At 40.3% G+C, this 144,179-nt stretch overlaps 1 protein-coding gene across 1 annotated transcript; it reads right to left on the bottom strand.

Annotated features, from left to right (window-relative positions):
• Positions 1–32,381: 32,381 nt before the first annotated feature.
• Positions 32,382–126,798, bottom strand: LOC146363727 (chemokine-like protein TAFA-2). The gene is made up of 5 exons (XM_084916938.1): positions 126,282–126,798; positions 79,646–79,746; positions 45,829–45,978; positions 37,724–37,848; positions 32,382–33,001 (listed from the first exon to the last, which is right to left on the bottom strand). Exons 2-5 carry the CDS (start codon positions 79,743–79,745, stop codon positions 32,990–32,992), a joined length of 387 nt encoding a protein of 128 aa, XP_084773064.1. The 5' UTR covers position 79,746; positions 126,282–126,798; the 3' UTR covers positions 32,382–32,989.
• Positions 126,799–144,179: the final 17,381 nt, after the last annotated feature.

Below are 144,179 nucleotides of genomic sequence, written 5' to 3'. Positions count from 1 at the left end.
CTTTCTTACATGCCCTGACACATGACATGAGGGATCCAATAACTTATGAAAAAGTTTTACAGATAAACTATTCATGCACATTTGATAGTTTAAAAAAAAAAGGACAGGGCCAACAGCTCACATTTTTGATTCTCTTTCTCAGTTACCAGAAGTACTGAGATTCCTACAGTTATTAGACAAGAAACTCATTAAAAGTGGACAGTGAAAGTAGCAGTCTTTTAAATTGAAGGGAATGAAAAATCTCTCAAACCCACCAAAATATTTTCTTATCTAAATTGAAGTACTCAAAGCTCAGCAAGACTGAACTGTGAAATGACAAACTCGGGACCTTTCATCTGATATTTAATTTGATTTGTTAGCTGTTTTTCACTCAGATCTTTCATTCCTGTCAAAGAACTGAATAAAAGTGATAATTCTGATGCTTTGAGGACACGAGATCGCTTCTGTAGAGAAAATAAGATCTTTGGAGTGTTCTGCGGGCTTTGTGCTCTTTGTAAAATTGCCTTGTCAGATCACATTGAATTGCAAATCCAGTTTGGGGTTTTTTTGGTAGCAAGTTGCTAAATTATAAGTGGATGGTAATCCGATTGGAGTATCCAACATTTTGTGATGTATATCTTACAGTAAGCTTGTATGCATTGTAACTGCTTCTGTTATTTACACGTTGTGTGCTATGGGTCAAAACAAGTAAGTTAGTATTCTACCACTAACTACAAAACAAAAGTACTGCTCAAAACTCATGAGCCACCCCTCATTTCTTTATATTTTATTTTCAAGGTGACATACTTTCTTGTATTTTTTAAAAGTATTCTTGAATAATAGTTTGCCATGATTTCTGGAGGTTTCTCAAAGGTTTTCTTTACACATTTTCTATTATTTCATTCTTTTTCAGTCCAGTCTTTGTACCTGAGCATTTGTAGAGGAATAATTTTTTTTGTCTGTTAAACCTCTTAACGCTGAACAATGAATCAATCAAGCATGAAAAAGCACCTTTTTCAGGGGACTGAATAACCAAAGAACCAGGTTTAAATTGTATCTTTGGCCACTTTGTTTCTAGCAGTCTGTTGCAAAAACACATTATTTGTTCACATTTCCTTAGCTGACTGTATGAAAAGAAATGACACGGTTTGACAGGATTAAAATAATATTTTTGCACCAACAAGGTGATTCCCAAAGAGCTGTTAGCCAAAAACTCAGCATATCTCAGCATGGTGTGCAGTGTGTCCTTGAAAAACTTTACAAGTAGAGGAAAAAGCAGATGTGGCAGGCCTCAAACACAACAGACAAACCCTAGCTGATCCCAAGAAATCAAGCAAGGAATGAAATCATAAGAAATCTTGTCAAATAAAGGCTGTGCTAAAGAATAAAGGTGTTCATATGTCTGTGAAGGTTCTCAGTCATCCAGGTCATCGCAGTCAAAGGAGCTTGCAAAGAAACGCATCTGGACTTCTTTAAGTTGCTTGAAGACGTTTCACCTCTCATCCGCGAAGCTTCTTCAGTTCTAAGGTCAAATGGTGGGGAGTCCCAGATTTAAACCTAGTGGGAGTATCCCCCCGCAGAGGGACAAAGGACCCCCTGATGATCCTCTAATCGCCTGAGCCAAGGTGTGAAACTGGGTGTGGGTCCCAATCAGCCAGGGTTTCGAGTGAGCTCATTGTGAAACCTGGCCCCACCTTATCATGTGAATTCCTGAGGTCAGATGGCCCAGGATGTGAGTGGACGTTAAGGCGTCTAGGGAGGGAAAGGTGTTCATACCAAATATTGTCTTCCAAGCTTGTTTTTGCCTTATGTACTATATTTCCATGTGTGTTTGCACATGTTTAAATAAATTGCAGAATCTATTTTCCACTTTCCTAGAAAATATAAAGAAATTAGGTATGGTTTAAAACTTTTACACAGTAGTGTGGTTAAAGCTATCAGAAATGCCATTAGCTTTGTCACGATTTGGTCAAAAACCCAAAGTGCTACACAAAATTGAAATAGTTTTTTAATTGTAGGTAAAAAAAAAATAGAGAACTGCCAAAGTCAATAGACATCATCCACCTGGGACCATAAATGCTTTTGCAGAATTTTTTGGCAGTTCATCTGTTGAGATGTTTTAGCTTGGATCAAAGTTGTAAACTAACCACTCTGCAGACTGAGGCTGACTCCTTACAGCCACTAATGAAAGATACCGTCTGCATAAATCCAAAGAATGAATCCTCTAAGTGTTTTACAACCAATAAAGTGTACCATTGCCCCATAATGAACACAAAGAAATATTTGTGTGTTTTAATTTAAGTATACACCAATCGTCCAGCCAACTTCTGGTGTGAGAATCTTCAGGGCAAAATATCTGTAAAACCCTCTGGAGCCCCACCATTTCATCCACAAACACACCTACACGTTCACCCAAGCATCACAACAGCCAACAAACGATTCTATTTTCTTTCCCCCAGACGCAGCCTCCTTCGTTGCAGCATTAAAGGATGAGAGATTATTCCCTCTATTTCCAGGGAAATGAATTTTATATCAGTTGTGTGTTTGTGAATCAGACCTCCATTTCCAAGCAAGTAGGAGGTATTACTCTTATCTCCTTGACTGTATTTGTAAAAGCACGACTATATAGATTACAGCTGCTCAGATTTCCTACCTGGCTGCCTTGGGAACATACGTTTCCTGTTAGACCTGGTATATCTCCAGTGGAATAAATCAATTAGAGTGCAAAGAAACTGAAAAAAGAAACATGAACATGTCCTGCTTCCTGACACTGATGAAAATAAAACTGTTGTCAGCCTTGTTCACAGATCTGTCCTGATTAGTTATCAGTCTCTTTGAACCCAGCCACCCAGCACTAAATTAAAGCAATATATAATCTGCATTCAGTCAGATAAATTTCTGCGGGAAATACAGATCAGCCTATTGGCTCAATTTTACATGCCTTCATATGTCACAGAAAGTTTTGCACAGTGGATCTCTGCTGGCTGATTGTATGGAAGCTGTGGGGTGAAATGTCCCGAACCGCTCAGACAGTGCTTGGCAGTCCTGCAACAACACACCCACTATACTACGTAAAGTTTTCCCGACAAGAGATGAGAGGTAAAGGCAGAGAGAGAGCAATCAGAAATAGAAATCAATGATGATGATGATGATGATGATGAAGAGTAGTGGTAGTCTGATTGAAATCTGCAGGGCTTAAGTCATTTATGAGATCTGCACAACCAAATGTGATTACTCGTACCTCCCTGGACCTTCCTTCCCATCCCCCCTACTTCGTCTCTCTTTTCATTCTTCACTGGATCTGTCACTCAGCCCTGAAATATTCATGCCAGCTCTGAAAAATGAATGCATCTGCCGAAAGGAGCAGAAGTTGAAAAGAGAGAAGTTAGTCGTTTTGATACATATTCTCTCATGATGAAAGTGACAGAGGGCTTTGAGTCAAGCCTTGCTCGGGGAAACGTGGATGACGTGACGGCTTGCCATGGCAGAGGTGTCACATTACGTGCGTGTGGCATTTGCACAGCAAACATATACATGGGATGCTTATACGTGTCATTTTTTTCATCATGAGAAGTATGCCATTTAAGTGAAGCAGGCTCCAAGAACATTAAACTTGATGCGGTTTGTCAGTCGCTTGCTGAGTGAATGTGCAAGTGTATTAAAACTAAATAAATAATTGAGAGACGTGTTCTGAAATATTTGACCTCGGATTTCTGCAGGTTGATGCTCCTGACAGGTTCAGTACACGCAACACACACAAACAGCAATAACAGGATGACAGTGCGTGTGCTTGAATCAATGCACTGTACATAGTGAAAATAATGGACCTTCATCAGAGGGTCTCTACTATTACACACTCTCTCAATCTCTCTCTCTCACTCTCTCTGTCTGATCTTTGTATTTAATTGGTTGCAGAGTTTCTCGGCTCTCAGTCTCCACAAAGTACATTTTGTATTGATCCTCTTTCCTTGGCTTCACAGACTCTGCTTCCCATAGTTATCCCATCTACTGCTTGTGTCTCTATCAGTTGCCGTCACACGCACCCCTATGCGCGCGCACACACACACACACATGCACCCTGGAGAACACAAACGCTTAAAGAGTGCCTCTTTATGAAGTCTTAGGCAAAGCCATGGGAAATTAAATTGGACAGAATTTGTCACAGACAATTCTGTAGGTCTGTTTATCTTAGTCTTTAGTTTTTCCTAATCACTCTGCTTTGCAATTAGCTTTGGTGTGACTTTACTGTGAAAAACAAATCACACTCATTACTTTATGAGAATCTCAAAGAAAATCTTTTATATTTTATAAAACCTCCATAAATGTAATTTCACAGTATAATTTAGACAGCAGGTAATGATGTCAAATCTAAAAGTCACTATTCCAATATTTAGGATAAAACATGAGTATGACTAATGCATGTTATAGGAAAAAAAAAACTACAAGCTGTTCTTTCATGAAGTGACGACTCAGGAATAATGAAATTATATTAAATACAAAAAACAAACTGGCACTTTTAAACAAACATTTTAAATAAAATTATAGTTTGGAAAATGTAATGTAAAAAATGTTGTTTCCTTATCAAAGCTCAACCTCTCAGCAGGTAAGGTAAAGTAATAAACTCACCAGCCACTTTGTAATATACACCTGTTCAACTGCTTGTTAATACAAAAAATCGAATCAGCCAATCACATGGCTTTACACTCAGTACATTTAGGTATATAGCACAACCTGCTGAAATTCAAACTGCACGGAAGAAAGTCAAAGAAAGGTGACTTAAGTGTCACTGAACACGGCATTGTTGTTATTGCCTGATGGGCTGATCTCAGTATTTCAGAAACTGGTGATCTATTGGGATTTTCCCACACAGCCGTCTCTAGGGTTTACAGATAATGGTCCAAACAAATCCAGCAAGTTCTCTGTTTATGCCAGAGATCAGAGATCAGAAGAGAATGGCTAGACTGCTCTGAGCTGATAGGAAGACAATGGTAACTTTTTACCGCCAAGGTATGCAAAAAAGCATCTGTGAATGCACAACACTTTAAACTTTCAAGCAGGTGGGTGACAGCAGCAACAGATCACTATGACAACAGACTTAACAATGTGGTGTATGCTGTACAGTGCAGCGAGGAATGCCCAGACCTCTACATTGGAGAGACCAAACAGCCACTTCACAAGCGCATGGCACAACACAGAAGAGCCACCTCCACAGGACAAGACTCAGCAGTCCATCTGCATCTTAAGGATAAAGGACACTCTTTCGAGGATGCCAATGTTCACATTTTGGACAGAGAGGACAGATGGTTTGAAAGAGGAGTGAAAGAAGCCATCTATGTCCACTGTGAGCGACCATCTTTGAACAGAGGCGGGGGTCTACGACACCAACTCTCTGCCATCTATAATCCAGTTTTGAGATCCCTTCCCAGACGCCTTAACGCCCACTCACATCCTGGGCCATCTGACCTCAGGAATTCGCATGATAAGGTGGAGCCAGGTTTCACAATGAACACACCCGAAACTCTGGCTGATCGGGACCCACACCCAGTTTCACACCTTGGCTCAGGCGATTAGAGGATCATCAGGGGGTCCTTTTGTCCCTCTGTGGGGGGATACTCCCACTAGGTTTATATCTGGGACTCTCCACCATTTGACCTTAGAACTGAAGAAGCTTCTCAGATGAGAGGTGAAACGTCTTCAAGTAAACTTAAAGAAGTCCAGACGCTTTTCTTTGCAAGCTCCTTTGACTATGACAACAGGATGTTGCTTGGTCTGATACGTCCCGATTCCTGCTGAAACATTCAGCTGACAGGGTCAGAATTGGGTGTAAACAAAAGCATGGATGCATACTGCCTTGTATCAACTGTTCCAGCTGATGGTGGTGATTTGATGGTGTGGGGGATATTTTTTTGGAATACTTTGGGCCTCTTAGTACCTGCTGAGCATCATTTAAATGCCAGAGCCTGCCTGAATATTGTTACTGGCCATGTCTAGCCTCCCCCGTTTTTTTCTTGCAGAGATATAGTAAAGATATGCTAATCTAAGAACCTGACAACTATTCTCTGAAAGACTGTGTTCACATCCCTAAAAAGAATTGAGTGGAGCTTCTGTCTTATATATTCCAAATCACTTAACCCTTACTACCCACTGAGGCCAGAGGGGAGAGGCACACCAGTGGAAACCTTTGATGCCATTTTCTAAGAGGTTTGTCGGGTCTGTCAGAGTCACATATCTGAACGGACTTACTCATGAATAATACACACATGCACGTCTGTACACGACACACTGTGGTATCGACACATAGTTTACTGATGTACCAACAGACATACAACATCAGTGCGTCTGGAACAAGATTTGGGGCTCGATATTCATGGTGCATCGCACACGTGCACTGCAACACACATCCAGCTGTACAACGTGTCCCACAGGTAGATAATGCAGAATAACATTGTTTCCAACACGCTGGCCTATTAATCATGGATGAACTCCTGCATCACTGACAAATTAGCCTAATCTCACAGGGAAGGGCGTGAGTGGATTCACACAAGCACATGCACACCCACACCACAACACACACACACACACACACACATGGAGAGACATGTAGGTGTGCACAAAGCAAGAAGAGTGTGAGCGTGCGGACATGCGCAAGCTTATACACACACACGTGCATTGTATCAGTCTAATCTCATAGGAAAGAGCATGCTCTGACTGGCAAACAGAGAATTAATGCAGAGCAGGGGACTCTCCTCCCCTCTCCCTCCTCCTGTCTCAATCTTTACTTATCTGTCTCTCTCATGTCCTTCTCCTCTCCTCTCATCTCCTCTCTGTCCTTTTCTCCCTTGTTTCTTCTTCTGTGGGCAACAACAAAACAACACAAGCACAAGGTCTACAAGCAAGCTGGTGAACCACGGCCGACAGACTGGCTCAGTGACAATCCTTTGATTTCTGCTGAACTTTTATCAATTAGCACAGCTTTTCTATATCTACACAAGCAACTGCGAGGACACGGGGGCTTCTTCATTCAGAACTTTCGTTAATATGTACACTGTACACAGATTTATTGACTGTATAAGCAGACTAAAGTCCCGATGAACATGCTGGAGGAAAGACTGCACTGCAGCAGTAGTGTTAGGCTTTAGGTATGTGTGTGTATTTATGAACCTAAGGGTCCACAGAGGTGTGCACAGTAATAAATAAAATGCTGCTGGCTGAAATCTGTTCAGAATGAAGAGGGATTAATTTGGAGTTTGGGTTCAGCAGAGGGGGTTGATGCAAAGCACGATTATAACCTTATTTGCATCGATTGTTGCATGTGTGGGTGTGCGCTGTGCCACAATATGTGCACATATTCTAAAATACTACAGCATGCATGCATTCCTGAATCAGAAGCAGCTATTTGACTTCCAAAGCTGCATTCGGCAGTGTCGTGCGTTTCTCCAAAACCTGTTGAAACAAACAATGACATCTTGTCCCCTTAACGCCCGCCTCTGTTCAAGTGCCTTTTCCCTCAGCCCTGTGACTGCCTGCTTTGTACCCTGACAAATATACAGCTCCTGGCTGCCCTGCAGGGCTCTGGGGAAATGAGATACAAATGCCTGAGTATCTATGGTATCACTGCCCAAAACCATTGCCATAGCCCGTGGCAATAAAACAGCTGCTAGGACACAAACGCTACAACTGTTGAGATAAAACAACACAATACATTGAAGAAAAAAAAAAAAGATTCTTGACATGCTGCAGAACTAGGAGTCAGACATGACCGCCTTGATTGTAATTCTCTCATTTAGCCTGGTACAACGTGCTTAACTTCCCCTGCCCTCAAGGCTAATCTTTGAGTTTATGTTGTATTACTTTGGTGCAATTAAGGGGTTAAGCTTCAAAGAAAAGCAGAAATTGTTCTGAATGCAGAGCATGTCTCCTTTTCACTGCTCGTCATATAACCTAAATAGGCTTTTAATCTCTGATCCAAACATGGAAGATACACAAATGCTCTTACATCACTGTATATCTAACACAGTGTCCCATAATTTGCCTGGCTAATGCAGCACTCTAGCACAGTGATAAGAGAGTGTAATCTTCTTAGGTGTGGCGAAAGCTTAATCAATATTAACATATTCCTCAGCTCCCTCTCCATTGAATAATTGATATCCCCACACAGTCTTGCTGAGAATGAAATAAGATGTAGGAGTATTAAAATAACTTCCCCGAGATAAAAGAAAATTGATTAAAAAAAGATGGCTGAAAATTAAAGAGAAGGAAAGGGAGCCTAAGGGATTGGACTTTGCATACAAATGAAGAAAAGGGGATGGGGGGGAGGGTGGAGAAAAAGGGAACTTTAGGGAAGTTATGAGCCCATTTATCCAACTCTAGTCATTGCACACTCGGCCGGCTGGGTTTTTACCGAACCAATCAAAGCGGTTAATCTGAGAGATCCACTGTAGCTTCACCAATCCCTGACCTCCTTGTAAAACATGTAGTTATTAATCAATGATTGCTCATCTGTAATTTCCGCATGATTACCTCTTCATTAAAACTTGCAGCGGCGACATCTCAGAGTTCACCTGACAGGCTACCTCTCTGTTCCCAACTCTAACATCCAAAGCATTTTTCAGACCTAACAGACCGTGCCTGCAGGCTCTGGCCGACCTGGGCAATAATTTCTCAGCTAGAATAATAATTAGAATTAATTGAAGTTTTTAAAACTTATTTCAGCAAGGTCCTGTAGTTCAGTCTCCGCGCTTGAAGTTTTAAGTATGCATGTTAGCTGTGAATTACAAATTAAGCACACACACATACACAACATGTTTAAGTCCCCGGCCTGGGGACTTGTAATGAGTTCATCTTCCATAGCTGCAGGGACAACACAGGGAAGCATTTTCAAGGTGGATGCAGTGAGAGGATCAGGGTTAAGAGGAATCATGCATTTGGACCACCTCAGCGCTATCAGATCACTGCTGACACCTCACCTACCACCCCCAGGGCTTTAGCAGGCAGACAAATGCTTGTGAGTTTAAGTGTGCATGTGTGTGTGTGTTTGTGTGTTTTGACAGTTTATATGTGAATGTCAGTGTGAGAGGATGAACGTCAGTGGGAAAAAAAAATCCAGCTCGCCTCAAATGTCGAGGTTGCTGCAGTCACACGGAGAACACGTGAAGGACACATTTTTGTGAGGTGTTGGGAGGCATGTCAGGCCGTCAGACAGCTACGTTCAATCAGCGAGGGACAAACTGATGGGTGAAAATGAGATGTCAACAAGATAAGAATGAGGCCAGCGTGGAACAAAGATATAGGCAGCAACACACATGCAGTACCGCGTGAATTTAAATATGCTGGAGGTAAACAGCGGCGCTCTCTGTGTCCTCTGCAGGAGACATTTACAAATGAGTGAGGTTGATTTTAAAGGGACAGGTATGTTACAGCGTGAGTGACGTACTCATGTTCATGACTGTGTTCCTGCAAATGATCGTGTGTGTGTGTATGTGTGTATGTGTGTATACTTTGTCTGTGTTAGACTCTCATTCATTCAGCACTGTATCAGATACCCTCCATCTCTGTTTGACAGGCAGCCGACGTGGAGCGAGGCCAGATAGCAGCTCCAATCAATGCCTTCGATCTGCACACACTGACAGTTACTAACACACTCGCGGACGCATCTGTCACGACTGATGTTTTTTTAACATGAAAAAAGTGTGACTCTAACTCACATTGTCTCTGTCTTAAAGGACTGTCTGTCACGATAAATGATCGGAGGATTCAATCTAAAAGCCCTTCTAATTCTCGAAAAGCTATGGTAGGTAATGATAAATGACAACGCAATTAAGAAGGTCCACAATCTTTTTTTCATAGTCTGTTTTAGTATTATTCTTTTATTAGCAGACATTAAGATGTAGATTTCACGAGGAGAATTGGAAAATTACAGCCATTTGTGCCTCCATCTTACACCTCTGCCTAATCAAACTCCAGCCTGTTAACTGCCTGTTCTAATTACACTGCATCAATACACAGACTGACTTTACTATCTGCCAGTCTGAGGGTCTCCCTGTGCTCAGTTTGGAGAAAACAGCTATGAGTTCTTCACTGCTGGTGCACACTGTTATTTATTTTTAAGGTGCCAGCTGATGAAATTTGATTTCTAATTTTTCGGTCAGCCTCCCGTTGCACGAATTACCGACAAATGTGTGAATTTTGTGTCTGACGTTAGCGAACTCATCTCTCTCTCTCTCTCTCTCTCTCTCTCTGTCCTCTCACTTTCTGTTCTATTTCCTTTATTTTTTTCTCCGTGTCTCTGCTGCCCTGAGCTCCTGTCAGCTGAAACAAATAGCCTTGTCTCAAACAACCGGAGCACAGGGCCGGTGTCACTCAGTCTTCGGAGCGCAAAAATTGATCATGCTCAGGCACAAAGTTAATACAAATCAAAATAATACACTCTTTATTTTTCTTCTTCTTTTTTTTTTTAACATGCATGCAATGTTCATGCAGTAAATTGACTGAACAATCTTTTATTCCTTGCTTTATTCATCCAGTATGAATTCAGTTATTCGGGGTTCTGTATATCTCTCAACTCACCCTTCACCCTGTCCACTGGATATGGAATTACTTTTGCTGTATTTGTGCAGTTTATTCTTTGTGATGGTTTTGCAGTGAAGATTTTTAATGAAGGTTTTGCTAGCTGTGGGTTACTAAAAGGAAGAACATCGCTGGCCTCTCTCTATATTTAACGGTACTAAGCGATACAGCAAATTATTTATCTGAGGTAGTGATTCTAAAGGAAAGGAAAAGCAAGGAAGTATAAATCATTATTTGTATTAGTCATTTAATGAAATATCCTGCAGGAATAAATGTACAGATACATTTAAATAAGATAAAGTTGTATATTATGGTGACTATGCAGATAACTACTTGTTGGATTAGATATTCCACTCGCTCACTTGCAAACTTCAGAAAACTTCTACTTGTGAGGTTCCTATAGCTACAGCTGATCCGACAAGAATGGTGTCGGTGAACGTTGTTCCTGTCAATGCGTGAATCGGACCCCGTTTACAGCCAAGCCCCGTCTGACTTGCTCTGCCTTCTGGCCTAATAACTAGAGCAGCATTCAGTCAGCCATCTTGGCTTCACAGTTTCAGTTCTCAGCATCTCGTAGTCCTCTTTCACTGAAGAATACAGCACTGAAAAGGAGATATTTTGTCTTCCTTCAACCTAGGGCTTTGACTTGTGATCATTTTAATTAGTTTTTAACTTGTAGATAAGTTATCGGTATTATTTTTAATCTATTTTCACCATGTGAAAGAGCATTTTTGCAGAATAAGAAATAAACAGTTTGCACACCCTGCAGAAAAAAACATTGACTGGGGGATGACACTCCCAGGCTTACACATACACTTGTTTAATAAATTACCTAAATGGTGATGAAATATGTACCACTGAAGTAACACACTTTATTTTTCACAAGCTACAAGTTTGTGGGTCTTAAAGCTGTTGCATTTATAAACTTAGAAACAAAAAAATCTAAACTGAGACATTTGACTTGAATTTATCCAAGAAACTTCGAGTCCTGAAAGTGATGTGAAACAATGCCTCGTAAACAATCTTTGGCAGAGTACAGAGAGCGCAAAGCTCCCATTTTCGGATGCCAATATGGGAGGGGGGTTGGACTTTTTGGGGGGAGTTTTATTTTTGGATGTCTTTAAGTTACTCATGGGAACACTGTTAATTAGCATTAGCTAAAATGATCTACTACATGAGACATTTGTCATCTCTGGCTAAAAACAGAAGCTGCTTCCTGATTTTATTTATTTATTTATACTTTTTATATTTTTGGTGGAAGACAAAAGAAAGATTCTGCTGCAAAAAAATCATAGCTTTTGGTTCCCTTCAAGGGATGCAGCGAATGAACACCAGCTGGCTAAGAGGTCGTCGGCACACAGGATACAGTAAATAACAGTAGCACTGCTTGACTTTAGCCCATCATAAAAAAAAAAGAAAACAAGGCCCAGATCAATACTAAAGATTGCTCTGGGACATGTCTTTGATATACATTAAAATAATAAAAAAGGCCCATGTTTAACATTAATGCATGACAGTGACTTAAAAACTGGGATTTTAAAGTTCCAATCAAACTTCTTTTCTATTTGTCATCATCATTTCTTTCTTAAATTCAATATTTTTAATATTGAATTAATTTTAAGGACAAAAGTAATAGTATTTGTAACGCCCTCTAAATGGTGTTTGGTTCAGGAAACCTGTGTCCGTACAGGAAGTGACAGTATGTCAATGACTTAACTGTAAAGGCTGGAAGGTAAAAATCTACGCTAGCAAAGTTGGAAAACAATAGCAGCTAAAGTGCTGGAGCCAGAGAGGCTATAGAAAAGGACTTTAGTCTGGCCCTATAGCCTGAAGGAAGTTCAGCTGAACCATCTGACAACTCCAAAAGGGATGGAAGGTCTCGGCCCAGGCTGTGTTCAGCAGTAAGAAAGTACTACTAACATCATCCGGCGGTGAATGATGCAAACCAATCTGTGTTGTTTAGAAGAAACACTCTGAAGACTCAGGGGAAGCCTTGCTCGGTGGACCAGCACTTTGGCCTAGCAAAGTTACTGGAGGGAATGTGCAAGTTTGACCAGTCTGCATCAATCAGTAATCTCTAGAGCAAACAGTTGCTTTAGTGGCTACTTGAGGCTGGCTCCAAAAGCACTTCACTCCCCACAGACTTCCATATTAAAATCATCAACAGCATTAAAAAAACAACAACATTTAAATCCTGGTACAAAACAAAATGGTTTTATTCCTCTGTGAATAACTTTGCCCTTCATAACAACTGAAATGTGGATGTTTTAGATTCACCAGTATCCCAACACAGGGGTGCTGGAGCCAATTCTCTGCTAGGCCTCACCTCCACTAATTAGACTCATAGAACTACACTTATCTGCTATATCTGCTATCCTTGTGTTGTTGGTGCCTTTTAGAGTTATCTGGCAAATAATTTAGCCTTCTGTATTGAACAACACTTTGTGCTTCAGGTTTGCTGACTGAAATTCAACTGTTTTATTTAGCGCTAGTTATCAGGTGTGTGTGTTCATTTGCTGCAGTTAATGAATATAACATATCACCAGAGCTGGCTAGCAATAGCTGCTAACTTAGCACACCACCCTGTCATCCACATTTAGTGAAAATAAACACAATGGCAGCAAAAATAGTAATATTAAATCTTCAGATTATGAAGTTGAGAACCACTGGGTGAAATCATGGTGCCTTTATTAAAATCAGTCTACATGTGTTTTTCAAATGTAAAAAGGTCCCTCAGGAAGAAAACGCAGGACTAGAAAATATTAAGGTCGTTTGTGCAAGCCATCTGGTCCTACAAGCAGATTGAGAGCTGGGTCTGTATTCTCAACATTAACCGCCTGGTTGCCTTGACTCAGTTTGTAGTTTTATTGCACAGAATTTCAAGGCACGACAGGGGGGCTCATGAACGTGTCTTATTTTGGAACCTCAAAATTGCCTCATTTCTCTACAGATGATGGGCTTCTGTGGCTTCATCAGACAATGACCTTCAGTGTGCACTGGGGCCGTTTGCAGCTGAGAGTGAAGCTCAAGTTTGAGGTTTTTCTGGCATGTCCAACTGGGATGAGAACCTGCTGTATATGAAGAACATGCTGAAGAGATTACATATGTCATCTGGCCCGAGAGGACCTCAGGATATCACATTAGGTGCAGGAAATGTTACTGGGGAGAGGGACAGCTGGACAGCCTGGTGACACTGTAACTCAGAAAGGAATAGGTTTGTGTTTTTTTAAGCAAGAGTTTATAAAGCTTTGGATTAGATCCATATCACAATCCTGATGCATCTGATCAGTCATGAATTTAGTTTGAAACAAAAAATAGTTTTTAGCCACAAAATAGATGGTACGGCCTTCGCAGAGACCCAGTCTCAAGATTGACTGAAGGGAAAGGAGACACCTAGAGGAATGAAGAATAAATATGGAAAGTACCCCAAGATCCTTTTAGCAATCTGCCAACCAAGTACCTAAAAAATGGGCACAAGTGTCTGTAGATAAATTGGTGTTGTTTCAAAGACAAACGGTGGTCACATCAAATATTGATTTGCTCTTTGTATGAGGTTTATTGTATATACAGGGATGAAGCATCTTTGAGTACCTACAAAAGTACTCTATGAATAAAATATATATAAACATTACTCACCCAAGGTATGAGTTCTTTAGGCACAAACATTTCACTCCTCCAGATTCATACAGACAAAGACAGACATGATGGAAGACTTGTTTTGTTTTTGTCATTTAGTTCAGGATGTCATGTAGAAAAAAATAGTATGAAAAGTAAAGCAAAGTAGATTTCTAGTTGAGCTTACATATGTGACAAAGAGGGGGAAGAAGTGCATGCTTATTTAATCCCACCACTTCTCCAAAACTCATCATTGATTATTTGTCCAACTTCCTTATTATGAAGAGATATCTAATCACATCAGTACATACATGATGTAATAAGATAATATTATCTTTTTTATGACTCCATAATGTCACATTCATTTTGCCAAGAACCTCCACATTCAAATTCTGAATATGCACGAATTAACAATTAAATAAGCATTTGTTTCTTTTTTTGCTTTCAGACTCCCAAGAGAAGCTTAACACAGTAACAAACTAAACAGTTCAAAAAACTTTAATTAACATTGATACTTTGAGCTCCCCAACTTATCTCACCAATTATCTTGTACACTAATTTGTCTCTGACACACAAAATATGAATAAATAAATGTGCTTGCCATGAGCGACAACATAAAAAACACACATGAACACACACAGCAATACTCTATGTCTTCCAGGTTGTTTCTCATATTACAGATGTCCGACCCACATTCCCACTGTTTGTGAGTGCCTTTTTTCTGCTCTCTTTAGTTGACATGCATTGGAGCTGACTTCTTCCATTTACATTCAGGACAACATGGAAAGAGAACCTCATCTAGTCCATCAGAGGGAGAGCGAGCGAGCGAGATGGACAGGAAGACAGGCGGAGCAGGAAATGTTTGAAAGCACAGGAAACGCCTAAAAACTATTTCCATCGTTAGAACTCACACCAACCATCTCCAACATCACTCACTGCCCACCCCACGCACACACTAAAACATTTATACAGCCGTGCCCATCTGCTGATGGTTCTGCCTGTGAATTATTTACCAATGGAAATGCAGGAACAATCTAATTGAAAAGAAGGGAGCTGCATTGGAGATAAAACTCCCTCCAACCCCACCCTCCACCCCCCGCCTTGTATGATAAATGCTTTCCCATCGATGTAGTCAGATTCTTCTGCTGTTGTCTGTTGTTTTGTATTCTCAAAGCTCCCCTTCTGCAGCTGTCTGCAATTACCACAACGTTAATGACTCTGTACCTCTGTGAGTTAAATATGGGAGTGCTGTCCTTAAATTTGTAGTTTCAGTAAGTATGTGGCTGCTGCACAGGCTGTTTGCATCACCAGTGGAGACTGAAGCAGCACAAGGCAAATGTTGCCTAACTTAACTTCTGGCCAATTAACACTAGTGTACTTTAAAAGATAAAATTGGAGATGTACTGAATGCAGTTTTCACACCTCTGTAGAAAACTTCTTGTTATCTAAAGTTAGACAGGCAGAGCCAGCAGTAACTTTTCACATTGGCCTTCATGAAAAAAATAGTACATAGGGGGAAAAGGGTTTCCTTGAATAAAGATTTCAACCACAGGTTTTTATCATGAGAGAACATAAATTAAAATGAAATAAATATTACAATACAAAGTCTAATGTTTACAAATTGGGCAGGCTGGATGAATGAATGAATCAGCAAATCTCCATTGTGCATGGCTTCGAAGCTGAAGGAAGGCTGCTTGCAGTCATTTCACACTCCGGCTGCCTAAGTATTACAACCAGGTGATGTGTGTTAATAAGTTTGGAGTCAGCTGAGACTGAAGAAGTCACTTGAATGAATGACTAAACGTTTCTCGCTGGTAATACTACAGAATCTACTTCCTGCGATTTGCTTCCCTGAATGATTGCGCATGAAGTTTATCTTTGTTTGGGTTTTTTACCTGTAGTTACTTGAAGTCACAGACTGTCAGTCACTTTCTAAGGTCTGTAGCCGCCAATGTGAATGCAGCTTTAAAATAAGATACAAATATTATTTATGTATTCATTATTGTTGCACTCGCTTAAGTTGGAGAACTTTTTTTTTCGTTTGTTGCTTCACCATACTGTTGCCAGATTACATTTCTGCTCCATTAGAAAGTCAAAACAATGGAAATAAAACATAGAAAAAAAGATATATAGTCAAAAGTATTTTTGACAAAAAATATATGGAGGAAAAAACCAATGTCACACTGGGGATATGCAAAGTACTACAGGCAATTTGGTCATGCTGCCATTGAGTATTGTGGATGCCTTCTTTTGGATATGTGATGTCATTTACCACAAATGTTTAAAGATAGCAAAGATGGTGGTTTGCTATCTTTGCTTCTTGGTTGCTCAATAGATGATGTTAATTCCTTTCTGTGTCCAGTTGGGTTGCTAACTGTCCCATTTTAGCTGGGACATCCTGTATAATGAGCAAAATCAGTTCGTCCTTTATTCTACCTTAAATGTCCTGCATATTGACTGTTACCTGCAATGTCACATACAGTGCATATTTACACAATACCCAGCTGGTTGTGCATTGTGCTTCTGGTACACCAGAGTGTCCCTTATTTGATAGTTAGAAATGTTGTAACCCTGATGTCCAGTCTGTCAAAGTCTAGTCTCCGTGTTTTGTCTTTAGCATCCCCTGTGGAAGTCAGCCTTGTCTCCATGTTTGTTTACCTTTCTGTCTGCTTAGTTCTCTTAGTTCATATGTCCTAGTCCATGTCAACAGTGTTTGTTACTTCCTGTTTTGTTCTGATAGCCCTGTGTCTTGCAGGTGTTGTGTTCAGTTTGCGTTCCCACGTCTCATTAGTTAGATTCTGTTCAGCCGTGTCGCCAGGTGTCTCCAATGTGAGAAATCGTGCTTCTTAGCCAAAACTCGAGTCACTTACAGCATGTGCCAGATCAAGGAAAAATGCAAAACCCAGCTTGCACACAGTACCCCATAAATATTGTCTGGGGACATCAGTGTTGTGTGTCTGCTGAGGACTTTTGCTGTACATAGCAAAAAATAAATAGATGTCTCTCACTTACACTGTATTGCACATGTACTCATGCCCAGAGTACTGCACACACTCGTGCAGCGCTGCTTCTTTTGAAGTGCTGCATCACTTGGCTGTAATGGAATTCTATAGCTGACTGCTGACTGGAGGCTTTGGAGGGGGGTGGATGGAGAAATAGGTGGATGCAGAGAGAAATGACTGGAGCTGTAGGTGGAAAGGTGGGAAAACTGATTGAAAGAAACAGCTGGACTGTTTTTGTGTTGATGTGAAGAATTGTGCCATTTGTTTTCAGGGTTTTTTTTTGCATATTTGGATGTGCGTCTGCGTAATTGTGTGTTTGAAAAGTCAATGTGTGAGACACTGATATTATATGTGTGACCTGCAGAGAGATAAAGGGTCTTTTTTGTTTTTCTAATGGCTGTTAAAAACAAACAAACAAACAAAAAAAAAACTCAACCTTGCTCACAACTTCAAAAAGGCTCTCTGGAGTAAGGATAAGTGCATGCATCACTCTTCATCCTCTTTCCTTCCTTCTTTTCAGCCTACATTTTAGCAGGGGACAAGAGGGTACTGTAAAATTACCTTTTGATTCATCCCCTTTCATTATGCAAATAGACTTCATTATCTGCGCTGACTCTAAAGTGTTGTTATAATGTATTCATTAGTCTACATGTAGAGAGAGTGTTCACTGAAGGGTACTCAAGTGTGTACAATTTTGCACGCTCCCTATTTTTTTATAGGCACTTGTATACACTATATTCAATAAAGTGTGTGTGTGTGTGTGTGTGTGTGTACCTGTGCACCTGTCTGAACATTGCATTCCTGTTCATAGCTAATGCTTAAAATCACAGTAAAAACTGAGGTTGAAGCTCTTCAATACAGAGACATATTTACAAGTGAAATAGATTATGTGGGTGTAACGTAATTAAAAACACAATTAAATCAAAATACAAGCAGTGGGGAGATATGCACTTGTAGAGCATCATTGGCCTACACCTGCACCTTCCTAATCACTGTTGTTAGATTATAAAAGGGAGGAGAGGAGGGACAAGTTAATATACTAGACTTCAGTTGACATTAACATCACGAACGTTAACATCATATTTCTATAAAATACTTGTTATGGGTGCTATCTTGAGGGTAACTTGAGAACATAATACTAGTCTGTAATGATGTAGTTGTAAGCTGAGTCTCAAAAGAAGATATAATAATGGACCCTTTTCAGTGTTGTTGTCAAGGATAAAAATGGTAATTTTCTAGATTTTTTTTGTCTTTGTTGTCAACAAATTTACTAAAAAAAAAAAAGAGCAAAACAATTGATCTCAATAACAAGTACAATGTGTTTTTCCCAACCCTGACTTATCTTCCCTCTGTGCTGTAAAGCCCTATTGTAATCCAAACATTCATTTAAAGTTTTTAGTAATATTAACTTTGTGAATAAAGTTGTTGTGAGATAAAGGCCGCTCAGAAGCTCAGGTGCTTTTTTATAAAGTTTGTATTTAACTCACTGGTCTCTTGGTACAGTGTGACTGTTCAACTGCTCATTAAAACAAAGGTCTAATCAGCTAAACACAGGCAGCAACTCGGTGCATTTAGACATCTAGAATTGGTCATTGGAAAAATGTTGCCTGAAATGATGAGTCTGGATTTCTGCTGCAACATTCAGATGATAGAGTAAGAATTTGTCATAAATAACGTAAAAGTTTGGTTCCGTGCTGCCTTGAACTGAGATTGTTGTAGACAGTGAAATGTTGCAGGTGATATATTTTGGCACATTTTGGGCCTTTTAGCATCAGTTGCCCAACTGAGCTTTTTTAAATGCCACAGCATACTTGGAGTAGCGTACCTGAATAGTGTTGCTGACCTTGTCCATCCCACACTGTACCTGTCTTCTGATGGCTGCTTCCTGCAGAATAATATGTCATGCCACCAAGCTCTAATCATTTCTTTAACATAATAATAACTGAACTAAAATAGACTCCACAGACACCAGATGTGATTCTAATGAAGCACCTTTGGGATAAGGTGGAATGGGAGATTTGTATCATGGATTTTGAGGTAACTGTATGATCTTGACATTCCAATATAGACCCCAAAAAGTCTCTAAGGAACATTTCCAGCACATTGTTTAAGAATTAAGGAATTATCAATTATTAGTCCAGTTTGAGCCAATTCACTTTTTGGTCATCCAAATTATTCTGGCTATGGATAATAAATGGGACACCCTCAGCACCACTTACTGCCCAGTGGAACAGTTTCTCTAAAGTCTCTTTGCTTCTGAGGACAGAGAGAAAATATTTGCTTTGTGATATTGTATTTATCATCAACGTGGTCGTTTTAAAAAAAATAATGTTTTTGGTTGCTATAACAAAGATAAATAAAATATGTCTTATTAACCTTGACTAGGTTTTTTGTAGTATGTTTTCTCACTCACCCACCTACACCCACACAAGGCCCAGGAGAAAACTTGGGGTTAGTATCCAAGGATGCTTCAGCAAGTGGGGTTCAAACGGGTAACCCTGAGATTACTCCAGCAACTTGTTTATTTTCCCATCTCAGTCATCAGCTCCTGCAGTGCAGGCAGCATAATGCCTTATTCGCTTTTTCACCACAGCTTCATTATGAGTCTTCTGTACTTCTGTTTTAGTGAATAAGTGTCTCACTATCAGCTGATGGGGTGATGTTAGCATCTTCTGTTGCCCCCCACTCCCCCTCCAGACCGTCTTTGTTGTACTTTGTCTATTTCCCACAACAAAAGGAGCCAGCTGAGGTGGTTCAGGCATCTAACTCTGATGCCTCCTGGTTATCTGAGGTGTTTCACGCATGTCCTACCAGGATCAGGCAGACCCAAGACAGACTGGAAAAATTGCATCTCTCTGCTGGAGGAGCTGGAGTAGGTAGGTGGAGAGAGAAAGTGGTGGGTTTCTCTGCTTAGACTGCTACCCAAACCTGACAGAGAATGGATGAATAGAAATATTCTTTAATATTTTTTTTTAGTCAGATGAATTCATGGTTGGTTTTATTCAACAAGACTTATGTAATCACCAGAATAATATCTTTTAGCTTTAAACTGTTTTCATCAGCATGTTAGGATATTAGTTTTGTCTCTAGCATAGTTACAGTAATAACCCTCTGACACACACATATAAATTCAGCTTGTTAGTGACAAAAACAGACATCTTTTTTGGTTAAGCCTGTGTTTGGAACTGAAACTCTCCTGAGTTTCCAGCACACACTGTCTGTGACTGTAATTATGCAAAATAGGTCATTAACTTAATAAACAGCATCTGTAAACAACAGCACAACAACACAGTTCTTTGCTTTCTTTCTTTTCCCTCTTTCTCTGTGTCAGTTCACTCCCTCCATCTCTCCATCTATTAATTCTTCCCCTTCGTCCCTCTCCAAATTTAACACTGTGGTCTTTCAGTGTTGGCGTCTGAAGTTGAGAGAAGAAAACATCCGTGCTATCTCAATAGCTAAATAAACAGCTGATGGCGCAGCGAGGGAGCTGAATGGGTTTAATGAGTAGACTGTGGTAGTGTGGCCCAGATCTAGTTTCTAGACTGTCACTAAGCTGCTCGCAAAAACCAAACTGACAATAACAATCATCAACAACAAGTCTCATTAATTACAGCAGCGACACTCGTGGTCTCCGTTTTCCAGCAGACCCAGACAAACTCCCCAGTGTGTGCTGAGTGAGTGTGTGAGAGGTATCTTTTTCAATCGTTGTCCCCTTCTCCCCCTAATCCTCCTCTACTTCTCCTCATCCCCATATCTCTTCCATGTTCTGTAATGCTCTTACTCGAACTTGGCATCATCCCACCCTCACATCCTCAGTGCTCCACACTAAATGTCAACAACTGAATATTCATCACAGCACTGACACCCCTCCCCACTGTCTCTCTAAATCTCATCCCAGACAGGGGATGTTTTGTGTGTGTGTGTCTCTCCCTTCACAGACTGATTAGCAGCAGATTTGAATATTACCAATTACCAATATTAGAATTGTAATTTCCACAATATTCTGCTTCTCCACCCTCAAGGAGAGCAGAGCTTTTCCCCCGTTTAGTAGCTGCAAAGGCATGCAACACACATTCTATAGTAATATTTTACTATATTCAAAGAAGATGAGCTGGGGAAAGGGAGTGGTGAGTGAATGGTGAAGATAAATGATGATTTATATCCTAAAGTACTTCTTGTTTGGTTTTTCTTTCCCCGTGTATTATAATTTTTTTCTTCAACATAGAAGATCTGACAAGTTGAAAAGCTCAGAGTCCTAAAAGGCATCTAAAGGATGCTAAAGTGAATTCTCCAGCCAATGACTAATTGATGATTTTATTTTTTAAGAGAAAAAAACATATGCAAACATATCTGCTCCTGTGTGGATATAGTAATTATCTCTTAAACATAATCTGATCATTGCCCCACTGTAGAACTCAAGTAAGCTCCAGGGCTTGAACTGAGAGAGCAGAATTCAGAGCTCAATTATGGAAAGTTGTTTAGGTCTTCAAGCAGCAAAGAAGCAGCAGCCAAAGACTGTTGGTGTGAGGTTTTTTTCATGAAATGCTCTGATCTTTGTTCCAGATGTGCTGGGATGCAAGTCTTCCAGAAAGTTCAACTTTTGTCTTGCCAGTCCAACGAACATTTGGCTTTGTGTTCTTTTTTGGTCAGTACTGGTTTTCACATGAATACTAACTTTAACGGATGTAAGTGAGGCCTGCAGCTCTTTAAATGTTGTTTTGGGTTCTTCCGTGACCTCCTGATTGAGTCATCAATGTGCTACAAAGTTACAAACCTTAGAAATGGCTTTGTAATCCTCACCAGACTGACAGATGTTACTAACTTTGCTTCTCAGCTCTTTTTTTACATCTTGGCATGATCTTCACATGAAAAGCTTTTCCAAATGCACCATACATCACTGTGTGACACAATTGTATGATACCTACACAGCAGCTAGTTTTGCGTGGCCTCAAACTAAGAATTTGCAGCCAGCTCCCTTGTAGTATGTTGTTTTTATTTGGTTGCTATTACTTCTTCTCACCCTAAAGTGTTCCAGGCACAATCAAAGCATGCCAGGTGTTCTGCTGTTGGCTGCAAACACAAGAGTCTTCATCCTGAAGATTCAGTCTATTACCTTCTCAGAGCTATGTTCCCACAACAACAGGGCAGTCACCAGTGTTACCATGCTGCATGAATAATTTGGCTCCGGTGCCAGTCGGACAGTCCTAGAGATCGGTAGGTAAGTGCCTGGTATCTATCAGTAAAAGGGAAAAATGTGCTGTTTCTGACCGATTGTGAGTGGTTGCTGGAGGTTGCTGGCTGTCAGTGGCATGGAACTGATTGCAAAGAGGTAAACTGTACTGCACTGAAAACCTATTTCTAACTGGTTTGGTCGCTAGCGGGTTTCTCCGGGTTACATGGAAGATATTGACCTGTCTGCAAACTCTTGCAAACTACCCACCACACAGTAGCTATGAAAAGTGTGACACAAAACAGAAACTGATGAAATTCATGATAAAAGTAAAAGGTGCACTTATGTGTTGGTTTCAGCTTAAGGTACAGCTGTCACTTGGGTGAATGGCCTCAGTTTCTGGTCTGTGTTTTCAAGTTTTATGGGTGTAAATGAAAATGAAATCAAAGAGTTTGTGGCCCACCGCTCACCAACCAGTTGGGGAATAAACATTTTCCCATTGCAGTCAGAGGTTGCCAGGTAGCCTGTGTGACCAAGGCCATTATCTGTGCCTTTCTTTGGACATGTCACAATTCGTAGACATTTTAAAACCCACCTGACCAGTACACAGTGCCTTTTGTGCCATTCAGCAGTCTTTATCGTCACTCATGGAGCACATATGGAAAAACTAGAAAGTGACTCAGCCTAGAGGACCCCACCAAGTACCACCAAGCAATTTCCCTATTTCTCAAGAAAATGTAACATAATTCTGCCTGTTCATGATCTGGCTCACAGGCAACCAGTGCCTCCCAACATCTGAGCCTTTACCTTCACTCTAGTTTGACTCTTGACATGTTATTTAAACAAACAAACAAACAACAACATCAGTGCATGACAGCAGCAGAACAACCTCTACAGAAGTCTCTTCTTCTTTTAAGGATTATGGTTCAAATGTGCACAGTGGGACTCAGCTCTTAGGGGGCTGAGATTATGTAACTCACAGAGTTGCAGCACATAACCAGCATCTCATTTCTGCCTGGCCAGCTGATCAATCAGAACCAAAGGAGGCTTTTCTGAGGGGAAGCTGTGCAGCAACAGGGCTGAATACAGAGTGCTACAGAAAGAAGGTGAGGAGAGATTCTGCAGCAGTGTACAGCATGAAAAAGATAATGTGCTCTTAACCATTAAAGCATGTAGCCCCATTTTATTAGACCCCTAAAATAAAATTATGAACCTGTAAATGAGCACATTATGGGCATTTTCAAGGTGATAAATTACTGAACAGGGAAAAGGTATTATGAAAGAATACATAAATCTTCTTTTCTCACTTAGGGTTTACAGCATGGCCAGTGACCCTTCTCTGCTAAGCCTATCATAGTGGGCATATCCTAATTTAATGCATAAGCTTATAGAGCAAAGCAATACCCAGAGCGAGTTTAGTACTGTACTCACAAACTCTTCTGAGGTAGATTGTCTGAGTGATTCAATCTAAGAAAGCAACTTTAGAAATATGTTTGAAGGAGGCCACCTGTGACCCAGCATCCTTATTGAAACATTTGCGTTATGGCTCATGAGCTGTTTTAGAGCCAAATGTATTTTTTTTCCCCAGTAACCTGTTTTGTGTTTTATTTTATGTAGTCGTAAGCCCACATGTGGGTATAACTCTTCTTTTTCTGGGTACTAAAGACACCCTATCATCCTCAACGAAAAGACATGGATGTGGCAAGACATTAAAAATGGTCTGCTTTATTCTTTTCAAGAGTCAGTCTTTGTGTAGAACAAATGTAAATTCTGAAGGCATTTTGAAAGCAGTCACAAACGCGAGGCAGAAGAAATCACACAGTTTTCAGTTATCTGTTGAACGTGTGAGTTTCAAATATGAACTACACGGCTTAAACCTGACATCCATTTCCAAACAGTGAGTGCTATTAATCACCGGGTGTCAAGTACGCATTGCTCACTCACTGAAAAAAAAGCAGGAGGATGATATTTCCTATCTGGTTCCAAGGTATGAAAGATTTAGATATTTCTATCTTCAATAATAGATGATTATTAACAAGGCTTTGCGGAGATGAGAGATAAATTGAGGTTGTATAGAGCCATTAGTTTCACAGCCTATTATGATAAAAAGATATTAATCTGGGACGGTGTGACTGTGAATTACTGAACTCTGCAGGAGGAAGCACACTAACCTGGCTGCCATGCAACAAAGTCAAACATGTGCATTTTCCCTGAATGAGTTGCTGGTTTATCATCTCGGGGGATAATCTACTGGAAACTTTAGCAACAATCGCCAGGCTGACTAATGGCATGCAGTGAGAGGTGCTTTCTGCAGGTGTAGGTGGTGTTCAGTCATGTGTTGCACAGTACAGGTGCCAATTGCCTGTCTCTCAGAAAAGCCTCTTGAGGTCGAGCACAATGAATAAAATTTGTGAGTTGGCTCTGCGAGTGATGTTTTTCTGTCTGCGGACCAAATGCGTCAGTGGACTACTAATTAGCCTAGATGTCATGGAAATGAATTCCACAAGACCACACATACAGATAAGTAGACGCGCGCATTTAACGCAGCAAGCGGGTCATCTTATCAGCGCGAATCATCAGTGCAACGTTAATCACTGTGACTCATATTTAATGCTCATTCGGGAACAAATCATAGAAGACGGGAGGCATGCAGCTCCTTTCAAACTTTCCACGGCAAGATTGCCACGGTTGGGGTTATCTCCCTTTGTATGTATGTGTGTGTGTGAGAGAGAGAGAGAGAGAGGATATCACGAAGTGTGTTTGAGGAAAGTGTCAGGTTGAGACTGCCATGTAAAGAACCCCTTAGGCTTTTACCTCTTATCAGTCCCACACACACCCTTTCTTTTCGTGATATCCACCATGCACACATAAAAGACACACGTACACACAGCTGAATTATATGTCACAGTGACCTATTGGGTTCATCTGTAACCTGCTCAGATCTGCCCTGCTCTCCAAGTCTCATAACAGAAGCCGTATTATTTTTAGGTTATCGCTTCACCCTAGCGTCACAGGACTCACCCGCCATATTGCTATCTCCAACTTCCCTGCCTCCTTCCTCCGCACCTTCTCATGCCTTTGTCTCGGTGTCACACTGCATGTCTGCACAGACAACTAAACACAACTGAGCAGTGAAGATTTGGTTTTTTAGGACATATGTTTGCGGGACACCCTTTAACTTCATTACTCAGACTGGTCTAGGAAATCTTTTTTTCCACTAGTTCTTTTTTGAATCATCCGTGGTGTCCTACAAATAAAAAAAGAGACGTGTGCACTCTCCGCGAGTTATTCCCATTTTTGTCTTTGACAAGCAAAGCAGAGAGATTTGTTGTGACAAATAACACCTACAGTTCTGGTATTTAAAAACACATGCTCCCTGGAAACATTTCATGTATTATTAGACATTGCTTTTTAATTGCTTTGGTTTGCCACTTCTTTGACAGCTGTAACTATTAATTAGTCTCCCCGGCACACATTTTCACAATTTATTAAATGGAAATCAACAAACTCCAAGAGACAACAACACTTCTTATTCTTTCTCGTAAAAACAAGACATCAAAATACATCCACCATTAATTTTATAAGTGGTAAATAACATTTAACATTTTGATCATTTGCCTTTACTATTGCCTTGCCACTTTTACATGATTGATATATCAGTTACCATAAGTCTACAGTGTCTCGTTTGTGCTAGCTCGTGTAAAGGCTAAATTAGATGACTGGGTAGATTCTTGATATGTAAACCAAACTAATGCTCTGACTATTTCTGCTCCATGTCTCCTTATCACCGTGTGCGGCCAAGGTCACCTATAGCTGTGTTCGCACTTCTGCTCAGTTGAATCGGTCTGTTGTGGCGAAGCTGTCAATATGAAAAAGTATTTACCTCCTTCCTGATTTTTTTTGTTTTTTTATTTTCGCTTGTTCGTCATGCGTAAATGTTTCGGATCATTAAACACATTTTACAGTTAGTGAAAGATAATCTGAGTAAATACATGGTGCAGTTTTTTAATGATGGCTCCATTTATTAAAGGAAAAAAGTTATTCAAACCTAGCTGTGCGTATGTGAACGAGTAAACATAATAACTGGTTGTGCCACCCTTGGCAGCAAGAACTGTAGTCAAGCGTTTGTGATAACTGGCAATGAGTCTTTCATATCACTTTGGAGGAATTTTGCCCCATTTTTCTTTGCAGAATTGTTTTCATTCGGCCACACTGGAGAGTTTTTGAGCAAGAACAGCCCGTTTGTGGTTATGCCAAAGCATCTCCATCTGATTTAAGGCCTGACTTTGACCAGCCGACTCCAAAGCCATTGTTATGTTTTTTGGAGCCTTGCTGGTATGTTTTGAATCATTGTCCTGCACCGATGGACATATATTCACCCACGTGATTTTTTGGTAGAGAGCAGAATTCATGGTTCCATCAATTATGGAAAGTTGTCCGGGTCCTAAAGCAGGAAAGGAGCCCCACACCATTACACTACCACCACCATATTTGACTTTTGGTTTAATGTTATTTTTATGAAATGCTGTGTTAGTTTTACTAAACTCTTGTTTCATCGGTCCTCACAATATTTCATTTAAAAACTATTTTTGCTAAATGTGAGATGAACCTTTGTGTTCTACTTGGTTAGCAGTGGTTTTTAACTTGGATGCCATTTTTGCCCAGTCTACTTCTTATTGGTGAATCATGAACACTAACTTTAACTGTGGTGACTGAGGCCTGGAGTTCTTTAGGTGTATTTCTGGGTTATTTTGTGGCCTACATGTGATGTGGATGAGCTCTTGAAGAAACTTTGATAGACCAGTCACTACTAGGAAGGTTCATTTTTTTTTAATTCCTGGATAACAGCTTTCACAGTGAATCACTGGAGTACCAACATTTTAGAAAAGGCTTTGTAACAGCTCCAGCAGTAATCAAACTGTTTGTTTGATGATCTGAAACACGCAAGTATGACAAATATGCAAAAACATAAGAGATCAGGAAAAGGATCATTTTTCAGAGCACTGTATGTTCATGCCATCACCTATGATCTGTGGATAGTGACAGAAAGGATAAGATCACAGACACAAACACCAGAAATGAGCTTCCTTTGAAGGCTGGCTGGGCTCTGTCATTTCGGAAAAGAGCCGCCACTCAGCATCGAAAGGAGCCAGTTGAGGTGGTTTGGGCAGGATGTTTCTTCTTAGCTGTGGTGTTCTGGGCATGTCCCTGGGGCAGACCTACATGTATGACAACACCTGAACACCTTGGTGTCCTCCTGGAAGAGGTGGAGGAGGTGGTTGGTGAGAGGGTGGTCCTGGAGTCTCTGCTCTTACTGTTGCTCCATGAACCAGATCCAGATATCCGGCACAGGATGGATGAATGGATCAAAATTATTGGAGAAGAAGAAGGAAGAAGCCTTACTATTTACAAAAAAGTTCAAAAAATAGCAAGCACAGAGGTACAGCAGGGAATCTTTTCATCTGTCTTCTGGTGCTGTGCAGTATGGTGCATAGCAACGTGGTTTGCACACTGTTGACACATTAAACTTAAAATGAATCACATCCTATATTTATCAACCAAGTCACGCTATAGACATATTTTCATTTACTAAATGACGTGCCTGTCCTCTTAATTGTCTTAAAATGGTGATCACTTTTAATTATTTAAATTGGCCTAATTATAATAATTATATATTGAAACATTCCATAATTGTTGGTAATTATAACACAGTTTGTCAAGAAAAATGAAATTTTCTCTCTTATAAGTCACAGCAGTTCCCAAAATAACCTTAAAACAAACGAAAAATTGACACATTGATATTTGACCGGCATAAAATTGAGGTAATACTTTTATTAGATAAGTAAGATGAATAAATAAGAATGTTTAATTCATTTATGACGACGCCAGAGGCCAATGCCAAGATTACCCAGCAAACACTGACACTAGCCATAAGAAGTGAGCCAGCTCTGGGTCATATTGAATAGAATATTAAAATCCATTTTGTTCATTCTAAGAATTACACAGTAGTACTATCCAATAAATGCTCATTGACAATCACAATATGTGAGCCACAGTCTCAAGTCATCACATCCAGTTTCAAAACAGCAAGATGGTGACGGTCATGACGCGATGGACAGGGTGCAATCGTTGCTGTTTTGCCAGAGCTGCTGATGTCGTAGATAAGAACAAGATGTCCTTTGGATTCAGTGCCATGATGACACATCTGTGTTGGTGACACACTGGTTCATTCCCAACTCCTCACACACGGACAGGACCCCTTGGCATTGGGAAACGGGACTTGAACCGAATTCTCCAGGATGACGACACCTTACGCCACCGCCACCCCACCTGCCGACTTATTCATATGCTCTTTAGAACAGGTATTATCAGCATTTATCATAACTCTCCCAATAATGTTTATAGATCCACTACTCAACACTTATTGACCAAATACAAAGTTATAAACATAAGATGATGGTTATTATAAAGTATTACAGAAAACTCTTATATGGGGAATTGTGCAAATATTCTCCAGCCACAAAAATCTTGTAGTGCTGAGACCTAAAAGCTGAAGTACAGAGATACAAACAGTAATTTGACGTGTCAAAAAAAGCTGAGATGATGAGCTGTCCTGTGTGCTGCCTGTGTCTTTCTGTCCTTTCTAGGTTTGGCCTCCATGATTTTCAAATAGTCTTTGTTTCAACCACTCAGTCTGCTACAAAAACAAGCTGGTCGTTATGACACTTACACAACATACAGACACAGTTCAGCATGTTTATGATTGTCATTCAATCTCTGATGCATCACCTTTCCAATCACCATCCGTGCAGTGATGTATCAGCATAGGGTAGCTTATCTCATCGCTCGTCTGGCTGGAGCATCTGCTCCGGCATCTGTTGTTAGTGGCGGACATTTCATCGCCACCACTTACCATAAAGCACCCCGACTAATCTCAGTAATGTCTGGATATTCAGAGGATAGTCAGATGACGAGATTAATGAATTGCAGCCGTGCTGCTGATGATCAGAACTGTCAGACAGCTATAAAGAGACTGTTACAGCTGCACCTGATACCTCCCGTCAGCAGCAGTGTTAGTGAGAGTGGGCTGATATTAGAGGTGTAGTGGAAGAATTTCAACAAGCCTCATGCGGTTGACTCATGATTGGATTCACGTGCCATTTGAAAAACACCTCGCGAGCAGTTAGCAAGAATACAGGAAGACTGAGGCTGTCATATTCCAATGTCAAAATCTTTTTATGCATTTTTCTCTCTGTAATTATAAAAGTCTGTTCCGTGCTCACTTCAGCTCTCACTTCCTGTGTGTATGTGTGAGAATCTTGTGGATTTATTCTCTATAATCTTTTAATGACATGCACTAACGACGCGTTGAGGCTCAGAGAAAGCCCAGTCCATGGAACACACACACACACACACACACACACACACACACTGTGACTGAGGCTCGGTGGAAGGCCGTGGCCCCTGAGAGGATCCACTGGGAGATTAGCCAAATCAGGAAAGAGTTTTAGAGAACGGCTGCTTTAATGCAGCACAACACAGATTGTGTGTATATATATATGAGTGTTTGTGTGTGTGTGTGTGTTTGTCACAAAAAGAAAACACACAGTACATATCCTCAACCTCCAAAAATATTTCTTTGCAACTTTCTTGGACTGAGCTTCTTTGTTTCACTGCATTCATCAGGTTTGGAACAGACGCTCAGCCCTGTTTAACATCAGCATCGACTTGCATGCTTGCAGGACACACACTTTTATCCTCTCACAGCATACTCTACTTTTTTAAAATTGTTCTACAAACTTATATTAAGATGATGGTAATATAATACCTTAAAAAGTTGTGACAGTTGAATTTCTCATTTTCCTATGAATAATTTTTGTTATAAGATAATACAACAGTAAAATAATGACAGAAAATATACCCACACATATACAGCACACAGTGAATTTGACTAAGTATGTACACTTGTTACTGTAATCATCTGGTCAGCAATCCTTTGTGATTGGAAAGTGTTGATATGTCCTAATAGTTGCATCGGTTCTCTGTGCACTGATATCAGGAAATATGTCCTGATATATTTATTTATTGAGCTGTGACCAACTTGGAGAAGTCAGGAGGATGTGCAAATCCAGGTCTTGAACATATAGGAGACTTTTATGAATGGTTCTGTGCTGTCAAACAACCTGATATCTTGGCAAAAGGTGTAATAGACATGCCAGCCCACCCTTCTTTGACTTTCCGAAACGTAAAATGGACATACATGCAGAATTTGCATTACTGCATGCAGAAATTACATTAACAACAGGGGGATGAAGTACACTCCAGGGTCCTTATTTAATTAAGCTATGTCACGAATATGTATTTACATGTAATTGTGTTAATAATGTGATTATTTTCATGTTGACTTTTCATGTTTCCATGTTGACTTGAAATAAAATATCTCCCTGCTGTTATTCTGCATGGATGGTGGATTGGCATGACTATTACACGTTTTGGTGCGATAGTTGCGTCAAACTGTGTCATATTTGATGTTTTTCATCGATTCAACTACAGAAATATGAGCTAATTATGTGTTTTTGCAACAAAGTGCCCAAAGATTGTGGAAAACTATTGTTCAAGAATGTCATGCTCAAGCTCCTGTTGACATTGAATGGTGGCTTAAGAGATTTGCACAGTACTGCATATATAATCAGTAAACGTGAGGCAATAATTTTAAGTAAAATGTTACTGAAGCTTATAAAATCAGTGGTTTATTTATTCAAAAATCTTAATCATTAAGGAAACGTGGTGTGTAAAAACTGAATGGATGTGACTCAAGTAAATATTATTTAACCAGATTCTGATAAATTTAATGCTGTACTTGCATAAATCCAAGTCTCTGTTTCGGGCATTAACATTTCTTTTTTAATTGCATAATGTCTCGTGCTTCTGATGTATCAGAATGGTGGGTTTGTAGTTGAAGAGAAATTATATGATCATGAACTGGGTATTTGGGCTAGGATGTGCTTTCACTGCCAAAATGGAAAATACAGCAGAACAGCCAAGTTATCCTGTTTGAGTTGCACTCAGCTGTATCAAGATAATGTTCATAGAATAATATCACTGCCAATACTCACCTGTTGATTGAATTTCACAAAATGCCAAATAACAGAGCCACAAAATCTCAGCACTGAATCTTGTTTATGAGCACAGTTTGTTTTTTGCAGTCCAGGCTCATATGCGCTGCATACAAATATCCTTTTTCATTCCTCGCCTGCCTAAAATTTCTGCGGTAAAAACACAGCTAAATACAGAGATTTTGTGTAGACCTGATGAATAAGTTGTCAGTTACAGATCACAGATGACGCCTGCGGAGAGGAGCCATTCTGTATTTGTTGCTCCTTTTTTCTTTTTTTTTTTTAGCTTTGACAAAACAATTGTTAATATAAGAAGCTGTTTGTTTGCTCCAGGAAATAAACACAATGAAAATTAATGCATTATGTGAACAGCAAAGTAATTACCAGTTATTGATGATATCTCTTCAAGCCAACACAATTAACACCAGCAGTTACAAAGCCACGATTTTGCGTTTCCTGTTATTTCAGGGTTTCAGGGGGAGCTAACTTCATGCTGATGTTATCAGCACTGCTAGCAGGTCCGCGCATCCATTGAGAAACAATTCAGAGCTTTGGTATTGTGAGCTGTATTGTGAGGGTCCTGACAAGAAGCACTTGAATAATCTTCCCCCTGAGGGCTGAAGCAAACGACTGAGATTTCTCTTTTCTTTTGAAAGGTTTTATTCATTTAATATAATACTGACACATGTACTCAATAGCGGTTAACAGGCGTTTAAAAACACAGATATTAAAACCATTAGAGCATCGATTTATTTTTAGCCCCTTTGATTCCATGGACTGCTTTTTTTTTTCTTTTGTTTAAACACGTTTACATTTTTCAATATACCGTAACATCTACTTGGTATTAGTCTAACCTCACCCCTGAAAGGATTTTGTCCTTTGTCAAAAAACAAAAGCAAAGAGAAGACTGACAAACTGTCTCTGCATTTTAAAAAATGGCATGTGTGGTAAGCAACAAACTATTTAAGGTAAAATATTCGTATGGAAGTGAAATCTGAATAAAGAAGAGGTTCAGTTTCAGAAACATTTTGACAGCATTAAATGTGTCATGTGTGGCACAGTTAAATTTAAATGTGTCATCCAGACTACATGAGGCAAGCATTCTGGATCCACTCCCTCTTTTTAGCTAGTTTTGTAATACAGAATAGCTGTCTAGAGTCAAGTTTCTGCAATTCCCAGTATGCATATGGAACACAACTTAGCCAGAGAAGAGAGATAAAGAATATAGTTTGTTGTAAAGATGTTTTTTTTCATCATCTAATCAAGTGCCATTTAGGTTGTAGTTCACTTTGTTTTCAGAAGCAGTAAAGAATTGTGGGTGACTGAGTCTTTTGCAGTGAAGGCCCGAGGACACTCAGCTCTGCTTAAGATGGCGAGCAGTCCTGCGTCTTCAGTCATCATTTTTTGAATATCCACAGGAAAAATGACTGGTTCCTCACTGATGTCCATCAGAGTCCATTTCCTTACGATTTTATAAGTCCGTTGTGCTGTGTAAGTACTTCCACCGCCGTTCTCTAACGCTCCTCTAGAGATGGGCGGGACTATCGGGTCACCTGTAAAAGAAAGGGAAGAAGTGAGTCAAAGCTCACCATTTTAACAGAACCCAAAAGGTTTGAAAACAGCCTGAAACAGCAAAGATCAAGAACAGAGAACAGAGCCAGCGCTGGTTTTACATGTCAGTGAAAGGGTTTAAATAATGCAGTGCTGGCTTCTATGTGGAAAAATACAGGAAGAGTCTCTTATTGGTGGAAAACATGACCAACACGGTTCCTGTCTCTTCTGGCGAGAACCTAAACAAGACACAGCTTGAATCATGGCAGGCAGCCCACACTACCGCACTCTCAGCACTTGGCCCTCTGCCATGTCATTTTGTCTATTTGTCGAGACGGCTGCTCTAATCACATGGTCTCCTTATCTCGGCGATCCATCTTCCCTTTTTCTTTGCTCATACACTCACTTTTGGTTTATTTCAAGCTATTAGAAGACATTTTCTACCAGCCAGTGATCAAACAGGCACAAACTGCTGTATAACTGCCAGTGCCGGGCATATAATAGACCAGCCTCTCCAAGACGGTTCTTCTGTTTTCCTGCATGCCTTTCCCTCTTATTGAGTTTCCCAGTGGTTTCCCCTCTTAGCCCCAACACATGCTGTCTCTCTGTTATTTCCTCATGGGGCAGACACTCTTTTGTCTGACCTGGGTCCCAGCTAACAAAGTGCGAATACCAGCCATCACTAAGAGAGCTCAGAGCAGTGTTTCTTCCAAGCTGGCAATTGAAACTACTGTATCTAGTCTTGATGGCTCCAGGCCACCCTTCCTGGGTCTGCTCCCATTGCCTTCAGGCGTCTACTCCTGTGCCGGATCAAAGAGTCTGCAGGCGTTTGTTGTCACGCCAGTTCACTATGCACGCACACCGCGGCATCGCTCTGCCTGCTATACTTGAAGGTGCAAAGTCAAAGTCCCTTTAGGTGTTCATCCAGTTGCCTGTTCAAATATGCCTGTAGGTTGCTATTTCTGTGCCCAATTAATGGGCAGATTTAGATAGTTAGATCTCAATTTACAAAGCACACAAGAAGTGCTAGGGTGTCATTTCTACAAGCCTTTTTAGACCCATGAGTGCCTTTTTTTGTACTTGGTCCAAAGGTTTTAGCTGCCTACCGTAGTCGCATGGCCACAAGGCAGATGTCTCCTTCAGCGGTACATTTATTTACATTTGACACCAAGTCATAGAAGCTGTGTAACATGTGATTTAGTTTGGGTGCGAATTGAACAAAATCAACTTCAAATCAAACTGAAGCAAATTTAATTAAAATATTCTGGTTTTTCTTTCATTAGTTATAATGTCTCCTTGTACATCACTTTTTTCATTTCTCGAGTTTTCAAATTTTAGTTCTGACACAAAACCAGCAGTCGGGTGTTACAAGGCAGTGTCACTGACACTTGGGACAGACAGAAAAGCAAAAGCTTACATTTTCTGAATTATATTACAAGGTAAAAGTCTTCTTTCATTTCTAAGGTTATTATTTTCAAATACAAATAACCATATTAAATCGCTGGCTGCTGGATTAATTACTTTCGTCAAGGAGGTTATATTTGTGTGTTTGTGTGTGTACTGTGTGGGTGCCATTCTGTCTGCAAACACAATTGTCTGAAAAGTTTTGAATGAAATGTAATAAAACTTTGTAGGGGTGTAGAGTGGGGTCATGTTAACAATCAATTTAAATTCGGCTTACATCTACCAAGGTCTTCAAGGTCAGCTCAATGATTTATAGGTCAAAAACTGACGAAAGCCATATAACCTAGAAGCTATTATATAAATATTTAAACTCTTACTTTTCTACAACTTTCTTTTATGGTAAATATCTTGTTCGTAATATTGTTACACAGAGCTACTAAAAAATATGCTTGTTTGCACTGACAACATATGCAGGAAATGAAATACGGGGTTTATAAATATCACATTACTCTGCCTCTAACTCAAGGTCACATAAGGTCAAACTTTCATAAAATATATTTTATTTTTAAAACTGTGATTAAAATTCTTCTGCCTTTGTTCATTGTATTACATTATAGATGCATCCAAATATAATTTTACATTTGACCTCTGATCTCACTTTTACATTTCAAATCTGCCTTTCTTCCAAGTTGACCCCCAAGATGTGTTATATCTTTAAATAAAGTATTGCCAAGAGAATGAGCTGCCTAGTGAGTCAGATATATCCTGCACAATATACTTTTATATAATAAGTTCAAGTTATTCATGTCCAATTATTTACAAATCAATTACCTATTATCAATTACCTACTCCTACATAATGTTCGTGTAATCAGAGTAAACATCTGATTTTTGCTTCACTGCAAACTTCCTGAAGAACTTTTTTAAAAATAACAAAGAAAAGAAAACAAATATATACAAAATACAAAGTAAATACTGCCCTTGCTTAAATATAAGTTAGCATGCAAGCTTTAGTTATCTTGCAGACAGTTAACGTACCATTACTAATATTTATGTTTCAGTTTTATGTTTTGTTTTGTTTTTAATTATTATTACGACATCTTGACACACTTCAGGGATTTACAGGTTTTTTTCCCATTCTGGTCGCTTATCAAAGTTTAAAGTGACTGAATGTCTTTTTTAAAGAACACCACATCTACTCGGTATGATGTACACTCACTGCAGTATATAGGTAGGTAAACCCTATACTCCTTGCTAAATTGTTGTCCTTGTTTGTTCACGATTGCACGAGCAGTTACACGAAGACGAACACACCTTCCTTGCATTCTATGGCAGCTCTGCAGCTTGGAGACTGAGCCATGCCCATGTACTCATACATATGATATTATTTGGCATTGATCTAGCTGTCTTCTCACCCCTCCTCCTCTCCTCCCTCTTCCCTCCTTCGCTCCTCCTTCCCCCTGTCTCCAGCCAGAGGTAGGAGGAATGACAGAGAGTGCCAAATCCTGTTGTGTGTTCTTACCTTCTGCTGTCTGCTGACCGTTATGCTTGTTTTTTTTTCCCAAGTGTTTTCTTTATTCGTTTATCTACCCATCACCTCTGCCTTTCTTTTCACTCTCCACTGATTTTTTCTCTTTCATCCATCTCCTCCTGCCTCTTTTTTCCTTTCTCCATATCCCCCTGCCTCTCTCTCTCTCTCTCTCTCTCTCTCTCTCTCTCTCATACACACTCTATCGTCAATTTCAATTTACGAGCAGGTCTTAATGGGACCATAAGAGAACGTTCGATGCTATTGATCTGGATGCCTGCGAATCTTGACCTCAGCGTACGACACGAGAGGAGAAAAAAAAAAATCACTCTTCATCATCAAGCGAACACATCAGCTAACGCTCTCAAATAGTGCAGATGCACACACACACACATAGATCATTGATCAAAGACCTGAATGCAAGAGACAGCAAATATTTGTGCTCCTCAAAACTACAACAGAGTCACTGATGAAGCAGTGCCTGGCTGAAACTGGTTTACTTTAATTATAAATGTCCACTTTGGAGCTGGATTGGTCAGCAACACTCACACATTCAAAAGTCTAACTGTCTTCAAATAGCATCAAACCTCATGTGCTGCTTTATCCAATCAAACCAGACGACTCTTCTTTCTATTTGTCACATTGTCTGACATAACTGAGCTAGAAAACATCAGTTACACTTATAAGAGCAGTACAACACAAATCTGTGCTTAAGATAAGAACTGAAAATGATATCAGGGAAAAAAGGTAGAAGTAAGGAGGGGCTGTTAAGGGGAAAAAAGGTCTTCGGGGGCACGAGCCACTTAGCTAGGTGAGAGGTGAGCAGAGGAAGCAGTGCCAAAAGAATTCTTAATCATCACTATTCACTGTCTGGGAAGGCGTGAGAAGAACGTGTGTGCCTTAAGCACTTCTCACCACTCACTTTTTTCCCCAACCACGGAGATGCACGCATCTCTCCTCTCTGACCACGCCTTCAATCAATTATTTAGGCAGAAAACAAAGGTCTGCACCGAGCCATGAATAATGGAAGGTGAGAAGGCAGAGAGAAGGATGGAGGTTAGAAACAGAGGCGTACAGTGACAAGAGGTGAGTCTCGCACAAATTTTTCTCCTATGACAGACAGCTAAGAGCCTGCTCAGGTCAAGCCACTGAAGAGAAGCCAACAGGTGCAGACGTAGGCTGAGCAGGAAGATATATAGCGTGCATTCACACCTTTTCACACGCACACAAAGACACAGACAGACTGCCAGTACATGAAACTTAACAGGGGGGAAAGAATGTGCACATGCACACACTGCACAAACTGTGCTGTGGAAGAATGAGAGCATAAAAATTTTTTCCAGGGCATTTACCACTCCAGTGTATCAAATGTGGCGAGTTCTTTTTGCATCGAGTCAGATGGCGTGCCAGTCAGACGCAGGGAAGCAGGGCAAGTGAGAGTGAAGGGAATTGTGATATTCATATTCAGGGTGCGTGTGTGTTTTATTTGCCTTGTTCTTGTTGGCCTTATTTTTCTTCAGAGAATGTTTGATGTTGGAGCCAAGATGAGTCCAGAGGAAAAGTAAAGAGAGAGAAACTGGGTAAAAAAAAAAGTGATATTGGGTGAAAGGAGAAAGAAGACGAGATGGAGACAAATAAGAGGGAAAAGCAGGGAGAAGAGAAGGATATAGTCTAACGTGATAGAGGTGAAAATGGATCACTCTGTGGTTGGTCTGGCTATGTGTGTGCATGCATGTATGTGTTGAATGGATGGCACGGCAGGGAGAGAGGACGCGTAAAGTGTGCACACAAACCTTTGTGGTCTTGACTTTGTTGCCTGTGCTGCAGCTCCATCCTGTCAGATCTGGGAGAACCTTGCACTCCTCACCTTCCATGCATGGCTGCATCTGACACCACCACTTCTGAGCTACAATGGAGGCTACAAGAAGAAGAGACAGAGTTAATTTTAACTTTGATGAAGATGCAAGTGCAATCGTGTCCTTTCATGTGTTTCCAAGACTTGTGTGCGTGTGTGAATTTTGACACCAAAATTTCACATGAACAAAGAGCCTCCAGAAAATAAATGTGTGTTTCAATCCGGTACAGTTATAATAACACGACTTTGGTGCTTTGAGATAAACAGTTGAAAGCACTAATTCTCAAATCAGCGCCCATTGAAGCACCATACAGAACAAGCCACAACGAGATTATGCAATCAAAAGAGTGCCAGTCAAACCTCAACAAACAAAAAGCAATGTGGAAAACATGATATGGAAAATATAAAAATATATTTCAGCTGTTTCATTTATTAATTCTGCAAAGGCCTCTCATCGCTCGACTCAGATCTAGATGATTTTTGCGACCACATCGTCCCAGTTCACTGAAAAACTGGTGTGGATGTTTAAATTACTCAATTCATGTATGTCATTATCAGTGATGGGAAGTAAGTAACGGCGTTACTTGTGACGGTGTTACTAACTAATTACTATTCCTATCGTTACAACGGCGTTACAGTTACTAACAAGGAAACGCGGTCCGTTACTATTTTTCAACAAACAGATGGTTGAAGCTGTGTTCAGTTTACCGCATCTTATATCAGCTGCACGGAAGTAGCTGTAAGTAATCTGGGCGCTACCGCTTTAAGCAGCTGCGCGCTCCCCCGGACGGTGATCACGATCACTGTCTAGCACAACGCCTGGAGCTCAGGGGGCAAACGTTTCAAGTGGGTGGGGGGTCAGCTTCACTCTGCTCAATGGCATGAGTGCTGCTGTTTGACTGAGGAAGAATAAAGTAGTCGTGGTACGCCAATCACATGACCACTTAAAGACAAAGCAACAAGGTGATATATACCAGTTTATAAATTGTGTTGATAGGCCACGTAAAACCAGAGTCATGATAAACAATATATACGCAGCATTTTTCCTCAATAGTTTGGTCACGTTTCCTGTCTAAGGACAGCGCAGCGAGACCTCTCTGCTTATGAGCAAAAAACAAAACAAAAAACAGGACGTTTTAGGAGTGACGGCGAGAGAGAGAGAGAGAGAGCGCGAGTTTTGAGATGTGAGAGATTTGTGACGTTTAGCGTGTTTGGAGTGTGTAGTTAATGTGTTGTCTTGTGTAGTTAGTGTGTAGTGTTGTGGATAGTTTTGTGTTGTGTGTCAGAACAATGAGGCGACTGCTGTCTCCAGGTAGAAACAGGAGTGACACACCTGCTGCTGTCAGACCTGCAGGTATCAGGCTGTGATGTTTCCTTTATAGTGGACAGAAATTATGTTTTTGGAGTGGCACAAATAATTTGTGGCATCTTATTGAAGAACAGCTGATTGTTCTGTAAATAGTTTGAAATGGTTATTTAAAAAATCAAGGTCAAAGGTAAATGGATGCAAATAACTTTGTTGTTTGCAAAACTTGTGCATAGGATTTTAAAATTGACAATTTATATTTGCATTTAAAGTTATGAAATATGATTCAATAAACATGTTTGTGGTTGTTACAGTAAAAATGTAACTTTTTCTACTCTGATTTTATGTTTTTGTGTGATTTTAGATCAATTGTGTTAATACAGTATTTCAAAATGAAAACATAACTGTAAATTCAGACACGTGAGGTTGTGCTGAAAAGGATGAGACCAAACAAGTAAACAGTTTTAAAGGTGAAATGTGGAGGAAACATCAAAGTAGTTAAAAATGGCCGATTATACCCTGGACCCCAGAGGGTTAAACATTTTTTTTTTAAAGTAACGCAATAGTTACTTTTCAAGTAATTAATTACTTTTAGAATATTGTAACTCAGTTACTAACTCAGTTACTTTTTTGAAGAAGTAACTAGTAACTATAATTAACTACTTTTTCAAAGTAAATTGCCCAACACTGGTCATTATTAATTAATTTGCCAAGTCTGCCTCTATTGCACTTTGTTGCATTTTGCCTCAACACACCAACAATAAATGATTCATGAATCTGAAAACAAAGCAAGCTGCAGACCATTGTGAGCCTCAGAGCATCGCTGTTAAAACATCTCTTCAAAAACACGTTCTTTGTTCACTCAACCAGGATCAGGCGGCATCAAAGGCTGTTTTCTGTTTTTTTTAAGTTAATCTGTCATGTGGCTGACCACATAGATCCTCACATTTACTAGATATACAAATGAGGACAAATCTATTAGCCACCCTAGAAAATTAAAGTTGTTTTTTTTCCAAGAGCAAGGGATTTTCACTATATAATTTCTAAACATAATAGCATTTAGAATAAATAACAATTAAAAAACCCTCTAAAAATAGCAACTATAGAATTTACAGGGTTTGCAAAGATGTGCAAGGCTGCTCTGAAGTATTGCAGAAAAAGCAAAAATGACCAGGGTCAATATTATTACCACCCTGAAAAACTGACGTTTTTATTGAGCCACGGCACAAACCCCTGCTGTACAATGATGTGCTTTAACTTTGTGATGCTCAAAGCTTGTAAAATCAAGTTAAAATTGAAGATTATGTTCTATTTAAGAACTTCAGCCAGGGTCTGAGCTGTCACTTGATAAGGCATCATGGCAAAAACTAAATAAATCAGTTTAGACTTAGAAAAATAATTGTTGGTGTTCACAAAGCAGGAGATGGATAAATAAATCTATTACAGTGTTTCCAAGTGTCAAGAACTGGATTCGGAAGTATCATCAAGAAATTCAAAGAGAGGCACACAGTACAGAACAAGCCTGGCAGAGGTAAGAAGTGAAAGATTTCACACAATCTGGAAAGAAAACTAGTGAGAGGCATCGGAAGGCACCAGAAAAACTGCCAAGACACTCGTGAATGACTTAATTAGGAATATGAGTCTCCAAGAAGACAATCACTAGAACTCTGCACAGGAATGGATGTGAGGCTGCAGACCAATAAAATAAAACATCTTCACGCCACACTGAAGTATACTAAGGACAACTTGGAGAAAGATCATGCATACTGGAAGTGTCCTTTGATCAGATGACATGAAACTAGAGCTCTCTGACTACAGTGAAACACGGTGGTGGGAGTATTATGCTGCGGTAATGTTTCAGTGTGTTTGGAATCTCATAGACGTGGATGGAATCAGGAAGAAAACAAGAGATGTGAATATTCTGAAAGAAAACTTCAAACAATCGCTCTGTCTTCCAATATGACATTGACCCAAAACACAAGTCGCTTCTGGTAAAGAACTACCTGCACAAAGCTCTGACTGATTCCACTGAAAATCTGTGCGGTGAACTGAACATCAGGGTCCATGCCAGACCACCAAAGATCAAATCTGGAGGAGCTTGAGAGATTTGCAGAGAAGAATTGGCTGGGATTGCTCAGGAGATGTAAGACTTTCTGAAAACTGCAACGGCAAGCGACAGCAGGCTGTTCTCTAAAAAAACAGGATACATAAATGATGTGCTAATAATTCTGACCCTGGTAGTTTTTGGCTTTTGGGAAATAAATTTGTTTCTGTGTGCAAAGTGAAATAACGCCTGGATCCAAAATACAAACTAAGATGTTTGGAAAAGCTTAAAAATGTCTTCCTCTGTTTAACAGTAATTAGGAAATAATTCATTTTCCTAGAGGGGCTAATGATTTGGTGATGTTACGCAAGACAACATCACCATCGTTCTTTAAAACCGATTTTGCAAGTACAGCATTTTTTTCAACATTTTACACAGTTTTGAACAAATAAAAACTCACGAGATAATTAGTGAGATGCTGTTAACGACAACTGATCCCATTAACCTTCAGGCTAATGTGAAATAAAACTTTTAGCAATAGAAAAAAGATTTTTAAAATGCTGATAATTACCCGAGGCATGGGTTTCATGGGCAAAGGAATCATGTGAATTTAATTAGCCAAAACCAGCTCTTCCATGTTGAGATTCTTCAGGTTAAAAACAAATAATGAAACACCATCAGAAAATATAACACATATCAAAAACAAAACATGATTAAATGTCAAAGGAAAAAACAGCTGACTGACTGGATGTGTGAATACATAAAAGCTGTTGTCATGAATCCTTTTTCTTTAACTGTCACTCTAAAGATGAGACACTGTCAGGTAATTAAATGCATTAGAGTGTAAATTTAGTAACGGTCCAACTTCCAAACAAAAAACACGATTTAAAACTGTACGCAGGCATCATTGTTAAAGAACTCTGACAGTTAATATGAGTATTTTGTTTAGCAGGACAAAGATAACTCAATTAAATACGAAAATCAGTTTTTCAGGGTTGAATTTATTGGCCAAATCTACCTGTTGTAATTCTCCCCATTGTTAAATCATGAATTAACTGTTTTTTGCCCTTGACTGTGCCAGGCTTTTTGAATGAATAGAACCAGTTTGACAAAGTGAAACAGAAGAGCTCAAAAAGAAACACAATATGCCACAAACTAATGAAACAGCTGACACACGTGTATCAGTCTAAAAAGAGTCACAAAACCATTTTTAAGGCTTTGTGACTCCAGCAAACGAGACTCATTATCCACAAATGGAGAAAACTTGAAACAGTGGTGAATATTCTCAAGAGTGTCTAGCCTACCAAAAACAATCCAAGAGCCTGCTGGCAACTGATCTAGGAGGTCACAAAAGAAATCAGAACAGAATCTAAAGAACTGCAGGGCTCATTTACCGCAGTTCAGGTCAGTGTCCATGACTCAACAATAGGAAAGAGACTGGGAGAAACTGGTAACCATGGAAGCAAAAATCTGCTGATCCAAAAGAACATAAAAGCTTAGCTCACATTTGCTACACATTTGCTACAAAACATTCTGATCATTAAAAATGAAAAGAAACCCCGCATTTCATAAAAAGAACATCATACCAACAGTCAAACACGGTGGTGGTAGTGTGATGGTCTAAGGCTGTTTGGCTGATTCAGGACCTGGGTGTAATTACAGTAGAGTTCTGCTCTCTACCAAAAATCCTGCCCATCCATCATTTCATGCCCTGAAGCTCAAACTCACTTGGTTTATGGAGCAAGACAACGATCCAGACACACACAGCAAGTCTACCTTTGAACAATTCAGTAATAGAAACAAAATGAAGGTTTTTCTGCATAAATTCTGCAAAGAGGAGTGGGCCACAGTTCCTTATTGCTGTTTATCCCAAACAGGTTTCAGTTCTTTCTGCCAAGGGAGGCACAACTAGTTGTCAGGTTTAGGGTGTAATGACTTTTTCACATAGGGGTTGGAAAGCTTTTTCCCCCTTAATAAACTTAAACTCAAAGATTAAAAACTGTGCTTTGTATTTACTCAGGTTCAGGTTTAATATTAAAATTTGTTTGATGATCTGAAACAATTAAGTGTGATAAATATGCAAAAAAATAAATAAAATAAAATAAGAAAGGATAGGGGTAAATGTTTTTTCATGGTACTGTATGTCTGTGGTGCCATAAGTAAGTAAGATGTACTCCACCATTCCAGCCCTTCATCTTACTGTGCCATGTTGTATTGTAAGTGAATCTTTCATCATGTTTGAGCGCTCACCCGAAACCCCGAAACAACTGAGAAATGGAGACTGGGTCAGTTATTTCATCAAGTGCCACTCTGCGAGGCTGGAGGGCCTGCTGGATACTGATGTTGTAAACACAGAGGCATTAGTGGATGACGGGTTTCCAGGCATACGGGAATATTTTATAGCTTAGAATTTTCATCACTAAATACTAATCTCATTTATGGGTAAAATGCCCAAATACATTTGGGTCTAAAAAATCAACTTCTCATTTGCAGTGAACAAAAGAGCTTCGTAAAGATAATACTTCCTGCAGATTAATATCTTTTGCTATCAAGATCCTTGTTGGGAGTCCTCTGATGTTTACATAACGCTGACTACTGATAAATTCGGTGTAATAACAAAAACACAAGATTTCCTCTTCATGGTGCATTTTTCCTGAGCTGCTTCATTATAATCCATTTTAGAATTTGTCCAACCCCATCTCCTACAAATTAAGTTTCTTCACAGTTAAATTGTTACATTTAGCTGCGAGATAATCACTTGCTGGATTACCTTTGGAAATTAAGCAGCACATTTACGAAATATATCGGAGTCAGCAGGAGGTGGTTGGGTTTGATTGTCGATGTGCCGAATATATATGCTCATATCTCACACCAAGACTGGGGTTTGTGCAGCAGGAGCACCTAAAGTTAGGGAAAGCTGGAGTTTGAAGTCAGCGTGGACTTCTTTCTGTGATAAAGTCCTAATATTTGTCCAAACTTTAGTTGATTGGTGTGAGTGCATACATAAATAATGCAAATAATGCATGCATAAATAGGTTGAATGAAAGCAGTTTAACATATGTCTGGTACATTCAGTATCAACATTACATTAATAGACAATAATTCAGGACCATGGCGCTGTAGTATAGTTGTGGAACAACACAAGATTCCATTTTTTATTTACTGCGATGAAGACGTTCCCTTTTCTGTCTGGAATAGTTCAGATTTTTGTTTCTTGTACCTTTAAGGTTTACCTGAGAAGCAAATATTTAATTACTTTTGAATTGATTGTGTTCAGAATATAACCCCACGCAATCCATCATATTCAGAATGTTTCTGAATTCATCACAAAAATAAAACAGACAGAGGCAGTGTATGTAATAAATTAGTCTGCTGAAACAGCACTGCACAGAAAACGGGCAATGGGAGAAAGGCTTCACTTTGCTTCCATGCATTTCTAGTCAGTATTCTGGCTACCAGCACACAGAAATGCTGCCAAGAGAATACTGATGGCTTCTATGCCTTGGCCCGTAAATCAGGGTTTACCTGGTTGTGTATCAATTCTTAGTCAAAGGAGCTTGCAAAGAAAAGCGTCTGGACTTCTTTAAGTTACTTGAAGACGTTTCACCTCTCATCCGAGAAGCTTCTTCAGTTCTAAGGTCAAATGGTGGGGAGTCCCAGATATAAACCTAGTGGGAGTATCCCCCCACAGAGGGACAAAAGGACCCCCTGATGATCCTCTAATCGCCTGAGCCAAGGTGTGAAACTGGGTGTGGGTCCCAATCAGCCCGAGTTTCGGGTGTGTTCATTGTGAAACCTGGCCCCACCTTATCATGCGAATTCCTGAGGTCAGATGGCCCAGGATGTGAGTGGGCGTTAAGGCGTCTGGGAAGGGATCTCAAAGCTGGATTATAGATGGCAGAGAGTTGGTGTCGTAAACCCCCGCCTCTGTTCAAAGATGGTCGCTCACAGTGGACATAGATGGCTTCTTTCACTCCTCTTTCAAACCATCTGTCCTCTCTGTCCAAAATGTGAACATTGGCATCCTCAAAAGAGTGTCCTTTATCCTTAAGATGCAGATGGACTGCTGAGTCTTGTCCTGTGGAGGTGGCTCTTCAGGGGGTCCTTTTGTCCCTCTGTGGGGGGATACTCCCACTAGGTTTATTATCTGGGACTCTCCACCATTTGACCTTAGAACTGAAGAAGCTTCTCGGATGAGAGGTGAAACGTCTTCAAGTAACTTAAAGAAGTCCAGACGCTTTTCTTTGCAAGCTCCTTTGACTACGATGACCTGGATGACTGAGAACCTTCACAGACATATCAATTCTTAGATTTTTCAGTATACTGCAGCACACAGGGGGGCTTGGTCATATGTAGCACCTGCATTGAACAAAGTCTCTTCCAAATAACCTCTTGCTAACTCTAGCATCTCTTCTCCTGATATTGACTGCTCCTCTGTGTGGCCTGACTGTCAGCACTCATCTTCATAAATGTGCTCATCTGCTAATGCAGTGTTCACTTTTTTTCTTTCAGAGTCGATTAAAGCAATCTGAACTTTAGTGCTCTGCCTGAGATGCATGACAAAGAAAACATATGATGAGTTCAAATCCATACTAAGGCATTTTAGCCAACATTCAAAACAGGTGCACATCAGGCAGCGGCACTACACAAGCGCACACAAAAGATACCCAAACACCAATAAAGTGACACCTACCGTCGACGCAGGACGGCATGGCCCGAGTAGTGCCGGCGACCTGTCCAGGGAAGCAGGAACATTTGACAGTCTGAGATCTCTCCTCGATCTTGTTCTTGTTGCAGCAGCGATGGGCAGCAATCACCTCACACGTCCCCGCCTTCACATGCACTGAGAATGAAAAACAAAGGTTTTGCTTTATGTTTGCTAACTTTAACACATAAGCAACCATAGAAAAAGACAAGGAAATAGAACTGGCCATCACAATTGGTCTGCCCTTCCCCTTAATGACCTCTTTGTAAACTATGTTGGGGAAATGTGGAACAAGGACATCATTCTCTGACCCAGACAAACACAGACCATTACAAGATATTAAAAAAATATCAGCACTGAGAATACCTTCTTGGATCTCTGACCGTGTAGGACAAGTTAAGTATTTGATCCATCCATCCATTTAAAAATTAAGCAAAACATATTTAAGGCTGCTATAAGATGAGCCATAAAATATGCAGTTTATGCTTAGATTTATCTCTCTATCCATCCATCCATCCATCCATCCATCCATCCATCTATTAAAATAGTCACTTAGGAAGGAATAATAATGAGTGTTTCTCCATATATTGTTTGGTTGCACTTCCAGTTTGCTGCAGTACTAATGAAGGGTACATTTGGAAAGTCCCTTCACATCTCCTGTAACTACCACTTTGTGTGCAAATTTCTATACACACATTTGAATCAGTCAGCCGTGTGGTTAATTAACAAGTCAACCCCGAGCACAGAAGTCCCTTGAGTCAGCTAAGAGAGAGGGAACAAAGAAATCGCTCCACATTTGAAGATTTGTGATGCCAACACATGGCCCTTTCATACCAGCCTTTCATCAAATACATGAAAATGTCAAGGACAAACAATAAGCCTTGTCAGGAGCACTGTGTGCAACTATGCAGTGCGACTGTTTGTGTGCAAGTTTGACAGCTTACACGCAATATGTAATTACAGTGAATCTGCTCATGTGTTCAGATGCGTTTGACTTTGTTTTTCACGTACGCGTGATGTGCAGCAAATGCACATACATGTTCAGTCTTTCAGCTGTGAACTTCGGTGTGTGTGCGTGTTTTGGCTTTTCAAACAGTTGTTGGAAGTTGCAGTTATTTCCATTACAAAGAGTCAGCCCAGGGTGCAACAAAGGGTGCGCACTGCATGGCAATGAAAACTAAAGCAGAAAACAATGACTTTGTTTAAAGAGCATTTAAAAATGAGGCAAGTTGAAGTGAACGGCCCAGTGAATATGTTAAGCACGCTAACAAATATTTGAAAAGTTCTTAATTTGCTCTGTTGATGAGAAAAAGACAAAGCAGCAGTCCTGCAAAGCCCAGTCCAATTAATATCTCTGTGAAAAGCACACTCTGTCTCTCTCCCATCTCTCGCTCATCTTTCTTTCAGATTTCTCTTTTTGTAGCACTAGGAGTTAGGCCAAAGGGTAAAGATAATTGTTGACTGATCTGTCCATCTGGCTGTCCATCAATCCAACACTTTGATGTGCAAAACCAGCCACCGAACAGATTGCACTGATATTTCGATTCCTATAGAAGAAATATCTGCATGCATTTGGAGATTTTTGAAAAAAAAAAATTCTTCTGTAGAAATTAATTATAATTCAGTCTCAAGTCAAATATTAAACTACTGTAGTTACTGGTTGGAATGCTGAGTAATAGATGGACATTCAGGCACCTCGAAGGACAATTCGCTTGACCTTCCCTCTGTTGACTCACACAGTGTGCGCATAAGCCCACTGGGTCTTGGTGTATTTTGGTTATAACATGACCCCTCATCAGCAACCGACTTTGGATTGTGTTAGACTGCATGTAAGGCAATTAATGGTGTGTTTGCTTTAAACCTTTTCTTCACAGTACTGGGCAAAAGTCATTTTAGAGATTCTTTTTATTTTGTTTAAAATGCTGTATTTCCATTTACGCTTGCACATTTCACTAAATCGCTTCAACTGTTTCCCATTTTCCTTGCAAAATATAAAGAAATGAGGGTTGACAAAAGACATTTGCACAATGCAGTCAAGTTCTCCAGAACACAAAGTATATGGACTTTCACGATGATGTGCATTCTCCTCATCAAATATGACTCAAAATACATGGAGTGTGCATAGATTGCATGTGGGCTTTAGAGCTTTCTTTGAATAACTCTTATTTTCCATTTTCCCTTCTCTTTCTTGTAGAACTAATTGTTTTTTTTTCTTCTTAGAAGCTTGACAGATACAAAGCCGAGGAAAATGAACACATACAGAGTAAACACCTTAACTGAACCCCCCACAGGCGCACACAACCCTTGGCCCATTTTTAGGCTCGGCACCTGCAGTAGTAATTGACTCAGCATTAGTAAGAGCAGCCGCACACAGAGCTCAGCAGGAGAGGAGTAAAAGGAGGTCGGGATGTGGATTCTACCAAAGGAATGTAAAGGTTCACTGGGTCTTGAACACACATATTAATGTTAATTAATTCAAATAATTTTGTCATTATTATAATTTGAGACACATGGTAAAATAAAGATTGACGGATAAGTGATTTTTTCTTTTTCTGGCAGATCATTTCTTTATTTTCTTCATTCTTTGACTTGTAGCTAAACTGCTGTGTTTTATGTGTTACTTTGAGTCATGTTTTCATTAATGTTTTTATAGTTTTAAAATGACTGATTATTTACTGAACACACAGAAAGTGTCAAAGGTGAAAACATAAGAAGTGACTCCCCCTGGTAGAAATAGTTTGGTTATTAGAACTGTTTTGATTGAAGTTATTTGTGGTTTAAACAGAAACAGTGGTAGTAACACTGCTTGAGGAAAAAAAGTTAAAGATCTTCTGGGAATAACTTGTTTATTTGACATCATTTTGAGGATGCTTTATTGTAAGTCCTGATTTCATATTTAATAACATGGGCAGCATTCGTCTTTATTTATCTCGCACTATGAAATCCTAAAGTAGGTTTTGATCCCAGTCACACAGGTCTTGAGACTGATTGGTGACCATCTGCCAACCGCCATTTAGAGGAGCAGCTGGTGAGTGATTGCTAGAGGTTGCTGGCAGTTGCTGTGAGATCAATTGCTAAACCACAGAAAAGCCACAAGGAAAAAGCAGTAATCCTGGAAGGTACTGACTTGTCTGCAAACAGTCGCTTACTAACCACCAAGTTCGGGAGGTAGAGTGGGTCGTCCAATCATTCTCAACTCCAGTCTGGTGAAGTAGCCTGGACAAAGTACTGAACTCCGAGTAGCCCAAAATTGTTGCGTGAATATGTGAGTAAACGAGAATTGTAATAAAAAGCACTTTGAGTGCTCAATTGGAGTAGAAGAATAATATACGAGTACCAGTCTACAGGGAGTGCAGAATTATTAGGCAAATGAGTATTTTGTCCACATCATCCTCTTCATGCATGTTGTCTTACTCCAAGCTGTATAGGCTCGAAAGCCTACTACCAATTAAGCATATTAGGTGATGTGCATCTCTGTAATGAGAAGGGGTGTGGTCTAATGACATCAACACCCTATATCAGGTGTGCATAATTATTAGGCAACGTCCTTTCCTTTGGCAAAATGGGTCAAAAGAAGGACTTGACAGGCTCAGAAAAGTCAAAAATAGTGAGATATCTTGCAGAGGGATGCAGCAGTCTCAAAATTGCAAAGCTTCTGAAGCGTGATCATCGAACAATCAAGCGTTTCATTCAAAATAGTCAACAGGGTCGCAAGAAGCGTGTGGAAAAACCAAGGCGCAAAATAACTGCCCATGAACTGAGAAAAGTCAAGCGTGCAGCTGCCAAGATGCCACTTGCCACCAGTTTGGCCATGTTTCAGAGCTGCAACATCACTGGAGTGCCCAAAAGCACAAGGTGTGCAATACTCAGAGACATGGCCAAGGTAAGAAAGGCTGAAAGACGACCACCACTGAACAAGACACACAAGCTGAAACGTCAAGACTCTGCCAAGAAATATCTCAAGACTGATTTTTCTAAGGTTTTATGGACTGATGAAATGAGAGTGAGTCTTGATGGGCCAGATGGATGGGCCCGTGGCTGGATTGGTAAAGGGCAGAGAGCTCCAGTCCGACTCAGACGCCAGCAAGGTGGAGGTGGAGTACTGGTTTGGGCTGGTATCATCAAAGATGAGCTTGTGGGGCCTTTTCGGGTTGAGGATGGAGTCAAGCTCAACTCCCAGTCCTACTGCCAGTTTCTGGAAGACACCTTCTTCAAGCAGTGGTACAGGAAGAAGTCTGCATCCTTCAAGAAAAACATGATTTTCATGCAGGACAATGCTCCATCACACGCGTCCAAGTACTCCACAGCGTGGCTGGCAAGAAAGGGTATAAAAGAAGAAAAACTAATGACATGGCCTCCTTGTTCACCTGATCTGAACCCCATTGAGAACCTGTGGTCCATCATCAAATGTGAGATTTACAAGGAGGGAAAACAGTACACCTCTCTGAACAGTGTCTGGGAGGCTGTGGTTGCTGCTGCACGCAATGTTGATGGTGAACAGATCAAAACACTGACAGAATCCATGGATGGCAGGCTTTTGAGTGTCCTTGCAAAGAAAGGTGGCTATATTGGTCGCTGATTTGTTTTTGTTTTGTTTTTGAATGTCAGAAATGTATATTTGTGAATGTGGAGATGTTATATTGGTTTCACTGGTAAAAATAAATCATTGAAATGGGTATATATTTGTTTTTTGTTAAGTTGCCTAATAATTATGCACAGTAATAGTCACCTGCACACACAGATATCCCCCTAAAATAGCTAAAACTAAAAACAAACTAAAAACTACTTCCAAAAACATTCAGCTTTGATATTAATGAGTTTTTTGGGTTCATTGAGAACATGGTTGTTGTTCAATAATAAAATTATTCCTCAAAAATACAACTTGCCTAATAATTCTGCACTCCCTGTATTTAGCATAACTGAAACTTGGAGAAAGAATGATAATGTTGCCCTTCCAAGTAAAAGATGAAACTAACATTTTAAAAAGGCACCACATCTACTTTAAAAGCAAACAGTCACCGTGTTAGGTTTGTGTTTACTTTTCATAGTTCCACTGCTGCTCAGAGAATTCTGGGCAAGTGTTTGGAGACGGGTTTTTGTCTTTCTTGCAGCCTTCGGGCAACTGTGGCATTCTTCAAGTGACTAGTTGCAAGGAGGATCAATCACTTGCCAACTGGTTGGAGGATGTGCATTTTCCCTAGCCAAGGTGGGGCCTTACTTTATACTAAAACTTTTTGTTTCAATTCAGTTCAATTTAAATTCAAATTTATGTTAATAGCGACAAATCACAATAATTGTCACCTCAAGACCCTTTATATTGTAAGGTAAAGACTCTGCAATATTACAGAGAAACCCCAAACAATCATACAACCCCCTATGAGCAAGCACTTGGCGACAGTGGGAAGGAAAAACTCCTTCTTTACGGGAAGAAACCTCCAGCAGAACCAGGCTCAGGGAGGGGCAGGAAAAAGACACACTGTGGAAGAGAACGAGAGATTAATAATAACTACTGATTGAAGCCAAGGTGGTGTATAAACACAGGGAGAGTTAAAAGGATGAAGAAAATAGCCCCTGGCAGTCTAGGCCTATTGCAGCATAACTAAGAGAGGGCTCCTAGACAACTGATCCAACTGTAATTCGTAGCGTCATCAAAAGGGAAAGTTGTACTCTTAAATACCCGAGGAACCACAAGTAACCCAACAATCTGAGAATGAAGTGCTCTACTTTTATGATTAGGCTTAAAACGTTCCTTTTTCCTGAAGCATATAGTTAGGACTGGATCAGGTGACCCTGAATCCTGCCTCAGTTATGCTGCAATAGGTGGAGGCTGCTCGGGGATTCCCATGATGCACTGAGTATTTCTTCTTCCGTCACCTTTCTCACTCACTATGTGTTAATAGACCTCTCTGCACTGAATCATACTTAATCTCTTGCTTTCGTCCACAGCATGTCTTTATCCTGTCTTCCTTCTCTCACCCCAACCAATCACAGCAGATGGCCCCGCCCCTCCCTGAGCCTGGTTCTGCCGGATGTTTCTTCCTGTTAAAAGGGAGTTTTTCCTTCCCACTGCAGCCAAAGTGCTTGCTCATAGGGGGTCATATGATTGTTGGTTTTTTTTCTCTGTATGTATTATTGTAGGATCTAAAGCACCTTGATGCAACTGTTGTTGCGATTTGGCACTATATAAATAAAACTGAATTGGATTGAATTGAATGGAGCCTGTTTATTTAAAACCTTGCATGCAAGAAGAAGGACTTTAAATTAAATTCTGGATTTAACAGGGAGCCAGTGACTATCAACATATGCTGCTGAATACTTTTAAGGATTGTTTTAGGTAGATAAATGTATTTGTTTCATACCAGTCTGCTTTGCAGTAGAGAAAGAATGTGCATTTAATTAGCCGTTGTGGTTTGGTAATTCCCTTCAGTAGCCTGTGATATAGAACTTGGTGGGGTGTTTGGTTTGGGTGTTGAAAAGTAAACTGGACAAAGACAGAAAGCATGCACTCCGTGTTTGCTTGGGAGTCTTCTGTGGAGGACCACACACACAGAGGAAAATTGCATTTTCCTAAATTTCTTTCAGTGCACACAGCTGCTGTTGATGGTGGATATGTTGTTGGCAGAACTGCTCTTTTTGGTTAGCCTGCTGCACCTGCAGGCTTTACAGTGTTGAGAACCTTTTTTCTCAAATAAAAAGAGGGCACAATTCATAGAACTGGATTTCATAGGGATTTAGTACTCGCACGTGGAAACAGCTCTGGAAAACCATATGTGGGTGGGGGTGAGGTGGGGGTCCTTAGCTCAGTAATACAACTGAAGGTGTCAACAGTTTGAGGCTGTGTTATGCCAAGATTTTAATAATTACCAGTTTGGCAGATATTGAGTCAGGCAGGGGGCCACAGCCTCCAATAAACTCTGATAAACATTCAGCTAAATGACTCAGAACATGACACACTGCAGTTTATGTATTTAAATATACACACACAAAATACATATCCACGTAGAAGCTGTGCTCATTTGTGCATTTAGTGCTAAAATAAAAACATGTAAATGGAAATGTTGCCGTCTTTAGTGTATAGTGTGTGTGCACCATAATGTGTGTGTATTTACTGGAACTGAAAATTCCCATTCTATTTCAAAAACGGCACCTACTTTCATCACGATCTCTTTCTCACACACCCCTCCGCCTTTTACTCCTTCTCCTCCTCCTCATTTGCTTCATCTGCTTTACCTCGCCCCACTGCTATTTCACAAATGACCCCTCCTTTTCTCAGCCTCTCTTAGCCACTTCAGCGTCCCATTTTTCCTCTGCTCCCTCTTGCTCGTAGCTCACCACAGCAAACTCAGCAGGGTAGGAAACTATTATCCTCAATCACAGGCCCTAAATCAGAGAATTTTTTACACTTTCTACAATGCGTCCTCCCTCTCTCCTGCTTTTTCATCTTCGTGGCCATTTCGCTCCCTCTCTAACCCCCCCCAACCCCCACCCGTATTTTTCTCCTTGGCATGAGGACTTGTTATCCCTGCCTCTCTTAATACAGCAGTGGCTGTTAACCCCATTTACTAAGGATGACGTGTAACTGACAGACTAACAGATGGACAGATTGCCCCGACTCAGAACAACCAGGCACTCTGTGTGGGTGTCTGTGTGTGTCTGTGTAAGTACTGAGATAGCTGTCTTGGTCCCAGTGGGGTGCCTCTTTCAAATGTCATTCCTGCCACTGGGGACCTCTCCCGCTTTCTCTCTCACAGACACTCACACACAAACAGAGTTAAATACACAAGCACAGACACAAATGTACGTGCACATCTAGTATGAGGAACCTGTCAAAATGGGAAACACAAATCTTTCTAGTTAGCGCTGTAAATATTTAAACAGTTCAAGCCCCTGTGTTTCAGGATCTGTCAAATGTTAACACAATACTTGTAAAGAAGTAGAAAGAAAAAGTCCCTGGTTACCCTTTTATATGACACTGTATGATTTAGGTGACTGAATCTGCTACTTTTAAGGTCCCAGCTGGCACTGGGCAACATTTTGTGAATGCTGGAGCTGTGACTAGAGAGAGCCACAGAAAAACGAGCAGTGTAGTGAAAAAGTATTTGCACCCTTCCTGATTTTATATAAATTATTATTTCATTTATTAAGGGAAGAAAAACCTACCTGAACCTGTGTGCAAAAGTAAATCACATAATAAGTCCTGAAGCATCAAAGGAACTTCAGACCATCACATTACCACCACCACGTTTGGCCTTTTTTAGGATGTCAGACTAATCAGACTAAAGAGACAAAAGGTAAACACAACACGTCCGAGACAGAGGACTATGAAAATAAAACAGGAAGTAACACACACTGAGACTCAGACTAAGACACATGAACTTGGGGATAAACATACATAGAAACATGACAGACCGGAGATAAGACCTGGGAGAATGGACACAGAAATGAACTAATATTATGAGGAACCAAGGGCTATAAGAAAAGATAAATTCAGTAGCCCAAAGTAGTAATATTATACTTTTATATTATATTATATATACACTGAAAACACTATCTAGGCTACTTACATTTGATTTATGCTGTGTCACTGCTACAGTGCTGCTCCTAGCACCTCATGGCAATGGATTCATCCTTTGAATGAGGCAACCTCTAATCAATGCCATAGGCTCATCGGAAAAGGAGGATGGAAAATACCCTTGATGTACTTACACTTATAAATGCTGCTGGCTGCAAGCTGTAACTGCTATTTGTCTTTTTTTTCCATCATCAGAGCACTATTGCAAGGCTCACCCTTTGTAAACCCAACTGCCCAGAGCCAGTTGGGATTGGCTGCTACCCCCAGGAGACCCTAGTTCAGTAAGAGGTTAACAACATGTGTGCACTGATAGACCTGCTAATGGATAGACTAAAATAAATAACAACCAACCAAACCAAAGAATTGGGGAAAAGTCCAAAACTCAGCAAACATGCAAGATATCATCATAGGTCTTGTGTTTCTATAGCAACACTTTAATTAATTCATTTTTTGATGTCTTCAGGCTCTACTCTCCAACCCCAGCAGCAACCTTGATCTCTACAACCTACAAGTAGTCATAAGTCATCAAGCTTCCTCTGAATCCTCGGTTCTCAGCTGCATCTCAGTCTGCTCCCTGTTATTTTTTGTTTGTGTTTTCACAGCAGGAGACGGCTTTGACTCTGATACAGTGAGGCACACCGAAACTGACACTTTCTGTATGTTAAGCCCCCAGCAACCGTGCAGGGCTGCAAACATGATGACGGTGGTAAAGTGGTAACAGTCAAAATTACAGCTCTGGTAACATCACAAGTAAAGAAAATAGCTGCAAAACTAATCAATTAACAATTTAAGGAGCTATATTAAGAAACTGCTTCCATGTGAGAGCCAGAGTCGGGTTAATGTGACTGTCAGTATGTGTTGTGTGCATAGCCTCTCTTGGAATGAATGGGATATCTGGACTCATCAACATCTGATGCCTCATGTTAAACACTGAGATGGTTTTCTGGCAAAACAGCAACAGGAGTTGACAGTCATCAGGTATACTTAATGTACTGGCGTGATGAACGGAAATACCAGCGAGGTAAACGTCCCCTCTGGTTTTGTTTGCTTTTAGGTGCGGGCTTCACAATATTCTAATTGCATCCAGAGGTCTCTCATGCTGTTAAAGTTTGACCAGCAAAAAAACAATTTAGTAAATCAGATGTTTGTTATAATTATTATTTTGTTCTTCAGGTGTTTTCATTTTCCCTCTGCTCTGACCCTTCTGGCACAGCTCCAGCCAAGAAATTAGTATGAAATTACTTTAAGTATCCATAGCACACGCTAGATGTTCTCTATACATCACATATTAAGTATGTATAAATATTTAAGGTTTTCCTTTAGGCCCGTATTATTCTATTCACAAAGAGCATATTTTGAAATGGAAAATTAGTCCTGAAAGCTTGCCAAGTTAATTAGACATACAAAATACATTTCTTAGTGCATGTGTGTGCCCATCAGCACATGTACGTCCATGCATTTGTGTTAATAATTAGATTATATTGGCCTCTGAGATGGCAGCGTTTGTTCTGAATCATAAACACAGAGCAAATTAAAATTCTGTTTAAGAGCCTGCCAAGAAAATTAGCATGGAGAGAAAGGAGGCACGCACACTCGACCACTAGTGTCTTCTCCCCTCAACCCTGTTTTCTATTCACTTCTGTGTCGACAACTCCAGCACACGTCTCTCCTCATCTTCTGCCACAGCATCTCTGTGCGATGGTAATTCATAGAAGGTTGTAAGTGCTGGAGGGAAGTGGCTTTTTTCCTGACAGGAGACGGTGCCCCAGTGTAGATACACAAGAACTATATCAGCACTGCACTTTCTGCGCTGTGCTCATGTTGTGTTTGCTGATCACAAATAGACTGATCAATGGCAGCCCCCTAAAGAGCCTGACTCCTCCCATGCGCTAATGTCCCTCTCTGTTATGATAAACACTGAGTCCTGGGGGGGGAAAACTTGAGAGGAGGAAAGAAGAGATGTCAATAGAGGACATGCTTGATCTTAAGCACTTATTTAGAATTCTAAATATGTTTGCATATTTATGGATAAGAAACATTCCTGGAAATCACATTTTGTGAAGGAAAGATTTTTATTTGATCCTTTTTCTTCAGCGTTGGTATAATGGATTTACGGAGGGACTAAATTTAAAAACATCTCACAGAGCACTGATTTTTTTTAACTTGTGCAAGATCCAAGGTATCAGTAAAATGAAAAAACAAGTAGCTAAGCTTTGGAAGATACACATCTTATTCTGCTTTTTTTCCTCGTGGCTATTCTGAGAGGAAAGAAATCTTTCCCACTAACCAGAATTTAATAAATACAATTTTTTAAGGCAGAATGGAATAAAGCACAAATTTAGAAACAAAATAAGTTGGGTTTTATTTCCACATGGGTAGCTTGGAGAACACGTTCTGACTAATTGCCATACAGCATTTTTAACAACTGTAACAAATGACCATCAAAACATGCATTCAATTATCAGAATATGGAGCAGCGGTTGATACTTTTTTTCTCAGTTATGGAGAATATTCCTCGTTCCCAAAGCTCAACAGAAATGCATTAACTATGAGACAACAGAACAATAATCTCATAATTGCTCATTTCCCTTTCTGCCCCGCTCTCAATCTCTCTGCTCATACACGGTAGCTGGAGTCATAATTCCTTCAGCAGCTACAGGGCTGAGTCGCTTCCACGTATGTCACTAATGACCCTTTGCTAAAAATGACTGATGCTGTTATTTTTCTGGGGAAAGCAGGCTCAACGCCAAGCGAACAAATGGAAGTTGATCAGAATTAAAACATCAGCCAGAAAACTTGCTTCCTCTTGGAAAAAGTGCAGGCTAAATGCAGACTGCGGATTGATTTTTTTTTCTCGACACAGCATCCACTCTGTCCCTAGTTCCCCCCACACCCCACCCCGTTTAGCATCCCCGAACGAGTGAGTGGGTGAGTGAGTGAGTGACCACAATTGGAAAGTGTTTGCTCGCAGCAGGATTTCCTGCATGCACGATGTGATAAAAATAACAAGTGTAAAAGAGAGGGAAAAACACTGGCATCTGGCTCGTCGGGATTTAAATTTGAAAGGGAAAGGAAAATACCGTGGGCGTCCACACAGAGGGGCTCATCCCTGTCAAAAAATAAAAAAATAAAAAAATACCTTGCCATAAATCATCCAACCGTTTTAGATCAATCAGCATGAAAACAAGCATGCAGAAAACATACCCTCAACATCACCTAAATACTCATGGCTCTCTGATTGGATTAAGCTCTCTCTTCACTTCTGTCATGCACCTCGCTCTCTTACACCTCAGCAAAGTGATTTATGCTTTTTATTGTCAAACTACTCCCATCTGCCTCCACCACATACCTATCCACCACCCGCCTCTCCTCCATCTCTGTACTAATCACCCTCACTGATATGAGACCAGCTTGTGCCAGATTGTCTCTTAGTCACCCACACCACATCCCTGGTTCTCCATCATTGATTTTCATGCAGTTTTAATGCAGTTCAAACAAGGGAATTATCTCTCCACACCACAAGCACAACTACTGTCTTGCTAAATCATACAGGATATTAGTTCATGTGACAGGGGGAGCCTGGTGACACATGGCATGTCCTGACATATTAGCAAGCGCGCCGCCACCGTTGCCGCCACCGTTGCCGCCACCCCGCAGCAGACAATTTGTACTAATTTGTGCTCCAGGCAAGATATTAGGATGGTGAATTTGATATAAATTCTTAATATGTTCGGATGTATTAACACACCATTACCACTCAAGCATTAAGATGAGGCAGCATGTGTGCGTGAGTGTGTGTGTACGTGTGCATGAGACACTCGAGTTTTAAACCTTTTTGGTTAATTGTTCACTGCTGACTGATGGCGACTTTTCAAGAGCCCTCCAGGAATGTCCGGGTTTCCATACTTATCTGTATAATTTGCCTCCCTTTTTCTGCTACCCACTCTGTCTCGGAGGTTGGAAAGCTACCTATGTCAGGATTTGCATCTTTTTGTCCTCTCCTACAGCTGTTTCAATTGTGTATTGTGGGGGAGCTCAAATCAAACATCTTTTCATTTCTTTGGCCTAAGCTGTCGTCTCTCTTTCCCTACCTCCTCCAGTCTCTCCTTCTCTGTGTCTTCCTGGCAGACCAATACAGAGGCAGAAACACAATGACTGTGTTCAGTCCAACCCCCCCCCCACCCCCCCACCCCCTTTCCTCCAGTTTTCTCTTTGTCAGTCAGCAAACGAGATGTTTATAGCACAGCGGCCATGTTGATGAGGATTTCATTCTGTCTGAATTCTCTCCCTGTCAGAGGAATAAGGACGGACACTCATAAATGTCAGACATATTTTACTTTAACACGTAGCCGTGCGTTTGTGTGTGTGCATGTCTGTGAGTTATGGTTGGTGTTTATATCAATGCTGTAGCTACGTCGTTTCACAGATCTAGATAAATGGTCTGTTATCGGCCTGTTTACTCTCTGTGAGAGACCGGACAGTCCCATATGTTACACCAGGCTCCACCAGCCAGTTCACAGCATACCGACGCTGCCGTCATCTACAAACCTTGAAAATTAGACAGATACAGACTGTCGCGGCTTTTTTGGAACAGTAGAGGGACGAGTGAAAATCTCCCAAAACACATTTTGAAATAAGCTTTCTTGAGAATGAAACAGTGTCTTTGCACGGTCATACTTTGTGGAAAAACAAACATGAACATGAAATATCATCAAAGAAATGGAGCTACATTCACGGTGCTGTTGACTTTCACAGGCATTTTACATTTTACAGGCTCATATTATAGTATAATCTGTAACTCAGAAATTTTAGCACGTGTTCAATTTAGCTGTGACAAACTATGCCACTGTATTTTTTCCAGTGATATCAAGAGCAAAGCAACACTGATGAGCTTTGTTTTCACCCCATTTTATCCTCAGAGAACTGGTTTCAACTTTTGAACACACTAATTCATTTGTCAGCTACTTAAAGGGAGGTGCACCACAAACCTCCTTGTGAATGCTTTGGTCATAAGAATATTAGCATTCATTCATTTGCATGGAAAACACAAACACTCAGCAACTAATCGCTAAGCAATAGCTAAACAAAAGTGCAACACAAACCGGAGACAGACTGAATTCAAAGTAAAAGTTTTGCCTTCACTATCACTTCTCAATTAGCTGGTGAGTGTTAGCAGATAAGCAGCCATCTTCCATGCAGGCAACCTGCAACACACTAGACCTGTTCTGTTTTCAGTGCCATCATTTTATCATAAGCACCCTCCTGCAACCACCAGCCAACTTGTTGGGGAATACACATTTTTCCCTAATACACATTCACAACATTTGTCCCATTTTAGGCTCGATGACTAGCTTTAACAATCAGTTTCACACTGACTGTCAGGAACCTCTTTTAACCACCTTCAACCAGCTGGGGAATGCTCATTTTCCCCCAGTAACATGGTTGTTGCCAGCTGGTTACCAGGTAGTCACTGAGGCTTATGCAGATTAACAGATTAAGTATATCCAAGCCGCCACAACATTTTAGACTTTACTGAATAATGTAATTTCCTACAGAAAGAAAATTGTTTACTTCCATCAGCAGAGATGAATCCACAACATGAACAGCATGTTCAGCTTTCCTTCAGTCTTGTTTTAATCACTTTGCTGTTTCAGTAACTTAAATCCCATCTCTGTATTCTTCAGCTTTTCTGAAACCCTATTTGTCCCTCATTAAATTTGTTTTGCATCTTTCTTCAGTTTGTCCTCCATGGTTGGATTTCTGTAGACTCATGCTTTTGTTGGCCTTCGTAGAATTGAATGAATTATTTGCTGTATCAGTTTTTTTTGTTAATAAAACTTGACTTTTGCAACTGCTCTCTGTGTCCACAACTGGGTACTCTTTTAAATCAACCTTAACTCTTCATCCTTGAAAATAAGCAGTTCTGCAGAGCAGTTTTTGTAGGAATGTTACTGCAAAATACGAAAACGGAAAGATGGCACAATCAAAATATCTGAAACAGCCTTGAGGTTGCTCATGGACGTGCACCTTACAAACTAAAAATGTACATGTTAGCTATTCCACTTAAACACACACACACACACACACAGTACTTACTTCCAGTTATAAGCCAGTGATACTTCTATATGTGAGTATAGGGCAGAGGTTCCCAAAGTGTGGGGCCCGCCCCCTAGGGGGGGCGCAGAGCCATTGCAGGGGGGGCGCGGTATGAAAAGAAAAAAAAAAAAGAACGCTTGGACACTGCTAGCATAATGGTTTTTGACGGGGCTCCCACACAAACGCAAAGCAGGAGATGAAGCATCGCCAAATATGTTTCCAAACCAACCTTTCAAGCCAAAGACTAGAAAATATGGTGAAGCAAATCTTCCCTTTGGCTTCACCTGCACAAGTGCCGAGGTAGGTCTCCCCTGCTTAATTCCTTCGTCGGGAGCAGCGCTGGACTCTCCAAACAAACAGTATCCCACATTCTTGAGTTTTAGTTCACAAACACTTCTTGTAATAACTAACTACTCTTGACATTTTGGAAATGTTAGCTCTTTATACAGTAAAGTTACAGCGGGATATAAATAATATCAGGCTGATGCAAAGATTTTTCTTGTAAAACAAAGGGTGGCCTGACAAAAAAAGTTTGGGAACCACTGGTACAGGGAACAAAAAATGAGTCCTGGTTTACTCTTTAACCTAAATTACAAATATCTTATCAACAGTTTGTGCTGTAATAAAGTTAAAGCCACACATTTAAACCAGTTGCACTACATATAGAATTTGCACCTTAAGAGTCAATAGCATCTTTGGAGATATTTAACAGTAACGACACACTAAACTTCCCACTCTTGCAGATACAAAGGCATCACTGTTCCAAGCATCCACACATGAAAGTCATTAAAAATGTAACGTATCATCCTCTATAATGCTGGACATAATCACTCAATTTATTTCTATGATAGACATGCTTACTTCATATTTTACTTCAGACAGGTTATCTGATGGTCTCTATGACTGCTGCGTGAAACTTGTTGTTTCTTCTCATTCTTCTAGCTTCTAATTCCTTTGCGTCAGCACTTTCTTTCTAACTACATTCATCAGGACAGCTCATCATCTTTCCACTCCTTCCCTCACTAGTCTCTCATCCCATCTCGCACTACCAAATGAAAGGGAAACCCTGGTGTGTCTGAGGCTGGCTGGCAGCAAAGCCAGAGGTGGAAAGATGAGAAGAGAGAGAGAGTGTGAGAGAGAGACATAAAGGCTAAGAAAAGGAAAAAGAAAAGAAAGGAAGGGGAGTAAAAGCGCAGCCTGCTCTGACTGTAAATGCTATATGAAAACGGGAGAGTTTAAGCGTTAAGAGATGATTAGACTTTGTGGAATGAGCAACGTTGGGCAATTAATAAAATACAACCGAAGTTTCAAGTCTGTCTTATGCACCTAGGAAACCGTGAGAATAGAGAGGCAGTTATTGCATTTGTACAGATCTGTATTCACTAGCTCGCACGCTCATCTTTTGTTGACATCCCACAACATGAAACTGCTAATCTAAAGGCACCATTTCCTTACAGTAACATAGATATTTTGCCTTTATTGTTGGGAATGTCACTTAGAAAATGAAAAACATGTTGGTATTTTCTACTCGTTATCTACTTCAGCTCTTCTGAATGTTAACTAATGTACATCATTGTTTTTATATGAATTAATTCAATTAAATTTTATTTATATAGCACCAAATCACAACAACAGTTGCCTCAAGGTGCTTTATATTGTAAGGTAAAGACTCTACAATAATACGAACAAAGAAACGGAGAAAACCCCAACAATCATGTGACCCCACTGTGAGCAAGCGCTTTGGCGAGAGCGGGAAGGAAAAACTCCCTTTTAACAGGAAGAAACCTCCAGCAGAACCAGGCTCAGGGAGGGGCGGCCATCTGCTGCGACCTGTTTGAGGCGAGGGGATGAAGACAGGAAAAAGATGTGCTGTGGAAGAGAGCCAGAGATGCAAAATGACATTACAATTGAAATAGACGTATGTTGCCTTCCACCTACATGGATATAATCTTAATTTGACTTCTGTTTTATTTCTTTTCTACTTAAAACTGACCTTCAACACTCAGTAGTAAAGTGCTACAAACATTTAATATAAGGGGAAGCTAATTCAGTACTGCCATATATCAGCAAAGTTGCAGTTTGTTTTGTTTTATTGCATTTTTTTTTTTTCACTTTAATTTTTCACTTGGTTTGTTTAGGAAATTTTTTGGTTTGGGATAAAACACAGTTCTTCACAATACAAGCCTAAATGTTGCAAAATGATTGGTTGAAAGGCTATTTTAGGCTATTTGTCTGAAGTGGCTACAAAGCTAGCACAGGGCTCACACTGTCTTGGAATAACGGCAATAACATTGAATAACTGAATAAACAGTTTTTTGCAGAACTAAAGCTCAGTCATATCCACAGTCCACACACAAACACTTGTTTTCACTGAGCCTGCCTGATTGGACATATTGGAAGTTTGCAGGTATGTACAAACAGAGCTTGAGTGACATTCCCCTCATCTTCTATGTGGGTGTTTTGCTGTAATAGACCTCTCTCACAGCAGATGTTTTGCCATGGCATAGCAGGAATGACATTTATAACAACTGTCTTCCATTAAGGTGAGTTCGCTTCAGCATCTGGTACTGTTCCCGCTGGTTTACTGTCACAGTGTTGTGGCTTACTGGGGCACTTGATGGAATATAACCATCATTAATGAAACAGGTTTCACTTGTGCTTTTCCTTATATAACAAGTTAACGGCATGCCATGAACACAATCTAATAGTAAAGGACAACGTGCACCTTTGTCATTATTATTACAAGAGTCTGCTAACATGTAATTTCCATCACAGCTCCATCGAGCTTTTACTGGAGGTGTAATTAGGCTGAAAACACCTGTTTGATAGAACGGGGCTTTTAAAGGCCTCAAATGCCTACCGTACACCCACGCAGGTGTTTCCACTTATCTTTCCAGATTAGATCTCTCCTCAGGACAGTGCCCACTACAACTGCCTATGAATAACCTGTTGCACCTTAAACTTTACAATCCGTGCATAGCTCTGCACTGTGTGAATCTGAACAAAGGTCTGACCAGCACAATAACTTCAAACAGCAGGACACTGCTTAAATTGCTTTTCTTTTTGCATATCTCTTTGGCTCTCAACGCCCCACATTTTCTATTTATTTTTTTATTGGTAAAGGAAGTAACAGCAAAGTGTTTGCAGCATGGCAAATATTCTGTATTTGCTTTAGGCAGCTGGTGTAACTCACTTCAGACGCACCAGGGGACATATTAAAGAACTCAGTTGAAAAGTTTCATTTTGAGAAAGAAAAAAGAGAAGAAGAAGTAAAAACTTGATAGACATTTCACAGTTTCTTCAGTTTTCTTAAAAGCATTTGTATTTTTTGTAATTCAGGAAGCTTCAAGGAAAGGCTGTGTTGTGTGCATATTTATATGTTTGCACACACGAAACTGTATTTTTATTGTTTCTCCCGTTCCCATGGCCGGGGCTCGGAAACACTCAGAAGTAGGTTGTTTGTTCTTTCTTTTTTCTATTTGCATGTAGTAATGAAGTGTGCATCGTAGCTTTTTATAATTTGTGTTTTATTTAAATTCCACACAAACAATTAAGTTATTAAAATATAAAGAACTCTTTTCTCCAGCTGTCAGTGAGATGTTTTATAAGTCATTTGTTTACCTTTAAATTGACCCAGCTGATGTTTCAATTTAGATAAATACCACACAAGTCATCTCAGGGCATGTTCCATAGATATGCCATCATAACCTCTTTGTAAAGGGTTAACTCGGATCCATTTCTGCGACCGCTGTGTAGCTCAAGCATGCAGTCTCGTATTGATTTCCACACTGAATACTGTATGTGCTTCAGTACAAAGCCAGACAGACACAAAAAAATATCAAAAGTCCAGCAGGAGGCCGTGTTGATTCTGGTATATCTCCCTCACAGATGAAAAATTGAAGCATTTCTATTAATCTGAACCAAAATAAGCATAAAACACTCAGTGAGGGATTGAGTGATTTGGGCTTTAATGCAGCCCACAGAGTATTTACAGTGGTGTTCTGCAAGGATTAGTTGCATGAGAGGATTAGTCAAGCTGCATTACTGCTGTTTTATTTAACTCACAACAGCAAAAGACTAAAAATAAAAGCCTCTTAAACACATTTAGGCTACATGAGAGGCCAGCCTGGACACTTTAACAAACATGATGTTTGTGTCCTCTTTAAAGACCTGTACCGGAAAGAGATGTGCAAAACACACCCACGCACAGACACACAGAGACACACACTTTCTCACATACTCAACTTTCTGCACTTAATCTATAATCTAGTAATCTGCTGAAAGTTGCCCTGTTCAGCATATGCTGTGCTTGGAGACACTGTGTCATATTAGTTAAGGCGATGATGCTGGTGAGAATAAAGCATATGCAGATACTGACAGAATCAACAGAGTGGGAAACTCTCCGAGAGAGGAGAGGATTAATGCAGACAGACTGGAAAAGAAGGAAGCACCGTGAAAGAGAAAGAATGAAATTTGCAGAGGCAGCACAACTCAGCCATCTCGCCCTCTCTTTCAGTCTCATTCTCTTTCCTTGCATCAGCACTGATCACATACATCAGTAAAGTAAAGAGCACCCCATCCATCAATGTATGACTCTGGAGCTGCTGTCAGGAATACTGAAGCTGTTCCTCACAGCCGCGCAAACACACAAAAGCACAATCATATGCATACTACGCAATATATCAACATCAGCATTATACCAACCAGAATAGACGCCCTGTCAATGCGGTAAAGTTTGCTTCACTTGAAAATACACATATGGATTGCTCAAAATGTGCCTTTTACAAAATCACACTTATACTGAAGCAAGCACAACTGGAAGAAAATATATACTTGCTCTGTGCTCGGCTCCCTTCAGCTTGTTCCTATTTGCTTAATTTATTCTTCATGTCAAAACATGTTCTAGTCTTGGTCCAGGATGACCCTTTAATTTCTTCTTCATTTGGAGACTTGAGTCTAATAGCGGTGGTCCATTATCTGCATCATTCTAACACAAATACTACTGAAAATCTGCTTCTGCGGCTGCCTTGTTAAATGAAGGTTTAAACTCATTTATTCTTTTTCATGTCAACGTATGCGAAGCTCCAATATAGGAGAAGTGTGTTTCATACAAGCTCTGCTGGGAAAACAGAAAAAAAAGAGCCAGTCAATGCTACTTTACATCCAGCCAGCAGAAGACAAGCCACACTTGGGGAGTGTGCATATGTACCCAAGCTAAACAGGAATTATGTTTATGATTTGCTGTTTAGTAGCATTAATCCATTCAGATCTTTCTTGGTACACATGGCTGAGAAAACAAAAGCTTTGGATGGAGTCCTGCATTTCCTGACAGACACAAATATGTAAATGGTTCAAAAGGTAACATCCAGCCGTTTGTTTGCTTTCCAAACACCTGGTCATTTGCTGAATCTCCTGAGATCAAACACAGAAACTGTGTACATGGGAAAAGAAAAGGGAGCGATATGAGAGCAAATGGACCCCAAGGAGGTAAAGCAAAAGGCTTTGATGTGCTCTGAGCATGCCTGTTTACAAATTATACAATAACATTCAGAGGTGCATTTTTCAATGGCAATTCATAACTATGCAAATAATAAACACCCACTGACTCAATGAAATACATCCTGTTTTTGAAGGGCTCAGCTTTCTGGTCACAGTCCAAACACGAGGTGTAATGGGAAGTTTTTAATTTGACTATAAGTGTGAATGTGAGCATTATGTGCAGTACGTGTTGCACTTGTGCTCTAGACCAGAGAAAAGCTCCAAAAACTCAAAGCTGGACGGGATAAACATATAAGACAATGAATGGGTACAGACTAAGACAAGATAATGGTAACAGCAAGCCAGAGAAAGTAGCTGTTATGAGCTTTGTTTTAACACAAAGGAAATTCAATCTGAGAACAACAGAACCAAATCTCACAGAAAATAAACTGCAAATAATCAGTAGACTAGTCAATAGTCTCACACAGACACCTAAAACCTAATAATGTGCCTTATTACAAATATTAAGTAGAGTGAACTCGGTAATTATCAACTTGTTATTAGCACTAAAAGCTGATCAACTCAGTTTATTTCAACTAAGTAAGCTGGACATGCTGCTTTTCAGTGGTGGAATGTATCTAAGTACACTTACTCTATACTGTACTTAAATAGGTTCCAACGTGCTGCTTTGCCTCATTTCATATTTTACTTCATTATCTGTCAGTTTATATTTGTATGCGATCGACTTTCTGTGTTGCACGCTTGGTTTGAGGCTCTGGAACAGCACTCCTCACATTAAGCTGTTGGACAGAAAGATGTCAACTGAGTGGTACGTTTTTTTTAGTTTTCGTATATATTAGTAATTTTCAGAGTCATTTATATTAATCATGCTAAAGTTTAATCGTACTTTAGACCAGTCTGTTTTACTTCTCGCTTGTGCTTTGGGAGATTGTTTCTTTACTGATCTTTTCCTGTCTTCTGTTATTAGACGTGAGATATGGCTGCACTATGCTGTTGTCCTCAAAGGAATTCCAGCAGTTCTTGCTGTTGACTCCAGTAAATTCTACAAGACATGCTGCGTAAGTAAACGCGAACAACAACAGTTTGGTCTGCATTTCTTGAAAGATCATATCTCACAAACCTAGTTTAGAGGTACCAAACTATCTGCACAGTATATAGTGAAGTCCGCAAATATTTGAACAATTTGTTTTGCACCCACATTATTCTGCAGATCATCTGAAAGGTATATCGACACTTTGTAATTAAAATGAAATAATGAATTCATTTTACATCTAGACAGAAGGCATTCAGAATGAAAAGTTAGTGACCATGGTTGCATAGCCCTTTTTAAAAATATGCTGTTATGGCATTATTGTTTGTCGGGCGGCGGTCAGGACTATCAAGGCACTGAATATCACCTGTGGGGACATTTGGGAGGTTGAGGGATGCTGACCTCAATAAACAGCTTGGGTATCTGCGGCTGTATGTTCTGCACACTGAGAGAGGAGCTGAACTATCAACTATCACCACATGATGGTGAGTTGGATCAGGTGGCGGGGGAGGATGCCGGACACACCTGGCACACTCAAACATATAGTGTAGACTGGGGACGCCTGGTAGAGGTTCAGGAGATCTTCAACTCCCAGTTCAACAGTGTTCCTGGGCTAACAGGCTGTGGTCATTGAGTCAGGACAATGTTCTGCACCTCCATAGCTGAGGCTGCTGCAAGGAGCACTGGCTGCAAGGTGGTTGGTTCTGGACCAACCACCTTGCTGGACACTGCTGAACAGTGTAAATAAAAAGTTGGGCTGATTTTAACTGCATTACCATATGTGTTTTTAATTATTATTTTTTATTTATAGTTACATACTGTAACTAATTAGATTGTACAGGGTGTTCATAATGAATAAGTTGCCCTACCTTCATTATTTTCAGTATGCTTTACATATTTGTCTTTGAGGCAAAGAGTCTGCATTTTTTTTTTTTGTTGGAGGGACACCAAAGCTTTCCCAAACCAGCTGAGAGTAGTAATCTCTGCAGCGTGTCCTGGGTCTGCCTTGGAGTTTTGTCCAAGTGGGACATGCAAAGAAATCATGGTCGCATAGCAAAGCTACCTAAACTTTCACGAAGCGGTATGAAATCATAGTTGTGTTAGCAGTCTGTGGATATGAACGTGGCTTTGAAAGTGATATCAGACCATTTAAAATCAGGATCCGGATTTAGATTTTCTGGGCCAGGTCATATGACTTTGTCATTACAACTAGCAGATATACTGTTCAAAGCATTTTCCTATCTAGTATCAGTATTCAACAGAAGACTGTGAAGCATCACTGCAGTAAGTCACAAAATTGTTTTGTGGTGCTAGTCTATAGTTTACTTAGTTGTTTAAAAGATTTGTATATGATACCTTTCACCATCTTTATTATTTACACCTTTCACCTGAAAATCTACTTGATTCCTTGGTAGATTTCCATTAAATAACATAAAAAAAGTTTGTCTGCTAGGTGTCTTTAATCAAGAACACCCAAGCCTCATCGCAGCTACTCTGGTCATCCTTGACTGTAATAAAAGGAAATTGTATATATTGGTTATACATATTTCAGCCCGACTCTTAGTTAAAAGGATGATTCCTGTCTCAATGTGACTCATGTAAAACAGAGCCAAAAGTTCTGCAGACGCAGAATTGGAAATTCAAATGCATGTGTCTGTAAGACGGTATTCCCATGAATACCAAAGGCGAGCATTGTACAAACACATAAGTACAAAAGCGCTGCGCCACCCACCAGGTAAATACCTCTGGAGGACAAATTGGAAATTGAATCATAAACTATAAAGAGCCAAGGTTGAGTTCAGCTGTGGAAGAAAAGAGAGACGAGATGGAGGTGGAGAGGAGAAAAGAAAGAACGGCTACATTAAATAAAAGTTCACCCTTTCTCTCCTGCCCCGGCAAAAATTCACGCTGTGCTACCTGATTGAAATTTCCTGGTTTAATAGCTGTGAAATAAAGTAAAAGTTGGGAAGAGGAGGAAAGAGAGAAAATGAAACAGAGGGCAAAAGAGAGGAAAGCAGCAGCGGCGGAACAACACGGGAGAGAGAAGGAGACTTGAAAACCAAAGACCAGCGGACACAAGGACATGATGGAAAGCGAAGTCTAAAAAATTCAATCAAAGCTACTCTTTGCCTTTTTTATAGTATTTCCTTAACAAACTGCTAATTCATATTGATATTGTATTGTCCTGTGCGCATATGCAAGACGTCCTCGGGTGTCTTTTGCAAAGGGAAACTGGATTTCCTCAAATAAGTAAAACAGGTCACTATCCTAGTTCCAGTCAGTGGCTAAAACAAAGGTAAAGAGTCAATAGAGGCTTTTTGCTTTTACTTAAGAAAGCAAACTGTACCAAGGTGGGTCTAGGCAGGGTTAGCTAGAGAGCTAAAAGGTAACGATTTCCTCTAATGAATGCAATGAGAGGACCCCAGTGAGGAAATCTCACTGTGCGGGGAAAGGAAACTTTCTATTTACACCAATTAGTCCAAACATGTAATCAGCACAGCACAAAGAGACACCAGTGCATCCATCTAACATTACCTCGGAAGGGTTGATGGAGAAGGGGGAAAATCAATTCTATCTTCATTTTATTTCAAATTTAGCATCTAGTTCTACAGATCTATTTAGATGTAACTGAATTTTAAATTATGAAATTATAACAACAGAGGGAGTTTATTATTTTAGGCTCCACAGTACTTGTTTTTGGAGAAATGCATCGACTATCACGCACTGTCCTGTTTCATTCAAGACGTGAGAACATAACATAAAGTTCTCATAAAGTCATAATGATTTAAATAGATTTTAAAGAAAGTCAAATTTGTAACTGTTGAGATTTATTATATAACCATGTGTAACCAATACAACACTTCAATACTGTCATAAATATTTGCCACCTGTAAGTATTAATATTAATTCAACATTAATTAGTAGTAGAAAAATTAATACTTTAATTTTTGTGTATTTTGGTTCACTTTAGGAAAACAAAACATTAAATTCCAAACTAAAAGAATGACATTTAGGGTATTTTTACTCCTTTCAAATGTTGAAATATTTTACACGTTCACCTAACAAGAGAAAGATCCCACAAACTCAGCTGAATCAAACATGAGGAAGTACCTGCTTTGGCAACCCTTCGTTAAAATCCAAAAATGGAACTGACAGACACCAACAACAACAACAGCATTAGCAGCTCTTTAGCTCAGGTACAGCTGAACGATGTGACTTTAACCCAAACTTAATTAATTTTTAGTGTTTTTCTCATAATCATCTGAGCTTTTTTGCAGTTTTTTGGAAATTTTTAAAAAAGATCTCGTTTTGCCAGCGTTGCAAGGCACCATAAAGTAGGAGATCATACGTGGGTAATGATAGAGCACAGTGTGTTTTTATGTGTGTTTGCAGGAGCATTTAATCTGATAACACTGCATTCATAGAAACGCAGCAGGAACTGGCAGCGTGAGTCAGTTCCTGACTTTGTCGTTTCATCAGCTATTTGAACAATTATCAGTGATTTTTGAGACATTGAAGCTGACCTGTAAGATTTGTGAATAATTCTTTAGCACCACTCTATCGTTTACATTTTGTTCCGATCAAGCTGAAGAACAGTATCCTTGAATTTGAGGTAGCACCAGTTATTAGTAAGAAACTTGGTTGGCCTCAGTTTTACCTTCAGAACTGCTGTAATTCGTTCTGACATAAATTCAAGAAGGTGCTACTAACGTTGTTCAGAGAAGCTGGTCTAAAAACAACACCTTTAGCAGATTTGTAAAAGCAGTTTTTATGAGGTGATTCTTCAAACATCTAAAAGGTGCTCCAGCTGTACTGATACTTTTTTAATAGTAAATTTATTGTCAGAAAAACACTTCTGAGATGATGTGCGCTGTGGTTATAAAAGCAAAGCAACTACATTTAAGGAGAGTATTTAAATGTTGCTCAAGAGGCTCAATGTGTGCCAGAACAAACAAACACTTCCATCACCACTAGGGATGGGTATTGAAAAGATTTTCACGATTCCGATTCCATTTTCGATTCTGTTTAACGATTCGATTCTTTATCGATTCTTTTTAAAAAAGAAGAACACTAAGGTCGATTAGCTTAGAACTTTGTTTTATATCTTCTCTTTGAACAAGATAGAAATTTAGGAGTAACATGGCCTTACAAACCCAACAGTGAGATCTTAAGAGATCCAGCCTACGGCTCTTCAATGGGGTGTCACAGGGTCCCCAGGAAAAAACATTGTAAATGTAAAATAATAAAATAAATATTCTTCTGTAGCAATAACAAAGTATAACATAAATTATTCTGTAGCAATTACACAAGAATATCCAGTAATGTCCCTGCCTACAATTAAACACATTCACTTACCGAAAATCGGGGCATCTGCTGTGGCAAATGGCTGCAAGCCTTTGACCACAAACTTAGTCACTGCTCGGTGACATTCGTCTATCCTGGCCTGAAAGGAGACGCTACCGGTAGACTGCAGCGAGAACTGCCAGCATCTGAGCCAGACTCTGTCTGTCTCATCATGGTCACCTAAATGCACAGTAATGGCAGGTTTTGTAATAAGGCAGATCGCGCTAACATAATATGCACTGTTAGTTGATTATTTACCTGCCGCATTAACGGGAGAGGACGTGCAAACGTTACCGCTGCTGCTGGGTTGAGATTCACGAGTCCGGAGCGGAATTAAAAACACGACATTCATTTAAGGTCATCGCGTGTTTTGTGAGCAAATGCTTTTGCATATTCGTAGTGTTTCCTCCCTTAAATGAAATATCTACTTTTCAAGTATTGCAAGTTGCCCTGTCGTCATCCGTTCTCGTAAAGTATAACCAAACTTTTGAGCGTTAGGCGCCATGTTTCCTGCCAGGTAAATGACGCTCCGCAACGTGGTGACGTCATTCGAGGTGACTGGAATCGATAAGGGAATCGTTTGCAAAAATGGCAAACAATTCCAAGGAATTGAAACAGTGGGAACGTTTTGGATACCCATCCCTAATCACCACAAGACTGAACTTTTGATACTTTCCATTTGGGAATTTAAATATGTGCTTCTGCATAACTGGCTGTGGCAAGTAGTTATTAGATTTCCTCTCACTTTTTTTGTTTGTTTGTTTTGGGCTTCTTCTTCTTTTTCACTATTCCCCATATGCCAGAAGGATTGAGATGGTTTTATATAAATCAGCATTTTTCCAAAATCTAGCATTTCTGGCACCAAACCCTGTGCCACATCCAGTCCCTTAAACCACTTTTTGTCCCCATTCTGATGCTTTGTTTGAACTCCAGCGACTCTTCTTAACCATGTCTACATGCCTAAAAACATTTAGTTTTCTCTATATATGTCCTTTAACAAGCCTCTGGAAGGGTTTCAGTTACCAGACAGAATATTTTCATATATACATACACTATAAAGAGCATGGTGCTAGTCCTTAGTAACACAATCACACCCTCACAATCCATTTTTGTTTATGTGCTACTCTGGTTCTTTAGGCAGAGGCCATGAATCATGCTGCCTCTAAGCAGAGTTCATCTTGCTGTCTGGCATCAGCTTTCTACTTTTATAGATATTCATTTGCTACACTTGGTAAAAAAAGGAAAAAAAAACCCAGCTATAAACACACTCCTCCAGTAGAAAAACCATTTTGATTGCTTTGTGATCTTCTTGTTCAATATTTCAGCAAACAGGCAGCCTTGCCTGACAGACATTAGAAACACATTTCTCCAGAATATCGGTGGAATCTTGTTTGAGCAGGAATAAGTACAGAAGATGATCCTGTGACAAACTCCAAAAGTCTAGAAGGCCTGTACCCAATCATCAGATACACTCCTGGCACGTTAATAGCTTAAAACAATACGTGCATTACCAAGGACACAGTGATTGGTGAAGGAGAGTATATGCCAATTCAGTTATTCAGTTATGGAATTTGTCAACTGTAACTGCTGATATAGAGCGAGGGAGAAAAAGAAAAGCTAGCCAGAGGCTACGTAAAACCCATACTGTCGAACAAATGGGCAGATCATAAATAACGTGTCTCTCTTGCTGTAAGGCAGCAGGACAGTCAGTGTTCAGTGGAAACCAGAGTGACAAAATACGATGTAACTGAAATTTAATAATTGTGTGAAATCATAAATACTGCTTTAACAGACAGTATTCATTGCTATGCAGCTTCCTGCTCATAAAATAATTATTTTATGATTACCGCACTGAGTGATGTTAATGTCAGCAGCTATTTGTGAGACAGTGATATTTAAAATGGGTAATTAAAAGTGATTTTCTCCCTGTCTGCCACTCGCCACCACCAATGACTCCACGTCTGTCATCAGTCAGATGTTGCAATGCAATTATATGGGAACACACACATGCACAACCTCAGTTTCAAGCAATGTGCAATCTTTTGTTTCATTTCCCAACAAAAATGATATTCATTCAACAGGTGAAGCAGGTGTGGATGATGGAGTAAGAGGGCTTTAAAGATGGAAAGTAGGATCCAGCCAAGTTCCTTACAGTGTGATCCCTCTATGATGCCTCGTACACATACGTATTCCACCCGCACTGTTATTTTACCTTATAACTGTAGACGAAAGTCTTGGCTTTGTTGTTGCTCTCATGCTGTAGAGGTGTGTCACAGTTAGTGAAGGAAGATTCTGGTTTGAATTCTTTCTCGTGTGTTTATTGTTCAATGATAATTTTTAATTGCCCTGGGTCAGCACGTCTCAATTTCAATAAAATTGTATTTACAGAGGGAAAGGGACGGAAAGCGTCTGCTACATTTGCATTTATTTATTGGATTTCAAAGAGATTTAGAATGTGCTGAGTTTATTATTATTCTCATCAGAGATGAAACGATGTGCAAAGCACCGTGCTCACGTTTATCTAGCGCTGTCTGGTCCTACTGACTGCTCAAAGCACTTTTTAACCACACAGTGATGCAGCGCTTTTTATTCTGCACATTTCCAAGCACTTTATCTACCTCACATCCGTGGCCAATTTACAATCACCTATTAACCTAACATGCAGGTCTTTGGACTGTGGGAAGAAACCAGAGTACCCAGAGGAAACCCACGCAGGGAGAGGGAGAACATGCACACTCCACACAGAGGTGCTGAACCAGGAACCTTCTGGCTGGGAGGTAACATTGCTAACCGCTGCACAACTGTGTGGCTGCACTAAAATGCACAGTTCGGGCCACGTGCTTAATTTCAAACATTTAGGAAGAAGAAGATTTTAAAAGAAGGAAATATTCTTTCCCAGTGTGAGCAGAGCATGCCACATTAAAAGTATAATAAGTGACAGTATAATGTTCTTCTGATCATCTGTCTCACTGTCAGTAATTACTGATTTCATTCATTTGGTCTCTTTCTCTCTCATGCATGAATTCTTTAACTCGTGACCTGTGATTTAAAAGTGGAAGGAAGTGCTGGGATGTTTGTCAGCATGAAAAATTTCACATTTGTAATTTTCAGCTTGAATTTTTCACAAACCATATGGAACCGTGTTGTAGACCAAGCATGGAGTGCAGCTTTACTGTGGAGCAGCCACTAAGGAGGGCAGACAGCCTGTCTCTGCACATCACATTAGAGAGCCTCCTTGGCCATGTATGCATATAGATGTGTGTGCACGTGGGTTTTTTATTTGTGTGTGTCCTTCCATGTGGATTTACTGTGGGTCTGTCGGCGTGCCTGACTGAATGCACATGTCCCTCTGAGCATGTGTGAGAGTAGTTTAGCACATGTGACTTCGCCTTCTATGTCTTTCTCCTTACGTCTGTATCCCCCTGTCTTGGCAGTCACAATGCCTTTCAGAGTAACTTAAGTTCTTAGTAGTCTCTAATGAGTGACGATGTATAGAGATTGCAGCCTATAGACTGAGAATCAATGACTCGACCGTGTGTGGTGAAGTGATCAGCATAATCGCTGTTCCGCTTTACTTCAAAGTCCAAGCCAAGCTGTTTCTTCAAGACTATCGGCAGAACCACTGAGTCATTTAACCAAGGCCTAGACTGCAAATAAGATCTCTTCATTGTAGGAGATCTCTAGTCTACTAAGTGTAAGCGCTCTGTGGTCTAGGTGTTACACATTTCAGTATAATAAAATGTGCGAATAAGGCAGAATAAACAGAAGGATCGGTGGTTTAACAGATGGAGAGGCACTAATGGCACAGAAGAGGCATCATTTTCTATTTTTCTACTCTGGCTTGAGAGATACAAAAAAGAACAGAAACTACAAAGACACACACACACACAACACACTCTCCTGCAGACATACACTTATATCCTGAGACTTCTTCAACCACTTCTCAGTTCCATCAGCTTTTCTCCTGAGGTTGCTGTTCCTGTCTTGTCTCTACATGCCTTGTGAAATGAATTCAAGAATGAGCATGCACACATATTCACACAAACGTGTTAATGCTGGCTGAAGTAAAACCTAGCCGGGAGACATTTGATGTATTGCCATCATGGCTGGCTGGTGTTAGGTAAGGTGGAATCCACTCACTGTTAACTTGAATCGGATTCACTTCTTGCAACAAGAGAACCGCTGATCGAGGCACACAAACTGAGCTCCTTGCTTTGTCTCTCAGGTAAACGGACCGCTGTTTTGAACATATAACCGCTTTAAAATTGGTCAATCATTACCTAAATTCAGACAATTTTCAGAAAGAAAAATAAAAAATATAAGCTAAAAAAAACTGTACAAAGAAATAAACACTGTTTTTTTACTCCTTTCACTGTACCTGCATGATGGATATGAATAAAGTACTCGATAACTAGGTTTCACTCACGGTGCACTTTAGAAACATACCTGCCAAGAGGTTAACGTACCATTTGTCCAGTATGGTCATCATTTTCCTGAAGCCTTCATCACTCGTGTTTACTCAACACATATCTTTAAATGTAATGTAATTTCAATGTGCCTATGCATTTTACGGATACACTCATTTGCTGTACAGTTTTATGGATGATTCACGTTAGCCTCCAATGTATCATTTCTCCTGGTTTTCATGCATTAATTAACTGCAGCCTTTGGTGTTTTTTCAGGCAGTTAAATAAAATATTTGTGCTGCTATTCTGCACAGATAAAACTCTACAACTCTACAGCACTCTTGGCAAATTTTTTTGTCTTGGTTCAATTCAATTCAGTTTTATTTATATACTGCAAAATCACAGCAAAAGTCACCACAAGGCCCCCTATATTAAAAAGTAAAGACCCACAGAAATAAAGAGAAAACCCCCCATGCAACCAAGCAATTGGTGACACAGGGAAGGAAAAACTCCCTTCTAACAGAAAGAAACCTGTTCAGGGAGGGGCAGCCATCTGGTGACTGACAGACCCTTACCCAGTATGACTGTGCAGTGTGCTCGAACTCTGAATCAGAACTACCGTATTTACAGAAAGAAAATGGCAATAGCCAATATTCAAGTCAAAGCTTCAAAATGGCCCAAATCAATTGGTGATGTCATAGTAGCTACATCGCCCAATTATAAATAGTCTGTGCTGACAACACTTTACATAGTCAGCATGAATCTACATTAGCTTTTGATTATCCCAAATTCTCACTGTAGAGATTGTCCAAAAAAATGTAAGAAATTAAACCGGCAGCCACAAATTGATTTGACTTGAACGTTTAAAGAGAGGACAGGGAGCTGTAATGGCAGTGACCACAGCCGCTCACTGGGGTACTCTTATAATGAAAGCAAAACCGAATAGCTTTAGTGACTCCCAATATTGTAATCAAATTTACTTTACATGCCTGTGTGTACCCGTGGGTTCCCTCCGGGTACTCCGGCTTCCTCCCACCGTCCAAAGACATGCAGCTTGTGGGGATAGGTTAATTGGATAATCCAAATTGCCACTAGGTGTGAATGTGCGAGTGAATGTGAGTGTGAATGGTTGTCTGTCCTTGTGTGTTAGCCCTGCGACAGACTGGCGACCTGTCCAGGGTGTACCCCGCCTCTCGCCCTATGACAGCTGGGATTGGCTCCAGCACCCCCCGCGACCCTGAAAAGGATAAGCGGTAGCGAATGGATGGATGGATGGATGGATGGGTGTGTGTGTGTGTGTGTGTGTGTGTACCTCTGTGAATGCATGTGCGAAAGAGACAGCGGGTGTGTTTTGAATTAGTGAGAGCGACAACCTTGAGGTGACCTAAAGGATTGTATTCAGTAATTATCTGATTACTCGTCTGTTTTTCCTCACTCAGACACCCTGCAACTGGATAATGCTGTAACTCACTGATCACAACCTACTTTACAATCAATTACCCATTAACAGAAGAACGGTCACAATGCACACGGGCAGACAAACACCGCCTTTGCTGCCACCGTTTCAGAGCAAAATGTGACAAAAGAAAAACACAAAAGTGCAAATTCTAAACTTTTCCTCATCTTGTGACTTTTCTATTTATCTGCCTCACTCGCTGTTTTTCTCGTAGCTTTGTGCAGACCTCAGCACTTCACTGAAAGCCTGGTGAAGCACCACAGTGAGAAGGTGTCTCCGTCCCCTCTCAATGTCTTTTTGCGATCCTTCCATTTATGAAAATGTTTGCCCTTGCCTTGTCATAAATGTCTCTTTGAGAGGAGATGATGCCTGGCAGCCAGAGAACAGGAGAGTCAATCTTACACACAAACAGCCACAAAACACACACGCAAAGCCATGGATATAGGTACTCACATTTCAACAAGGACACACATTTACTACACACACACACAATCTCACAAAAAAAAAAACCTTCTTGTCTCCAAGAAGCGATAACATTATGAGAAATTTTCAGTTTCTACAGGGAAGGCCAAAGGAGGGGCGCACGTCCACCTAAGATGCCAGATTAAAGAAAAGATTCAGACTCATCAATCATTCTCCCTTTCAGTCGTCCCTTAATGGAACATCTGCACGAGGCAGATGTTAAGACATAAATACACTGGCTGCAATATAAATATCCTTCACGTCGCTCACGTTAGATACGCAGCACCAAAAATGACAACGACAGCCAGTTCAGATGAAGGGCAGCTGGTGCACAACACTTATCACAACATGAAAGCCAAAGGCACAGCGTAACATTTTCAAGCCATCACAGCATATTATATGAAATCAAACCGAACACGCGACACTAAAATCACTTCCTGCTTTTATCCTTAGGTGATTTTGTCATTTTCAATTATTGAGTTTGGTTAGGTACGTTTTTTGCTTGTTTTTTTCATTTTATTAGTTACATCCAAATCTGCCCCACAAATCTTGAAGTGGATTTTGCTGGGTAATACTTGTGGTTCCTGGAATATTTAAAAGTAGATCCTTTAGCTCGGGAGACAGACAGCCTTTCCGCTTTTAGGATTAGGCTTAAAACTTTCCTTTTTTAGAAATCATATAGATAAGTCTAGATCCGGTTGCCCAGAGTCCTTCCTTAGTTACACTGAACAACACTTAGGCAGGGGCTCCTGGGGGGTTCCCATCTTTTTCACTCATTATCCATTTAATAATTAGTTACTATTTACTTTGGCTATCTTCCACAGGGTGTCTTTTTTCCTGTCTACCTCCCCTGATCCGGTCATCCAACCACAGCAGATTCCAGAGGTTTCTTCCTGCTAAAAGGGAGTTTTTATTTCCCACTGTCACCAAGTGCTTACACATTTGTAGGGTCATATTGTCGGGTCTTTACCTTATGATATAAAATGCCTTGAGGTGGCTGTTGTTGTAAGTTAGTGCTACATAAATAAAGTAGACTTGTACTGAACTGACTTGGACTGAGAGGCACCAGCCTTTCAAACTTACTTATGCTGGCTTGCAATTAATGTTGCTTGAGAATTAAAAGTGATTAAGACCATCTTACATTATAATGACCTTCACTGCAAGCCTACAGCCAATAAAGCCTGTAAGTCCACCCCTCTGACATACCCCTAATAAAAATCTTAACTGTAAAAGCTTCACAACGACACACAGAATGAATTCACATTCTTGCCTGTATGTGCATGTAACTGAACAGCATGACCTCAGGAACATAAAAAGCTCTTATTCAAGCACAGGTAGCAGCTATAACGTGTTCCGTCTTAAATCTTTGTTGCCTAGAGGTATGGGATTTTCAGTGTCACACACATGTGATCTTTGTGAACCAGGGAGGCGAGTACCCAACCTTCACATGAGAAAAGCAGTACGAGGCCTTTGGGCTCAATCACGGTAGTGACTCAGCCACTTGAATCACACGGGAAGGATATCACACAACCAGGGATTTCTAATCCACAAAAGCTCACTTCTCACTGTCTGTGCTGTAACCCCCAGGCATTTTTGAGAGTCACCCACCCTGATGGGACTGCGAACACGCGAACGCCTCTGAACTGGGAAGACCTTTCTTGTTGGATTACTTGTACCCCCCTTTCTTGTATTAAAGAAGTTTTGTGTGTTCTTCCTGGCAATCTGCCTCGGTGGTCTCGTATTTCATTGTGAATCCGACCACAGTGTTCCCTCGGGTAGCACGCGGTGTATTCACTATAACTTTACAATATGTGAAAAGAAATTGGCTGCAGAGGTAATCTACAATAGAGCCAATATTGTGGATGTTGTAAACAGACAATGACCCACCGACAGGTGAATATACAGTACACAACTGGACATATAGATATACAGCTACCTACCTGTGTGGCTTCTGTGTGCATGTGTGAGGGAGGCCAGACAAAGAGATAGCAGCAGACTCCACACACCTACTCCACAAATGCAAGGACCCCGTTCCCGCATTCTGTCAAAGGGAAAGAAAAGCACACAAATGTTGTTAGTGGACACAAGAGAAGAGAAAAATTTAGAGAATGCATTGCTTTACTTGTATATATTGTATATATACAAAAAATATTCAATTGATTCTCACTGCAGAACTGTTATTAGTGACTCTCTAGCCCCCTCTACCTAATTGGACACCACCTTTCTCATTTATGCAAGTCTGAACCTAATCAAGCACCACACACTGCTGTATATGTTCATGCAAGAAGTGAAAAAAGTATCAGCTGAAGCGCAAAGGTTAGTTCAGTGTTTCCCATGAATTCACCAGAACGTTCAGCATTCTCGCAAAATAACATGTTGGGCGTTTTGGTAGAAACACTTTAAGAAGTCAGGTGGTGTAAAGAGCAACATTCACACACAGTCATACTCTAAAGCAGGGGTCCCCAATCCCAGTCCATGAGGGCCTGTGTCCCTGCAGGTTTTAGATGTGTCCTTGATCCATCACAGCTGATTTAAATGGATAAATTACCTTCTCAACATGTCTTGAAGTTCTCCAGAGGCCTGGTAATGAACTAATCATGTGATTCAGGTGTGTTGACCCAGGGTGAGATCTAAAACCTGCAGGACACCGGCCCTCGTGGACTGGGATTGGGGACCCCTGCTCTAAAGGATCTATTGAGGGCAACTTGGGGTTAAGTCTCTTGCCTAAGGATACTTGATTGGCATGCGGGCTGGAAGAGCAGAGGACCAATCCATACACATTCATTCTACCACCTGAACCACATAACTGACTGCAAGTACACAAAAAGCACCTAACGCAGTCCACATTAAGAGGATGCTGGGCTTGGTGGATGTCTTAAACACGGGACTATCACTCAGAAGACTGCTGGTTAAACCATGTTCAACACAAACCTTTTTACATTTACGCTTACATAAGTCTGGTTGGGACTCGAGTCCATGGTTTTGGATTAAAGTTATTACCGTTTAAACTCTGTGGTGAAAGGGTTTCCTTTTTGGCAGAAAGTCATGAGGATAATCTTTTGCTGTGTGCATGGGGCTGCACCTTCAACCTAACGCCATAAAACAGCTATATTCAATCTCAGAAAACTGTCTTAAAATCACTGAAAGCTCTCTTCAAGTTCTCTCTAATGAAGCTTGGTCATAAGTTCAGTAAGGAAGATCTGTAATCACTCATCTGGCTGGTTTTCTGGGTGTCAGGTTGCTTTTCCATTCTTTAAATCACTACCACTTTCCCACGCTGTCAGTCTCAATGCTGTCATCATTACTCTAGTCCAATCATCTTCTTTCCTGCCTTCTTTGAGCCAATCAACCTCTGCTTTATGTGATTTACATCTGTGATCTCCATCATTTTCCCTTTCACACTCATTCGTGCAACCCACCTCCTGCCCATCTCCAACTCACAGACACCTCAGTCAGAGATGTATCCAAGCCTCAGTCTTCGTCTTCACCACCACCAGCATCTAGACTCCGGGGAGTCCTGTCCTAAATCACCGCTGGGACTCCATTCTGCCATGATGGGTCATCAGAGTCTAACCACCAAATATAATAATTTCTCAATAAACAATGTTCAGTTCTTCCAAGTGAGTTCTTCCATTTCTCTTTATTGAACTAAAGTAGAGCCTGTTGCAGAAACGAAGTTCAAATTGATTTTGTTCTTAGGTTTGAATCACACATGTATAAAGCTGTTCAGTCTTGCTTCCTACAAATTAGAATTATATTGGAAAACAAATAAAACTTTCACACCGAGACCTGGAGAAAGCCATCCACATATTTATTTTCTCTACTACAACTCTCTCCTGTCTGGCATGAATGAAAAGTTACTCTCTTGCCTGCAGCTGGTTCAGAATTCAGCAGCACAGCTTCTTACTGGTATTAGCAGACAGCAATCACATCACTCAATTCCTGGCTTTTTTCCATTGGCTCCCTGTACGATTTAGAATTGATTTTAAGATTTTAATCATCACTTTTTAATGATGTTGCAATCTGGCCCCAAGCTACTTGGATGAAATGTTGACCCTGTATGAGCCAGCTTCGAGCCTTAGATCCTCACATGGGGCCCTTGTGGCTAAATCATAGTCAAGAATAAAATCTAAAAGTGATTGTGCTTCTGTTTTTAGGGCCTCTCAACTTTGGAATGACCTACCTGAGGAAATAAAATGTGCAGAATTAGTAAACCTCCTCTAAATCGCTTTTTGAGACACGTTTTAAAGACTTGGTTTTATGTGATTTCATTACATGTGATGTCTTTGATATTCTTTGATCTTTCATATGTCACATTTTAAATCTTTGTGTGTGTGTGTGTGTGTGTGTGTGTGTGTAAGAGAGACAGAGGACTCTTACAACTGGCTTTCTGTATAAATATACTGTTTGAATATAGTGCTTCTTAATGGGTCTATACAAATAAAATGTATTATTACTACGAGACTGGAAGTGCAAGTGGACATTTGTTAGAGTTAAACTATAGAACTGTGCGACAGCCTTTAGCCACCCCTCATTCCTTTATGTTTTGCCTTCAAATTGCCAGACTTTTTTGTCATTTTAAAGGACACTTGAGCAATAATTCTCCAGGCTTTCTGAAAGTCTTTCATTGTTTCTTTTTGGCTGCTTTTTCACTCGTTTCCAGTCCATGTGTCTGATCATTTTCACAGAAATCTGTTTGTTTGTTTTTTCAGAATCAGAATACTTTAATAATCCAAAGGGCAATTATGTGGTTACAGTTGCTCCAATAAGAGCAGTGACAGAATGAACTCAATTAAATAATAATACAATATATTACAAAGTTACAAAACATAAGAAATAGCCCTAGTATATATACAAATAGCTCAATTATAAATATCTAAAATATTACAGAGATTAAATATTTCTGATTGATAATTGTTTTTATTTTTTTGTTTTTGTTGTTAAGCCACTTAATAAATGATAATGGTAAATAGACTATACTACTTATATATCACCTTTCTACTTAAGTTGAGGACTCAAAACACTTTCATTCACCCAGTTCACACACACAAGTTCATTCTCTAAAGGAGCCAGGGCAACTTGGGGTTCAGTATTTTCCCTAAGGATACTTTGATATGCGGATTGAAGGAACTGGGGATCAATCCATCCAAGTCCCAGTTCCAACTGGTGGATGATCTGAACCACAAACTACTTACTGCAAACATAAAAAAGGACCGAACACAATGGAAGAACCTACACATAATAAACTACTTAGCAAAGCACCAAAACCTTAATTTTTCTGTTGGGCATAAAATTGAAGTTTTGTACCAACAAAGTGATTCCCAAACAACCATTAGCCAAAAACTGGGTACATGTCAGAATTGTGTGCAGTGTGTCCTTAAAAAATCTTTGGAAACTAGACAAGTGAAGGACAAAAGAAAAAGTGGCCTTTCTACAACAGATATCTGTATTAGTATCTGAAAGTCATGTCCTCAGGGTACAGGAAAATAGCCAGCAAAGATCTGACACAGGACCCAAGAGCTGCTTAGCTGATCCATCTACTTATTTTAAAATGGTCTTAATGGAAGGAAGGCTGACAAAAAGAAGAAAATATAGAAGCAAAATATAAAGAAGGGCTGGCTCAAGGGTAGGTCAAGCTACACCCACTTTTAATACAGTGAACAGCCTCTCAAAATATTTCATCTTCTGCCTTCAGAACTGTTAGCACTTTGTCCATCAGTCTACAGTTTTAATCTAGACTTAAATATTGTATGTCTAACTACTGAATGGATTACAGTGACATTTTGAAGATAATGTTTGGTGATCTTCTGACTTTTCCTCTCCTACCACCACCAGGAACAGGCATTACCACTGAAAAAATCTCAACATCTAATTCATGGATTCTAAAATAATATGTACAAAGACAGATGACGAATCCTAACAGTGTTTGTGATTTTAAAACTTTTTATGCCTGTGGCACAATTATGTCCATACTTGAGTCATGTTGAGCATCAAATGTCATTTCTCTAATGCTTTGATGTATCATCTGTGTTACACCTTCTTAACGTAGTAACTGTGAGCATCCTGTAGAATTTAGCCAGCACAACGTCACTGTCATGCATGATTGTTGAGAAAACAGTCATGTATAACCCTTATACTCTACGACTAATGTTAAACATACACAACTGGCAATTATACCCTGCAGTGACCTTCTGTCTCCCTAATAAATACAAAAAAGGCTATTTCACTGTTCACTGCAATAAAAGCACTGGGGATGTGCCAAGAACGGTTCTGGCATTTTTGTGCCCAGACTTGCCTGGCACAATGTGGAAACAAGATGGAAAGAAAACATCATCATCCACTTCAGGCTTGGCAGTGTTGGCTATTTGCTTTTACCACTTTCATCCCACTTAAAGACAGCACTCCCTGTCATGGTGCACTAACTGTCGGTTTTTCAGAGGAACCGCATTGCTCTTTGGGGCATACGTTTCAAAATGTGAATACAGCATCTCAAATATGCTACTGAGTGAAAAATTGTGTTCCGTCGGCAACATCCACCCATATGCTGCTGAATCTGTTGCTGCTGTTGCAAGTCACGAGGCCACAAATTTGAGAAAGAAAAGACTGCAGGATGAAGGCATAATGCACACTAAGACACGGAGCCGACTCAGGACAGGTGCACGTTTGTTTTGGGTAAAGAAATAAAGACCTATTAGAGAACAGATACTGCCAGGACCAACGTCCAAGCAGCCAACAACAAAAACAAGCAAAACAACAAAGCAAAAAAAAACCTGTAACACAAAGCTTTTATACCCTCAGGTCTGACAAGAATCTGCAAGCAAGTACAAAACAACTCACCAATAAATCTAATAAAAACAACTTTTCTGATTAAAAAAATATATTCATCAACTATACTGATCAAATGACAGATTTTATTTATCTGTGTGTATTCAATGTGGACAAGGCCAACAATGGTGAGTAAACACTTAAAGTACTGGGTATCTCCTCTGTTTGTCTCTGTCCAAATGCCAGCAGGTGTTTCCACTGAAGTAAAGGATGCATATAATTAAAGCACTTTACATTCTGGGCACTAAGTACACACAAAAAGTTCTTCAACAGACAAACAAGCTGTGTGTTTTCTACCACGGAAACTGTTTGGTCAGTAAACTTGTGTACATGTGTTTGCGCACTGGTGTGAATAAATAACTGCAGGATTCTGGTAAAGCAAAAGCAAATGCAGAGGCAACTGAACTCTTTTTTATCTTTTGCATATGTTGTTTAAATATCTACAGCTTTGCTCAAAACACAACTAAGTCAACTATATACTACTAGTCTTGGTCGTACTCCAACTCCAACTTCCAAACACTAAATATTAGTACTGAGCAAATGTCTTCAGTCGTCCCTCATTTCTTTATATTTCGTTAGGAGAATGGGAATAGCTGCAGTTATTTATTGAACCATGTGCAAACATACATGGAGCTTGAACTCTTTTAAGCAAAGTTTCTTATCATTTCTTCTTGTTGTCTTCAGGAATAGTTCACCAGGTTTCTTGAAATAAATTCAAAGCTCTTCTTTTCTTCTTTCTGCTTTTGTTCTACATCAAGATGATACACCACTTTGCATTTAAACATGAACTATTATTATTATTCTTTGCCCTGCCTTCCTCCCTTTTCATCCTGTTAAAAGAGAGTTTTTCCTTCCCACTTTCACCTGGTGCTTTCTCATATGGCATCATCTGATTGATGGGGTTTTCTCTGTATTATTGTACAGTTTTTAAATATAAAGCTTCTTGAGGCAGCTATTGTTGTGATTTGGTGCTATATAAACAAAATCAAATTCAGTTGAAGTGAATGATCCCACACTGCTTCAATAATGTTGAGCTGTGGGCTCTGAGGAGGTCAGTCTATGACTGATAATGTTTTTCTTTCTAAGTATGCTTTCACTGCACTGGCAGTGTGTTTGGGATCATCGTCATGCTGAAAATGAAGGCGCTGCCAGTCAAACTCTTTCCAGATGATAATGCATAGTGAATCAAAAACAGATGTTACTTCTCTGCTTCCATAATTTCATCAATTTTGATAAGATCCCTAAGACTACAGGTTGAAATACAGCCCCAAACCATGAAAGAGCCTCCACCTTGTTTTACAGATGGCTGTAGAACCTCGCTGTTGTACCTATATTACCTGCACATATTGACAACAAAAAATAAAATCTGAATTTGTCACTCCATAAGATCTGTTGCCACGGATTTTCAGCCTAGCTCTTGTGTAATTTGAAACACCTTAACCTCTTATTCTTGATTCCCTTCTTTAAGATCAGCTTCTTGATAGTCATCCTTCCACTCAGATCTTTTCTAATGAAGCTTCATCAAATACTGTAGTAGATCTCTCAGATTTGGCAGTTTTTCCCATTAAATACACAACTTTCAGATACTGTTCATCTGCTGCAGATAGATTTTTAGGGCTGATCATTTTTCTTTTATTCTCCACTTTCCAGTTTTCTTATCTTGGCACGATGGCAAGTTTACAGCTAATAGTTAGTTGGGAATGACCTTGTTGGGGCAGTAATATTTTATCACTGATACAGTAAGTGTGTAATTTTTTGGCTCTTTTCATAGAAAAATCAAATTAAATCACGCTAAATGACGTGCTTTTATGACAGGCTGCTAGTGGCTAAACATACAATCTAAAATTGGTTATTTTTTAAGTTGCCTGCTATGTGTCAATAAAACTCTGGTTCATCCCTTTCGTTAGGCGCCTTTTATGCTGTAATGATTCAGAGGTCAGTGTTAAGTGGTTTAACAAACAAACAAAAAAAACTCTAGAAATGGTGGTAATGAATAACTCTACTAGTAACGAAGGAAAGTCATGGCATTAAAAAAACAAAACTAAAATACTTTTGAAAAGATCTGTGATGATGTAAGTGAAACAAACCAAGCTCTCCAGTTTTTGTGTGAGAGTCTGGGCAGATTAACTAAGTGCAGATGAGATTATGCACACACCTGGTTGGATCTGGGCATAAGTTGATGTGTTTATTTTGTGCACATATTCTATATTCAAGGATGTATCTGCACGCACGTGTGAGACCGCTTTTGCTGTGAGGAAGTGTGTGTTAAGCTCTGGCTCGAGTTCTAAGCTTGGTGTGTGAGTCATCTGGTTATGCAGCCAGGCATTTGTAGAGCTGGGAGAAGCTGAAAAGCCAGACAGGCTGAGCCAAGGCTTTCTCTGGTTAGGGGGCATCACACACACACAGAGAGTGAGAGAATCATATATATATATATATATGTGTGTGTGTGTGTGTACTTTTCATCTCTTGTTCCTTTCATCTCTTCCAGTCTTCCTATATCTTTCCTTCTCTCCCTTCTCCTCTCACCCTGTTCCTGCTGTCCTCACCTATCTTCTGCTGGTACTAAATAATTAGGAAACAAAGCAGAGACAGTGCCTGCTTCCTCTCCAGCTCATTTAGATACACAGCAGTGTTTGTGATGATGCAGTGCCACTTCATTATGGCTGGTTGTTTGGTCTGTCTGCCGCAGAATGAGTGGGTGTGTGATATAGAAATGGATTCAGAAAGGGGCAGCAGAAGACAGAGACAGAGAGAGAGTAGTGGAGAGGAGCACTGTGGTTGCGTGTGTGTTTGTGTACGTGTGTGTTTGTGTACGTGTGTGTCTGACTGCTCAGGAACAAGGGGTTCTGATCAATAGCTTCTAAACAGCTCGACTCTCCATCAGTATCAAACTCATCAGAGGACGGTGACTCACACATCTGCACACACTCAAAGGCAACAGACAAATTTTCTATACTGACAAACCAAAAGTCCACGTGTGAGTTCGGAACTTTGTGAATTTCGAGATCACAGCGGCTGGTAAACAAGCGCTTCAAGCAGTGCAGACTCCAGAATTCCTAAACTCCTCTAATCACATCTTTAGCGTTAACACTGGTGAGAAAACAGCATTAAATCTCATAACCCTGGATGATGTAGCTTTTTTAACAGAACACAGAGGAGCAAAAGAGAAAGTAAAAGCGAGTTGAGAAAGAAATAGTTGGTGAAAGAGCGGTGGTCTCCAATGACTTCAGCAGTCTGTTCCATCCCTTTAATTAGTCCCATTGGAATGCCCTCCCCGCTCCACGCAGCTGATCAGTTTCCTCTCCATATCTCCAGTCTGTTTTTGTGTGTGCGCACACGTGGGCGTGTGTGTTTGTATGCATCTTAGCTACAGCCGGACAGACATCTCACGGGCATATGAGCCCTGGATGAGCTCCCAGTGGTAATAGAGAAAAATGTAGTAGAAATACATTAATACTCCAGGAGTTTCCATTCTTTAAGATATAAGCCATTTGGAAAATGAGATCCCTGTGCGCTCTGCATCAGTCACTGCAGCAATTAACATAAAGCGATTTTGATATTAGAACACACACATTGTTACCCCACGGTCACAAAAACGGACATTTTTATTTTCGTGCATATTGAGAAACAGTCTTTCAGTGACATCATTTTCAAGAGGGAATAAACTGTTTTAAAGCAGCAGTTGTGCCAGTACACTATAAGGGATTTTTAGGGTTGCTTTCACACCCCTGTTCAGTTTATACAGGCGCAATTGTTCAGCCAACAGAAACATTTGATAAGGCTTCTTTACAACATTTATTTTAAATAATAGCCATCAGGAAACTTTATAGTTGGGGAATGATGTCATGTCTTTCAGCAGTAGCTCTGGTCTCTCGTGGTCAACCCACGTGTATGCAGACTCCGGTATATGTAACATCAACTAGTTTGTTGATTTTTTTAAACTAAACTACAGCTGAATCCATCTGCTCATAAAGGTCTGTAAGCAACATGAAAAGTAATATACAGTACACTGTATATTTATGCAGCTTGTAACTATGGTAACAGGTTTTCATGTCAGCATATGAGTGCAGGGATTTTATTATAATGAGATAGTCAAAAACATTAAAAACGGGGTGTAATTAGCTTCTCCAATTCAGTAAAAAGCTCTTGGAGATTTTTTTTGTTACCATTTAAATCAGACAGACCTCCTCCTGCAGCTCCTCCCTCTTTTTCTGAGCACAGAACAAACAGCAAGTATGGCCATACATGCTCTACGAGTAAGTGCGCCAGTTAATAATGGCATTTGGCTTCACACAAGGTTAAAACCCTGCTCTCATATGTGAAAATCCTCAGCTCACAACATAGCACCACTTTATTTTACTGCTTTCTCTCTCTCTCTCTCTGAGACCTATGATTGGTCAAAGTCAGTCTCCCATTACAGGCTAGATTTTATAACACCTGAAAACAGAGCCAAGAAGAGGTGTAAGAGTCGAGTTCCCTCTCACATCACTTGAATTACAATATGCTGAAAGGTTATTTATTTTTTTTGTTTACCAGTGACATCAACAACATGTTGACTCCACTAGCTTAATGACAAAGAGACAAAGCCTTATTTGTCTCATCTCTTTGTCGTATTTATAATAATAGTATTCACGTTAGAGTAAATTGTGCTCACAATTAGTTAACAAATAGAAGAAAACTGTCTGCTGACTTCAATTTACCAGTGCCGCACACCACCAATGTTATTATTTTTCTGAGGGCCACACAAGGTGTTTATGGGCCCTAAAATTTCCCCATTGTTATATCGTCGTTTATTGCAATGAGAGTAATTTCAGCTCTAACAGTGAGAAACTCTTTGGCACCAATTAGCGGTGACATCTGTGATCCCTACAATCTGTTACCTTGTATTTTTTTCTGTCCTTGAGCATTGAAATTAAGTAGCTATTGTATGACTGTGACTTCAGAACAATAGGTATGAATCATAATCATCCTGATAATTTAAGGGAGAGCTGACTATCTCACTCGCCCGAGGAGTAAAGGTCAGCATGATGCTCGCAAGCTTGCTGTTCTATTTAAAGTGAAAACTATCAAGAGAAAATGGAAGCTGCTGTTTGATACCGACAAGAAGCAGCAAAAAAGAAAGGAAAGGACGCAGAGAAAGATGAAAGGTAATTAGGCAAGTGCATAGGAAGTAAGCAAAAGAGCCAAAGGGAATGGTTCAAGGATGAAAGAGAAGGAAGGAATCCAAGGTTACCAGTAACCAGGGTTTCCAAGTACTGTACCTAAACCTGACACAATGTTTTTGTCTTCCTCTTCACCATCACCTGTCCATTAAAGGAAAAATGTATCATAAAACAGTTGATTTTTTATACTGAATTCTCCATCTAGTCTGATTTATCGTTTGTGAGATCACGGGGTCTTTCGTTGATAAGGTACACGACTCAAACAGAAATGCTGTTAAGGCCAGATCCTGGTGCAGTCTGAATTACACTGTTGTAATACCAGAACAAAAATAATAAGGTATGAAAAACTGCTGGTGTGTGTCGCCTGCACCTTGTATCTCCACTCTTACTAAACTAGCATGTAGATGCTACGCACAACAGTGGATAAGAATTGGGAGACGATGATTTGCCGAATGGATTCTGGGTATTCTTGCGAGTTAATGGACGGGCTTGTTTTGTAGCCAGAGTTAGAACTGCAAGGACTTTCCAAACCTAATTGCAACCTCGGGAGATTTCAGCTTGATTAGGCCTCCCCGATCCTGCCAGAAGCATGTGTGTGTGTGTGTATGTGTGCATTTGCATGCATGAGTGTGTGATTCATGTGTGTCTTTCATTAATCAAATCCACAGTTTGGTCCTTGTGGCTAAATTCCCTCCATTTGACCTGTAGAAAAAGCCAGTGGCTAAAATTTAAACCTCCTATTTAACTACCACTGTGGAAACATTATGAAACGTGTGAGTCAATGTGCATGAAAATCAGGAGAATGATCGGGGGAAGAAGAGGGAGTGAGATAATGAGGAGTGGGCATTTCCTCCTCCATTCCTCAACCTCTTATCACTCGTTCACTAGTTAACAGCACACTATGACTGCAGCAGAGTGCACATCACAGACTTGACATGCCCCATCTCTCAAATCAGCTTTTGCCTGCTGCTGCTACATGTGTGTCCCCAACACATCCCCGAAGCTTGAGTCGACCCAAGGGTGTCACACTCCATCCATCTCCATCCTCCCTCCTTCTTTGGCTCTGGCTCTGTTTGTCGCATGCTGTGCTAACCTGGAGAGCCCACTGCACCGCGAGGTACGATCCTGATGTCACTACCAATCCATCGTCCACACACAACACAGCCACCCCAAAAACATCCTCAGGTCAAACGCACACACACATACACAGAGAGAAAAAAAAACAGCGCTGCAGTGTGTGGCTGCTGACAGATCCAGGTGGTTAACGCAGTTATGTTGTCTGAGCCTTTCTATCAGCCACTAGTCCAACAGCATCAAACAATAAAAGAAAAAAAGAATTGCCAGGCTTCACCTACAGGCGCGAGCGACACCAACCCTGTAAGCTGGCTTAACACTGCAAAAATAACATCAAAGTCCTTCTCTCCGTAGAATACACAGCAGACCACTTTTATATTTATCTATCACATTTTGACTACACTTCAATTTCCGGCGAGGTTCTTGGGCAATGACAGAAAAGAACACTTTGAACTAAATAAACAAATGCAAAGAGGGATCTCTTGAAGCTTTGGAATTGAGGAAATATATTAAAGCAAAATGCTAATGGCCTCCACTATGTGCTCCCTGATGTGGGAAGCCCGGAAGCGTCAGGCATGGGAGAGCACGGATGGAAAAAATAACCCAGAAGGAAAAGATTGCTTCTTTAATTCAATTTAATTGCAGTTTTTTTTTTCTTTTTTACTTTTGTAGACTTTTGGCTGAAATTATTACAACACTTAATGAAACAGGTGGAAGCCCATTCAGTACTTGCAAGCTTTTAGTGCTTTGTTTCTGAAGAATAAGAGCACTTGCAAAGTTAAACTGTGACACCAATGAGATTTTGTTGTACCTGAACGAGAAATGAAAACGGTTAAAGTCTCATCAGAGAGTGAAAACAATAAAGAACTGCAGAGCCTCAGAGGCTTTAGGATAACTTCCTCCAGCACAGTTAAGCTATTGGATGCAAAGAAAAGGTGCAGCTCTTCGCTTATTTCTGGACTCAGTGACACAGGAAGAACGCAGGTTCTACTTTTCCAGCTCACTTTAATGGGAGTGCGATTTCATCCGTCTATCTCCCAGACAGACAGGTGAAAGCGACCGGCAGTAAAAGCACTTACTCTCTCTCTCTCCTTCTCCCTCTCTCTGTCTATACTCTCCTCTCTGTGCTTCCCAACTTAATTTTTCATCACACTGTGGTTTTCAGAAGACCGGGGCTTTTTCTTTTCTCCACTGCCCTCAGCTGGCATATTTAGATTCTACCCCACGTCCATTTCTATCTTCCTCTAGTTTCTGCAGACTTGTAGTAAAAATAGGTCTTTCTTCTAGCCTTTTTTTATAAACCTTTGAATTATTACAACAGTAATAAGGCTCTGAAGATATGTATTTTTCCTAACATCAAACAATTGATGACATTTAAAAGATATAGTTTCATACATCTAAACACAAATCCTGGCTTCACTGCTCAGTCACTTTATGCCCTGTTGAAAGTAAAGACTGTAAAGATTAAACAAACACACACACTCTCTGAATACAGCACCTGCCACAGAGGACACCGATATATCATTTAAATTCAGTCATGCCAGATTAAAAGACAAGCTGCTGCCAGTTAGGGACCTTAAAAAAATGTTCAATCTGGGCGCAAAAAACCTTCATCCGGAACTGGGTTCATTCATGTGTGTCAGTGGAGGACTGCCAACACCGCTAGTTTGAGTTGAAAATGTCAAAAAACATAGTGTTTGACAAGATGGGGGGGGGCGATGAAGCAGGATAAAAGTAAAAAAGTTCAGTGAACGATTGTCTTTCTAGGGGTTTTTTGTTTTGTGTGTGTGTGTGTGTGTGTGTGTACACGCATGTGACGTTTTGTGTGATGATTACTGATGTGAGCAGATGAGGGGCAGGAGGTGGCATTTAGGGTCCGAGCTTTTCTCCAGAAACTCTGCCTCGGGTTTATGAAACCCCAAAGAGAGGAAACAGCACTGGAATGACTTCCTGTTTTGTTTCCTTTTTTCTGTCTTTCACTAGATTATGTAATTTTGAAAGCACAACACAGCATTGAAAGCGGGGCGTCTCAATGATGGCTTCAGTACGCTCTCTGGTCTCATTCTCCCCAGCTCAGACCTATTTCTCTGCCCTAAATGCATAATTCTGTAAATGAAGCATCTGCTTGGGTGGTCCCTGTAGGCCCATGTGTATCAGGCTGAGGCTGACTTAAATATAGTTTTACTAACAGTTTCCAAAATAAGTAGCACAAGACTACGATTTTGAAATTGATAATGTATGTTAATGTCTACGATCGCAATGGGTAAATAAGCTGTACGCAGTATAATGAATTTCAAAAATGTGATAACGCTGTAACTATTTATCTTCAAATGAATCACGATACTGAACAGGTAGGTAAACGAAAACTAACAGTTAAGAGATGAACAATCATTTGGAAGCTTTCACACATATAACTAGCAGCAAGAACTTGCCAATATTTATCCAAACAAAATCACAGTGTTAAGTGTTTCTGTATTAACACTAATTATTGGTATATTGGCATGAAACCAATCATTTCTCTTCAGTTTCGATGTCGTCCTTCCAAAGATCAATATTCGGCATGCTTGCCAAAAAGTTTCAGCCAGTGCCACACTGATGAGGAGACGTGACAATAACAGTAATAATTCAGATCCTGTTTAATAGCTGTTCACCAAACAACTCTTGAAGGACATAAACATAAATATAAGCTGATATCAGAACAGGAAATCGTGGCAAGCATGTCAATTTACTATTCTAAAGAGGCCGCAGGTATAAATATGCTTGGTTGTCTGTCACGGTGCTAGTGCTGTAAATGATAAATGGTAAATGCACTGGTTCTTATATGGCGCTTTTCTACGCTATCTGAGCACTCAGAGCGCTTTACCTCTGATAAATTGGTGACCATTCCAGGGTAGTGATGTCACCAGTACTGATATATCTCAATGCCAAACTGAAAGCATAACATTACTTGTTTAGTACCTGTATGATGTATGTGCTGAATAAGGTTTCTAAAAACTCTATACACAAATCCATATCAGTACTAAAATCTATCAGATTACATACGCATTTGTAACAGCACTGAAATCAGCAGTGCTGTTTTTCTTAACTCACAGTGAACCTGAGAAAAATCTGCCAGAAGCACAGGAAAAATACATGGCTTAGATTAATCTCTTTGCACAGACCAGTATTGTTCTTTATTTTATTTTTATTTTTTGTTTATGCTTCTTACTTTTTCATTTTACACTCATGGTTTCAAAAATTATGTTGAGTATTTTCCTGGTTGTTAAGATTGAGGTTGAAGTTCTAGTATTGTGACGACCCGAATCCTGTTTTCCTTAAATCAACATGACTTGTGCATAATATTGATTCTGATTGGCCAACATTTCTACATGTTTAGGGTTGTATCGCCACCTGTTGCTTTGGCATCCTCTTAGCTTGACATTGTTATTTAGCATGTTCATGTGGACACAAATATTTTTCAAAGCAGACATGGAAAAATCTTCATTTAAAAAAGAGACCCATGTACATGTGGATTTATGTCTCTACTTGAGATATTCTACTAATGCACAATGCCTTCTTTGCACGTCTGGTCTTTTCTAACGCTTTTAGTTATGCTTGCAATTCATCACTACAGGGCATTGTGTTATTTAGAGTTTTGTGTGATCTGTGTTCTTACAGTCAGAAATAACCAAGTTAGCATAGACTCATTGCTGTTACATGGGCTGATCATGCTTACTAAGACCCCATTCTAAGTCTGGAAAAATATAATAAAGGATGAACTGAGTAATTCAGTGTGATGATGTGAGGTAATAGACGTATACATCTGTTTGACTTACTAATCTTAAATAAAATGATTTCACTTACTTGCTAACCATGTTGGAGGACATTGCTGGCAGAGCTGAGGAATCATTCCGATAAACACAAAGACAGCGGGATACCTTCTATACCTTCTAAAAGGCCATTGCTTTCTCAACCTCTCACATATAAATTTCTCTTTGAAGTAGACCACCAAACCAAGAAGGTATGCATTTTATGACCCCAGAGAGGCAGGAGATGGGGCATCTATCAGAGGTAGTAATGATTTAAGCACAGCATGGGGGGAACCTGCAGTCCTGCAATGCTAAGCATTTCACCTCAAGGACCTTCTGTTCCCAAAATACATAAAACTCTATATAGTTCAGTTGAATATTCCCCATCTAGGTAATTATCACACCCCCAAGAAAAAAAATGCCAAAAAAGACCGTCTGCTTTCACCTGAACAGTGTCTGGATGAACACTGAGCAGATAAGAAAATGAAGTTCTCGGACTCGGGGAAAGCCCACGCTGTGAGCATCAATTCAAGGGCTAAGACACGAAACCACATGAATGGGAATTAGACTCTCTGAATGTGGATGGCAAAGAGAGACAGGAGAAGAAACGTTCAAACTCTTTCAAAGTATGAAACAAATTTCAGTCTGTTTAAAGTAATAAAAATACTTAATGATCTTTGTTCCATCTTCATTTAATTCAACCTTCTGCTTCGATGCACAGACAGTTTTTAAAAGTAAAGAAGTTTGATTTTCTTTTCTTTTTTTGCTTTGCTGTATTTAAAGTAGCTTTAAAGGGTTTTTTTCTGTGTTAAAATACTTCATAGAATATTATCTCAATACCATGATGTCATCCTTGTGAATCACCAAATCCCAGGGATTATTACTTAAATCATAGTTCCATTTATTTTTCAGTTGCTTTAAAAGTCGCCTCCAAAGCCACCATTTCCCTGAGCATTCTCTGACACCTCGATGGGTGTGTCTAGGGAGGGAAGTCAACACCGACGATGCCCTCTGCTGACAAGCACGCTCGTCTCCTGGTCAGGATGTCCCTTGAAAATTTTGCCTATAAAAAGCAGCTGCTGGAACGCAACTTTATGGCTTCTTTGTTGTCACCAATAAAAAGCTCTCTCATCATATTTCTCCATTGCCAGGCAACTTCCGAAAGCTCTTCACTGCCACACGCTGCTGCTGCTGCTGCTGCTGCAGCTGCTGCTGCTGCTGCCGCCCTTTCTCTCTCCATAATTCGTCTCACTGACTCAGCGGCTATGGACATGCAAAGAAACACCACACTTTCTTTCTTCTTACCAAGAGACTATAGAAATGACAACTGGGTCCTTTACTCCAAACACTGCTTCCAATAAGAATGACAATCACTCACCTGCATCATACTTTCACTGCCAGGTCTTTCACTAAATTCCTCATTCGTTTGTTTTTATAGAGGTAGTTAGTGTTACTGTGAAATTTCTTATTTAATTTCTGCCTAAGTTAATGTGTGTGGGCTTTATAGAAATGTTTGCCATATTTCCAAAATGAAGCTAATTTCCCTACAGCGTGTGGATGATAGAATTTATTCTTACAGGGGTGTTAATTTCATTTTCTCTATGGCAAATAGCAGGAAATTAATGAAAACTCGTTGTTTTTCTCCCCAGAAAACTCATCATATCGTTCCTATTTCATCTTCCAGCCTGGTGCATATAACTTATGCATGCATTTGATGTGTTATCTGTGTGCACACTCACTGTGTGTCTGTACACGTGTGTACATTTGCAGCCAACAGCTGTAGATGGCAACAAATATAAGCCATCCTAATAATGCAACGGTGAAGCAGCCAGTAAGGTCAACATGAGAGACTGCAACGGAAAGCGAAATGCCTGGATACACCAAACACTCACACACACACACACACACACACGCACACACACGCACACACACACACACACGCACACACAGTGTCTGAATCTATCCCCACCTCCAGGCACATAAACATGGACCCTCCCAATCTGTATATCACTCCCCATCCACACTCTCCCGTATTTTCTCACAAACCATTACTTTTTTCACCTCTCTGATTTCTTCTTCTATCCACCCCCGCTCTTTCTCCTCTCCCCCCTCTGTCCTTCCTCTTTTACATCCATCTTATGCTGATATCGTTGGAGGTCAGACGACACCCTGAGAAAGTGGGCTGAAGAATGGATCCATGATCCTTGGCCTTAATTACAGTGTCAAATGAGCTGTTAGCTATCTACATGCAGGTTTGTGTGTTTGTGTGTGTGTGTGTGTATGTGTGTGTGTGTGTGTGTGTGTGTGTGTGTGTGTGTGTGTGTGTTCTTTCTCTAATGTGCTAGTCAGCTCCCCACAGATGCAGTTGCCATATCAGCATCCACAACAACAGATGGACTCCAGTTACACACAAGCATGCGAATCCACACACGTGCATACAAACCCACCATATCACATAATATTTATCACAGTCTGCAATAACACAAACTCACAAATAAACAAAACACAGCAACAACAAAAAAACATGTAGCATGTAACACAAACTCTTCTGTGTTTGTATTTGAGAAAGAGGAGCGTGGTGCGTTTCTGTACAGGCTCATATGGGAACAGGCAGGTTAGTAACTAAACATTTAACCACAGTCCATCCTGTCATTGTAAATTCCACCCAGCAGGAACCGCTTTCTGCTGCCAGAAACCGGCAGATGAGGGATTTGGCACACATGTACCAAAACTCCCATCAGAAGTCATTGCCAACAGATCAGGGTGAGCTATTGACTTCTACACACAACCGTCTATCAGACATGATAATGGAGAACTGGAGCCACTGGGGCAGGCAGATTGGCAGCTGGGCTGGCAATTATCTGAAGCAGACAGAGGGACAAACAGAGTTTCGCTTTTCTGGAGGGTTAAATTGTTACCATTTATATTCACCCTCACTCGGGGAGGGAAAAACAAAACAAGAACTTGAACTTAATTTACTTTACCTTTTTTTTTTTTACCTTAATGTAAACTAGTCAGAGATATTAGCTTGATGGCTACCATTACCTTGGCCCTTTGAAGCCAGAAATAACCACAGCCCGTTTAGATAGAGGGCAAAATCACAACAGCAGTTGGCTCGAGTTGCTTTATTTTGTAAAGAGCCTACAGTAACTGTAGTAACTGTAATAACTGTGGCTTACAGCACATTAAAATGAGAAATCGAGTATCTCAAATTATTAAAATCTTCATTCTGAGTTTAATATTTTTCAGTCTAGTTCACTACATACAACCACAATCATGGGGAAGACTGCTGACTTGATAGTTAGTGTCATCAAGACCTCCACAAGGAGTGTAAGCCAAGAGGGTCACTGCTGAAAAGGCTCATGGAGTGCAGTATCACGGCATATTAATAGGACGTGGTATGAAGGGAAAGGAACATGTGCACGAGCAAGAGGATGACTGCAGCCTTGAGAGAATTGTCAAGAAAATTTGATTCAAGAACTTCACAAGGAGTGGACCATGTCAGTGTATCTACCCTCTACTTTCCTGTTATCAAGCCACTCCTGAACCGGAAGGAACATTGGAAGCGTCTTAACTGGACTAAGGAGAAAAAGGAGAAAAAGAACTGGACTGTTGCTCAGTGATCATAAGTCCACTTGACACATGAAAGTGAATTTTCATTTAAGGTACAGAATCCAAGGTGATTGAACTCCAGTGGGAAGTTCTAACAGTCTGTAATGATTAAGGTTGCCATGTCCTCTACTGGTGTTGGTAGTTAAACTATGATGCAGTCACCTATCAGGAGATTTTAAAGGACTTCATGTTTCCATCTGCTGATAAGCTTTATGAAGATGCTGATTTGCTTTTCCTTAACGCCAGAGGCCCAAAACTAACACCAAACCCGTTGGTGACTGCATTATCACTGAGCTTGATGGGCCTTTCAACTTGGTGGACCTGAAGATGAGAAACACCCAACGCAAAAATACAGATGACCTGAAGACTCCTATCAAAGGAACCTACACTAATTCGTGTTAAATGAGACCCCAAAAAGTACTGTGCGGTAATTAATATAATTTTCAGCAGTTTGACATTTCTGAAGGAAATATTTTAGGATTTTCAGATGCTTGATTTCTAATTTTTAAGAAGCAAATAGTCTTAATCATTCAAATCAAAATAAAAAAGCTAGAAATATTCCAGTTTATGCATAACAAATATAGAATATGTGAAAGTTTCCCTTTCAGAATTAAATTGCCAAAAGAAGTCACAGTGATGCACTAGTATTCCTGCAAGTTTGAGAATGATGCGGAGCTCTATATCCGCTTAATCAGGGCAGATGTCCCTGTACGATCACAGTAAATCATTAATAATGCTTGGCCTCATGCACTCATATGCCTGCAGGACACTCACTTCTCTTTTTCCGTGGAAAACTCACCCAAGTCAAGATGCTTAATCAAATTCAGAGCAACATCCAGCAGAAACGTAAACATGGAACACATCAGATGTTTATATATAGATATATAAATATATAGAGATAGATATAGATATATATGACTTGAATGTCTGTCGTAATAAGCTTGCATTTGTGTGTGTGTGTGTGTGTGTGTGTGTGTGTGTCAGAAGGAAAGATAGTGTGTGTGTGTGTGTGTATAAAGAGTGAGTGTGTGTATGTCTAGTTGATATTCCAGGGCGGCTTGTTGTGAGTGTGGTTTCCCACAATTCTTATCAGAGCTGTGATCACAGAAAACTGGTCTCCCCAAATGGAGCACATCCCTCCCTGACACTATCAGCAATGTAGCCACACACACACACACACACACACACGGGCACACACGCACACACACACGGGCACACACACGGGCACACACACATAGAAAGCCATCCATTATGTTTCTCTGCTGGCGATTCCCCTTCCTTGAGTCTAATTCAATCTTCAACTTATAACGCAACACCAAAACACGCGCAGCCAAGAACATGAATGCAATTTGGAACAATCTGAGGTGAGTATGTCTGTCTTATGAATAAATAAGAGTTTTTCCTTTACTCAAAACCAGCAGAGGAAATCTGCCTCGGGACGGATAAAACAATTGCTGGCTTAGAAAAATTGAAAACAAAGGAGAGGGGAAAAAGCCGCAGCAAATACAAAGCGCCAGGGAGGAAAAAGACATGTAATATTCAGTGGGGAAAGCAAGGAGGTCGACATTTTGAGGATTTGTAGTGGGGTAAGAGGGGTGAAAAAAGCAAATGGCTGCAAGGGTGTGTTTGAGTTAGTCTATTTCAGCCCACAGATCCATTTCAGAGAAGGAAACACACAGATTCTCTCAAGCAGTGATCTAATTGACAAGCCAGTGATGCAGCATAGTGAATTAAAGTACATGAGGTACAAAGCAGTGCAGCACTTCTGCAGCAGTGAGGTAGATCTGCATGCTGATATGCTGAGGAATGCATCACACAGAGCAGTTCATGCAGAGGTAAAAAAGTGATGAGAAAAAGACTTAGATAAGATGCGTCCTGCTCAAAATCTGCCTTTGCTTCATTCTGGGGAAACGTGTCCTAGTTAATACCCAGCTGCTCAGCGCACAAACATACACTGCCTGCACGCTCGCACAAACACATGCACACACATTCCTGTGCTGCTAATGAACAGCCTGCTTTCTCACTTGGGATTTCTCACCCTATATGTTTTTTTCCTTCTTTACCTTTACCACATCCATCTATCCTTCCTTCCCTTCCTCTTGCATTCTGGTGACAGCTTCTCCTCTCTGGGGTTTAGCGGTTTGACGTGTGCCCCTCATGCATGCGCAGGATGGCATGGTGTGACACACGCAAGCACTCAAACACACACGCGCACTGGAATTCAAATATCGCACAAAAACACTGACACCCTTTCCCAAAACCAAGCCAACAAAAGTGTAATGAAATGCTAATGGAATAAACTTCGAGTTCACATACACACACCCACCCCTGTGATCTCAGGCAGCCTTTAGTCAGTGGAAAAAATTAGCAGGTATGACACCTCTTGTGAGAGACTGTGCTGTCATCTATGCACCTATAAATTAGATGAACACTTAAATCCATAATTCTCAAACATCACAGGCAAAAATGCGTCAGTCCCCTGATCCGTAATGTATTCATGTTATTCATCTTCACGCTTGCCATGCACAGCTCTTCTTGTTCAAATACTTGTTTTCACATCCCTTTAATCAAATTTGCACGGATTAATTTTCAGAAAGCATTGAGAGTGTCTTGCCTATAGATAGCGCAGAAATCCCTCAGAAGGCCGAGGGATACACTTGCATCATAGTTTAACATTGTGTCATGTGATATGTGTGGTAATTGAAGCAACTAGTTATTTCTTCTCTTTTGTCGCAGGTCACGGTTTTGTTTCATCAAGCGGCTATAGCTGCGAGCGTCAGTGTCAAACGCCTCGACATTCTGATGCAGACTTCAAACACCTCCTTTTTTTTTTCAGACGTATAAGCTGTTTCACTCGGAGGCGGGAGATGATGGTTTGTTCAAGCCAGGTCAAAAACCATTTGAAAATTTATCTGTTACATGCAGATGTGTGCTACTAAAATAGAGAAAGCGCCAAAAAGAGAAGGGGTGAAGAGAGAATGGATAATTATCTCTGAAAACAAAGTAAAAAAATAGCGCCAGCGGAGCTGTTTGAAATCCATGCCTGAAATGGGGAGGCATATAAGGGAGTGTGAGTGTAGCCTGAAAGCAACCACCCACAGTTTAATAGGATGCTAGCACTAAAAATACAGTATTTGAACATGTCATTTATATACTGTGTGTATTTATTTTTCAGATGCAGCACTCATGAAAAAAATATTAAAAGAAACCAAGTGCAAAGCATCCTTAAAGTTACAGTTTCCCTACACAGCTGACTTTTTACACTTTTTCAGGCATTTCTTACTATTAGGCATTCTGCTCCTTTTAAGGCTACAAGATTATGAGACTCACTAAAAAGATGTGCTGGTAAATACTGTAGTTATTTTTTATAAAATGATCCAAAATATATATTTTGGGTTACATGGTGCATATACTGTATCTTGCCTGTAAATAAAATGCAAACAAGTCATTGCACTGTTTAATATTGAAATGACCGTATTTCAGTCACTGGCAGTGGCACTGACTGTATAAGGTGGGAGCCTTTGCTAGCAATAGCCTCAGAAAAGTGTCCTCAAAAACTCAGTGCATGCATCCCTCCTACTCATCACATATTCTACGATCAGCAGGAGGGATGGTGTGGGCTGCTAAAGAATCAGAACCGTGGATAGATATCCGTATGTCACGTATATGGATTTTATATCTTCACATACTATGGCAGACAACTTTGGAAAATATCTAAAACAAATGATGAAATCAGTTGATGGTGTCCAATCACAATGTTATATATCAAATATAAAAGTCCAAGGAAGTCAACGTAACATTACCTGACAGGCTTTAAAAAGAGTTAAAGGTTTAACTCCGACTCTAATTTCATAAAGTAGCACTGAAAAGAAAAAATACCAAATGTAAATAAAATGTCAAAAGAACATTTAAATTATCTCACACCTAAAAAGAAGCAAATTAAATTATTCAGAACAGAAAACAACAAGAAGTGCCCTTACAAAAGTGGGATTCAAGTGACTTGTTTTTTTCTGTATATTCCCACTGACTTTTGGCCATTATTTGACTAACGTGGTGGCGCTTTCCTCCAGTGAAAGGAACAAGCTCTTTTTACTAAGCTTTGCACATCAAGGGATAGAACATTTAAGACCAGCTTTGTGGTTTCCCACAAAATTGCAAAAAACAGTAAGCCATTTTTGGATGGGGAGTTTATCAAAGAGTGTTTGGTGTACTCTGCCCATATGCCCTGAGAAAAAAGAAGCATTTAGATTCCCCCAAGGTCTTCAATCATTCAGGATTGAGGACCTTGCAGGAAATCTGAAACTTCAGTTGAAAAAGAAAGCAGATAGTTCTGACTATTTCTTCTTGGCTTTGTAAGAGAGCTGTGACATCCACAACACAGCTCAGTTACTCATCTTTGTACGTGGGATAAAGAAAAAGTTTGAGATTATGGAGGAGTTGGAAGCATTGTGCTGAATGAAACGTGATGCAACTGTGATGGATTTGTTAACCAAAGTACCGACATGCTCTAATAGGACAAAACTAGCAGGTGCTGCAACCGATGGCTGTCCAAATCTGAAAAATGTCACACTTCTGAAGCGGATGCAAGACAATGTCACAGAAATAATCCCTGAACTGAAATTGGTATTTTGTATTATAAAACAGGAGGCGCTGTGCTGAAAATGAACCGTGTTCTTTATTTTTTAACTAAAATGGTTAACTTCATTAGGGCAGAAGAATTGAATTACACACAGTTTGGAGGAGCATGAGGGTAAACATGGTGACATGAGCTACCACGCAGCTGTCAGGTGGCTCAGCCTTGGCTAAGTGCTGAAAAAGTATGGGACCCGAGAGCAGAACATTGAAAGTTTTGTGAGAAGAAAAGCAAAACAGATCACATATTTACTGTTGATGTGACTGCACTAATGAATGAACTGCAAACTGAACTACAAGCCAAGAGCCTATTTGCGCATTAAATGTACAGCTTGCTGGAGACTTTCACAAGAAAGTTGCTGTTTCTTTTGAGCCAACTGGAGTGCATTATTTAGCCCATACCATCAGCTGATCCGCGTCACCTGACACTCAATCACGAAGCCCTGCCTGGTGAGTTTTCAAGGGTATTTGAAGACTTCCAAACAGCTGAGAGTGAAATACACACGATTGAATCTTCCTTCACTTGCAGTGTGGATAATGCATCCAGTGATGTTGGATGACTCACTACATGCAGAGCAATTCAAGCCATCATCATTGCTGGATTTAAACATGCATACAGAGACATGCTCAGAGGATGTTGGTTCTCTTTGGATCTACCTTCATATCTGAACAAACATTCTCAACTAAGCCATTCAAACTAAGTCAGGAGAACCACCATTGCATTTCTACCTCTGGAACTAAACCTTAGTGTAATAGACAGAAAACCTGCAGATGACATTAGTATGCTTTTTCTATGCCTATTTCACATTTTCACTGCCTACTTGTAACAGCTTCTTGTACCATTGTCAGTTTATAAAGAGATATTTCCACTGAATTGAGTTCAACTTATTGGTGCAAACCTCACAGCAGACTTAGCTTTTTATGTAGCCCCTTGGGAAACTTAATTGCCGAGCCCTGATTAATAAGAGGGTCTGATACAATCCAACAACACTTATCTCATGGGACTTTATACAGCAAGGTAAAGACCCTACAGTATTACAGAGAAAACAGCATTAATCAGACAATCCCTATGAAAAGGAATTAGGCTTCAGTGAGAAGGAAAAACTCCCCTTTAACAGGAAGAAACCTCCAGCAGAACCAGGCTCAGGGAGAGGCAGAAACCTACTGAGACCAGTTGTTGGGGGATGAGGGGAAAAGACAGAACAAGGAGAGCTTAGAGAGACAGGACCATGAGAGCAAAAACCATGTGTGCTGTGTTTGTGTACTTGTGCTAAAGGACACCCATAAAACAACAGACACCTTAAGGAATTCCCTGTGGTACCAATAAATGCTAGTGTTGCATTTGCCTCCTCACTGGTTTTACTATCTAGCAGCTGTAGTTTGCTCTAGGGTGCTGTCACAGACATACAGGACTACATCAAAAACACCAGCGGACAAACAATTAAGTGATCACAGAGACTTAAGAAGTACAAGAACAATCTGTTAGTCAGCCAGTGGAAAAAATCCCCACAAATGTAGTTCGAGGCAGCTGTACAAAAACTTTTCGTTGTGTGTGTGTGTGTGTGTGTGTGTGTATGTGTGTGTGTGTGTCAGCATAGGCGGGTCCACAATTAAAGCTGATTCCTGTTGAGTTTTTCAAGAACAACACTCACACTCAAACACACCCATTCACGTCACCTGATTGTGCCTGATTACAGACTGTTTTCTGTACGTGACAGCAGTTCACATGTCCAACTTAACACACACATACACACACATACACACACTATCAGACCAGCAATACAAACCCTGCTGTATACCCACACACACACACAGCACTGGTGTCCCAGCATCCCTGATAGCATATTGCCAAAATAAACAGCATCAGCGCTGTCAACACAGAAATCTCTCACTGCCAGCGAGAGACTCAGGCACACACCTGGTCGTCACACCTACACACGCGTACTCTCTATAAACACATCTGGCAATCAGAGATGTGTAGAGACTCACAGCAGGGAGAAGAGGATCAGCGGGGTATTGATATTACAAACACACATACAGTACCCCTCTCTCTTTTCTCTTTCACACACACATGCACACACACTCCACCTCTGACAGAGACACAGACTGTTAGTGACAGGATGGAGGACAAGTGATTTCCTGGCAGCCATTGTCTCCTTGCCTTTTAATCCAAGCTGTAGGGGGGGGGTGTGTTGACATCTGAGACCGGTATATGAGATCCTCTCATAGCTGACCTTTAACACAGCCAGACCAGAGCAGGTAAAGGTCTACAGCTCCCCAGTGACTTGTATAGACTTGATACTGCAAGCGAAGAACGAGAGTGAGAAAGAGAGAGAGAGAGAGGAAGGGGATAGAGCCGTGGCAAAAATGGAGAGTCCTTGAATAAAAACCTATTTACCACAAAGAAGAGTAAGTTTCTCACCCAGCTTTCAGGATTCATTCAGATACCCATCTTTTTCTAAAGAGCTTTGTGTCCATGACACTACCTGAGCAAAAGCTTGAAATGGTATGACGCTCTGAGAGTATCAGCATTGGACTATTCTGCGTATCACAGTTTTCAATATATTATATTCATAAATACACAATAGACTCCTCAACAGGATAAAACCGCTGCCCTAACCTAGACACCATTTAACACGCATCCACAATGTGAGGAGCCATCAAAAAGGTCTGAGAACAGGCCCTTAACAATAAAAAGCCCTAATTCAATTTTATTTTTTCCGATCTCTCAGTGGAATTTCTGTGATGTCCCCGTCTACTTGTGCTTCTGGGAAGGAATTCCTCCCATTCGTCAAAACTAGAGTCTGATAGATTTCAGCAGTAGGGCCGATATACCAGCCAATATTAGCTATCAGCTGATATATAGTTAAAAGTTTAAAAGGTAAAGCAGGGACAGGAGAAATAAACTTCAACCACATTATGAGTTTTGACCGATGATGACCGGCGATGAACAAATTCACTGCTGGCAACACTGTTTTGAACACCACAAACACTTATAACCACCTGATGTAAGGGGAGGCGGGCAGAGTAAACTGTGACTTGTCGTAGGGCTGTGCGATATGACCAAAATCTCATATCCCGATATAAAACATCTATCGTCCGATAACGATAAAAATCACAAAAATGTAACATTTTCTGTAAATTCTGTGAATCTCGGGCAGCTGAAGTGTTTCCAGCTGGGCGTCGTGTATCTGGAGTCGAGTGTTTTACCGATGCATGAAACTACACATTTTTAGACAGGTTGTAACGGCCACCGTTTTCTTTGCGGCGTGCTGCAGGGAAAAGCCTGTTCTAACGTTTGAGTCTAAGGTTTATTTTTTAGCACCTGACGGCTCTTTTTTGCTTCTCATCGGTAAATATTTCACGCGATTCAGTTTATTTTGAAAAAGTCTCAACAGGATCTTGAGCTTTGTTGTGAAAGGTTTATGTGGAAAATAAACAAGCGGACAGTGATGGTTTTACAGTCGTTGTTGCTAACGACAACGCATAAAAACAGGCGTCCGTCCGTAGTGTGGTTATATTAAATATAAGAGAAAGAGAGAACTTTAAGAAATTAATATAGCCACTACAGTGACATCAAAACCATGAAAAAATATTACCATAAACAGTTTATTTTGCGACACCACGAAACAAACGACAGCGTAAAATGAAACGATAGACGTTTTTATATCATCATCCGATATATATCGTTATATCAAACAGCCCTAACTTGTTGTAACAAAAACACAATATTTTTTAAACTGCATTGTAATATTATCTTAGTAAGAACTCATAAATATCACAAATCTGTTGATATTTTTCCGTGTCTGGAAGAAAAGGGCATTGCCCAATGTATTTGATGTTTACATTCCCAAATATCTGCATCAATATCAGTACTATAATCCTGTATGCATTAGGCTGGGTGTTGAGAATAAGTGCTGCTGTTAGCTGGAGTTAGTGAAACTTGTTTTGAAGTTGAGCTCACTCTGCACTTGTGCACTTAGCAAACTCTCATATGATGCGAGACTGTAATTAAGGTGTTTATCAGAGGGAGAGTGTGATTCTTCCTTCAGATAAACACTCGAGCCTAAGCAGGCATAAAGCTAGCTTATAGTACTGTTAATGTTTAGCCAGCTCTTGTCATCTGTCCTGAGATGTAGGGTTGCATGTCTAATCTACTGAAATAAGTAACTGCGACAATACTGGGAGTGAATATTCATGTGTAGGCATATCTCCATGTGTTAGAGCCCTGACTTCAGTTCAGGAAAAGAGGCTTGAAGTAAGGAGAGGATGAGCTTGAAATCAGGGAGGAGAGAGAGCAGTGGTGGAGAAGGTAAATGAAGAGGAGAAGTCGTGCAGATGTTAAATGGTCATACACAGTTTGAAAGATCTATTTGAAGCCTTTTTCAAATAAAACTTCAAATAAAAGGCATACTGTGTGCTAAATACATAAAACAAAGTTAAGTGGAATGGCAATGTCCAACTCAGCCACTGTGTTCACGACGGTGGGAAGCTGTGGTGGCTTACACAAACTGCCGCCCACTCCAGTGTAGTTTTAATGGATTAATTCTACATTTATGAGAACACATCAGTCTGTTGCGAGATGCAATTACACACTAATAAATGTGTGTTTATTAGTACAACATTCTTTTTTTCTATTAAAGTTTAATAACATAGTTACTGTGGGTTTAGCACATACTACATCCCAGCTTCATAGAGTATATTTACTTTAGTGGCACTACACTTAAGTTCAATGTATCCTGCCACATTACTGTAGCAGCTAATCAGAAAAAAATAGTCCACAGCATTATTGCTATTTTACATCAAGAATCTATTGCTGAATAGTGTAATTAACAAATGACCTCATTATTTTAATGTGTAATTAAAATGGAGGAAGTAGTAGAGCCCTTCTTGTAACAAGCCACATGTGCAGACTTAGATTATGGATGTTGAGGAGTAGTCACGTGATACGAACCAAATTAAATAATCACATGGAAAAAAATAATCCTCTGTTTGTGCAGCTTGTCTGTCAGTCATATACACACAGTCTCCTGTCAGGTCATTGGAAGCAGCTGAAATGATTTTCTCTTGCAGTCTTTTTGTCTCTCTGCGCTCGTCATCATCTGTGAAAGCAATGATTCTGGGCTGCTTGACAGATGATTCAGTCTACAGTGTTTGTCTTCAGTAAAGTCAGTATAACGGGACCCCCTGTAGCTTACCCTGTAAAGCGTGCGCTTCAAGCACCAAAGCTGGGTTCCAATTGGAGCAACCCAGGAATGACTCCACCCCAAGCCCAAGATTGGGCATCTATTTTTGCTTTTTTCTAACTCTCTCACTCCAGTAAAGTGACAGTAGAATACATCACCTTCTCCATCTTCTTTAGCTTGAACTGCATATCTACACAGATGTACAAAAGTCCATTTCCAGTGTCCAAATGACAGCAAAGTTTTATGTTTCCAAAAGTTGAGAACTCTTCTTCCAATTAAAAAAGCATTACATTTGGGCAGCTGAGTGGAGCTCTAGCTTGGATATTTTCAATTGTGGTCTCAAAATGTCCAAAAAAAGAACTCTTCTTTTGAAACTTGTTATTCGTGTTCTAAGAAATGAAGGTTATTTCATGTAGAAAATCGATGATTTGATACAAAGGTGAGTACTACTTCCTTCACAGAACTGCGCTAATATGTTCTAACTAGGATAGAAAGAGATTAAGAAGGCTCATACTTGGCAAACAAATACATCGGAGACTCTAGTTTAAAAGACGGATGAATCTTAAGTCCACAACTGGCACCTTCGTCACATGAAACCTGTAAACTGGGAGATCTCCATGATCTAGGTGAGTTTGCAAAAAAAAAAGCATCAAGTATGGGCATAAAAGTTTAAGGATGAGCAAATGAACCCTTAGGACATGGGGAGATCAGGGATTGAATGTCAGCAACAATATGACTGTAATAACACTCGTTTTAGTCTAGTCTTTAGAAGGTAGGTTTGATGTGGCATTACAGATGGATGCCAAAGTTTTCCCCTGAACAGGAGAAGGCAGAAAAGGCCAAGCTCTGGCCTGCCACCCATACCCATGACACCTGCCACAGAGGTCAATCAGCTAGGGGTGCCACGTCTGTCAGAGCCAGGGTGAGCTGGTTAGCTGGTCACCAAGCACTTTAATCTGCAACAGATTCCCACCACCTGGCTCTACTGGCATGACACCAAGGCCAGCAGCCCCAGCAATCTGCCAACCCACTGTCACATTGTGAAGGGTTCAACATGAACTTAACTGGGGATAGATACATGGATGGATGGATGGATGGATGGATGGATGAAGCATTCACATTGAACCTCCATCTCTTAAAACCTTTTGAACACATATACTGCATTCCCTATGATCAGCCCAGCTGTGTGCTGGGAACAGTTAGTGCCATGGGTGACCCACAAGCTATACTGCTGCATGTGAATACATGAATATTTGCCTCAGGGGAGGATTTGCTCTTGGGTCTTTGATTATCAGTTCACAGTCAGGCTTTTCAAAATGACACAACTGTTAGATTCCCCTTCAGTAATATAACACGTAGCTTGTAGTCAAATCCCCCCATCTGTTGGATGAGGGCTCAGCACTTTGGCACGGCTGTCCTTGTTGTTAATGCATGCTGCCAAGTTGTTTTATGCCTCTGAATGGAGTGTAAGGTTAATCATTTATGACTCAGCTCCAAAGAGAGGCTAATGACAAGGAAAGAAATGTTTTGCCTTTTTCAGCTTCGTAGTGTAGCAGTGATGATTGTACTCTGTACAGCCAGCTGACAGAGGTGTAACTGGATGCACTTGAAGGTATTGCAAACAAGCTGAGTCTGTGACAAATTCTGGATACAGCAGCTTTGTTTCCCGATCCTCCAAATCTTTTGTTAAGCACACGATTGGCCTTTGTAAGTACACAAAAATCAAAATATGCACACAGAATCACTGAGCTTCATTCCCCAGCACAAATACATGTGTGTGCTCATCTATGTATGTAAACTGTGTACAATTCTGATTGGATGCACATCAGGAAAAACGCTGCATCCAGTCAAGCAAAAAGAATAAATGAATAAATCAAAAAGGCTACAGATGTTGGGTTGATGTGAGTGCTCAGGTCATGTATGTGAATAAACTTACACACGAACCACATGAATCATAACTTTAACTAGGACAACAATTAAATGTTAGCGTGATTATTTATTAATTAAAATATATTTGCTCACTGAAGTATTTTTTTAGCAAAACAAAATAACAGCTATTAAAACTCTCTCTAAATGAACATGTCACATTTCACAGAATAACAACCAATTATCCAATTTAGACATTTAAGAGAATAAAATCAGTGAAATAAACAAAAAATCTAACTGGAGCTAAAGAGAGAAAAAGCTATAATTCAATATTTAACGCTGCCAGAGATATTTTAAACATTTATTAAAATAAAGATACATTACTTGATAGTATAAAACAAGTAGAAAAATGTTCAAAATTGATGTGACATCCCTTTTTTTTGTTCATCCTTTGTTATTTACCTCATTATAAAAAAAATGCTGAGTGGTTCTGAAAAAATCTGACCTTCAAACAAAAACCCAGATGTGTTTAATAGCCCAATTTTCACTAGATAACCACCGATCGACCAGCCAAGGACCAGAATCTGATTTTTTGCAGTGTTCTGACCAATAACCAGCTGGTCAGCATGCTGTGTGAGTGACAACAAGCCTGTCCGCTTCATGAATGTAAAGATGAGCAGGCAAACAGTCGCACGCACGCTTGCGGCCATTCGCTAATATGTTGGTAGCGTGAAAGCTTTTCATTGTGAGTGAAGGTACAAAGTAAACCATGATGCAATCAACTGTGAAAACATAACAACAAACCTATTCACACACATTCACGTACAAATCACCATTACCTAGCTAGTTAACGATATTTTAAAGACGCTAACAAAGACAAAGTGGCTAAAGCTAAAGCTAGCCAGAGGTCAGAGGGAGCCACAAGCTAGCAGCCTTGGTATTAGAAAAAGATCAAAGCAGTTACGAGGAAAATTATGGCAATAACAGAAGAGAGAGAAGGGTCAATGCCCTGTTATAAGATGATGTTTTGAACATACTGGAAAATGATTAAGTAACCAACATTTGTTTTGTTTTCTAAATCTGTTGCTTTTACTTTTGTTTGCTAATGTAAAGTTAGGTAAAGGTTAATGCACAGCTTGTAATTGTATTTGTAACTCGCTCCAGCAACATATAACTTTGTTTTCAGAAGTAAACTACAAACTGTAATATAAAATTTTTATTATGAAAATTATATATATTTATATATGTCACTTCCAGTTTAAAAAACCCCCAATATCAGTAGATTACAAAAAATCTTAATCAGAATTAGTAAGGAAAATCTTTGAAAAAAGTATTTTCTTGGAAACCAACCCTGATGATTAATAGAAAACCCATTTAAAAAACTGCCATGACTCAGTACATCTCGTGGATAACTGCTATGTTATTTTGAAACTTGGGAACCTGTCTCCATTAGCATTTATGCCACTAATTCACACTGAGCCAAAATGGACTGAATTAACATAATTTAAATTGAGACACGCGTTGAGCAGAAACAGGAGAGACAGACACACCTTTCAACACTCAGACCCTGGAATGATAGCACATACCTCACCACCTGATTAAGTCCCTCTTCGGTTCCTCTCATTTGAATGACTAATAATAGTCCACGCTGTTCCATGAATCATGGTTATTAAGCAGCGTGAGAGAAAATGTTTTCCCCTAAATCTCATAGCTGCTTATTTTTCACAGTCTCATTGACAGGAGGAAGTTAGGAGACACAGGCATGCTGCACTCAGTCACAACACTTTCAAAACAGGATCTTCATGACTCGCTTTTATTACACAGAGAAGCAAATGAAGCGCTTGTGTTTGTGCTGCTCAGCCAACATTTGAAAACAGAAGGGCAAAGTGAGACAAAGCCAGATTAGAATAGATGAGTGTAAGACAAGAAAAGAAGCCAAGAAGCACCGAGTCATAGGGAGACAGACAGAGAGACGGAGGAATGGTTAGTAGGTGGGGGACCTTGAAAAGCTTTTGTTCTCTGAACACGGAGTGTTAGTGAGGCAGCACTTGGCAGTTGGTTCAAAGCAACAAACTCTAAATCAATCTTTTACAGCTTGTCCAAACAGACTCAAAGAGACACACACACACACACACACACATGGACACAACAAAAGGACTAGAAGAGTCTTCAAACAAGCAGAGAATACCAGCTGTGAAAAAAACAAAAACAAAAATTCCTCCTCCGATACACGAACGGTACCTGAAATAGAGTCTGGCTGGATACTAAGAAGTGTTTGTGTGTGACCGTGTTTATGAAAGTGTGTGTGTCCAATGTTGTGTTTCTTTAATGAGCTCGGTTTACACACTTCGTTAATTGGCTGGCACAGCGCTGTCCACGATCTGTGTGCCACGCACACAATCCCAAACACACACACACACATCTCCATTTCACTGTGCTTATTTATTCATGTATTAGTTAGTTTGTTCCACTAGGTTCACTTGCAGGCTGCTGTAGTAATTTCCACTATATTCTCTGCATTGATTTGTACTGTTGACTGCAACGCTCTGCGCCGTGTATCAGTAACTCCCTGGAAGCACTGTTTCCTTGCAAATACGCCTTTGCAAAATAAAGAAATGGGTGCAAATTGTATTCTCAGTCAAATTTATCTATCCATTTATCCAGTTACCTCTTTCTCCCTAACATGTATTATTTCCCATAACAAAGAGACAGGTGAGAGTGGAAGAAGTGCGAGCTTTCTAATTAAAGCATCTAGCGGGGGAAGCGAGCCAAGCTTTCTTTCAGCACATCTCTCATCACGCTGGCTGTAAAAATAGCATCAACCCCACAATCCCAGGCTATGTTCTGTCTGCTTGCAGCTCAGGGCTTGTTTCTGGTGAGCAATAGGAGGTACAGTGGAGAGATTTTGCTGTTGCTGCACAACAAATACAGACTCAGTAAGCATAGGCATTCTTTTCTAGCTGGATGTGATCGTCCATTCACGCAAGACTGTGTATGTGTGTGAGAGAGCTGTGCTAAACATGATTACAGATGGGACTGGTATACATATATTTGTGTGTACTGTATGTGCGTGTGTGTGTTTGTGTGTGGACGTGTAGGCATGCAGGACAGGAGGTCTGCAGGGAGAGATAAATGCTCAAATCTGTCTTCCCCTTCTCACTCACACCCTTCTGCTCAGACCTCTAAAAGCTTACCCCTAGGCTTACCCCGCACACACACACAAGCACACACCCACACATGTGTGAACAAACGCACACACACAGGAGCCTCATATCAACCCTATCCCCAACTCCCATTTCAGTCTTCACAGTTATTCCAAATCCAAAGCAGAGACACACATGGAGACAAAAGAGAGAGAAGGATGGACAGCCAGTGCCATAGCACAGCTCTCTGTAGGATTTATTAATAAGGTGCAGGACACAAGTTTGCACATACAGACCCTCGCAGTATAGGTAACATATGCTCACTTGAACTCACAAGCAGATTCTGAAAGAGAGCAAGTCGGAGAGTTGTTCCATTTTTAAACAGGATGCTTTAAAGCGGAAATGGAATTAGGATGACACTTGAAGACATTGAATTCCCATTTAAAGGAAAGGTCCAAAAGTCGTGCCTTCTGCAGATTATTTATACTTCATGAATCGCCAAGAGAACACACAAAAAGTGTCCATCCATCCAATGTCGTTCTTCCTTTTCAAGAATGTTTTTTTCCACAGCTGTTCCCCCTTAGCACTGACCCCCCTCCCATGAACGTCAGGTGGATTTTTCCTCCAGCTTGCCTCGCTGCATTAGCTCTCTTATCCAAACACCTTGGGGGGTAAGAAGGACCATGCTGCGTCAAAGAGATTCTTAAGATGTCTTCACATGGGGAAGTCGTAACTGTGGAAAAAATATCTGTTCTTTAAGCAGCTCAGCACTACTGCTGCCATCATCTTGTGGGTGGCCATGCAGCTAAGAGGGAAAATAAATTTAATCTGATAAAACATCGCAATCAAATGAATGGTTAGCAGTGACCACTTCAAAGGTCTTTGGGTTCTGCTATTTGTTCCCAGCAGCATGTCATCCGTTGCAACACCATGGAGAGCTCCATCAGTGGTCGCCACTGCAGTGTTCAGCACCACAGACAGCTCCACACTGGAAACATAATAATGACTTTTTTATACAGCATTAAAAAAATTAATGAAAAACACAGTTATAAAGTTCTCCACAGCTTGGATAAGACCACACTTTTAAAGGTAAGCACACAAATCCAAACATGCAAACACACAGTCAATCATATGGTCTTACAGCAAGGTCTGAGGGCCTGTAGGGGCCTCATTACTGTGTGCACAACCTGCACCCACCTGGCTCGCTAAAGAGACTTTAATCTAGAATCCCATCAGCTCAATACACAACTAATGCCTTCAGTACACAACATGGATGGTTACATGATCACATGATGTTTCCTTTTAAGGGTGCATCAAGAAAAACAGGTTGCATTCTGCCAGCGATGGTTAAAGTACACACAAATTATTGCAGAACTGGAGACACTTTTTTATTATTATCTCTTTTATTGGGACAGCTGTTGAACATAACAGTAGTATGCCTTTTTACACTTTCTTTGCTGTCACATTTTAACTTATAATTGAAAAATAAAGAAGAAAGAAAAAGAAGAAGAAAAAAAAACAAACTAGGGTTAGGAGGCGGCAGGGCAGGTAGGTTTACATAATACTCAGGGTTGTAACGTCATATACAAAATCACACCTCATATGCTTAACATAGTCTGTCCATTTAGACCATATTCCGTAGAAGGTATCCCTCTGAAGTTTAAGAGAAAATGACACTTTTTCCATCGTATAGATCTCTTGTACAGAATGTATCCAGTCTTCCATCATTGGTGGTTCAGGCTTAAGCCATCTTCTCGTAAGAGGCTTTCTACTTGCGGCCAGAAGGATATACAGGAGTCTTCTGTCGTTGGAATTCAGTTTATCCACTGGTACATTACACAAAAATATGGTCTCAAAAGTTGAAGGAAAAACAAATGAAAAAACATTTTGTAAATGATCATGGATTAGAGACCAATACTGGCGAATAACTTTACAGTCCCAAAAGATGTGGAAATGGTTAGCTCCGTCTCCCCCACATCTCCAACATTTATCACCAATTCCTCGATATCTTTGTTGAGCAGGGGTAATGAGAAATCTCATAATGCTTTTCCAGCAAAATTCACGCCAAACATTAGACCCAGTGGGAGCCCACTGTATCTTGCATGCGTGAGCCCAACACTTCTCTGTAATTGACAAATTACCCTCCTTTTCCCACTTCACTTTAATATACAGAGTGCTGTCGTTTTTACACCGCAGGATGCTGTTATATAATTTAGAAATAATTTTACTCTGCGCTTCAGATTTGGTTAGTATTAAGAATGTTTCTACAAATTGTAATTCGTTTAGGTTCACTTTTAAGTTTTGATTAAAATCATTTCTGATCTGTAGATATCTAAAAAAATCCCAAGTCATGTTTACTCCTTAAAGAGGAGGACACTTAATTCTTATCCTCACAATCACAATAGCACAATCAAATTCATGGGTCAACTGCTATTGATAGAATTTGATAATAACTAGTGAAAGTACATCCACACAAGACGTGTACTATTTAGTCCATTGCATTTGTCAGATTTAGATTACCAGTGATTCAAATCATGAGGAAGAAGTATGAGGAAGGACTGTGTACACTCATATAATCCTTATATTCTTATATCTGCCAGATGTTTCTGAATTAATGCTCATCGTATTTAATGCAAGACATCTGGCTTTTGTTTTCTGTTTCTTAACTACCCAAACTTCATCAAAAAATAAAAAATCATCCTTGCACCGCTATTTTACATCTAACAATGTCATATATACTAATAGAACCAGAACATGAAACATTGTGCTTTTACTTTAGAGCCATATAGCACAGTTTGCTCACTACATCTGTACTTCTTCATATTAAACCGAGAACCTGCTGCGTGAGCTACCATCTAAATTTCACACACTATGACAGACATGTTCAATCGGTCATATCAAAAGCTGTGTGTGCAATAAGAGTAGACAAGATGTAGAAAACATATTGGCAAAAATAATTGACAACGTAATTCTTTCTCACCGAAAGCCCTAAAGCCATCAGCATCCCAAATTAAGCTCCTCTTTGTGCCCTTCACTGCCACAGCTGCAGCCCTGGAGAGGACACAAGGCCAGCTCAGCCTCATCACAAAAAGGCAAGCGGAATGCTAATAAAGTTGGATTCAATCAAATTGAAAGCAGCCTTTTGGTAATTCATGGCTTTAAAATTAGAATTCTTGTTCTGCATTCAGAGCCTCTCTCAGTCTCTCCCACACAGCCTGAGTCTTATCCTGGCTCGACCTGAAAGAATGTTGTGTTATACACTGACAGACGCGTGTGTGAAGCATTATTTGATTTTAATCGTACAAAAACACTTGAAAATAATGGCACTTTAAAATATGTTAATAGGTTTATGAGCGGAAAAGCTTTATTATGTAACGTCACCTTGATATTACATTTGAAGATAGATATCATCTTTTTGCTTCTGCTGTTGCTGCTACCATTCTCTGTTGCTTGTTCACTATTGACATTGACACTTATCCTGGTCTCCCCAGACTCTGGCAACATCAGTAAATCCAACTAAGCAACAAGTTTCTTCAACAAACAACTGTGGCTGCTGGCAGAAAATATAAAGTGCATCGGCATCACCCACCCCCCAAACCCTCTGACCACCACTTGATGTTTTAGATGAAAAAAACAGCGAATCTAAAGTTCAGATCACTCTCATATTGTTTCATTAATAACAAAGCATTATATTTATAAAGTGCCTCCGATTAAGCTTTCTCAAGCACCATGTGTATATATGCACTCGCTCGCTACTGTAGTTGTCCTCCTGCGTGTACCCTCAGAGGGCTCTAGCTAATGGCAGTGCCATAATATTAGTCATATTAGGAGGGGATTAGTAAAAGAAACCGTCTTAAGGATGTGATCCCTGGGAGGGGGTGCCAGATACTGCTTGTATTACTGTCAGCCCGTCTCACACACATATTGGGAGCCGAGCAGCCGTGCCTGCTTTCCTCAATAGGATCTGTGGAGAAACATGACACACTGAAGCGCACCACCTACCGTAGCTCATTCCCTTCTTCCAGAGTTTTTTTTTCTTTATCTCATCTATTGAAGTGCTGGTGTGAAATGTGTCTGGTAGAAAAACAGAAATGCTGCAGCAGTGTAGGAAGGCTGAAGCGTGCAAATTAGAAGAAGCAGACCTCTGCTTTCAAGCTTCTTAACAAAGCGTTCCCTCTGACCGCGCAGGCTGTGGCGTTTTTGGTTGAAGCCAAAAGTGGCAGATTTATCGGAGACCGGAATCTATGATTTTCAGAACACAATGCATCTGAAAATACAGTAGTGCAGTCATCACCACTGTTGCCTCATAGCAAGAAGATCCTAGGTTTGACACCGTCAGCTGATGGAGGGGGGTACTGAGCAGACCAATCATGGTAGTTATGGCAGCATCAGTGGGACATGTAATTACAGTGCACATCAGGTTACAACATAGGTTGTGACATAGAAAACAACTAGTTTATGATGCAGGATTTCACAAGCATAAATCCCCAGGCAGACCCTTCAGGTAGGGCTACAGCTGTTGCCAGTAGTTTGCATGGAAGACGCCAGCTTGTCTGCAGACGTTCTCAAACTACTCGCCAAGTTGCCAGTTTCCATGCAAACTAGCAATCTGCTAGCAACCAAAGCAATAGCTATAAGGTTTTTAGTGCAGCAATATATGTAACCACTTTCACCTGGTGACTAACGGTCGCTAAGTCGCTACCTGGTCAGGGAACACACATTTTTGCTAACAGGTGGCCCACCAGTCTGTAGGTCTGTGTGACTGAGTCCTAACTCAGGTCTAATATTTGTGTTATTGATAAAACAAAAACTCATTACAGTATTTAGAGCTCCAACGTTATTCAGATTTATGGCAGCCTGCACAGCACTAACCTATCCATCGCCACTTTACCCATTAGCAGCTCCACAGGTCCCAGCAGAAGGAGTTGCTTTTAGCAGAATGGCCAGTATGCTACACTGTAGGCTGCAGGGTTTACTTTGTATTGCACAAAATAACCCTATATCTATATATCAATATATCATTTTTTCTTGTGTTATATCAACACTGCTTGTTAAAACACGCAGACACTCTTTTGGCTTTTAAGCATTAAGCAGAACAGGAAGCTAAAGATGGAGGTGGAAATGTCCGCACATTCAGCTAAACTTTTTTTAACTTTAACTTATTGTTTTTTTATTACTAGCGAATCCTTCTGCTTTATAAGCAACGAGACAGAGCTGAAGAGTCAAATGAAGTGTTGTTTAGTTACAGCCCTCTAAATGTTACTGTGCTGGGACCCTAACCCACAGTGTGCCCTACACTAACAAATATACTAAGACTAAACACACAGTGTGTAAAAAGAAGTCCTCAAAGGTAATAGAAAATATTTAAATGTGCACGCTCATCCATATCTGTTTCTTTATTATAGCCTTTATTGGTGTCACACACACACAAACACACATACCCGTATAGTGCACAAATACCCACAAAACTGAACTAATTACTGCTGTGTGTGTGCTCCAGCTCAAACATAGCAGTCTACAGTATATAAAGCTTCATTCTGAATTCATAATTGCATAATTAGATATAATTGCATGTGCTGTGGGCTTGCCTGACAACCTAATGAGGCAGCTGTAAAATAGCTAGTGGTTCCACTTATAAGAACATAATCAAAGACTACAAGATAAAAGGGCACACACAGATGAACACGGACAGACAGTAGGACGAGCCCAGAGCTACACCCAGACAAAAAAAAGTTATTAAAACAAGAAGACAAAGTGAGTTTTCAACGCTCATTATAATCTATCAACAGCGGCTCAGTTCATCAGTGACTCTAAGTGTCTCTGTGGTTTCCATTTCTCGGCTTTGGGGACGTGATTTTCCACCTACCTTGCTCCTCATCATCGCCGTAAGACTGACCAAGACAAGACTCTCACAAATATACGTCTAGAGAGCAGGGACAGCAGACCCACACACACTCACACACACACAAACAGTCACACAAGGTAAGGCCTAATTTGCTGGCCTAATGACCGCAGTGATTGCTGTCTAGTTGTTGATGAAGAAAGCTGCCAGAGGGCTGCATGTGTGGTGTAGTTCAGACTTCTGGCTAACAGCTCCTCTTCGCCATCAGCCGTAATGAGTCAGCTCTGACACCGCCAAAGCTAGAGTGTCTGTGTCGGTTCGTTTATAATGGCTGCTGAAAGTAATACCACCTCCCAGCCCACACACTGGCTGAGAGTTCTGTCACTGCAAACTCATTAGCAGAAGCTATAGTGGCACCAAAATCAACAAATCAAACGGCTTCCTTAATAAGATGCAACATGTCACAGCGAGTTGGCCACCACAAATAGTAACAATGGTTCACCTGCACCCTCTGGATTTGCCTACAATGGTGCAAGAGCATCCACTATATTTCACTATGTTTCAATTAATCACAATTATCTGTTAATGAGCCTTGAAGGTTCAGGAAAAGCATGTTATTACTTAGTAAGACATGATTCAGAACTTTTATATGTACAAACACAAGATCAGGAGCGCTCTGTGTTTTTCGTCTTTGGTACATGTTTTGCAGACAAGCCAGCTTCTTTCTCCCAGCATGCCGGGAAGTTTCTGCTTTAACAGGTGGAGAGCACAACCTTTCTTCTTTTGTGCTGCGTTCTGACTCACTGAATCTGTATGTCATCACTGTTGTCTGTGGTTTTCAGTCATCTGTGGAGATACCAGACTAATATGTAGCTGCGTTTTAGAGCCCAATTAGAAATGATCACATTTTCCACTAAAGAAAGACTGGTGAGGTCAAAAAGGGTGGCTAAGACTAAAAATGACTCACAAGTGCAGTATGCAATATTTTCTTCCTTTAGAAATTCCTTACATTTTAACCACATAAGACTGTGTCTATCATACAGTTTTTAAAGCTGTGAAATGCAGTCTGGCTTTCAAACGGCACCAAGGCAAAACTTGGATTTGCACCAGCAATGTGTTGTTGGAAACCAGATAAGAGTGAGAGATTATAAAGGGGCTCCATACAATGCCCTTTGTGGCGTTTACTATAATATCATTATATTGCGTAACCAGCTCTGACTTGACTTCTTCGTATTTTCACATGTAAATTCAGCACATGTAAAATCAAAGTGTTTGATTATGCATCAAGGCTTTAACACGACATCTCGATTGAACGGAGCTCCCCTCGCTGGTCACTGGGAGCATCGACATTATTTCCCATTTAAAGGCTCATTATTTTTCAAAAGCAACAGAAACAAATAAATAATGGGTTGGATATTGCCCTTGTAATATGAGTAATCTGATTTTGATACTTGCTTCGAATATTTCCTGACTGTCAGAGCATTATAAATATCAGTGCATTCACTTACTGGTGTACTACATCTGTTGATGGCATTGCCTTGTGCTGGGAAAAAAAGAAACATTTGAGAGGCTGACAGAAAGACAGCAGAGTCTGGTCAAGAGAGATGCTATTAACAGTGTAACTGAAGGGAAACGTGTAATGACAGGACCCAAGAGCCACTGATGAGGGTGATGGATGGCTTTCAGCTCAAATACATGGCAGTTCATCACTCACCTCAGACATGCACACATACTTATAGTGTATTTTCACACAGAATCACACACTTGCTTTTCTCCCTTATTAACCTTCTGCTCATCCACTTATGCTGTTTTGCAAAAGCCATTCAGCTTTGTATTGATGGCCCTGCAATCACGCAAGCAGCCTTGGAAAAGCTCTCATGTACACACACAGGAACGCTCTGATCTCATACCCCGATCATTGCCACAATATTCCTTCGTCATCGCCGTGCTGTCTGACTGTCTCTATCTGCTGCTTGTTATTTTCAGTGAATTCATCAGCCTGCTAGCGCACAAAATGTAAGCAATGATGAGAAATGGCCTTCACTGAAAAGCCGAGTTCAACACGTTGTCTTAAAATTGATGATTTTGTTTGACCAAGAGTTGAACAATTTTTTTTATACAGATTCAGATGAAAAATAAGAACAGGCAGAAGTTGGATATTTTGACAAATTGTCCTAAAAGCGCTTTGGTTTCAAATCCTAGAGGCGCTGAGTTTACAGTAATCCACATAAAAGAGCACATTTGAAAAGCTGGAAGCTGACATTTTCATTCAGGGTTTCATACAGCTTTATTTTTTTAAAAAGTAATCATAACACGGCAGAAACATTTTTGAGAACGTCGAAAAAATTTTAATTTTTGTCCGACAACAAGGCCAAAATGTAGACACAGTCAATAAACAGTGACAGTAAATACAAAAAGAAACAGGTTGTAAATGAAATATTATAAAATATGCTGGCACTGATACAGATTTTTTTTCCTAATGATTGACTAGCAAAAAGATTAATAATGATTTTTTCTTCCTCTTGTGTATACTGAATCCGCCCTCCACATTAACCTGAGTTAGATGCACACAGCCGGAGAAAAGATGCACCTCATGCTTTCCCCCCATGAAACCCACCCCCCTTCACCCGCTCTTCACCCTTTCCTTGCTCTGTAGTCGAAGGTGGTGGGTAAACAGTGGTTCTGCAAAGTGCTTTTTCCCGGCCTGTGTATACCTGCGTAATAGAGGCAGTAATGGAGTTTGTTCAGGCTAAGGTAATCCTGGAGCTGTGAGCTCAGCATCTGGTGCTGTTTCTCTCTGACGCTGTTTTGTTCCACAGCAGGTCCTGATGTTGTTGTAGCTGTCACTGTAACTGTCCCACACAAGCCATTTGGGAGTAAAGCAATGTGTGTCTGCATTTCTGTGAATGTGTATTTTCTGTTGAAAAAAAAGTGTGCTTATCAAAAGTGGATGTGTGTGTACAGTATATCTGTGTGCATAGAGATGCACACAGAGATGCATAGAGATAAAGTGAGGTTCTGCTGACGGATGTGTGGATCTGGATCTGTGCTGAAAAATACGTGTGTGTGTCTGTGTGTAGCGACAGAGCGGGAAAAGAATCTAAAAAATATGTGTTTGGATGTTATAGCTCACCTTTGGGAGGTGGGATAAGAACAGGGCTGACGGCTAGGAATGAATTTACGAGGCTCGATCTCCCAGAAACAATTTCTTTATGTGGGTTACACACATTTAGAGTGGCTACTCGTCCCCCCCCCCCGGGCCTCAGCTCACCACACACAGCTACTGGAGATGGCCAATGAAATACAGAACACTCTTTTATAGGACACATGCTTTTTATTTATTTTTATTTAGCTCCTGTAGCTTTCTTTTCTCTCTCGCTCTGTCTAGGTCTCTGTCTTACTCCTTCCTGTTTCTCAGTCTTCTTCACCCCCCCATCTCTCCTATTCTCTTCTCATCACACGCAGCTACGAATGAAAACGAGATCACCTTTTATAGGCCGCATAGTGTATTTTTTGTTTCCTCTGGTTGATCTCTTTGTCTTTATTAGAACTATCTCTCTTTTCCAATCTCTCTCTCTCTCTCCGGATAACAGCTCTGACATTATTCCCATGGCCCAGAGGATTTATTGGTAGAAGAGACGGATAAAGAAAGCAAGTCAGAAAACTACAGGAAAGGGTAGAGTGTGTGTTAAAGGTGCAGAGGGAGACATAAAATTGTGGGATGTAGAAACATGAAAGCATCTGTATGTATCTGCTTTTGGTCATGAGGCTGCAGGAAGTTGCGGTGAAAATGGTCCAATCTGACCAAGTCCTGCAGTCTGCAATCACCTCAGGCACGTCTGTGACAGGAGTCTGCTGGAGTACTGTGTTCATGTCCGATACCATCAATCACATTCTAGCAATATTCAGTTATGAATTTATAAAATACTAAAAAAGGAGTAAAATCAGGACACAGATTTTTTGTTTTTTTTGTAAAGCAGTGCATTATTCCCTACATTAATCTTCATACTGAGCCATTAATTTTTCCTAAAGCACATATACACTGGGGTTCTGCTGTGGTGTAGGAGTTAAGATGGCAACCATGACCTTTGTTGCATCTCTGGCCCACTAATTAAGACATAAAATGCAAAACACGCAAACATACACATTTTTATATTTGCATATGCACACACAAACAAGCGAGGTCAGTCTAAACAGTGTGACTGTGAAAACGGATTTGTTTTCCCAACCAATGAATAATCAAGTGCACGGAGACTAAACTTAATATAACCTTGAACCCAGAACCAAACCATTTAACTCACCAGGAACAATATTCTCAGGGCAAACATCTGTTACTTTGTAACGTCATGGAAGAGACTCTCTCTCTCTCTCTCTCTCTCTGTCTCTCTCTCTCCCTCACATTAAATGGGATATAATGTGATTCATCCAAGATGGAAATTCATATTAAGTAATTTGAGCATGCTCTGCAGCCTGTAGCAGGATGTAGGCTGTAGTAACTAAATGTTTCCTAAATGACTAAGCAAAACATATCTGCACTTACATTGTTTTGGGGGGGTTTCTGTGCAAAGTTGCACATAGCCCCTTTGGCAGGGGTGAGCAATTCCTGGGGACAGTTATGAAGGGACGCACCAATAAGCTTATAGAGAGTTCAAATTATTAGTGAGCAGAACCGAGTTTAGTTTACTGGTGTGTCCCTCCACAATGGCTCCAGTTTTTCATGTGACCCTTTGGGAAAATTAATTGTCCACATCTGCTCTGTAGCATCAGCCATTTGTTTGTATTCTTACATGATCTAAATAAACACTGGAGAGTTAGATTAGCAGCTTTCATTATTTCATTAGAAAGGTCCATCTATAGATTACATATTTACATCAGACAGACACCTAAACTGAAGCACAGACTCTTTTTACTCCGGGTTGGTCTTCCATGACGCATCGACACCAGAAAATTGGTCAAGAGGTCCAGTCCAGCGACTTAGATTATCTAAAATGGGACCCAGCAGGCAGCCAGTGGCTACAGATGCCTTTGTCAGCATCTTCCTGCCAGTCAGAGCTGCCATACATCTAAGTTTAAGCCTTGATTGAGTATCTGGAGAAGGAAATTAGTCGGGGAGACCAAAATCATGCTCTAAAATCGCAAGTCTGTAGGGATGGGCTTACATCTGTAGCTAGTCTCATGTGCCATTTTTGGGACTTATGTATCCCTGAAGGTACTTGGTTATAGTTCGTCTATTTTAGATTCATAAATCCAAACAAAAAATGCATCCCTTGAAGTGACAACCAGAACAAAAATCCCACCTCTTTTAACTTCATTCTCCTCTGTCTTCATTTTTCTTTAGTTTTCCTCATTTCTATCTTTCATTTCTCTGCGGTTAGTAAAGTGAATAGAAGCCCAGAATATTTTGTGACTAAACTTTTCATGTTAACAAAGTTCACTAGTGCCTAAAGTTTTGGGGTCACTTAGAAATGTCCTTGCTTTTGAAAGAGGAACACATTTGTTTTTGATTAAAACTGATTATGAATTTGCAAATAACAAGCAAATAATGATGATTAATGACAGATCTTTTCTAAATCGTTTATTTTTAAGGCATGTAGGTGTGCAGAGGCCCCTTTTCAGCAACCATCACACCTGTGACTACGTTATCTAATACAAGAAAAACTAATTAATATGGGGAAAAAAGGGTTTTTTTCCAAATATGTAAGCGTCGCTGAATTGCTGATTTCAAAGAAGCAATAAATCTGACTGACTGTCTGGAGCATTAGCCTTTGTGGGTTTAATTAGCCTCAAAAAGAGACTGCATATGTTGTGTACTACTCCCGTCACCGAAGAGCACTCACTGAGATCCGAGTGTACACAGCTGAGCCAGAGAACAAGTACATCAAAGTCTCCATCTCACCATTTCTCAACTGGCAGCTACATCAACCCCCAAAACACTGGGTCTTATAGGCAACGGTGAAGAGGCAACTTCGCAATGACAGGCTTTAAGGTCCAAAGCCAAGTCTGCCAAATCTGTCAGTGGTCAATAAAATGGAAAGCATACTATAAATGCAGATAGCATTTGCGGCCACATTAAGGCCCATCCTTGCCCACAAATTATAGTGCATTCTTGTATCGCTCCATAAACCCCAACAATCCAACCAATCTCCTTGTTGCTCTTGCTCACCATCACCTCTGTGCAATCTTTCTCCTCCTACCATCAAGTCTTGCTGGCAGTTCTCTTCCTTCTTATTTTCTAACTCCCTCAGTTCACCTTGGCTCGCCTCCCCTGTGCTCTTCACGGAGGTTTGTGAAAACGGAAGCAGAGAAAGAGACAGATGGAGCAGTAACATGTCGAAAATATTCACAGTCGGGATGGCCAGCTTTGTTTAAATTAAACAAGCCTGCGTGCACACAACACTTTATAACCAGGTCTAGGTCATGAAGAGGCTTGAAACCGGCACTACCTTCTTCTTTTTAACAGGAAGGAAAAGAAAGGAAAGAAAAGTAGAGCCTGGAACACCTAACTCACAGCCTCTCCTCTGTTAGACTGATGATTTATGCTGCCATCGTCAATGTAAAGTTTTCATATTCACACATCAGGTGCAGAAGACACCCACCCCTGCATAGCCTCTCAATGTTTAACATGCAAAAGCAGTGGCCTGCATTTCAGTCATGTTAAGCCTACAAACACTCCACACTGAGTGCAACTGTTTAACCAGGAGACATGTAACAGAGCATAATGGGGAATAGAGGATAAGGAAAGCATAAAGGTTCCTTATCAGTTCTTTTTCTTTAAGAATGCCGCCTCTTACTTTAATTTATCAATTATTTGGCACATGTGGATCCAGCTAATAGGATCAATCACAAAAAAATAATCATCGTGAAGTGACAACCACCACACAGCAGGTCTGCCTAAAATAGCGCACAGAATCCGTCAATGCCCGCATACGCACAGCTTTACCTGAGCGCCCTTGTGCGTGCGTGCGCATACGTATGCGTGCGTGTGCGTGTGTGTGTGTGAGAGAGAGAGAGAGAGAGAGAGAGAGGGAGGTTCTATAGGCTGTGCAATATCTGAAACAACCGCAATCATTTGTCTTTGCTATAAAATCACAACCGCGTGAATAAAACTGACACCAAAGCAGACCAGGCTGATGGGTGGCGCCACTAGAAATCATTTTCACAACTCTAATGCCTTTCTAAAATCCAATCCCTTTCTATTTCTTTACAAATGGAGCGGATGAAGTGTAATCCATTTCGTGCGTAAATGGTTTTCTAAGGCGTGCTAACCAGTAGACTGTGACACGGCTGCATCCGTGCATGTCAGGTGGGTTAGTAATTGACTTTTTTTGTTTTTTGTCTTTTTTTTTATCACGCTCACTTCTCCTGCTGTTAACTAAAGGCGCGTTAAAACCGTGAGGGACACCGAGCAGCTCCGCCCAGGTGTAAAGGCTACCCTGTGACCCATACCTGTTGGTGCGGTGTGGTCTTGTTCTGTTAGCCCAGCAGGTGAACCTCTCTCCTCATAGCCGCTCCGCTATCCGAGACAGAGAAGAGACTCGCATCCCCACTCCACTAGCGGAAAACAGCTCCTCTGTGACACCGGCCGCTCAGTTCGACTGGAGCGGAAAAGTTATACCATACCATCCACCTCCGAAGCCGGGTAGCAGACACACACAAAAAAGGAGCCGGTTGCAGACGTGACCTTCTGGGGTGGTGCTCCTGCTACTACTCCTGTGCAAGGAAAGGTCTCCTGAAAGTTCCGCTCCTGTCCTCCGCTTTTGCACAGAAACTTAGTTATTAAGCCATGTCACGAAGGAAGAAACAGCCAGTTTGGAAACCTGGCTTCTGTTTTGCAGCAGCAGTCTCCTTCTTTTTCTCCTCTTTAAACGATGTAGTGTGAAAGCAGCCCAGTGGCGGGACAGAGATGCGTTGCGGCCGGGGAGTCGCGCAGACTGTTACTGCGCTCCTGCTTGTCCGCCAGGAAGATGGAGAGGATTGCCTTAGAGTGTAAAACTCTGAAGCGGAGCAGCGCCCCCTAGCGGTTTAGTTTGGGAAGAACTGCTCACCAATGTGCGGGCAATAAATGTAAATGATACTGTACAGTAATGTGGAGAAGGGCCATATGGGCTGCGCCAAGACATGTTGGATATGTGATATTAGTGGTTTATTGCCTGGCAGTGAAACAGAAAGAAGCATCAGCCAGCGTACTGACACAAAACACATGCACACAATGCACACGTGCAGTCAGACAACATCAGATGTATCAGCAAAAATGTTTGTGTCACTTCATGAAGGACAAAACAATATTATTGTCTCAGTGTGTGTGTGTGTGTGTGTGTGTGTGTCTATGTTTCTGTCTGTATCTGTGTGTGCACACACGCCCCTCTCTCAACGGTGAGAGGTTCAAATTAAATTGAACTCACTTTAGCTGAGCTACGGGCATTTCCCAGTAGACTACACCAAAAGGAGCGAAGGGGTGATCGACACCGTACCGTCCAAATTGACCGGCCTCTCTGTCTGAGCGAGTGTGTGTCTGTGTGCGTATTTATGTGTGTTCCGTTGCCCGAAATGACCTGAACTGCCCAAAGAAGTTTACTCACAACAAATGACTTTGTCCAGACTCAGTCACTCTGACCAGTGCAGTTCATTTGAGGAAGTAGTCCCCACTGGCCCTCTAAAGTGTGACTGTGCATGTGTACTGTATGTGTGTGTCACAAAGTGTGCAGTTTCCCCTCTGGTGGCAGGAGAAACAGATAGACAGTAATAGGTATTAAGGACACAGAAATCAGGCGGCGGAGAAACCTAGTAGTAAAACTCTACACAAGCACAAACACTTAGTGAGACAAAGTACAACTGAAGTTCTGGTGGTGGTGTGTACTTTATATTGGAGTGAGCATACAAGTGTGTGTGAGATGTAATCGAGGTGATGATGTATGGCTGCACACATGGATGACAGGGTAACTGATCCATAGTGGGGGTGTGATTGTGCACGTGTGCACGTGGGGAGGCCTGCTGCCAGTCATATATCATTTCACCCAGTGAGCTAATCTGTTACGCTGACAAAGAGTTCAGATTACTGATCTGCTCTCCTTTCTGGTCACCCTCCTGAACCTTCAACACTCTCCTCTCCCCTCCTTTTATTTCCTCTCCTCTTTTTAACTTTTGTTTTTATCGCTCATTCTTTAATCCTCCCCTTGTATGCTAGCTTCTTAATTCTCATTCTCCCTCTGTGTCTTTGTTCCTCTCTCTTCTTCTTCTCTTGCTCGCTAAAGTAACACGGGTGAATCACGGATAACCTGGAAAGCCCAACCATGGGATTTGTCTTCTGTACTGCGTTCTGGCAGCATAGTTAAACTCAGCATGTGGACTGCAAGATAACAAATAGAGACATGCATGCAACGCAGGATCGCTGGGCCTGCTTGGAAGCCCTCAAAAATCAGTCTAATTCCTTTGGGATCTTTGGCATTTATGCACATACATGTTCACCCACACTTTAACACACACACACACACACAGTGGGATTTAACATGTGCCACTCAGAGCTCTTGTTCACAGAATATGGTAAATGGTAAATGGTCTGTATTTGTATAGCGTATTTGAATACTCGCTTTCCTTTACATATCACATGACAGCCTTGAAGTTGCATGTTGTGAGTATACAAGGCATGAAACATGCGAGCACACACATACACAGTCACGTGGACATGATAATCGAGCAGCTCCAAACAGTCTAATCGTATTCATTTGTCATACTTTTCCTTCTATCAGCTCAGTGAAACAGCTGAAAAGAAGACAAATCCTGCAGGACCAACAGATAATCCTCACAGACATGAGGCGTTTGCCACATGGCTCTGTGCTACTCATAATCATCAGAGCAATAATTATAGTAGGCAGTGTCCCATTTGGCACTTATCACTTGTAAGACCTCACAGTAAAGAAAATGTATTTTTTTTTTACGATGATTTTAAAGACGATTTTATTGTTCATAAGCTGTTTGTCTCTCTGCTTCTCAACGTCCTGCGTATGTCTGTGGCTTGCAGCCTTCAGTTAATTGGGTCCAGCAGAAGAAGTGGATCTTTAAAGTATTTATAATTCATAACAGTGTACAATTCAAAAAAGTATAGTTAAAAAGTGGTCATTTAATGTGATAAACCTACAGAGAATCATTTCCTGCAGCCATAGTTTGCCTGTTTCCAACAGCTTTGACCGGCCTGCAGCTTTGGTTTCACTGCTCTCATATCAGGCAGCTCAGCACCAAACTGCAGACAGATAAAAGAGCAACTATCTGGTGAACAAAGTTTTTATTTGCTAAGGAACCAAATCACGAGAGCAACCTGAGTTATCTTTTTTTTTAATCGACGTTTCTGCGTGTGCTCTGACCTTTGCTCTTCTTTAGATCTTTTTTCAGCCTCTGTGTCTTTCTTGCCCTGACATTAGCTACTCCACCCGTGTCTAGCTGTCCTCCCTTTTAGTGTTTTTAGTCTATGTTTTCCCCCTCTCTGCCACGTCGCCTTGTATCATGGGTCATTACACTCGTCTATTACTGTAAGTCTTCCTGTGCGCCTGGCACTGCCTGTTTTGCTGCTTTTATTTGTGTTTTATTTGTTTGTAGTTTCAAGTCTGTTTATTTTAAACTCTCTTCCTTTGTCCTCTGTTTTCCACCTACAGATCATTACAGATGTTTCCTCTGGATTTGGTAAAGACCAGTATAAAAGTACGACATTTTCCACAATGATACAAACACAACTCCAAATGTGAATGAAACTATCGCTCCTTAGTGGGCAAACAAGCAATTAATGGTTGGCTCTGTCAAGTTAAAAGCATCTGATATGATGCTAGTTAATGTAAAATGTGGCTAAAAGAAAGTTCAAAGGAATGATGGAACAGGTTATTCCATGCATGGCTGTAGCTTATTTAAGTTTACCAGTTTTAGGGCATCAGTGAAAGTTTATGAAAGAAAAACACTACAGTGCATCGATCTATGTCAAGGAATAATGTTTAACAGAATCAGATCAGACTGCTGACACCATCTGTTACATATATTCTGTCATCACAAAGTGGATTACATCTTATGCATCTATAAAGTTCACTTTTACAGCATAAAAGTGAAGGTTAAAGCTTTATGTTTGTACTTCTGTGCAAGATTCAAAGCCCTGCCAGATGACTCTTACTACCACTACTGAGTGCTGAGTGCATCGCTTCATATGGAATAAACACTCGTGCACATACACAAAATTGTCTTCTGTGTTGCACTGGCAGGCAGTCATGCCAGCATTAGCATATGAAAGACAGCAGCTGGAAGGTGTCTCTGTCGCAGTTGTTCTTACTTGCTGTGGTATCTATTTGATGGCTGTTTTTCTGTGTTTCTGCTGTCCCTCCTTAGGTCCATCACTCATACTCTTCCTTTCCTCCAAAGATGACTTTCCACAGTCCCACATGAGCGTAATCTCCATAGAGCATATTTGCATTATTTCTGGACACTCCAAATATGCCGTAAAGTCACTTTTTTGCAGTTTTGTCTGCACAAAAAAAAATCGAGTTTTGCTGACTTTCAGGAATTCTTCCTGTAATCCAGAAATCTGTGCATTCATCTGTTAAACTGAAAATGCTGAAGAATCTTTTTTTCCACCCGGTTTTTTTCTTACTCCGAGCAGCGCTTTTACATCTCAGAAAACTAAGAATTGTAGCGTAAAAAAGTTACAGCAAATCACTTATCACAGACAGAGCTGCCCTCAGCAGAGAAGCCTTTATCTCAGAGAGCAGCAGGGCGCATCTTACTAACTCAACCCTTTCTCCTCTTGTCTGTTACGCTCGTTCACTCAAAGGTGTAAATGTTCAAACAGACTAATTCCTTCAAAGCTATGAAGAGCATGAAAGACCAGTCTCCGCCCTCATTCCTAATTGATGGCCTCACATCGCAGCATGAACGCTGGATAAGTCTAGCTCATTAGCGGTAACTACACTACAGTTAGCTCCATTAAAATTACATTACAGACATTCTAGACACACCTTATTCTGATCCCCTTTCACTCCGCTTCATTCACTTAAAATGTCATTTACAGTAGACGTGCAATGTGAGTGAGCAGAATGAGCTTATTTCACTAAGAGCAGAAGAATAACCTCATTGTTATTCATAGGCTACAGCATCTTTCTGTAATAAATACAGTTAAAAACACCATAAATACAAACAAGAATGTTTTTTATTTCCATTCATTTGTCTTTATGAATCTGCAATCCACTTATTAGAGTAATTGTCCTTAGAGGGTGTGGGGTTAGTGGGGTTAATTAAGAAAACAGCCACTAATGTGAAATCACCGTGTGATACTCGCACTTTATTATCACCTCTAGCTCTCCTCCACACGGGCTCTTTTTCCATCAGGCATTTTTTTCAACTCACGTTCGCTGACCATTCAGGCCATACAGTGGTGTTGCTCATATTGTGCTTTTCTCCTGGGAAAGCCAGTAAATGCTAGCATGTGACCTCAGGCAGTTTCTGAACCCCAGCCTTTAGATCAACATGACATGATGAATGACAACATTTCACTGATGTTATGGCAGCACCTGGAGATCCTCCCTGTAGAGCTGCAGGATGCTGCTTCAGAAAAGGACACCTGTGATGCTGGCCTGTGCTCTTTCCACTGCATTTCTTGCTGCAGTGGGCAAAAATCTACAGGAGACAAAAAGAAAATGGACAGCTATCAGTGAACGAGATCCTAATAGTGGCTGAATATGAATCACGGCTGAATTTTGAATTTACATGGAATTTAAACCTTGACTGAAGGTTAGAGAGATTTTAATAAGTTTATTCACATCCAAAAGCAAAGTATACTAATACTCTGAGGGGAAAGGTTAAATCTTTTACTCTGAATGTAGTGCGTCAGAAAATAGAAATATTAAACTAAAGTACATGTTCAGCTAAATTGAACAGATGGTTTTGTTTGAGGCGCTCAGATCTCTGAGAAGCTTTATCACACTGAAAGTCACAAGTGAAAACTGGTTGTGCACTTGGGAAGATTGAGAAGATTGTGTACTTTTTGATGTATAAATTTGCAAATCAAGAGCAGGCATGGTAGTTTGTTGCTGGAGACCCAAGTGCAGGGCTACATTGCAACACACAGAGTGGCTAATCTGCACAACCAAGCTTTGAATAGGCACACACTATGAAGGGCTGAAAAGGCTGTAATGAAGTTTGGACCCAAAGGCAGATACAATGGACAACTGTTTCTTCTCAGGCGTCTCAGGAAAGGAATCTTAATGAACAAAGCTGTACTGATCCAAGAGCACAGACAGCTGGAGATATATGTAAGAACAAAGAACATAAGCAAAAACATGGAAGCTATGAGGCAGAAGACAATCTGGCAAAGAGTAGAAGCTTGAGCTGGTCTTAAATACTGGTCGGTGTTTGCTCTCTGATGATCTGCAGGTGAGGCGAGACTAGAGTGAGAAACCTAGACTCAAGGGACAGGATGGAAAAATACACCACAACCTGACACTCAACACGAACCATGACACAAATATACACACATTAATTCAGCAAGTGTGTCCTTATAACTGCGTCACTTCAAAACATTCAATTTATATGTGCCTGTATATTTGCTCCTATAAAAACATTAGTAACACACACAATTCATTATTCATTTTGAGCCTCATTTCCATTGCCTGTCGAATGTATATCGAATACACCTTCTCCTTTTAGCTCAAGTTTTGGTTTCCACCAAGTCTTGGAAAGTATCTATCTCTGAAATACAGGAAGTCCAGAAACTCATTAATCGTCTTACTAAAATAGCTCTTTTATTTTTTCTGAAGGCCAGTAGAAGAATTATGAGAAAATAATGCACTTAAGATACAACAATGCAAATAAATCATTTGGACAATCTTTCTATGGTATCATCACTACAAATGGCATCTGGTTCATTACCTGTAGATTCATCCTCTGTTATATTTATTACAATTACTGATGCAGCTTTTCATACATGGATTTCATGGATAGACTCTTTCTGGTGTAGCCTGGAATCAGTGAAAGTGCTGATGAGATGAGATGAGATGAGATAGCCTTTATTTGTCAGTTGCAGGTCTTTTGCCCACAACCGAGATGACAGACCTTGCCGACCGTACATACAACACAAACATCACATTGGGGAGACGGGTCAGGCCAGGTAGCGAGGAAAAAAACATTGAAATGTGTAACACAAAAGGATAATACAGGAATGCACAGATATCAACACACCATAGCACAATAAACACAGACAGCAACATGGGAAAGTGTGCCAGTGTGTACATCTGATCTGGGACCGCTGCAATCTTTCGACTGCGCCTCCAGCTGACCCGATGTCCACATCATGGGGGAGGTAAGCGTTGGAGGTGGCGTTGGATCCGGGGTAGGGAGGGTGATGCGTCAGTGAGTGCTTATCAGTATCAGTATATGTATGTGTGTGCGTGTCCATAGTTCACTTGAGACAGTGTCCTTCGCCCCGCCAGGCTAAGTAAACAGTCTTCCAGCCAACCCAGGTGGCCTTGTAGGGAATGGGGAGGAACAGACTCAACACAGTCGTTATCAGGGAGTTTTTGTTCGGCTCCAGCCTTGAGCCCACAGCTGGCGCCGAAGGGGTAGCCGCATTATGATGGTAATTTTTCTTTTGCAACAACTCATGAGAATTTCAAAGCTGTTCTTTAACACTCCGACACTGGTCTCTCAATCTCCCGTTGGAGAACCGCGAGCTTCCCCATGATGGTATCAAACTTGCTTTCCGTGGTGTTGTCATTCTTTTGCTCAGAGAGCCGATTCTGAGAACTCACGACTGCAGTGAGCTGTTCCACGATGTAATCCAGCATTCGCTCAAAGGTCTTATTCTGAGCAGGCCTCTCCTTGATGTATCCCAATATACGCTCAGAGCTGTTATTCTGAGTATTCACGGCAGCCGTAAGCGTCTCCAAGGTCTTAACCGTGCTGCTCTCAATGAGCCCGCTCTGAGAAGTCGCGCCTCGTCCCATCGTTTCACTCCCAGCGGGCAGCCTTGGGGGGGTTTGAACAGCCGGTTCCGCTGTCTTAATTCTCCGATAAGCCAGGGCCAAGCCAGCTCCGATCAGCAAGAACCCTGTTATCATGGTTCCGAATAGGTCGATATCTTCAGCGTCCTCCCAACCGACAGTCCCGCCAGGCACACGACCCTCCATTTCTGCCACCCGTCCATCGTGTATCCGGCAGGGAAAGTCCCTCCAGGGCACTCGGGCTCTCCTGAGCCCAGACTTCTCGTTGAGAAAAGAGTGTCAATAGCATTCAGAGACCAGTTGATCAAATCCATAATTCTCTTTTAGGTTTAGAGAACATACTGTCAGAGAGTGTTCCAGGGAAAGTAATACAAAAACACGAGACTTGGTTTGGTTTGCCTTCTGCTAGCTATCTACTCCTATTATCTCCAACTAGATGATGTCAAAGGACTAAGAAACCACAATCCATAATAAAATCCAGTTTTATACATATGCTGTAACCTTTCCATATTCCAGACTTTGATAAGCACAACAAACAGATCACCCATTGTATTTCTAGGGAGGGAATACAGAGAGCTGTGGCATCACTTGATGTTGTTTTCTCTTCTGTTCTGGTGCTGGTAGCATGCAGGGACAGTTTGTCCTCTACAGAAATAAAACAGCATTCATTTCTGTGTCCTTAAACAGAAGGCTCTTTGACGGATGAGCCAGATCTAGAGTAGTTTGATGTTTTCTAAGAATGAGCATAAAAAAGACGTTAGTCCACATTCTTCTTCCAACATGCAGTTTGCAATCATTTATTTTTAACCAATCTCCTTTTGCCTTAATCGGGTATTTTATTTTTTGGCCACATGCCATCAGGTAAGTAGTAACAATAATGAATACAACATGATATAACTGTACTTTTACAGTTACAGTGTGTAAAATCTCACTGCTAGATTGCAGATTACAATCAACTGAATTCAGATTTTTTTACCCGTCACAATTCAAGTCCATAATCCTTCAGTGGTCTCTGTCGGCCAATCATGTCTTAAACATGAAATCTAGACTGTACCTTGACTGGCCAGCATGTTCATTCTACTGTTTGTGTAAAAAAAACCTAAAAATAAACATAATAATTTATGCACACTATAAGAAAAAATGAATGTGTCAATTAAATATTTTGCATTATTTCATGTTTTTTATCCCTTAAACAACAAAAGAACTCACACTTCATCTGTAGTGAGTTCATCCAGATACCAGACAGTTGCCTTTTGCTGTCTGGACACTCTGTCAGTCCACTGTTTACGCCGTGCCCAGTGAGAAACTTGAACATCTATCGCCACATTTCAGTTACCTCACAGGTTGGATGTCAGAAACACTCCCAAGTTAATGCATTCAAACAGTAAAGTCGAGAAGACAATGCCTGGTCATTTCCCTGCATTAAGGCTTATTTAGTAAATCTCAAATACACAGCAGAGGCAGGACAGATCAAAAGTTTGACAGTTTCATAAACTGTTTCATAAACCTAATTAAAAGAAATTGAAAATTCTGAAATTCCAAAAATGCAAACTGGGAATTCAGAAAATCTGACTGCTGACTTAATCTGGAACAACCTAAATTTACTTGGGGGAGAGCTGTAAAACTTTATGAAAGTAGTGCGATATGAATCAGTGAGTCAATGAAGTTCACTTTAGCTTGATGACAGCATACAGAGGGGAGTTGTTGAACTTTTCTGCTGTTAGCCTCTGTTAGTGAAACTTTCTTAGAAGATATTGTTGGACTTGGATACTTAGCAAATAAACTTTTATATGAAGTGAGGATGTCATCAAACTGTTTATCAGATGGAAAGCATGATTTTTTTGGATAATTGAGCTTAACATAGCGTTAACTTATAAATAACTAGTGTTGTTATTGTTTAGCTGGCATTTTGTCAGCTATTCCGACACAGGAGGGTCGTATGTCTGTGAGACTTGACATGAGGAAGAACCGGATTACGTTTTATTCAGATGTTGTCTCTTTCCTGACGTTTTTGCTTCATTGTTGAAGGAGACTCAAAAATAAAACATAGGTATGTTTCCTCATACTTTATCTTGATTCTGCAGCTGCATAAATAAGTTACATTTTTGCCTCCACAACATGTGAACAAGTTCTCTCCTCCACCTTTGGCGTAGTATGTATGTGGCAGGGTGGTGGGACAACGTTACAGTCACCACAAACCGGCGCCTGCTCCTATGTATTTTTAATGGATTAATTCAAAGTTTATGAGAATCCATCAGTTTAATGGAAGATGTAATTACATACAAATTAATGTATATTTATGACTACAGTATTTTTTTCCCATTAATCCAACTCACAAAATGATTTACTGTACCTTTAAGTTAATTTGGTCAACCAGTAATCAACAAGTTTTTTCATTACAGTAAATACACTACTGAGAAACTTTCAGTAACATTGCAGCTGTGTTTCTGACTACCTGGTAAATCTAATGTATTCACCCTTTGGCATTCTGTTTGACCTCAACTAATTCCCAATGATAATACTAAGCCCTTCTGTTGCTACAGCAAATGCTTTGATATCTTTATCACCTGGTTATTATCTGTGTGTCTTCCATTTATATCTGGGCAAGTAGGTTGCAGCGGCTTTTAAGCCCCTTTTTTGTTGAGAATACCTAACTGATGTGTCTGAAAACAATATTATTAGAGCCATCAGAGTAAACAACTGGTTCAAACTCACTCTAAATCCCTGTAGGAGAACTGTGCAATTATTTAATAATTTTCTGTAGGTGCCTAATTGTCTCTGGATTGATGTTTTGATACATTGCTAACATAAAACTGTGGATAACTGCTGCCTTACCTCTATCAACCATGATAAGGATGACACAAAACAATGACATGTTTTAGTTTAGAAATTAGGCGACACCATTTTTGTAAGCACCCCGGCTCCTCTAGAAAAAGGGTGTGACTCAGTGTGATGAGCCTTTAATTTATCGGATACCCATGTGTGGATGGGAGTCAGTTATCCCATACATGTGTGATGATATGCACACCAGCTGGAAAGCTCTCGCAGTGCAACAAGAGATGGTGCAACGAGACTTGTTTCCATGACTTTTTAAAATATTCAGTGATCAAGGTGGAGATTATGTCACAACTTTATGAGCCATTCTGGCCGTCACAGTGCCTGTGAAATCCCAAACACACATACATTTGAAGAAAGGTTGCTTTTAAAACTACAGAGGATCAGTAATGTGGAAAACAGAAATTATGTCTAAGAGATGTCTTAGCTTCATTCTTGATAAATAAAATAAAAAACCTTAGGAAAACTCCTCTCCTGTCATTTGCCTAGTTTACACTTGTATTCGGTCTCTTAGCTTCCCTCATCTGAGCAGCAGGGCCGTGGGATCATGTTTACACAATGACATACAGGCGATATAAAGCAACAGCCACTCATAATCCAAAAGCTTTCCAGCAAAAATAGTGCCCATAAAAATCTGGGATTATGCTGTTTTGCACTACCAGTTCAGGGACAGGAATATCTCGTGCTCCTTCTCTCAATCTTTTTTAATCCTCTCTAGTTCTCAGTTGTTTTTTTGTCTTTCTCTCTCACAGCCTTATTCTCCCTCTTTCCTCCTCTAAATCTCATAAACAGCTTTAGTTCTTATCAGGATGGGATCAGACAGAAAGGGCTCAATTTGGAGGTTGAAGAGAAAAGTTTTCTGCAGATGCATATATACATACGTGTATTATTGTTCCAGAATGTTCTTCCACTTGCATTGAAAAGTATTAAAAGATATTGTGCCCATAACCCATTGTTGGATTTAACACCCTGGTACACTGTGGCCCTGTGTATATAAGCTGGATTAGAGGGTCTGACACAAACACAAGCAGGGACGCGCCCCTTTGGCTTTACATATTTGAGCAGCACAGCTGGATATCTGGCCCATGTGAAATAGGATAAAACTTCTATTGTCTCCTCAATTTCTCGTTTTTATGTTGCGCTGCTCTCATCCCCGTAAATCCTTACAAGAGGGTGGCAATCTTTTTTAAACCCCCCCCCAACAAGGAGTTTGTCCGTCCTGGATGCACGTTCGCACAGGTTTAAATTGCCCGATAGTCACACAACATCCCATTCTTCATACAGATGTGCTTCTGCAGGGACATCACTGTGCAAAGCACGACCACTGAAACAATCTAGTCTGTTTGTGTACGCCGCCAGTGGGGCTACACTGAATTCATTCATCCATCTCAGCCCCCCCCCCACTCACTCTTGCTCTTCCACCTGCTCACCCCTCTTCTCTCTGACCTCCTCATTTTCCCCTGATGACAAGATCTGCTAATGATTAATGATAAGCTGCGCAGACCATTGGTTGCAATTTGGGAGCATTTTATATGAGAGGCAGCAGGGGGAATTTTTACCCACTCTTTCTGGGTTCCCAGTAGTGTCTTTTACTCAACTGACTCCAGCTTACTGAGGAAAAGACACCAGAGGGAGCCAAGATAAAAGACACTTTAGAGAGGAAAGAACCAGCGAGCCCACATTCACTGCTACTAATAGCAGTATTTTGAAGAAAAGTCAGCTCTAAGCAGGAGTAGGAGGAGGCAGACGAGATCGGTGGTTAAAAATGTCATCTTACAGAGAAATACAATCCCTTTCTGTCGAATCTGGCCCAGTTTAAAAATCCTAAAGTTATCTTCTGAAGGCTTAACTGAACAGGAAAAGTAGGCAGTGGTGGTATATGTATATATATATATATATATACATATATATATATATATATATATATATATATATATATACATATATATATATGTGTGTGTGTGTGTAATGTTAAGCAATCATGAAGAGAAAAATCCATACAGAAGGGCTCAGTTTAATATCTAAATGTTGGAATTGAAGGCCCTCTGGTGGTCAGACCTGTATACACTTTTTTTACAGAGGTTGATCACTGTTGATGCCATATAGATTAAAAAAAGGATCAAATCATAGATGCATGATAAAGTTATTTCATGATAAAGTCTGATAAAGCACATAAAGGATAAATATGTCTTCATAAATATGCACCCAATATTTCCTTTTATTATTGATGTGTCACGTGTATATTTTCTGATTACTCTGATCAGGTTTTTGGTCTCAAACACTGTGAACAATGTTTGTTTAAATTCCATAGTGAGTCATTTTCACAAATCTGGTTTTGTCTGATCAGAATTGTGAAAAAACGAAAATATTTGGTTTACTATCACAAGCCACAGTCTGTTTCAAGTTGTAATGTGCTGCCCCCCCCCCCCCCTCCCCCCCCACAGCATTTCTGATAAGCATAGACCAGTATGGGCTCACTTTTTCTTCTATCACCATGTCAGGTGGTTGTTTTATGAGATCAGTGGCAGCCAAGCAAAACCATAAAAAGTCGCATCAAACTAGAGCTGATGAAATTCCCGTCTGTCTTTTGTCATCGGTGTGCCTCACTGCTCCGTCAAGATCTTCTAACACACTGATATGCATGCCTGTTGCGCCACGTCTCTAACACCACTGGGTGTCAGTGTGTCCTCACATTTCAGCAGCCATAGAGCTGAAAGGGTGAAGCGAGGACGTCTAGCTGAGCTCCACTCTCATGAGTAAACTTCCCCAGGGACATGTTGGGTGACTCAGTAGTTCACAGCAGCCTCAAGCTTGTTCCCTTGTTTTCTGTGTTCACTGATCCGTGCTGCCCCGCGTGGGAAAAAGATGCCAAGTTTTTGGCTTCACAGAGATTTTCATTGACTTTCAATGTCGTGTCCTGGGGTGAAGGTACTGTATAACCACGATACTAGATTATCTAAGCTTTGATAAATTGATAAAAGAGGCAGTTTAAACAATATCACACAAGCTAATCTCTTAAAATTGCTTTAATAAAAGAGGCTTGCAAGTAGAAGCAAAAAGAAACAAAAAAACCTCTTACACGCCTACATTTTTATCTGTTTTGTTGGTGCATCTACAACTGTGTTGATGGCGGTTTATTCTTTCTATAATTTTGTATGTCACACACACAGGATACTGCACTGCTCCATGATTTAGTTTTTAGTTTCAAAATATGAGGAAAGTTATACTGCCCAGCATTTATTTTACAGAGCCAACGACTCTGGAAACATTAGATCATCTTTAATTGCTTTCTTTTTAATAGCAACAAAGTATGAAAAATTATAGCGTGAGAATAATGTGAGCATTTGAAAAGTAGTAAAAGAATCTGCATTACATTTCAGCTCAGTGTTTGGCTTCTCTTCTCTTCCACTTTAATGTTTGGTTTCATAATTTTCAGTTGTGTAGGCAGCTTAAAAACCCAATGAACACTATCTGCTTAGCACACAGATAGCTACAGATTTTCATAGCTTTTAATTAGATGGTGACTATAGTGGAATCACAGCAACAAAAGAACCATAAAGTAAAATTGTTCCCTAATAGCCCCATACATTACCTACTGTATGGAGGTTTGGGGAAATGCATAGAAAACAAACACTAATCCAATGTTTATGCTGCAGGAGAAAACTATAAGAACTATAAATAAATTACTGGAATAATTACAGTATAAATAAACCAACCAAAAGGCTATTTATTAAACTATGTGCGTACAATTTTTATGATTTAGTTTATGCCAATACTGCACTGGTGATGTACAAAGCACAAACATAATGTACTTCCAGACTGGATTCAGTGGATTTTAGAAATAAGAGAGGTGAAAAGTGAACTAAGTGTAAAAGGTATGTTATAAATACAGGCGTCAGAAAAAATGATTAAAAATATGTATATTTGCAAAAGTAACTTGTTGAATACTTTAACAGTAAGGCCATGATCACATATAAAACTGAGGTATAATTATAATTATTTCTATAAACAAAATAGAGCTCAAAGGGTTTTGAATGAATTCTGATAAAACCGTGTGTGTAGAGCGGGCTCATGTTAAAATTTAATTTACATTCACCATGGTCTTCATGGTCAGCTCAGTGATTTATTGGTCAAAAATTGACAATAAGTTAGAAGCTATGATTCTTACAAGTGTGGTGTGTGATGTCAACATGTAAATAGTATCATTTGAAGATTTAAAAATTACATCACGTTTGACCTCTGACGTCTCCTGTAAGGTCAATAGACTGATCTGAAGGTCAAAGTGATAATAATCCCATATGGAGCTATTTATTAAAACTATGTTTCTTACTGTTTGTATTGACATCATATGAACATACAGGAAATGGAACATGAGGTTTCTAAATATAAGGTTACTTTTGAACTATTACAAGTAAGGTTGAACTTGCATAAACACATTATAGTTAATATCACAGCACATTTGACCTTTCATCTACATTTCACATCTACATTTCTTTCAAGTTGACCCCAGAATGCGTTATTTTTACTGTACTATAAACTTTTGCACATATGCAAAATACCATACTGTTCACTTAAAAGTAGATACTGGTCAGAGGGTGAGCTGCCTTGGCGAACGTAAAGAGTGCTTCTTCTTGTTTTTAAAACATGTTTTGTCTTTTTTTTCTCGTTTTTCTTCAGTGTTTTCTGTTTTTCTGCAAAATCGTCGGCTATACTGCCAATCACCTGTGTCCTTTTCATTTAATTCAAATCTTTGCTGTCATATTTAGATTTTTATGGGCATATCGCTGTGAATTACGACTGAACAAAATCTCACAACATCATAAAATTATTATCACAACCAGATGTTTCCCTCACGAGCTGAGAGCGAGAAGCAACAGCCACTGCATTTACATTCACCAGGTGGACACTAACATAGCTCCAAATGAATAACAGCATGTCTGCTCATATCGCACCAGCAGATTTACCTTCATCTGATGATATTTCACTGTTATGTTTGAAGCACGGTCCAGCTGTTGGTTAACACAGACTATAAAACTGTATAATGGTGATGTGCTAGCATTGATTAATCTACTATCGGCACTGTTCTGTATGAGTTTACATTTTACAGTTTGCTTCTTCATGCAACATTACAAAGTGTAATTTCATTTAACATTCAAACAGTTCATGACTTGTGTAACTTGGTTCTTGTTGGTACAAGAAAGACTGAAATCTGCATGTAACCTATGGAAGCTGGCTCACGACCCAGAGGGTCAAGTAGACGGTGATGCAACTGTAATAACATAAGACGTGTAATTATCAGTGTCATGACAGCAGTTTTGGCCAAATTAATGACCTTTAGTGACAATGTATGAGCTAACTATTAGTACTGTGGTTAGATTTTCCCCTTTGTGTCATTCAGACTGAGCAACAATCTATGCTGGTGATACTGGACACTGCAGATGAAGCTCAGCTCAGGCTTGTTGTTTTATTGTCTGACACAAGATGTGTGTCTTGACTGTTCATCACAAAAACACACACAAAAGCAGAAGTTTTCCTTTGGCTTTTCTTTCACTCCCTTTCCAATCCAAATTTATTTAAAGCACATTTAAAGACGACGCATTGGAATCACACACACACACACATACACCAGTGTAAAGGGCATTAAGATTACCATTAAGTGTCAGACACACTCTGGGATCATTGCTCAGAATGTCCTTTAATGTAATTGTTTTACTTTTTTCTGTATTTTGGTCAGACTCAGCAGTGGCATTAAATCCTGGAAACACCAATTATAATCCATACCACTGTTCAGTGATTATTTCGGGTCCATAACAACAATGAATACTCAATATTTATTTTATTGCAGCCAGTAGATCCTGCCAGTGTTTAGAGAACAGAGTTTTTATAGCCTTGTTGTTAATGTTGACATGTTTTATTTGAGTTGCTGCTAGTTCTTTTTTTTTCTCTTTCTTTTCCTTTTTTTTTTTTTTTTTTTTGCTGTCACATTTAAAAAATAAAGAAGTGCTTCTAGATGCAGAGGTCAAAATTCTGTCACGCCTCTGAAGCTTGTCGATGTTGTGACTTTGGCTCTCAGTTGTTAAATGGAGGGTCAGTTATCACGATTAATCCAAAGAAATATGCCTCATGATTTACTGCAAACTATAAAGCATCTTTCTGTTTTATGGAGCAGTTTATAGTCTGGCAGGGGTATAAAGGTATTTTAAATGTCCAAACTTAGCTCTGTCAAAGCGAATTAACAACACGAACTCACACTAAATAAAAGATCTGAGCAAATTTAGTTCACCAGTCAAATGACTTGACTTTAAGCTTTAAAACGGCAAATCTTTGATTCCCTTAGATCCTACCAGACTTTGGGTGTGCCTATTCAAAAAAAAAAAAGGGGGGGGGGGGGGGGGGGGTGCTCTCAGCACTAGACTGCTGCATCCAAAGCGCCATCATCTCAAAAGACATTACACTACAAGATGAACCATTTAGCATGGGTCATAATAGCAGTTTGTGGAGAAACAGCTGGAGGCAAACATGTAAATCTGTTTGCAGCTTTCCTTTCCTGTGGCTCCATCTCAAATACTCATCTTCCTCATGTAATCACACATCAGCCAGCAGCAGCTCCCCTTCCGGACAACCTACAGAAATAGCATCAGTACTCTGTGGCACGGGGAGGTGCCAATGTGTACCGTTATACTTGAAACTACAGTATGTGGGTATTACCATGGAAACTGCAGAGAGCTGTCCAGATTACATACTGCATCTTGTTGAGGCTTGTGGTTCCAACGTTTCAACAACTAAGTCTTTGTTTTTTACACTAATGCACCAGAAATTTGCTTCCAGCTATTTCTCTTTGGGTACCATTAAACTCCCTAATGTGACTTTTAAAGAACTGTTATGATATGATTGTGAGTGCTCATAATAGGCTATTGTGGCTTAATAATGCTCATACTGTAGGTGAAATGTTCACCCTACCCCGGAGCTCGTGCTGTGTTTTCACAGCGTACTGCACCCTGGGGTGAATGAACTTGCGACCTCACTGAGGGAATGGCATGTTAAAAAGCTTAAATCCCTCTTGTGTGATTTCCTGTTGCACTGTGGGAGAAAATAACTTGGGTCAAAGTCCATTTTCTTAGACTGCACCAGAGGGGACATAATAATGATGACAACAGATTAAAATGAAGACTTAATATATCCATAAAAAACAAACGAGAAAACAAAATCTTTATATAAATGATGTCATTATTCTTTAACCGTAAAGGGGAGGGCCAATTTAACGGTTAAATCCGTTCAGCCAATAGCGTGCAGGCGGTGGCACCCGAAAACACTGTGCGATGTTTAAGTGCAGTTCGACTTTTTTAAGCTCAGATTGAGTGCATTGGGAGAAGAATGCAGTGTCTCACTCTCTGCCGAAAGTGTCTTATTTTCGCCAAAGGGATGCAAGAGGTTTTGTTTTTGTTTAGTTTTTTGCAGTACAGTAAAGTGATGAGAACCACTAATACAGCTTGCATCATTGCTTGTTCACATCTGAAAATAGGGGCAGCCACATTGAGTTTTA

Source organism: Perissodus microlepis, chromosome 20 (genome assembly GCF_051167445.1).
Source record: "Perissodus microlepis isolate ML-2025 ecotype Zambia chromosome 20, ASM5116744v1, whole genome shotgun sequence".
Classification (NCBI taxonomy): Eukaryota; Metazoa; Chordata; class Actinopteri; order Cichliformes; family Cichlidae; genus Perissodus; species Perissodus microlepis.
Note: the sequence above shows the minus strand (reverse complement) of the source record. Positions and strands in the feature narration are given on the sequence as shown.

What these genes read in the sequence shown, in the direction of transcription:
- LOC146363727 (XM_084916938.1), bottom strand. Translation starts at nt 79,745, where the DNA reads ATGCGGGAACGGGGTCCTTGCATTTGTGGAGTAGGTGTGTGGAGTCTG. An exon ending in TGCACACAGAAGCCACACAG is followed by an intron (nt 45,979 to 79,645) that starts GTAGGTAGCTGT and finishes TTTCATTCTCAG; the next exon opens with TGCATGTGAAGGCGGGGACG. An exon ending in CATGCCGTCCTGCGTCGACG is followed by an intron (nt 37,849 to 45,828) that starts GTAGGTGTCACT and finishes TTCTTCTTGTAG; the next exon opens with CCTCCATTGTAGCTCAGAAG.